The following is a 144,179-nucleotide window of genomic DNA, read 5'->3' as shown; positions in this document are numbered from 1 at the left end:
TCTTTTAGGAAGCTTCCATTAAGGCTTCCATAAGCCTTTGTTTATACATGCCTTCCCCAGTTTTTAAAACTGTGTCCAGCAAGGCTAGTGTCTTGCGCGGAGGAGGAGATATCAGACAGAAGTGGCTTCGTAGCACGTAAGAGAGCCAAGACGAAGATTTGTTGAGTCGTGATCTACATCATCGATGGCTCCAAAGCAAAAGTCGCGAGGCACACACGTGGGAGCTTCCACCCCAAATACTCGAGTGGACAACACCCCAGATCCTAATGCCCAAGTTCCGTTAGATAGTCCCGCATGAAAAGAATGCATTAAGCATGTTTAAATCTCGTACTCAAGTTTAAACACATTGGAAAATTTATTTGCTCGTCGCCGATCTACAAGATTTAGTTGCATGTCATGCATTTGAAATTGCTTGCACTTCCATGGTCAAGTTGCAATCCTGAATGCATGATGCATAAGTAAAAAGATGGAATTGTGAAAGGCATCTTGCTACACCTCACAAAGGATAGGACATATAACTCATAACACATTTATGTAATTAACTCTTGGTTGTGTCTTGCGATTAAGATAATCATAGACGAACATTAAATGATGTCTGAGTAGTCGCAATGCATGGAAAGGATTTATGTACCTTGCAAATTGCATGCCAAGATGGTTACATTTTAGGTCGGGTTAAGTGATAAAAGGAGGGATTAAATCAATGATGGACTCATGATAATCGGTCGTGCATGGAGTTCTTTATCAAAGTTTGAATGCATCTTCATTAAAAATATTAAATCTTTGATTTCCTTGCATCTTTTATGGAAAAGTACTTGCTAATTTAGAAGGAAGTATTTTTATCTTTAAAAGGGATGATCATCTCTGATCGTGCGTTAGTTAATCAACTAAGTAGTTTGCATATAGTTAAGTAGCTCACATGAAAATCATAAAGGTACGATTAGATTGTATATGACGATCACCTCAAAGTGCTAGGTAGGGTTAAGTTACGTTAAAATTCTGCCTAGTATGGCACTTGGGATACTGATTTAAGACTTTTGATCCCAAAGATCCTACCCACATTCATGGAATGTTAGGGTTATCTAAATTCCCATGCAAGAATGATCTAGGGTTCTCACCCTAGTGATTGGATGACCAATTACTAGACCTCCGTATGAATTTAGGAACCCTACGGCCAAAGCATTATCGGCCTAGTAGGATCAAGGGTTTGATTGGGTCAAGAGGACTCCCAAACCCTACATCTTGACCAAAGCTATTCTTAGTCAAGGGATACCGTGTGATGGGAGAAATAATCCCACAAGTTAGGTGTGACACTTATCTAGTGCAACAAGTTGCAACGTCGCACGGTTTTGTGTCTAAATCACAAAAATAGTATTGCCACTCCATAGAACAAGTTTGGAAAGTTCTAAATACAAGTTTAATTTTCTAGAGGATGAGTAGTCATCCTACTACATCACCCTTTGTAAAATATTACACGGCGCAGCGAACACAATCTGAGAAAGAGATAGAGAGTACACAACAGATAAGAGGAGAATCAATAAATTCTTTAACTCCAAACAACTAATACAAAGATGGCTCTGTCCACCCGTGCGCTTCCACTGTGTGAAGCTTAGATGGTGATCTAGATAGAAGATAGGTGAAGAGCTTAAGGCTAGCTGGAACAACTCTAACTGGGTGAAAGATGAGTGAGAGATGGCTGTGAAGGGGTTTATCTTTTATAGCCCACGAAGTTCGTGAGGTTGGCCTGACCGACCTACCATATAAGCCTCCACTAGTCGGCCAAGGAATATTCCCTTTACCATCAGTTAAAAGGGACCCCCGGACCCCACCATAGGGGCCCCTTTTAACTCCCTTACTCTGCAACTCGATGCAATGCACCTCGAGTTGCTACCAGCTTAACCACTGCGTCTAACCCAAAGATTAGACCCACAATGGTCACCTTTTTACCATCTGGTCACATAGACCTTATCTGATATACAAGTCATGACTCAACCAATGTCTGGGCTCACATTTGGCTTCTCCTCTTAATGGGGCCTTACAACTTTGAGCACCATGTATCATTGGTAGCACCTAATGAGAGTGGGGCATTGATCATATCTAACACCCCCCCTCAATGTCCACCCATAGGTGAACTATCTCCTCGGCCCAATGCCGAGTCTCTGAAGATGAACTTGAAGCAGAACCTTTGTAAGTGCTTTGGTGAAGATATCTACTCCATTCTCCGCTGTTGGACAGTAGACCAGTTCCACTATCCCATCCTCCATCAAATCACACACATAGTGATACTGGATCTCTATGTGTTTGGTACGTGCATGAAACATTGGATTTTTGGCAATGGCGATGCAACTCTGATTGTCACATCTTAGCACTCATCCTGCACTCCCATATGCCATAGAATCCTTCTCAAGCATACGGCTTCACATGCAGCAAAACAAGTTGCCTTGTACTCTGCTTCGATAGAAGACAATGCCACTGTTGGTTGCTTCTTACTAATCCAAGAGAAAATTCCTAAACCCAAAGAGAAACAATAACCAAAAACTAACTTCCTAGAATCAATGTCTCCTGCCCAATCTGAGTCACAGTTCCCCACAAGAGAAGTTCTGAAACTGTATGTGATACCATAGTCAAGAGTTTTCTTCAAGTATCTGAGCGCCCGCATCCCAGCCTTCCAATGACTCTCATGAGGTTTGTTTGAGAACCTGCTCAAAACACCAATAGCAAAATTGATATCTGGTCTGGTGTTACACAAGTAGATCAGACTGCCGACCAACCTCCTATACCTCCCAATGTCTGATAGTGCTAATGTATCCTCAATGGATAACTTTGCATTCACCTCCATAGGTGTAGCTATCTCCTTGCACTCGGTCATGCCAAATGCCTTCAAGATCTCCCATGTATACTTCTTCTGAGAGATGAAGATCTTTCCTGGCTCTTGCCAGACTTCAATCCCCAAACAATAGTGCAGCAAGCCCAAGTCGACATTTCAAACTCAGAACTCAAAGCCTTTTGAGTTTGGTTGATCATATATTCATAGTCACCTATAATAAGAAGGTCGTCCACATATAGGACAATCACTACAGACTTTTTACCATCCCTGTAAACATACAAGTTAGCATCTGAGGCACATCTTTTGAAGTTTAGGTTTAAAAAGAACTTATCTATCCGCTGGTACCATGCTCTGGGGGCTTGTTTCAGCCTATATAATGCCTTCTTCAGCTTACACACTTTGTTCTCAGAATGGGGGGCCTCAAACCCTGGTGGCTGAGCCACGTACACCTCCTCCTTGACGTCACCATTTAAGAACATTGACTTAACATCCATTTGGTACACTGGCCACTTCTTGTGGGCAGCCACTGCAAGTACCGTGCGAATAGTGGTCATTTTGGCAGTTGGGGCAAATGACTCTTGAAAATCAAACCCTTCAACTTGTGAAAATCCTTGGGCAACCATTCTAGCTTTGTACTTTTCTAAGGTACCATCAGCCTTGTACTTTACCTTCCAGATCCACTTGGTGCCAATAAACTTCCGCTTTGCTGGTCGATCCACTAGCTCCCAAGTGTCATTCTTCATTATGCTATCATACTCCGCCTGCATAGCAGCCTTCCATGATGGATCTGCAAGTGCTTCTTCTAAGTCAGTTGGCTCCTTTACTTCTCTCATAATCTCAACCATCAAGGCCATATTGACTATGTGAGCAGAAGCCCTCCTTTGCTCCTCTATTCTCTGAGACCTCCTTGGTCCGTCTGCCTTCTCCTCAACAGATGCAAGCATAGGATTATTGTGGTCATAGATCTGCTTCACCCAGCGCGGCAATGGCTTTTCCGCTGGGGTGATGTCAGGTTGGTGAACTTTTTCCTCATCATCTGAAGATGATGCTTCCTCCTCCTTAAGGATAGGGATAGCTCTCGGGACAGGTTCATAGTGGACTACTTCTTCGCTTGATGATAAAGTGGAAGAACTTGCCTTCTCCTCCTCCACTGTATGTGGCTCCTCCTTGAAAACCACATCACAGCTCGCAATGATCTTCTTTGCCTCTTGCTCATATAATTTGTAAGCCTTCTGCTCATCACTATAACCCAAGAAGATACATTTTCTGCTTTTTGGTTGTAACTTGTTTCTCTTCTCATTTGGAACATATGCATAACATTCACATCCAAAAATTCTGAAATGTGAGACAGATGGTTTCTTACTAGTGTAAGCCTCATGGGGTGTTTTTCCCTTGAGAGCCTTTGTGTAGCTCTGATTTAGAATGTAGACTGCAGTATTAACAGCTTCAGCCCAAAAATGGTTAGGCAATCCCTTGCCCTTTAGCATGCATCTTGCCATCTCCACAATGGTGCGATTCCTGCGTTCCACAACACTGTTCTGCTGAGGTGTGTGAGGCATCGTCAATTGATGTTTGATCCCTTTGCTCTTGCAAAAGCCTTCAAACTCCTTTGAGTTGAACTCACCACCACCATCTGTTCTAAATCTCTTCACACTTTTCCCTGTTTCATTCTCAACAAGTTTTAGCCATTATTTGAACTTACCAAAATTTTGAGCCTTATCACGAAGGAAGTACACCCACATCTTCCTACTGTAGTCGTCGACAATCAACATAAAATAAGAAGATGCGGCCCCCAAGGCCTGTGTAGGCATCTTACCACACAAGACAGCATGCACCAACTCTAGAGGAGCCTGTGCTCTATTCTTGCTTTCTTGTGGAAATGCCTTTCTCTGTTGCTTGTCCATTATACAAGCTTCACATGGTTCCTTCAATTTAGTTATTGTAGGTAGGTGAGCAACCATACCTTGCTTTTGCATGTCCTTCAACACTGCAAATCCGATGTGTCCAAACCTTTCATGCCAAAGCTTACTTGTGCCCACTCCAGCGGTGGCTGTAAGAGCACTTAGCTCATACAGGTTGTTCCTTCTTTCTCCTTTGCCAACAATTGTGCCAGCACTATCAAGAATTTTTGCACTTGTCTTCTTGAACCTCACTTCATGACCAATATCAGTTATGGCAGCAACTGATAAGAGATTTCTCCTGATTTCGGGAACATACAACACATTTGAAAGCTTTTTGACTTCACCATTTGCAGCAACAAAAGAAATAGTACCTGTGCCCGTAGCAGGGCATTTAGCATCATTTCCAACAGTCACAATGATGGATTCTTGTAGAGGCTGCATAGAACTGTATAGACATTTCTTGTTGGTCATGTGACGGGAGGCCCCACTATCCAACACCCATGAGTTAGTGGTAGATTCTTCTTGCACCGAGGAGCACACTTCCTCAATGGTCGCCATGAATAATTCCAACTTTGCTTCAGTCGTATTGGCTGTCTCTTTCCCTTTACTTTTAAGGGTACCATTCTTTTCATCTGCCTTCTTGACACGACAATCTGCAATTGTATGTCCTTTCTTCTTGCAGTAGAAGCACTCTACTTGAAACTTCTTCTTGCTGCCCTTCTTCTTTTTGTCACCATCATTTTTGGTGGAGGAAACACCTTTGCCTTTTGCATTGGCAGAGAATGCAGCATCTCCATTGTTGCTTCCTTCTCAGGCTTTCAGCCTCAACTCCTCCTCCATTAATAATGCACAAAACCCCTCAAAAGTCAAAGCTTGAGGTCTCACCTGAGTATTAAGGGCAGTTACTAGTCCATCAAACTTTTGTGGAAAAATCCGAAGACACCTCCGAGCTAGCTCTTCGCTAGTCTTTTGTATCCCACCTCCAGCCATCTGGTCGCGCAGATTCTTAATCCGAGTGATGAATGCTTCAACCGTCTCTACTTCAACAAACTTCTCCACTGCTAGTTGATTCTCTAAGTTTTGAATCCTTGTTTGGTTTCGTGTTTCATACTAACTCCTTAGTACATTCCAAGCCTCTGATGCTTTGGTTGTATGTTGAATCAATGTCAAAACACTGTCAGAACAGCTTGTAACTAAGGCACACAATGCATCTGCATTCCTTTGTTTCCAAGCTCATAGAAGATCTGCATTTAAAGGAATCATCACACTAGGCTTTGATGGGTCGAGGGTAGGTTGTGGTTCTGTGTCAGTCCCCAGCACAGTCTCCAGAAGCTCATAAGAATCAAGGATAGTTGTAATTTTGAACTTCCACAAGGTGTAGTTTGTACCATCTAACTTGCCTTCACTGAAGGTTGGTGGACAAATCCTCAGTGTTTGAATAGCCGGTACAATAACACCACCTCCTGCACTGCTTCCTGATGCGCCAGAACCGCTTCCGGAAGTCGACATAGTTTCTCTTTGCTGTTGAAGCCTTTACCTCTTCCACACTCTCCGATCTCTAGAGCCCCCTGGGCTTTGATACCATGTAAAATATTATATGGCGCAGCGAACAGAATCTGAGAAAGAGATAGAGAGTACACAACATATAAGATTAGAATCAATAAATTCTTTAACTCCAAACAATTGATACAAAGATGGCTCTGTCCACCCGTGCGCTTCCACTGTGTGAAGCTTAGATGGCGATCTAGACAGAAGATAGGTGAAGAGCTTAAGCCTAGCTGGAACAACAACTCTAACTGGGTGAAAGATGAGTGAGAGATGGCTGCGAAGGGCTTTAACTTTATAGCCCACGAAGGTCGTGAGGTTGGCCCCTTTTAACTCCCTTACTCCACAACTCGATGAAATGCACCTCGAGTTGTTACGAGCTTAACCACTCCGTCTAACCCAAATATTAGACCCACAATGATCACCTTTTTTCCATTCAGCCACATAGACCTCATCTGATATACAAGTCAAGACTCAACCAATGTCCGGGCTCACATTTGGCTTCTCCTCATAATGGGGGCCTTACAACTTTGAGCACCATGTATCATTGGTAGCACCTAATGAGAGTGGGACATTGATCATATCTAACACCCTTCCTTAGGACTGATTTGCCAAGTTAGGGTATTTATAAATTGCCTAGCAAGCAATTAACCAATCAAGTGGGGACAACAGGGTTGCCCAGGATTTATTGTCTATAACTTATGGAAATCTAAGGTGGAAACAATTTGGGTCAAAAGGGTATAAACCCTAACTCAAGGATAAAGGGTAAACAAGAAACTTAGTTTATGAAACCCTTGGGATCCTGTCAAGTCGCGATTAATCCCGAATCAAATGCTGGATGTATTCGGAGAAAAGGATTCACACCTTAGCAGTTGGCCGTATAAAGGACCACTAGAGTGCTTGTGTTCGTACACTTAGGAGCACTATTTGTTCTTCTTTGCTCAAGGAACTAATACTGGAAAATAACTTTTGCTTCAGGTTGAAAGCCTGGAGGGAGTGGCAGCATCAGTTGCCCCTGACTGTTTGCCTGACCCTATCCAAGGGGGTTGTTAGTCACGCTGGGTATGTGGACTGAACCTGCCGCTCGCGAGAGGTCTCTCCGTGGGTGCTAGGGGGGCTTTGGCCGTAAATCCCTTGTCTCTAGGTCCTACACAAGAGGCCGACATGACTCGAGATTGGATCTCAAGGCCCGCATACTAGTCAACAGGCGCAAACTTGGAATAGCGATCCCTGAGGATTGCTGGAATAGCCTTCGGGCGGATTATGGAATTGCCTTTGGGTGGATTATGGAATAACCTTCATGCGGATTATATGGTGTATTCCAAAGACTGATAAATAAAGATCAAATGTTGAAAAGAAACTTGTTTGATACTGTTTTTCTATGTCAATGCTGCCTAAGTTACATGAAGAAACCAATGATTAATTGGTTAATTAAAGAAGCTGTTTTTTCTTGTCAAACTAAATGTGGTAGGTAATTAGATAACTAAAGCAACTTGAGGAAAGTGTGGTGGATGTGACCATGGGGCCATCCTACGGAAGGGTGGTCCCGGTTAGCTGAGAACTTTTCTCAAAGAAATTGACAGCAAGGTAAATGATGACCTAGAATCTAGAGAGCTAGAGTTCCGATTTATACTATTTTAGGGGAACAGAATGGGACTATGCCTTATAGGCAAAGAGGTCGAGCTTCGCATCCCTCTCGTTTCCCATTCTCCTTGAACCAATTGTAGTATAAATCCGCTTCCACCCTGACATTTTTGCGTAAAGTAGTTCGCCAGGGGGCTCCACGCTAGCTACCATTCTAGGAATTTGACCACTAGGAAAACCCTGATTCAGGTCGATCCTAAGTGGGAACGGTTGGAATGCTTCCGCTTTGTGGCAGACTCAGGAAGACGTAGATCGCAACCCCCTTGACATTCCTTGGGAGTGATGGGCAGCACTTTCTAGACTCTCTTCCCAATGGGCTGCTAAGACGTGTCCTGCAAAGTGGATAGGGGGACACGTTACAAGAAACCACAAACTTCTCATGCAAAGATACAACTAAATAGTCCTTGCTTCCCTCTGGTATATTTTTTCAATGGTCCATAAGGTTGTGCCTAAATACTCATTGGCACAAATCTCTCTAGGAAGACATCACCCTCCTCTCCTCATGGTTCATTATTATAGTATATATCTTGTCATCTACAATGTATCCATACCCTAGTGTTGGGGTATGTCTAAGTTGTGTCCTCTCCCATCGATGACCATGCTCCTGGGCATAACCAAGAGACCTCTGTATATCTGGTGTATCTACAGTTCACAACACAAGTAGACCGATTTGGCTAGATCACTTGTAAGCGTATAACCCTCAAGGGATTCATATAAGCATAGCTAGTTGGTACAACGAACACCTCAAAGTGCTAGCTAGGGTTTAGCACATTAGAAATTATGCCTAGTGTCGCATTTGGACACTAAGTCGAGACCCTCAAACCCGAAGGTCCTACCCACATTCACAGAATGTTTGGGTTAATTGGACGCCCATGCAAACAACAATCTAGGGTTTCTACCCTAAGGATCGATCGGCCTAATGCTAAAACTCACATTGAGTTTGGAAACCCTAGGACTGAACATTGTCAGCCTAGTACAATTAGGGTTGGGTTGGGTAAGAAGACACCCCAAACCCTACATCTTGACCAAACATAATTCCTTGACTAGGAAACACCTTTCAATGGGTGAAATGATCCCATGAGTTTAGGTGCGACACTTGTGCAACAAGTATATGGAATGTGTTGATGGTGTGTACTGCATCGAAATTTGGATCACCTTTCTTCTTGATCTTTTCTTGCCTCCTCGTACCTAGGGAGCCACTGCTCCCTCGATGTATGATGCAACATACAAAAACAATTCACTTTCTCCTCCATGGCAACATCCATCCTTTTTTCTACTCCATTTCTAATAACCACATCTATGGTTAGTCTATCATCATCCTTTAGAGAGAAAATATCATACTCTTGTTTGAATCCACCATTGGTAGCCACTCTAGAATATGCAATAATGCCTACAATACAAGCCAATTTTTAGCCATGCTACCTTCTCACTAAGCTCGTTGCTCGCACAAAGCCCTTTAGGGTTTTCATGAAGCACTCCAAGAAGAACACCCATCTCTTATGGATGGGTCCACAATCTTCCCTTCATCTACGAGTGCACCAGGAGGTGAGTTTGTATCATGAGCATGCTTGTGGGTATGTACTTCTCAAAGAGACACACCATCTCCACCTCTCCTTGCCTTGTAGATTCAATATAGGATTTCTTGATCTCCTTTTGTGATATTCATTGCACTAAATTTGAAAACCTATAAATTGCCTCATGTATTTTTAGTGTGAGGCATCCCATGATTACAATTGGTAGTACAAACTATCACAAATGAAGAAGCATTATGAACATTGAGTAGACACTAATAGCAAAATATTGAGGCTACTTGCAACCAAGGTCAAGAAAAACCTGACATATCCTATGCCAATCATAGGATTTCAACCCTGATAGAGTTGGTTGTCTTTAGAGAAAGCCGATCTAAGGGGATGCATCATACCCACCGACGTGTAGATAGACCTAATGATTATCTTCACAATAATGTACTCTTCTTTAGTGGACATGACCCGAGGAGCACAAGGAAGTTGAGAGCGGAGTTTAGGTGCTAGAAAGTGCTTAAAAATAGCTAAAAATTATGAATATCAAGGGAAGAATATTCAATGTCAAAGGCGGCGGCTCGATCTAGGACGATTTTAAGCGCCAAAGTGCTTTAAAGGCGTCCGAGCGACACTTGTTGATTTTTCATAATTTTTCAGACAGTCGTGCGGGTTGACACGAGCTACTGGCCAACGCATGATGCCAAGCCAGACACCTAGGATTTTTCGGATGTCAATTCCGAGTCCGGACGAGGAAACGACCAAGAATTGGTCAAGATTTGAAAGGGGGCCACAACATGGACCAAAGGGGGGGTGCCCTTTGGGGGAATTTTAACCCCCCAACCAAAAGGCATGCATTTTAGAGGGAGAGAAATCGTGGGAAGAAGAAGAAGCGTGATGAACAGGAGGCGCCGTTTTTTTCGCCATGGGATGGAGAGGAGCAACTTGCAGCCTGCAAACAACCCACTCAACAGTCATTGGCCCCTCATTCGCCTCTGTATGCCGATCTTATCACCGCTCTCCGCTCCTCAATTGATGGCCTGAATGCTGAGATAGAAAATCAGTCTTTCTCTCTCCTCCCTCTCTCTCTTCTAAAGGCAAGTTCATGTGGGAAGAAGAAGGAAGAAGAAAGAATGGTGGAGGCTTGTCCGGCATGGACCGGATTGCTCCACAGGCTGGAAATGGTGATTTGTGATCGTGCTGAGCATGAAGTGCTGCTGATTTTCAGATTTGCAGCCATGGACATGAAACCCGAAACACGCAAATAAGCGGTAATTCAAATTTTTCAAAGGAAATTTGAGATTTCATGGCTTTTGATTGATAAAATGTTGTTCATGTGGGCTAAAAATTGTTTATGTTGCTGTTTTCCATGAGTACTTGTTGATCATAATCAGAAATTCAGAAAAATATGCATCTCGTGGTTCAAAATAATATACTAAAACACGTAAAATATGGAAAATCAAGGGAAAATGATGTTTTTGGGCATAAAAATGGGAAAATGAATAGGAACACTAACTAAATTTTCAATTTTCCTGCAAGAAGGAACTAAGGGCCACAGCCCATAACCTATTTTGAATTTTCAATAATTAAATAATGCAAAAAATAAGGGAAAATACAAGGAAAATAGACAAAAATCACTAAAAATAGGGGGAAAATGCATTTTGGGTGCGGAAAATTAATGAAAATTAAGAACAATGTTTGTGAATGTTTGTGGGGACTGAAGCATGAGGATTTGCCTCAGTTCAACCCCACCTTCTTGTTCTAGTGCGTCTTTTTCCGTTTTTTACACATAAAATGATGGCAAAATGCCTTATAAATCTATGCAACAAGGCAATATTTAAACGGGGAAGGGTAGGGTAGTTGAAATATGTCTAAATGCCGTGTGAGATGATGGAAAAGTTGATGATTTCTATGCATAGCATTTAGGACGGAAAATAATTAAAAATAAGAGCCTAGTAGCACGAGGGTTTCCTTGGTGCTAGGTTCGTGCAACGCCGCATAAGAACGGTAGTTGAAAATCATTGAAAGGATGTTTTTCACATGTGCACAATATTGATTTCATAATTGTTTGAGCACTTAGCATCCACAATATGCATAAATCATGGAAATATTTAAAGGTATCAGAAATTCTGGATGCACAGCAATTGTCTTCATTAGGACCTTGACCCACGTTGAGTGAGAGATAGGACACCCTAAGCCATAGGCTAGTCGTGGGGTCTAGGGGAAAGAGAAGTAAGGACAATGGTACATTCCTGTATGCAATTAAATGGTACCTTGAGTGGATTTTGTGCGAAATGTCTATATGTTGAGCGACGCATCGAGGGGCCAATCCCCAAGGTGTAGGAGAGTCGCAGAGGGTCGACGTCATTTAGCCATAGGAGGAACCCCATGTGTATGTGATTCGAGCCTTTTTGCTATGTGAAAGGGACTCCCTCTGAGGAGTAATATTGGGTTAGGATCAGTTGGACTACAACGTATTACAAACGCAATGTTTAGGAAGGCAGAGATTTTGATAGACGCTCCTAGCCGCGAGGCCGAGGGGTTGTCTTGTGCGTAGTGGCGAGGCCCGGCTAGTGCATGAGCCAGTGCCGACCCGTTTTTAGGTCCATCAATGGTGCGTCTGCCGGGAGCCGCTTAAAAGTGGCGGTCCTCGAATCCTGGTTGTCTAGGGACCAACTAGCAGTTTATGCCAAAGGATACTGTGATTGATCCGTTATTTATCGATAAGCATCGTCTAGCAGAAATCCAAAAGCAAGAGAGAGACGAAAGAGCTAGGCGACGTGATGAAATTTTTAGGAGATATTCCCCTAAGCGTAGCGGTGCTGAACCCTTACAAGGGAGTGGATCTAGTGGTCTTAGTACCACAAGCAGTAAGTTAGGAGAAGGTGGAAGCTCTAGTGCTCCCCTTCCTTCCATAATCCAGTCTATATCCAGTGCGGGAGGCGTAACCCCACCATCCCCTATTCCTAGTGCAAATCCAATCCTCGTCATGGTGCAGCCTATTACAATTCCAACAGGAACGACGAATTTGCCGGCTCTAGGTTACCCGCTAACCATTTTTAATGGGCTAGTTGAGGAAGATGCGAAACTCCACATTAGGGAGTTTCAAAAGCTGATGTTTAACTGTCGCATCCAAGAAGAAGGACATTTAATGATGTTCTTCAACATGACTCTCAAAGGAAGAGCTGCTATATGGTATCATGGTTTAGAAGCCGGAACCATATTGAATATTGATTCATTTTATGGAGCTTTTCGAAGGGAGTTTGCCCCTGAAAGGAGTGGGCAATATTCGTTGTGTGTACTCAACATGACCCGCCAAGAACCACACGAGGATATTCGTGCTTATGCGAAGAAAATAAAAGAGGTTTTTCGTAAGTTGGACACCTCTATTCCCATCCCCGCAGCTGCCCAATTGCAATATTTCCTACATGGTTTGGACTTTAACATTCAATTGCAGTTGAGTAGTGTCCCCTTGGGGGATATAGATACTGCCATTACACGAGCACAAGAGGTGGAATCCCGACTACAAGCAGACTATGCTTCTCGAGGCAATTCGAATATGGGTTTAGTGTTGGGAAACAATGTGGCGATGGCCAATGGCAGTAGTGGCCAAGGGATATCGATGGCTAACCCTAATGGGAGAGGGAACATGATGCAGAATGTGCCTTTATTACCAGCTCCCCCTAGCATATCGATGCCTACGGGCAGTCAAATGGCTCCAAATGGTGGAGGCTAGGCGGTGAATTCTAATGCCATGCCTGTGGCTCAACAACCAGTGCCTAATCGAATTGTTAGGCCGATGGAACGACATGGTAATGACCAAGGCTATGAGTCGAGCGCTTCCAATGTTCTTGGCCAGGTTAAGGACATGATGAAGCATTATACTGACATGATTACGGAGCAGTATCGACAAATAGCCGTTGATGTCAACTTCCTTAAAAAACAACAAAATTTGATAGGAAGTAGATATCCAGATAAGGGTGCACCTTTGAGGTTTAGTTGAAAATGGTGTGGTGGGCAACACTATCCAAGAAATTGCCCAAATGTTAAGTGCGACATCTGTGGAAAATCTGGCCATTTAGCAGCTACTTGCTGGAGTAAGATCAGTTCCCTCCAGCGAGGTAGTCGGCAACCAAGGCCTGTTAATCATCGTGCCCAAGGAAGTGATTCCCAGCGAGAAGATGGGCCTAAACAAATACTTCAACGACCAAAGACTATAGTGGAGGAGCTACCAAGTGGTAGTGGGGTTAGTTTGATTGAGGCTGTACGCGTTAATGATGCTGAAACCTCTAATCTGCGAGCTGTCCTTACAATAGGTCAAAAGGGTAGAGAAGCCGACAAGGATAAGCCTGTCGACGGAAACCCTAAACAAGGCGACAAAGGAACGCAAGTTTTAGATCCTGCCATGGAAGGGGGACCTTTGAAGCCCGTAGAGAGTAAAGCCAATAAGGAACCATCAAAGAAGAAGGTGAAAGTTAAGAAAGAGGCAATAAAGCCAGTTCAGCGACCTAAAGAGCGGATGGTTTGGTGTGAAAAGTGAGCTCTATCGAACTATCATGAATTCGATTTGGCGAGCTCTCTTTGCGAAGTCAAGCCGGATGTGAATCTCTTACAGCTTATTAAGCTTTCCCCAGGAGTACGCAAGGAATTTAGAAAGATCCTACGTACCGGGCATATCGTAGAACCTTTGGGTATTGCGCGAGTTGGTGATGACTGGTTCGAGCATGCTGAGAAGCATTGCCCAAGGGTTGCAGCCTATGTCGATGGGATATTAGTAGATTATGCCATTGTCGACACGGGATCATCTGTTAACATTATGAATTCTGAACTGATGGAAAGGTTGGGTCTTGCGATCCAAAAAGATACCTCCACAATTCTAAGAATGGCAGATGATAGTTTGAGACAGCCGGAAGGCTGCATTACTAAGGTCCATGTTACTGTTGCAAATGTAGAATGCATGTTGGACTTTAGGGTGATTCGTTTTGCAGGCCGTCCAAGTTACCAAGTATTACTCGGACAACCTTGGATCTTCCAAGCAGACTGCCAAGTAGATATACCCGCCAGTCGACTGATATTCGGCAGAGGTGCCCAGTGTGTGGTGGTTGATGCTTATCCTGAGTCCCCGCAGAGTGAGAGAGCTCCTCTATCTTCTACAGAATTGGAGACACTAGAAGATTTATCTGCCAGTGAGACATCATCGAGTGATGAGTCCAAAGAGGGATCCACCATAGAGGACATCTATCAGATCACTTTGAATGAGCCGATAGAGGGCCAAGATCGTATAAGAGATGCAGATGTTATCAAGCTAGACCTTGGTACGCCTGATGATTCACGACCAATCAAATTAGGTTCTATGCTCAGCACAGCAGAAAGGGAGGACTATGTGGCCTTGATTCAGGAATTCCGTGATATCTTTGCCTGGAGTTATGACGAGCTGAGAGGCATTCCTCCTAGTCTTGCTGTTCATACAATTCCGTTGAAAGAGGGCAGTCATCCTGTACGACAGAAAGTAAGGCGTATGCCTTTCGAACTGAGGAACGGGTTGTTTGAAGAGTTACAGAAGCTTCGAAAAGCAGGTTTGATTTTTCCTGTGCAACACACGGAATGGTGTTCGCCAGTTGTGATTAGAAAGAAGAATAATAATCAAATCCGATTATGTGTAGACTTTAGGGAGCTGAATAAGCAAACAATTAAGGACTACTACCCATTGCTATTTATTGACCAGATTTTGGATCAATTAGTGGGTAGGGAGATATATTCGTTTATGGATTGCTATGCAGGATACAACCAAATGGCAATTGCAGAAGAGGACAAGTTGAAAACAACTTTTATCACTGTATTTGGTACTTTTGCATACCATGTGATGGCCTTTGGTTTATGCAATGCGCCTGGTTCGTGGCAACGAACAGCAGATAAGACATTCGGTGACATATCCCTTGAAGAGTTGAAGGTGTTTATTGATGACTTAGGGGCCGCCACTGTGAGAGAAAGGCAATTGATCGTTTTGAGAAAATGCTTTGAGCGCTGTAGACAATTTTGCATCGCTCTAAACCCACGGAAGTGTGTTTTTGGAGTACCTTATGGGCTATTGTTGGGTCATGTGGTCAGTTCGGTAGGAATTGCGACAGACCCCGAGAAGGTCAAAGTTATAGTTGCCATGGGTCCACCATGCACTCCGAAAGAAGTTCATAGCTTTCTGTCTTCGGTTGGTTATTACCGTAGATTCATAAACGCCTTGGCAGAAAGAACATTGCCGCTTACAAATTTATTGTCCTTTAGCTGTTCGTTTGTATGGGGTGACCCTTGTAAGGTAGCATTCGAGGATGTGAAACAAGAGCTAGCAAGAGCGCCCATTTTAAAAGCACCTAAAAGAGGTGAGGTGTTCTATATATTTTTGGCAGCCACCATGTATAGTATCAGCTGCTGTTTAGCCCAAATTTGGGAAGAGAAGTGGTACCACCCGATTACTTTTGCTACCCGGAAGCTGGGGGTATCCGAAATCAACTATACTTACATGAAGAAATTGTGTCTAGCGATGGTCTTTGGGACCAAGAAATTCAGGCATTATATTCTCTATGAGAAAGTCGTGCTTTATACGAAGGCGGAGGGACTTCGATTATTGATGAATAAGCTACAGCCGCCTGATCGTCTAGCAAAGTGGTTGATCACTTTGCAGGAATTTGATTATGAAATCAGGAATAAGCCACCAAGGTTGCAAGGCATCGTGGAATGTCTTGTGGACTTTGGGGAGCCAAAAGAATCTGTGGCTGAAGGTAGTGACATGGAGTTGTTATTTAAAATAAATACGGTATCTATTCCCTCCTGGTACGCTTCAATAACGCATTATTTATCGACGGGAGAGGCGGGATCCGAATTATCTAAAGCTGAGAGAAGGAAAATTAAGCAGCAAGCGTTAAAGTTTGCCTTGATCGCAGGTACATTATATCAGCAAGGGGTTGATGACATCTATTGCCGATGTGTGATGCCTGACGAGGTGCCATTCATTTTGGAAGAGTGCCATGATTCTGCTTGCGGTGGCCATTTTGCTGGATGGCTTACAGCACAAAAGGCTTTAAGAGCAGGTTATTGGTGGCCTGCCATCTTCCAGCATGCGTTTGCGTATGTTAAGAGATGCGATATTTGCCAACGACATGATAGTCGAGAGAATAGGAAACGACCACTCAACCCTATTATGGCGATACTTCCATTTGAGAAGTGGGGAATAGACTTTGTGGGTCCTATTACTCCGTCGTCGACTACACAAAAGAGGTACATCATTGTAGCAACTGACTACTTCACAAAGTGGTCAGAAGCACGTGCAACAAGGAAAGATGATGCTAAAGAAACTGCTAGTTTCCTTTTAGAGCAGATAATATGCCAGTTTGGTCCGCCGAAAGAATTAGTGTCGGACCACGGAACCCATTTCCTGAATAAGGTGATTAAAGGTTTGACAGAGATGTGGCAAATCAAGCATAACAAGACAACCCCATATAATCTGCAAGCCAATGGGCAAGTTGAAAGCACCAACAAGCAGCTGGTGGGCATCCTGTCCAAAATTATGTCAGAAAAGAAACGGGATTGGGATAAAAAGTTATACGTGGCAGTGTGGGCTTATAATACGACCTTCAAACGAGCCACTGGCCATACCCCGTCCAAGTTAGTATATGGGGAGGAGTGTGTCTTGCCTTTAGAGATTGAGCTGCCGACTATTCGGTTTGCCATCAATCATTCTTTGAGCGATGAAGATGCACTTTTTGAGCGCTTGACGACACTGGCACATTTAGATGAGCTTAAACTACAAAGCTTATTGCACCAAGAAGTGGCGAAGCACCGAATGAAGCAGTTACACGACATCAAAGCCAAGAAATACACCTTCAAGAAAGAACAGCTTGTTCTGTATTATGACGCACGTTGTGAATTATTTCCAGGCAAGCTAGAGCCCAAATGGGATGGGCCCTATAGGATCGTTAGAATAGGAAAGAATAAATCCACAGTTTTGTTAGCTGACCTTGAGGGGATAGAATTTAAAAATAAGGTTAATCTTAATAAGATTAAACCTTATTATTTCTGATTGCACTAATGCTATGACTGCCTTGCAGGTCTAGGAGAGATCGATCAAACATCTGCAAGGAAATCGTGATAAAGGTTGATGGGTCGTCTGATCCCTTATTTAGAACACCCATATTTAGAACAGAGGTATCATCAGGGAAAGCTCATTTGGTGGAGCAAAGGATATAAGGTGACTGAGCAAGAAGGCGGGAGATTTATTTGGGAGATCAAGGTCTTCTGCCATCACTGCCTACAAATTTTGACGAGCATCCCTGTTGAATTCAATGATGATGGAGGGATGGAGCCTACAGTCCACCCGTTGAATATGCTAAATTTCGATTACCATAATTATGAGTAGAGTTCAGGATGGCGGGATATGTAAACCCTTTATGGACGTACACATTGTACTTTGATGGGGCGTCCAGGGGTGCATGAAAAAAAGGAAGTGTAGGGGTTGTCATCCGAGATCCCCGACGACACATTGTCATGAAGTTAGCTACTTATCTCGGGGTGAATTTTACCAATAATATGGCAGAATACAAAGCCCTGATTATGGGTTTGAATATTGCAAAGAAGGGTGGTATCCGCCAGTTATTGGTGAAAGGGGACTCTCAGTTGGTTTTAAATCAACTCAATGGGACGTACATGGTACGAAACCCCATCCTTTGCATGTACCATCATACTGCCATAGCCCTGCTAGACGAATTTGATAGAGTGTCTTTTCAGCTGATTCCACGAAATTGGAATCAGTTTGCCGATTCACTGGCTAATTTTGCGTATGAAGAAGACCTCTTCTTTAATTGTGGCCCTTGTCCCGATATATCTATTGATGGTGAGACAGGACCTGGCCGTTTGTGGGGTATGCTTTCTGAACATGCCCTCTTTGGCAGACGATGGTTGATCTGGGTGATGCAGAGGGTAGGTGAGACTCATCTGCCTTTATTATCTTGGACCCACAGACTGATTAGACGACATGTGATGCGAACACCTCTTGCGATATACGCAGGAGGGATGGGTCATAATTTAATGCACCTAGTTTAGGGCTACGAGCCTCTGTTCCCCTGGGAATAGTATGCTTTGCTGTCTATCATAGTTGTTTCCAGGAGGATGTTATGCATAGTCATGTTTTGTTTCATTAGGCCAAGAGGGCCATTTCCCCGTCTAGTGCGGGTGTGTTTAATCGGGTTTTTGTTTTAAGTGTTGTGCTGGACAGATTTCGTGGTTCGTGGAATTTGGTGGAGCCTAGAGGAGCTTTTTGCTGCGATGGAAGCTTCTTGTAGCCAATCCAGGTGATATCTCTCCTTTACGGGTACCTTTCTTTCCTGTTATATGTGTCTTTGTACTTGTCGAGGGGATATATTTTTGTTGGGGACCGGCAACCAAGGCATGAAGTCCCAGGTTTAGGCTATGTATGTTTAAGGGAGGTTGGAGTAGTCATTGCCTCCTGTAAAGACATTGTCAGGCATCGAAATACCTGTTTTAGAAGGAAGTCCTAGTGGCCCTGTTCTGCTAGCCTGCTAGGCAGCCGTTCTAGGAGTTCTTGTTAGTAGTGAGGCAGTTAGAGAAGCCTGCCAGCAGATAATCATAACGATGCCAAGAAATCCTGAATATCCTACAAGATGACTATAAGTACGAAGGTGTGTAAAAAGGGGTTCTAAACCCTATCCCAGGAAAAGCAAAGGGATGAAAATGTGTAAGCAGTTGATCATTGCCTTGCGAAGGCCTGGTAGGTTCCTGGGGACGAATCAGACCCGGGGCTGATACCTTGTCTTCCTAGGGGTGGCTTCTTGTTGGGAAAAAAAAAATGATGACAAAACAAGGAAGGTTGGAGCGAAAATAAAAGTGAGCGTTAGAAAAGGATTAAGTGTCGCCTCGCGAGGGCTTGGTAGGTTCTTGGGTGCCAAGACAGGTCCTGAGACCGATGCCCTGTTCTCCTTGGGTCACTAAGCTCAGCTCCCTCCTTTTTACATGCCCAAGTATGTTCATAAAATAAAAACCCTAAAAGAAGAAATGTACTGAACAAAAATACTTCTTGATCAGGATATAGGAGTCCTCGCCTTGTAGGAGCTCCTAGTTGTGTTGTCTTTAGTTGGTAAGTCGTTCAGACTACCACTCAAGGCAACCTCTTTGGTAGGTTTTTCAGTTTGGCTGTGTTGGAGCAGTGGGTTAGTGACTCACTTCGGATCTTCTATTAGATGATGCTAGGCCTACTCCTTGAGGATGTTATGCCTTGGTTCTGTCAAGGGGTAGGGTGAGCATTGTGCTGAATTTTAATAAATGTTTGTTTTGTATCAGTTTGATGCTTCTTTGGTTGTTTATGTGCAGATATGTTCGTGGATTCGACGGGCTGAGTCGCCCTATCCCGTGGTCGCCAATGAGAGCGGAGTTTAGGTGCCGGGAAGTGCTTAAAAATAGCTAAAAATTATGAATATCAAGGGAAAAATATTCAATGTCAAAGGCGGCGGCTCGATCTAGGACGATTTTAAGCGCCAAAGTGCTTTAAAGGCACCTGAGCGACACTTGTTGATTTTTCATAATTTTTCAGACAGTCATGAAGGTTGACACGAGCTACTGGCCAATGCGTGATGCCAAGCCGGACGCCTAGGATTTTTCAGAGGTCAATTCCGAGTCCGGACGGGGAAACGGCCAAGAATTGGTCAAGATTTGAAAGGGTGGCCACAACATGGACCAAAGGGGGGGTGCCCTTCGGGGGAATTTTAACCCCCCAACCAAAAGGCATGCATTTTAGAGGGAGAGAAATCGTGGGAAAAAGAAGAAGCGTGATGAACAGGAGGCGCCGTTTTTTTCGCCATGGGATGGAGAGGAGCAACTTGCAGCCTGCAAACAACCCACTCAACAGTCATTGGCCCCTCATTCCCCTCTGTATGCCGATCTTATCGCCGCTCTCCGCTCCTCAATTGATGGCCTGAATGCTGAGATAGAAAATCAGTCTTTCTCTCTCCTCCCTCTCTCTCTTCTAAAGGCAAGTTCATGTGGGAAGAAGAAGGAAGAAGAAAGAATGGTGGAGGCTTGTCCGGCATGGACCGGATTGCTCCACGGGCTGGAAATGGTGATTTGTGATCGTGCTGAGCATGAAGTGCTGCTGATTTTCAGATTTGCAGCCATGGACATGAAACCCGAAACACGCAAATAAGCGGTAATTCAAATTTTTCAAAGGAAATTTGAGATTTCATGGCTTTTGATTGATAAAATGTTGTTCATGTGGGCTAAAAATTGTTTATGTTGCTGTTTTCCATGAGTACTTGTTGATCATAATCAGAAAATCAGAAAAATATGCATCTCATGGTTCAAAATAATATACTAAAACACGTAAAATAAGGAAAATCAAGGGAAAATGATGTTTTTGGGCATAAAAATGGGAAAATAAATAAGAACACTAACTAAATTTTCAATTTTGCTGCAAGAAGGAACTAAGGGCCACAGCCCATAACCTATTTTGAATTTTTAGTAATTAAATAATGCAAAAAATAAGGAAAAATACAAGGAAAATAGACAAAAATCACTAAAAATAGGGGAAAAATGTATTTTGGGTGCGGAAAATTAATGAAAATTAAGAACAATGTTTGTGAATGTTTGTGGGGACTGAAGCATGAGGATTTGCCTCAGTTCAACCCCACCTTCTTATTTTAGTGCGTCTTTTTCCGTTTTTTACACATAAAATGATGGCAAAATGCCTTATAAATCTATGCAACGAGGCAATATTTAAAAGGGGAAGGGTAGGGTAGTTGAAATATGTCTAAATGCCATGTGAGATGATGGAAAATTTACTAATTTCTATGCATAGCATTTAGGACGAAAATAATTAAAAATAAGAGCCTAGTAGCACGAGGGTTTTCTTGGTGCTAGGTTCATGCAACGCCGCATAAGAACGGTAGTTGAAAATCATTGAAAGGATATTTTCCACATGTGCACAATATTGATTTCATAATTGTTTGAGCACTTAGCATCCATAATATGCATAAATCATGGAAATATTTAAAGGTATCCGAAATTCTGGATGCACAGCAATTGTCTTCAGTAGGACCTTGACCCACGTTGAGTGAGAGACAGGACACCCTAAGCCATAGGCTAGTCGTGGGGTCTAGGGGAAAGAGAAGTAAGAACAATGGTACATTCCTGTATGCGATTAAATGGTACCTTGAGTGGATTTTGTGCGAAATGTCTATATGTTGAGCGATGCATCGAGGGGCCAATCCCCAAGGTGTAGGAGAGTCGCAGAGGGTCGACAGCATTCAGCCGTAGGAGGAACCCCATGTATATGTGATTCGAGCCTTTTGGCTATGTGAAAGGGACTCCCTCTGAGGAGTAATATTGGGTTAGGATCAGTTGGACTACAATGTATTACAAACGCAATGTTTAGGAAGGCAGAGATTTTGATAGACGCTTCTGGCCACGAGGTCGAGGGGTTGCCTTGTGCGTAGTGATGAGGCCCGGCTAGTGCATGAGCCAGTGCCGACCCGTTTTTAGGTCCATCAAAAGTTCCAAGTGATGATCAGTGCTTGGCTCTGGCCAAAGTGCCTTCATCTTGCCAACCTCTTTCAAATCCATTCTCCTATCCCTGTAATGTCTCTCTTTCCTATGATTTTGTCCTATAATAAGTTGCACACATTCTTTAAAATATATATGGGATCCAAAAAATAGTTGATCTGTAACTGAGTCCAATATGGCAACTTGTAGCTCGTAGAAAATTGAGAACCGTTGCATTTCTTCTTTTGGATATGACTCATTGTGGACCATTTTCAGCTCATACCAGCTTTTGGCATTTAGTTAAGCTAGAGGTCATCCAAGAAAACCTTCCCTCAGTTAATGACCCTCTAACAAGAAAGCTATGTGTCCTTGATATACCATCTTCTTCATGGTTTATGACCTTTGTGAGTCTTAATTGCGGCCCTCACAATGATCTCCCTCTTCTTTGTGTACGACACTAGTGACAAAGCAGTGAGAATCTCTCGTTCTCTCTCTTTCCCTCTTCCTTTCACTCTCCCGCACAAGGTGATGATCCCTCTTACTCTCTCTTTCACTCTCTCTCAAAAATGTTTGTGGCAAATGCCACACTCGGCTTTACAACCCTTTTTTCTTCTTAGACAGGTGTGCCTACTAGCCTCATTGATTAGTGTCATTATTCAAGTCAGTAAATCAAATTTAGTGGCACTCTTTGTGATGCAAAAATAGCGATGCAACTATTTTGCATTGCAAACCGCAAATAGCATTGCTAAATTGACTTAGAGATGCAAATAGTGATGCAAAAAGTGACACAAAAATAACAACGTTGCTATTTTGCATCGCAAACTGTCGTTGCTATTTCCACATTCCCTTGTCGTGACCCCCACCATAGTTTAATTATACACATCAATAGCTAGAAGATAGAAACTAGGTTGGTCATGGAAAAATGTGAAACCTCCCCCTCCCTCCAATTTATTGGTGATGAAGATTTTCTACCTACTGTTTATAACTGGAGGCTTGAGCATAGTTTTCATTTAGGTAACAGATAGTTATCCCTTGGTTAATATAGTAAATATGTTATAATTAATGGAGAATGTTCTTCAATACCACTATTAGAGGTGATACCTAGTTCGTGTGGTCTATCACATAGATGAACCTTGCTTTCAAAGTTTTACATGTTCCATCACATCTTGCATATAACTTGGATTTCATGGAGTACATCCTTTGTTTGACACATTTTGATGGGGATTGTGTTAGTGATCATGCTCAAGGGTATCCCTTTGAAGCCAAATGTTATTGGTATTTTTGTGTAAATGCCTTGTTGGATTGAAGTGCATAAGTGGAGAAGTCCTTAAGAGAAGAGCTAATAGATGTGCCTCTCATAAACTTACTGGTTATTGATTCACACTTCACCCTCATCATGACAATAACTCAAGATTATTTTACGAGCTTTGTGAATCATTTCAAGATATCAAGTCTTAGCTTGTTCCTTCACATCAAGAAGTTCTTAACTTCTCACTACTGTACACTTTGACCTTCACAAGTCAACAAGCAATCCTTTGTTTCTTCTTCTTTTTTTGCCTTCAATAACAGCATCTAAATATTAATTTTTCTACTAATTTTAAGATGTATTGAGATAGTGAGTGAGTCTTTGTCTAAAGATTTTTCACTTACTCCTACTTCCACATCTAACCCACAACTTTTACTTGTTGATGGTCTAAGGTTTCGTATAGCTCCAACCAAATAAGATCCAAATTCACCTCAATGACTCCTTGGATAGGTATGTGGGTGCATTTTCCTTATGTAAAATAAAAAATATTCATACACGATTTACAGATGAGTTTCACAAGAGCAATGATGACTCTAGTGTCCTACTTAGTACTTAGTGATCACCAATATCTCAACACCCCTCCTCAAGCGCAACTAGAGAAGTACAAAGTGTGTAGAGGCTTTAGTGAGGAACCACTTGCAAAGTGTGGGCACACCACAAACATGGTAAACACTAGAGGCGGTCGCAAAAAGGACTAAGTGTGGGTACCAAAGACATGGTGGACATCGAGAGGCTGTAAGAGGAGCCTCACAAAGTGTACAAAGGTTGTAGTACAAGGTTACAAGAGGAGTTTACAAGATTATGTCAGAAGCATTAGGGCTAGGCAATAAAAGGCTAAAAAAGTCTATTAGAATAGAAGGATTGATGAGATTCTTGGTGGTCTTCTTCTTCTTTTACTCCATGTCTTCTTCTTCTTTAATAGCAACTAGAGAGGCCTTTTGGGACCTCTTCCTAGCATGACATAATTTCTCTGTGTGCCCAATCCTTTTGCAGAAGTCACATACTAGTTCTTTTTGGCCCTTGTACATAACATTTGTTCATCTTTAGAGGTGCTTGGTTATTCTTAGATTTTACCTTCCTTTCTTCTTCCAGCAAGGAGGCCTTAATGTCAACCAGCTTAGGACTAGGCATATTGATCAATGTAGTTGACACATTATTATAGTCAAGAGGCAATCTTTTTCACTACACAGCAATACAAATTTCTTCATTCATCTTGAGATCAATTCATGTAAGCTGAGTTAAGAGACTTTCAATGTATTTTAAGTGAGTTGCAAGAGATGTGTTTGATTTCATATCTAGCTTGAAAAATTCAATCAGTAATCCAAGCTTAGACGACTTTGATTGTGCACCAAACAAAGTATCTAACCTCTTCCATGTATCATTAGAGGTTTCACAAGTATCCACATGGTGGATGCAGCTGTCATCCAATTCGAGCTTAATGATGGCATGTGCTTTGTCATCATTCTTTTGCCAAGTAATTACAAGGTTCACATCCTGAGGCTTCTTCTCCTTGCCATTGGTAATGGCCCAAAGGCCCTTCTTCATCATGATGAGCTTAATGGAGGTTTGCCATGTGTGGAACTTGACCCCTTTGAACCGAACAATTGGAGAGTCTTTGCCCATGGAGCAGCAAATCAGTACCAAAACTCTTAGATTTGAGTAGTAGAAGATTTAATTGTGTCACGAGACACAAGGAATGTAGTGTCAAATAACACTTGATAAGTATCAATAGATACTATGCTTTCATGCACTTGAGTTTGATGCTTTGATACTTGGATTTATCCCCTCCTTGCTGATTTGATGGAAAATGCTTGTTGGAAACTTCAATTTTTAGTGGATCAAAGTGGTAGAGATTTTGTTTGAGTGCCAAGAGAGAGGAAATGAAGGAAAGATGAAGTTTCAAGTAAGTTGGCTATGGAGTTTTAGGGTTTGTAGGATAGAGACTTGGTTTTTCTCTCTATGTGACTCACACATAGTGAACCATTTTGGACAAGATTTAAGTTGAGGGTGCCTTAGATGATAGGCATACATTGCCCTATGATCCTGGACAACATCATAGCTCATAGGAGAGGAATAGTTAGTACAACCAAGCGTAGGTGCAAATATGCAGCGATCTGTTGCAGACAAAATGCTGAAGCATTAAGTACACAATGCCATGCTCTGATCTGATAGGAAGGATTTCCTCGAGTAGAGAAAAAACTCATTGTTGTGCCGCTACGTGCACACCGTGTAAAAAAATCTAGAGTGTGGCTTCCTTTTATATTTAGAGAGCCAATGCCATTTTGGACATTCGTGTTAGTGTCCATGGTTCAAAAATATTAGATTTTAGTCAATTTTTAATATTCTAGATATTGTCTCTTGTAAAAAAATTCTACAAAACTATAGACAACTTCTAGATTAGGACGACATGAAAAGAAAGCATGTATCTTTTAGCTAATTTGAGAGGATTTTATGTAAAAAGAGAGATTACAAAATTGCGCGACGCGCGATCACTGTTTTCAGACAATGAACATCACTCCGAAAGTGGGAGATGAAGGAGTGATTTGGCAAGAATCTGGCCAGGTGTCCTGGTATTTAACCCCTCTTTCGGAGCATTGGAAGGATCAGATTGGCGATCTGAGTAGCATAGAGGAAGATATTATTTTGTACACATTATTGTCTATTAGAGTTATATTTTCTCATAATGCTGAAAGAAACTGACAGGCTTCATCTCTGTTAGTATTCTTCTATATTTTCTAATTCTTTTTTTGAAGTATTCTTCTACATCTTCAATCTCTTCGAATCCCTTCTCTTTCGTCTAATCCTATCCTTGAATCTACCTTCACCCTGCTATCACTTATCTTCAAAAACTTGGCTTGAAACCTTCAACCCTTCTCTTATCTCTACCATCTCTGGAGTCTAAGCTCTTGAACCCCCATACATTCTTCTCTTGTCAAACCCCTGTGGTGACCTTGAACCCTACACGTTGCGACATTGGTGAACCCGATGTGAAGGTCGGTGTAAGAGAACTCCAAGATGGGGGATTCTTCAGGAGATACTCTACAACAATTGGTGTGCATGCTGCAGCAGACTCAACAACAACAAATCCAAATGTTACAACAACAACAACAAAGGCAAGAAGAAGAGAAGATTGATTCCACAACTATCAAGCTTTGGGAAACTATATCTCCAATGGTAAGATAGACTCCTTTCCATATTCTAGCTTGAGCAGGGTGTGGCCTATAGCTCTCTTGAATGTCATATTAAGCCCAAACCATTACACACAATTTATTATCCCAATCTCACTTACTTTCAGAAACTATCTTGGATAAGATCCCTACAAGCTACTTATTCATACTTTCAACTTGACCATTTACTTGCAGATTATACGGGGTAGTTTTATTGTGTTTAATCTTCATAGATCCCATCAAGGCTACTATAATCTTATTCAAGAAGTGTGTCCCTTGATTAGGTACTGTCTCCTTAGGTGGACCAAAATGGAAAACAATATGCTTCATAATAAAACTAGTCATCTCCTTAGCATTATCCTTCATTGTTGCTGAGCTTCAGACCAATTTGTAAAGTGGTCTATTACTATAATGATATAACACTTCCATGTAGTCGATGAAGGGTGTATTGGTCCAACAAAATTGATACCCCATTTTTCAAAGGGTAACGTAACTAAAATAGGATTCAATGGTCGCTTGCCATTCTCCTTGACATTGTGTCTTTGAGAGACATCACAATGATTAACATAATTGAAATCATCCTTGAAAATCGATGGCCATCAATATCCAGCACACAGAGTTTTATGGGCAGTGAACCATCCAACAAAATGTCCCCCACATGTTGAGTCATTGCATTCCTCAAGGCTAAATGGTATCTCATTAGGTAATATGCATCGATGATAAATCTCATCCATACCCTTTCTATATAAGACACCTTTCATAATCAAAAAGTGTAATGCTTGGTGCTTAATCTTTTTCTTCTCAGACCTTGATAGAGCAGTCCCAAATCTCCCAATAGATAGGCAATGCGTTATAGCTGCATATTAAGAAGGGATGAAAGCTGTATCGATTGTGAATAAACTATCAATGTCACTTCCTTTAGCTAGAATTTCCTTTGGCTCCCTGAAATCCACAAGACATTCCACAATAGCATGCACCTTTGGTGGCTTACTCCTAATCTCATAATTGAACTCTTGCAAAGTGACTAACCACTTTGCTAAACAATCACGCAATTGAAACTTGTTCATTAACAATCTAAGCCCCTCTGGCTTCATAAACAATGCCACCTTCTCATAGAGAATATAGTGCCTAAATTTCTTTGTCGCAAAAACTATTCCAAGGCACAATTTCTCCATGTAAGTATAATTGACTTTAGATATCCCCAATTTATGACTAGCAAAGGCTATTGGATGATACCATTTCTCTTCCCAAATTTGTGCTAAAGAGTAGCTAATACTATGCATTATTTCTGTTGAAAATATATAAAGGACCTCACCTCTTTTGGGCACTTTTAGAATTGGCACTTTTGTTAGTTCATACTTCATATCCTCAAAGATACTTGACAAGCTTCGCTCCAATTAAATAGACAGTTAAAAGATAACAAGTTTGTCCATGGCAACATTCTTTTTGCTAGTGCATTGATAAATCTCTAATAATATTCCAATGATGACAGAAAGTTGTGTACCTCTTTTGGAGTGCGTGGCGAACTCATAGTGATTATAACCTTTATCTTTTCATTGTTAGTTGTGATACCAGCCGAGCTAACCACATGGCCTAGTAACAATCCATACAGCACCCCAACGACACACTTTTGTGGATTAAAAGTAATGCAAAACTGTCTGTAGCAACAGTCAAAACATTTCCTTTAAATAATCTATTATCTTTCCCTTGTGAAGGTTTCACCTAGATCATTGATGAAACTTTTAACTCCTTTGAGGAGATGTCACCAAAAGTCTTATCAACTGTACGTTGCTAAGACTCGGGTGCATTGCATAACCCAAAGGCCATCACATAATATGCAAAGGTATTGAAAATAGTGATAAATGTCATTTTCATCTTATCTTCTTTTGCAATAACCATTTGGTTGTATCCCGCAAAGGAATCTAGAAAAGAATAGCTTTTCCTACCTGCTAATTGATCTAAGATCTTATCAATAAATGGTAGCAGATAGTAATCCTTAATCGTATGCTTATTAAGCTCTCTGAAGTCTACGGAAAGTGGAATATGATTATCATTCTTCTTCTTGATAACAACTGGCAAATACCACTCCATGTGTTCTACACCAGAAATATCATGTCAGCTTTCCATAGTTTTTCAACTCCTCGAATAGCCCGTTCCTTAATTCGAAAGACATACACCTTACTTTTTGTCATAGAAGGCGACTACCTTCCTTTAGGGAAATGGTATAAACACCCAAGCTTGGAGGAATACCTCTCAGGTCATCATAACTCCAAGCAAAGATGTCACAGAATTCATGAGTTAAGGACACACTCGGGGGGTTCACTATATATATATTCTCTATATAACGTGCGTTCAGGGCCTATTTATAAATATCCTAATCTGTGAATTTTTCTTAAATAAAACATAATCCTTTTCTATTCAATTTGTAAGTAACCCCTTTATATGACACCCTTTTGTATGTAAAAAATGTAAAAAAATACTATTTTAAAAACCCATTATTTTGAACTCACGTTATATATACATATATTCATGAGTGACCCCCCCGAGAGGACACATAGTCCTTCCTTTCTTCCAAACTGATCATGGACCCTTATTTAATTGGCCACGAATCATTCATCGTACTAAGGTCTAACTCAGTTACGTCAGCATCTCTTATGACGCTTTCAACAAGAATCTCTTTTCTACAAAAGTTACTTGATAGATATCCTCCATAATGGACCCCTCTTGGATTTGTCACTTGATGACATTTCACTACTACATGTATCCTCTAAAGGAACCATCTCACTTTGTGGAGATTCAGGGTAGACATCTACTACTACATGTCTAGTACCTGTGCCAAAGATCAAGTGAACAATGGGTATATCAACTTAACAATCCACTTGTAAGAACCATGGCCTACCTAGCAATACTTGATAGCTAGGCTACTCCACGAACCTAATCATCATAAAGTCTAGAATGCATTCCATATTGGCAATGATCATGTAGACTTTAGTAATGCACTATTAACGTTGTCTTAAATTGTCATTAGCCATTCAAAGAGAATTGTGGAGGCATCTTTTTTTATTTCTAGACCTAGACTCTCCATCAATTCCAAACTCATAATGCTGATGGAGGATCCTGTATCTACAGTAGCATGTTCCACTAATATTCCATCAACATATGCTGCTACCCTTGGGCAATGCTTTTCAACATACTCAAACCAATCATCTCCCACACGAGCTATTCCCAAGGGCTGAATGATATACCCAGTATGAAGAATCTTCTTAAACTCTTTATGTACTCCGGGAGACAACTTGACCAACTATAGGAGATTTATATCTGGCCTAACCTCGCAAAGAGAACTCACTAAATCAAATTCATGATAATTAGCAAATACTCTCTTCTCCCACCAAACCGTTCTCTCATTTGGTCTTTGAATAGTCTTTCATGCCTCTTTCTTGGCTTTTGCCTTCTTTTTTGGCAATTTTTTTATCGTTCTCGGTGTGTCAGTTTTACCATCATAATGGCTTTTAGAGATCTTCCTTCCATATCGGGATTAAGTGTGACTTGTCCGATTGTCCACTTGTGGGACATGTCTTAGCAACCCATCGGGAGGGGAGTCTAGAAAGTGCCACCTGGCACTCGCAAGGAATGTCACAGGGTTTGCAATCTAGGTCTTCCCGAGTTTGCCCCGAAGTGGAAGTATCCAGCTGTTCCCACTTAGGACCGACCTGAAGTCAAGGTTTCTTTTCTATCAGCCAAGTCTCTAGGAAATAGCTAGCATCGAGCTCCAGATAAACCACTTTGCGTAGGAACAACTGAGTCAAAGTGGATTTATGCTGCACTTGGTTCATGGAGAATGGGAAACGAGAGGGATGCTAAGCTCAACCTTTCTGCCCATAAGGCATAGTCCTATCTGCTCCCCTAAAACAACATAAATTGGGATTCTAACTCTGCTGACTCTAGGTCTTCACAGTCTCGTTATCACGTCTTTTGAGAAAAGTTCCCAACTAACCGGGACCACCCTTTTGTAGGACGGAGTTCAGTGCACTTTCCTCGAGTTGCTTAGTTATCTAATTACCTACCACATTATGTTTGACATGCAAGGGCAGCTTCCTTAATTAATCAATTTAAACACAGGTTCCTTCACGTAACTTAGGCACTGACATAAAAAAACAATGTCAAGAAAGTTCCTTTTCCAAATATTTGACCTTTATTTATCATAGTATTGGAATACATCAAGTATCATGCCCGAAGGCTATCCCAGCAATCAACAAGATTGTTGTGATCAACAAGATTACTGCAATCAACAAGATTGCTGCTCCAAGTTTCGCCTGTAGACTAGTACATAGGCCTTGAGATCCCATCTCGAGTCACGTCGGCCTCTTGTGCAGGATTCGAAGGCAAGGAATTTAAAGTCAAAGCCTCCCCTGGCACCCAAGCGTCCTCCCGCTCCAAGTAGCACCCACGGAAAGACCTCTCGCGGCGGGTTCAGTCCATGTACCTGACGCGGCTAGATAACCCCCTTGGATAGGGCCAAGCAGACAGTCGGAGGTAACTGAACCTGCCTCTCCCTCCAGGCTATTAAATTGAAGCATTAAGTGTTTGTACTTGAATTAGTTCCTTTAGCAAAGAAGTTCAAACAATGTACCTAAGTACTGTACTTTCACGTTGATTTCTGTGGTCGTTCGTACGATCAACTGCTAAGGTGTGATTCCTTTTCCCCGAATACTCCTAGCACTCGATCCTGGATTTCTCGCGACTTGGCGAGATTCCAAGGGCTTGGCAAGCTAGGTTGCTTGTTTCCCCTTTTTCTTTGGGTTAGGGTTTGTACCCTACCCGCCCCAATTATCCTTACCTTAGGTCTCCTTGTAAAATAGATCATGGACAACCCCGTCGTCCTCGGTTGGTCAATTTGCTTCTTGGAAATTCACAATTTCCCTAAGTTTGATAAATCGGTCCCCAAGAGAGAGAGTTGTAGTAGGGTGACTACTCAACTTCTTAATGAATCTAGCTTGTAGTTAGATCTCGCCTCCCTTGGCCTAAGATGTAGTAGTAGCATTTTATGATTTAGTTTCAATAGCATCTGACCTTGCAGACTAGTTGCTCGAGATAGGTAGTAGTGCCTATCTTGAGGAATTACATCCCTTTGTCTATCGGTATTACTAGTATTCGTGTCCTAAGGCCTGGTACCCTCTATCACTCACAACATAGAATGATCTAAGTACGAGATCGTTGGATTAACTCTACAAGCGCATATCTTTTCATATTGAATGTAACTATCACTTCATACTTATTGCATCCTATATGCTTTTCACCTGAAATATAACCCTTTTTCCTTTCATATCTCTACTTATACATGCAAGTTGCTTATGCATGCAAGTTTGCTACGTAAACTTATAATGCTATAAAACATAATCTTTCCTCTTCCCATGCAAGTCACGTGAATAAGAATGCAGTTGCCTATGAGAATTCTAAATAAAATATAACTCTTTTACTCCTCTCCATAGCAACTATCTAACCTTTAATTAAACATCCCTCTATGAATTAACCTATTTACGGTTGTTACAAGGGGTTTTTATTGCACAAATGCATTATGTACACATAATTCATTATTTCCAATGTAAATTTCCCAATGCAAACCTTCCAACACACAAGAACATCGCAATTTATATTTAACCTATAAGTGAGATGCAACTAGGACATTATTGCATAAGTGCATCTTTTAACACCTGAATCATATACTCAAAAACACAACAGCCTTTCATCATGATGGTGCGAGAATTATAAGTACCTTGTCATTCAATTTAAGACTATTCCGAACATTCCTATGATCTTTTTAAAACAAAACATTCTAATAATGCAATTAACTTAATGCACCCATATCATGCGGAGATGAAAAGAGTGAATTTGATGGAACTTGAACATCTGTAGGAGGGGTATTATCGATTCTTAAACTTTGGGTGGGGACTCCTACATGCGTTCCTCTTACTCCCGCATGTGCTCCTCTTGTGTGGCACTTTGGGGCCATCACAATCAGGACTTGGGAATAAGTCGTGCAGGTGGAGGGTGTGCTGAAATTCTCTGCAAACTGGTAGTCCTTCCTTCTCGTGAGGGAACTCACTTCGCAAACGAGTTGTGTCCTTCGATGGTCTGCGGGTGAAACATCCCCTCAGAAGCTTTTTTGTGGAAGCTTCTTGGAAGCTTTTTTTTAGTTTCTTGGTTTTTTTTACAAGGGCCCTGACAATGTCGTGTTGAGATTGGGGAGGAAGACAAAAATGATGATGATGACGAGAGAGGCGGCGATCCTGGCAGCCTGGCGGCGTTGCTGTATGTCAAGAGGAGCAGGGGGCGGCATCACTGCTGAAGATCACTGGGGGGTGGGGCTCTCCCCTTAAATAGTGAGGAGGGGGGGTGGTTCATGGGGGGGGGGGGGAGGGGGGGAGACGGCTGTTTAACGGCTGCCACCCCACACCTGAGGGTGCATGCCCCCTCTCCCACTCTACTACTTCTCTCTCTCTCTCCCCCCGACATGATGTTGGCAGGGAGAGAGAGAGGTAAAAAAATTTAAAAAAATTTGAAAAAAAAGGGGGGGTTCTCATGGGGGAGGCATGGGAGAGATATTACATTAAGGACTTGCATCCCCTTATCATCTTGCTCGGGGTTTCCCTCGACAAGTTTTATCTCGTCTTTATCAGCTTCTTTACCCTTTAAACCTTTTTTAATAACTCATAAACTAGAAGCTTGAGTGCCATTGACATGTAAAACTTCAATAAGGCTGACTCCACTATCATTAGGCAGCTCCTCTACAATAGCTTTCCCTCTTTTCAGTATTTATTTTGGTCTCTCAGCTTGCAAGAGATTACTTCATTGTGCTCAATGGTTGACTGGACTTGGCTGTTTACTTCATTGTTGGAGAGAAATAATATTGCTCCAACAGGTACTAGCTAAGTGGCCAGACTTCCCGCATATATCACATTTAATTTTTGGACAATTCCTAGGGAAATATTGGCGGTCACATGACTTAGAACTAAATCTTGAGGGAGACATCCTCTTGAAGAGCAACCCTCTCAGAAATAGAAACAACCACAAAACCAGAGTAGAAGCATGTAAAATCTATGCACATGGTAGCTAAGCCATTAATCTCAAAACAAGAAAAAATCACAAATATCACACTTAATAACAAACAAAATTAGCATCTTCATCTTCATCCTCCATAACTTTAGTTCTACAAGAGAAAAGGGGAAAGGGAAAAGAGGAAAAATTTTGCAGAGAAGGGAGGGAGAGAGAAAGTTTGGCACCATCCAAAAGGGAATGTGTGTATCTTGGAAGAAAGGGAAGAGAGAGGCACATAATCAGTCGTGCACTCCACCCCACCTTTTCCCCAAAAGACACACAACCCTTTATATTATTATTATTTCTTTGATTTTTTTGATACATTTGTATTTGTAAAGCTTTAGCATCTATATTTCAATTCTTTCTAACTTTTTAGAAGTGCATGCACGTACACTTTTTTGTATACCATTTATTAATGATGGATGTGGATGTGGCCCCTCCTCCTCATGTGTAAGGGTGTATTTTAGTGAGTTTGGAACAATGTAAATGTTATCCCCTTTACAAAAGATGAAATTGTAATATGTGCATGGACATTTTTGTGCACTATTTTTGTGCTTCTTTTGGTGTCATCATCTTTTCAGGGCGTCGACTCCCTATCAAATTCTATTGCTTCTTAAGGAAATTGACATCAATAGCTATTTGCCTATATTGTTTGGTGATTATATTAGTATAGTGCTTCATCATATCCATAATTTTGCTAAGTACATTCCACACACTTGACTCATTGCCACAATCGTCTACCTGTCATTCCATTGGCCTAACCACTTCATTAGGAATTAGCTATTGATTTCCTAGAACAATATTAGGATTTATTGTTTGGCATCCAATACTTGGTGAAGCCATCTGACTAGCCATAGGTATGGTCACACTCGGAGGAGCTAGCAACATGGGCACATTTTGAATCATGCTTCCTCTCCCATTGCAAGTACTCTTGGGCATCCCTTGACCTCCATTCGTTAATGCCAAAGTATTCCCAACCCCTAGACTCGGATTTCAGTTTACGCTAGAGGTATAGGCCACTTGTAATAGCGACTCTACCTCCTCTACTCCTGTAATAGCTATATCAATTTCAACAAGAGCAACACTTGTCAATTGCACCTAAATATTAAAGTCTAGCCCATGCAAAAAGTGTTGTATATAATAGTAGTAAGAATGGGAATATAGATTTTCAACTTACGAAATACTTCCTTCAATTTCTTGGCATAGCCTCAAACATTCTCATCACGTTCTTGAGGTGTTATATTGAGAATACATACCCATTACTACTGACCTCCCTTTTTAGGGGGAATCTCTCTCCAAAACGTGGTGAAAAATATATCAATCATAGTTATTGTTCCAACCACTAAACAATGATACCATACTACAGCTTGTCCTTTTAGAGTCATATTAAAGAACATCATCAAGTGTCCTTCGTCTTGGATTTAACAGTTAAATATTAACATTTGGAATTCATTGATATGAAGTTCTACATCTTCTGCTGTTACTTCATTGAAAATGGATAGAGAAAATCTTAAGACTGGTAAGTCTAGCATTCTTGCTAGGATTGCAATGGGTTGCACCATGATAACAATTGGATTTGCCAAATTATTTTAAACAATGAAAACTATTACTCCACTCCAAGTGGACTGACTAATTGGAAGAGGGGAAGTACTAGAACATCCTCCTCCTCCTCCTAACAGACTATGCATGGGATAGGGTTGCTAAGACCCCTCCCTTGTAAGGATATCTAACCATTCCATAAGGAGAGTATCTGAAGTTTGGCTTGATGGTCTTTTGAATCTATTTCACTACCTTTTGGCATACACTAATAAACAAGTACCTATCGACTGAGATAAAAAACTTCAACTTATTAGCGGCTTCTGGAAAATGCACCACCTATTGGAATGTAAAATGGGCCTAACATTGGCTCTAAAAGACACTAGTCGAGACACCCAAACCACCCACATGGCCTCTTGGCCAAGAGTGTCTAAGGGGTATACTACCGTTACCTCCAATGTAGAACTTTCCATTTGTATGCCTTGTAGTCCAACAATGGATAACCCTTTCCAAAATCCTCACAAGGAGTCCTTGCACATATTGGTGTAATACACCATGTAAGTACAGACAAAGAGAGTACCTCTTGTCTGATTACATGTAGCCCTACTACTATGGATCTCTTACACCTTTGGGAATTGACCCCAAGATACGTTGTGAACATATAAAAAACATACAATGCATAATCATGTCTTTTAATTAGTCTTCCAGGAGATGTGATACATTCCTCAATGAATATTTGCCAACAAGATGAACCACTAACCCTACAGCTCAGGGTACCTCACCTCCTCAACGTAGGTCATTGTTCATGAAAACATTTGTTGTGAACCCAAGATGATACCATGTGATTTGAGCCATTAGTACTAGTGTGAGTTGCATGGATAATTCGAAAATACTAGATTTTTGGATAATTTTAGCATATTTTTTATATTATTTATTGTAAAAATCCGAAAAAGTTAAAAAAAGCTTCTAGATTAGGATGGCATGCAAAAAGCTAGTTGCTTTTTCAGCCAATTAGGGGATTTTCACAAGGACAGATTGACGAAATTGTAGGCGTCGTGATCGCAGTAAACAGGCTAAAAACTGTAGATTGAACTGAAAGAAGAAGGAGTGATCTGGGAGATTCATGAGCAATTGTCCTGCAGTTTTATCCCCCTTTCGGAGCCAATGGAGCCATCAGATTTGGGTTCCGGATAGCAGAGAAAGAGCTGATTTTTTTAATCCACGTTTATGGTCTACGAAGGAGCTCCACGAGAACTAATGCCTGGAGATTGCTTCTGAGTTGTGCAAAGATTCTAGGTTCTTTCAATACATATTGATTCAATTCATTGTGATTTGTTTTTGTCGTGTTTACCACTTGGGTATTCTCTATCTTCTCTTCCATCTCCTATCTCTACTTCCTTCTACTTCTAATCCCTGGTGGATTCGACCTTTCGACAAAAACCCCTCCGACAACATATAATGAAATTGTGTATGTTTCTTAGTGCTCAAATAAATTTCCTTATTGACAACAAGCATTGTGAGGTGCAAACATGTCTTTTCATGCCTTTACTCAAAATGAGATTGTTGCATTGCCCAAAGCCAGTATTAAGCATGCTCTTGCTACTACTAAACCCTCTTAATTTTAAACCTTATGTGTCCTATATGCCATTCATCACAAAAACATCAGAATTCAGCATAATTACAAGCACTTAACACCCCCCTTCTCCCTACCGCTGCATTCGTTGGTAGGTTTAGGGAGCATCTTTTAATGTAGTTTTCCTTCATAAAAGTAGTAAATACCTACTTTAATATAAAGATAAGGCTAAAATGACACTAAACCTCATGCCTTAGTCTTATCATACATTCACAAATATAAATATATTTTTTTCTATTTTCGAACATAAAAAATATTTGGTTATTATTGTTTACTATTATAAATATAAATATTTTATGGCTTACTAATTTGGATTGATTTATTTTATTGAAAATTATTTTCTATCACATTCCATCCCGTACGAACACAACACACATGCCAAAACCCCAAAATTGCATGATTTTTCTTAAAATCGAAATGTTACCGATTTTGCGTGTTTATAAAGAAATTATTAGATGATTAATTTTTCTTAATTTCTTTAACATTTTTTATCAATCATAGCATTGACAACCAAATACAACCATTTTCAACCAAAATTTATCATAAAACAATTATATTTACAACTTACTCATAAAATCGCACCTTATATCATATGTATCTTGTGATTGGGGCTAGTTGGCGCTTCCCAATAGCCATTTGGCGATCCTTCCAACCTTGATCTATGATTCTTCACTTTAGCATCATCCCACGATCAAAATCTTTCATCTCAACCCACCCCCTTCTCTCATAGAATCAACCATGGAAACACACACAACAAGAGGAGAAACGAGAGAGAAGAGAGAAAGTCTAAAAAGTAGCATTTTGATTCCTTGCATGATAATTTGCATATCCATAATCCAATTGAAGCCCTTGATGAGTAGATTATGTGCCATTATTCCTTGATGATCCCACTCCTTGAAGAGGCATGATGTCATGATTTTTTTTTGTGCAAAAAATTTTTGCGCCCGCTCCTTGCTTGTCAAGCATATTTTTCATGACTTTTTGAGTTTCATTTCATAAAATATCTAACTCATGATCCTCATGTTCACACTGCAAAGTGGATTTTTCCATTTTGGAGGGGCAAACGGACTCTGATTCGCGATCCGATGGACAAACGACTTCATGGCATCGAAATCTATCAAACATGCCTCTGTCTTTTTTGCTCTCAGATCACATAGCTGCTTTGTAATGTGAAACCTTGTGGGGATTAAATGGGGGGTCAAACGCACTTTGATAAAAAAACCAAGACTTGTGTTGCATTCTGGCATCCAACTCTATCTAAAAAAACTCCAGCTCATTGATCTACAATTCTTTCATTTTCCTTAAAAGATTGATCTTTTACTCGCCTTTCTGCTTCAAAAACAGATCCCAAAAATCCGCTCTCACAAAGAAACTAAAATCTCCTCCAAATATGCGGATACAATCATCCTTAGCAAATATCACAAGTGATACCATATGTCCCTATATGGGTGATGTAACATGGAGAATGAAGGAATCTAAATATATCATGAAATGTAAGAGAAATTTCCAAAACACATGCAGAAATACTATAAAATATGCTAACTAACCTACAAGAATACTTGGAATGGCAATGGCTCCTACTCTTAGGGTAGTCTAAAAGAAAAAGCTTACCTTATAGATGTGGGGGATCTCTCTAGGTGCTCTCTCTTGGATGAAGTGGTAGCATCAAGGTGAACAACCTCTCAATGGTAGACTTCAATGCATTTTCAAAGAGCATCATGTAGTTCTACATCTCCTCATTGATCTCTTGATGTTTCAATCCTTGCCTACACAACAATATTTATCACACTATCAACAACTTATCTCTCTCTATGGATGGTGTGCTTTGAGTCTATAAAATTCCCCATACATGAACTTTAGAAATTATAATTTGCATAAATATCCTCTTCACATTATTCTTTCCATACCACTACTCATTGAGCCAATACTAATTTGTAACTTTCGTTTTATGGTAAGTTTACATTATATCAAAATCTTCTATGATAGGATATGGACCTAAATATTATACACATATCTAATGCCAAAGATTTGATTTGATTTGGAAATGGATATTTCTTTTCTAGCTTGGTAAATTAAAGTGGAAATCCCTTTTGTTGGGTAAAATTTATGGTCTCTCTCCTTCCATATGTAACTGTTCATGAGCTTTGTGCTTATAGGATGTTGGTTAATGATAGGAATAACAAAGTTTTAAGTGATAACAACTTTCATCTACTATCTATATTGAAATTGGATAGATTTGTGAAAATTGAAATAGATATCCTTATGTCTATAAAGTTTGGTATACCCATAGTTAAGTTTAAGAAAGGGGAATGGATATGCCTCCTTACACCTTTCTAACAATATGGTGAGAGGAAGGAATTACATAATCATGATTTCCTTGAAGAAAGCTACAAGCAACTACGTCTATTGCAATTTTTTTATTTTTTGATGTTTTAAGCTATCAATCTATTTGTGTTGATCTCCATATTTATGTCTAATTTTTCATGCCTAAAAGACTTCTTGTAACAAGTTGAAACAAACAAGTAAATTGCAAAATAGGTGCTATGCATTTCATGATTAATTTGGTGATTATACCAACTTGAAAATCTACAACACGCTCATACACATTTGATAAACATGATTAGCTGCACCTATGCTAATACAATATCCAGTTCTATCGAATTTCTCTAAACATGAAATGGTTTGATTACCAGTGTGAAAAGTACATATTCTCTAAATATATTATGTACAAGTAACAACTTAATCAGTATCAAGGCCCTTTTGATGATCCTTGTGCATTGCTATGACAACGATCGATGGTTGCTCAAATTAGCCCCTCCTTCATTGTCCCTACTATGGCTTTTGCCTCCTACTTTGACAAAGTATACTAACCTCATACGAACATCGTGGAGACAAGTTCAAGGATAGTGATAATGAATTCATTGAGTTGGAAATAAGATCAATTCTAATTTGGAGCTTCAACATCAATATGTTAGTGTCAAGTTTATATGGAGATGCTCTAATTCATTAATAGCCCCATGATTAGGGATATTAAGAATCTTCACATATAAATTGCACTATAATGTTTCCATGTCAAGGGTCTAGAGTTCTCCCTCCTCTTCTTCATGTCTTTGTTGCTTCTTCATCAATATCCACTACCTTCGGTGCCTTTTGTCCTATTAGTTAGCATAATTTAATGATTATCATAAATCCTCCATCATCATTATATCTCCAAGTTAATTTTAAGATTTTAAATTAGGGTTAAGGTTTTAGCTACTAAACATATTCTCCTACCTTTTCTCAAAATGATAGGCCTTGTTTATTTATTCTCCAAAATGAGGGCACAATAGTGAGCATCAATTAAATAATACATTAGCTTCTATCTTTTATATGGGTAACAATCCTTGCTTGCTTCTTTGCCAACGAAAGGGGTCTTCAAGTGTATACCATATATGAAAAGCTAATATTGATATGTGAAAGCAAGGATTGAAAAAATCACAACAACAGATATATATTTGAAACTAGACTATCCATACCCCTATTGAATTGAGAACTTGCAAAATAATATTTCTATCAAATTTCTTAACTATTTATGATTCCAAATATGAGGGATATGATAGAGAGAAATACCTCTTATGACTACCAATTTCTTCACGATGGTGCCTATTGATGGATATGATAGAGAGAAATAACTATTGCTACTACCAAACTTTTCATGATGACGTCTACTGAAGGGGGAGAAATATTGCTCCTCATTATCTTTTTTATGTCTACTCTATGCTTTCTAGTAAGGAGAGAGACCCTATCAAGAATCCATAAAAAATAAATGGAAGAAAAAGCATTTTTTCAATACAAAATTTGTAACTAGAAGTATCACTCGTATGACACATTTTCAAGCATCTCCTCCTAAGCATCCATTTGTAGTTTTTGTATGTCTCACAAATTATGTCATATAATCACGATACATTTTTCATGGATCACATGAATTTGGTTTTTATTTGATGCCCATAATATCCATTGCATTTGTAATAGTTGCCAATTTTATGGTCCCTATTGCAAAAGCTACTCATTTCTAGTAGTGTTTGGGTATTTCTATCATCTGCATTTATTGTGCACAAATTCTTAAATATATTTATTTTATATATACTTCGTACTAAGGCCTAATGAAAAGACAAATGTTTTGCAAAGTTAGATTTAGTAAATGAGTGTTAGAAAATTATTATGCAAAAGCATACTATTGATGAAAACAAAGACCCCAAATGATGATTCTAATGATATTTTAGCACAAAAGTTAAGAAATATAAATACATAAATTCATACATAAGGGAGATATACACTTACACATGGGGATGATTATATCCATTCTCTTTTCATGCACTATTGTCTCTATTTTTTTCTCTTGTGCAACTTTTATTCTCATGGTTTTTAGTTAATGGTAAGCTATGGTATACTGAAGCCTATAATGAATTGTTTCATAGTGTACTTTTTGTCTCAATCTTGTACAAGTTAATTTCTCCTTTATATACTTTGTGTCTCAATCATGTACGAATTCACAATCATGTACTTTATATTGGGTGCAAGTTAATTGCTCTACTATGTACCTTGTGGCTCAATGGTGTATGTACTAATTCCAAGATGTTGTAACTTTCATCTCAACCATGTACACTCAATTACACAAATGGGACTCTTTGTCTCAATCATAAATAATCACTTATACAAATGTGAAAATGATGGCAATTATGTCTTTACAGAAGCATGAGCATAGCTACCATGTGAGTAGTTGACAAAGGCTCCCTTTCGGCTATACGATCACTAATAATGTATCTTCTATTGAAATATTTGTAGAGTTGGTACTTGTAAACACTTGTCTTGTCATAGATGTTGAATGGATGAATGAGAAAATGTGATGTGGAGAAGACACTCCTATACTTAACAGTTCAACTAATCATGCATTTTCTACAAACAATGAAAATATCTTTAGAAAATGCATCTATTATAAAAATATATACAATGTTCTTCAAAGTATCACTTTTCAAGCTTGAACACCAAGTCCTTTAGAAATAATCTAGACCTTAAGAGCCACTTAGTTGTATTTCTCTTTTTGGATGATTTTTTGCAAATTTGGCTATAAGGGATATTCAAAATGCAAAAAATTGTCTATATTTCATATAAAAAATCACCTCATATTGCCAAATATGGCTATAAGCTAAGTTTTTAAAGGTATTTTGTCGCTAACATTTGCCTATATGTTTATCTTACCAAAGATAACAATTTAGATGATCAACATGCTTCAATCATCAAATCTTTGAGCAAATTTTTAGTAAGGGCTCCAAAAAATAAACCCATTGGTGCTAGCCTACCTATCGAGATATAAATGTGATTGCCACTATTTTTTAAGGGACTATCACCCATTAGGTACTTCTCCAATATTATTGATGGGGTTGATGCATGTTTGGTGATAATGCATTTGGTGACTATATATATGTAATCCTCCCATTACACAATACATTATAATAAATAATGTACGTATAGATTTCAATTCACTAAGACAATGTACATTTCTCAAAACAAATTAATTTGTGTAAATTTTATGGAAAATGTATTTTCATTGATGGAATGTGAATACTTGCTATATTTGTATATTTGCACCTTATCAAATACATGTATATTTAGAAAGAGTAAACATGAAATGTTAAAATATAGAAAAAATCACTATTTTTGTAAGAGATTAATAATAATGTGGGAATATAGTCACTACACTAGCTAGTATAAAAGGTGTATGAGACTTTATTTTTTATACTTTAGTTATTAGAGAATTATTTTCATCTTATGTCTCCTTTCTCTCAACTTCCATGGCTTCCTTCTCTCTTTTCTTGTCTTTCTCTCTCCATTTATTGTCTTTCTCTCTCCTTTGCACTCATTTTCTCTCTTTTCTATAGTCATCTCTCTCCTCTTTCTCTCTCTTGGCTCACTTCTTTACAAGTGGTATCAGAGCATAGGCTCTTGGTCCATTTTATTTTCTTACTTTTTATACATATTTTACTTATTTTGCACCATTAAATCTAAAGTAGTAGGTACATGAGCCACATGGCATGTCCTTGCAACCTTTTCACATAAAGCAAAGGCTAACCATGGAGATTTGATAAGGATCTTGGGGAGATTTAGCCAAACTATGGCCAGAATAGCTCATTGTAGTTAAGTTTCATGCTATTTTGGAGATAACTTTATGAAAGAAGAGGTAAATGAAATTTAAGTAGACTAAAACCTTAGTTACTTTTGGAGAGAGAGTCTTGTTCTTCTTTCTACAAGCTTTCTTAAATTCCCAGGGTGGATTTCTACAAGGTCTTTCTCTCTATATGCATCAAGCGCATCAACCATTGGTCTATCTTGATTCTTCACACCTCACGGTGCCTTCTTATAACCATTGATCAACAAAAAAAGTGCCACTTGGACAATACTAATCTAGCACAATTTGTGCTAAATTTTTTTGTTTTATACATCATTTTCATTAGCCATTCTCATTTGAGCTTCATTCTAATCAGTCTCTACCATTTGATCCTTGACAAAGGAGGCTATATTGGTCTATATTGACATTTATTCTTCATCCTTTCACTCTCTTTGAAAACCCTAACTATCATAAATAGGGTGGCCATTGAAGCTTCACCCAAGCTCTCATCAATTTCAAGGGGCTTTTGACATTTTTCATTTGTAGAGGTTACTTACACCAAGGTTCAAAATCTCAGCAAGATTGGGAGTTTATTGGCATTATAGGAGTCTTTCAAGCTTTCATTGGAGAAGAGCTTCTTGATTTTCCATCAAGCATAGGAGTCCTTTGTTTCTAAAGCATATAGAGAGATGAAGAATCTTAATCCAAGGGATTCTAAATGGTTTTACTTCCTCATTATCAACATTGGAGCATTATGGTAACTAATGGAGCATTATTGAGCTATGGAGTCCAACCTTTGGTCAAGATTTGTGGTAAATGGGTTCAAGCTTCAATGTTAAGCCACTTATGCTTCAAGATTACTTCAAATAAATAAAGAAGTAAGGGTTGGAGATTACTTTAGCAACATTGATCAATTGGGAGCATATTCAAGCATTGGGAGCATTCAAGTCTTATTCAAGTAAATGCAAGAGGTATTTCCCATCCATTCTTGATCTTTCTCATTCATTCACTTGCTAACCTTAACCCATGTGATTTAAAGATTAAAGAATTCAAGACCTATTTTATTTCAGCCCATTCATTGATTGAATCACTCTTTTCATTAAATTGAACAATTAGAAGCTTGTACTTGGTCTCGGGGGGTTCACTATATATATATCCTCTATATAACGTGCGTTCATGGCCTATTTATAAATATCCTAATATGTGAATTTTTCTTGAATAAAACACAACCCTTTTCTATTCGATCTATAAATAACCCCTTTATATGACACCCTTTTGTATGTAAAAAAATGTATAAAAGTGATGTTTTAAAAACCCCTTATTTTGAACTCATGTTATATATACATATATTCATGTTGACCCCCCCCCCCCCCTCCCCCCACGAGTACTTGGTATTGTGGCATTGCATTAAATCCCTATTTTATAAGAGCGGCTTGCTTTTCCTTGCAACACTCCATCACAAACCACAATCACTACAAGATATAGGCAACATAATAATGATGTTCAAACTGATGCAAATGTTCTTAAAAAAACTTGTCCCCGTCGTTGCTAAAAGTATTGGTATAGACATCTCTACAAATTTGTTGAAGATAGTGTCGCTATATTGCATTGCTATTTGTATCACAAAAGCTTTGCAAATTGCGACACAAATAGTGACACTTTGCAACTCAAATAGCAATGTAGATAGCAACACATGAAGTAAATTGGTGATACAAATTGGGACTCTTATAGATAATTTTTTTAATAAATGTTGTATAATATTATGCAAAGTAATTATATATTGGATATACAATCGTCATCGAGAGGGCGCAAAAACTACTTAAAACCATAAGACTAATAACTCATAAAATAAGTACAAGACTGGTAATGACAACTCATGAAATTACATGGAACCATGGAGAGGACAGCCAAAACAAATAAGAAAATCTATCTGTAAGTATCACAAAGTGTGACTGTATACAAAGATAAGTATATCAAAGTAATGCTATATGGGAGAGACTTGCATAAATCACATGACTAAAAAAGAATATGATATGCACTCCATGAATCCGCGTGCTACAAATCCTCACCATTTGAAAGCTTGTCACAAGGCAAATGAGTGTCAAACGGAATTTGCAAAATAAATAATGAGCTATACATAATATATCATAAAAAACTAGTGACTATCGATAAGCAAGAGGATTGTCTTACTAGGCCCCGCATCGCATGTGCAATCTATTGATAAGTGTAGTGATTCAAGCTTCTTCTTTGACATTGATGCTTGCTACTTGAACATTGATAGATATACTATTCTCATCATCGAGATCTAGATTTGAGTCAAGTAGGTGCTTATAGATGCAGGTTCAATTTGGGACTACAATAGTCCACTTTGATAGTGATTTGGAAGCCATCTATGGTGGCTAGGTTTTAAACAAAATAGCTTGGATTTAGATTGTTGGAAAGAGTTCTTGGTACATGGTTATAATGCATGCAAGCATAAGGGTAGCTATTTTTTCAAATGCAAGGGTTTTAAGGAAGAGATTTTCTTGCATCTAATAGGGTAGTTGCTTAAGCTAAGGCTTTGCTTGTTTTCAAGAAAAGGGTATGATTGTGTGTAATAACAGAGAAATATAAAGATTTGCTGATCTGGATGCTCCAAGAGGTTGCTTATGATAAAATCAATTTGTGTTGATGCTCTTTGGTGGTTTGGATTTCTCACTACATTTTTTCTATATTTTTATGATCTAGAAGCAGCATGGAATCCATTTATCCAAAAACCTTTTTGTAAGGTTTAAATATTATTCGATGATGTAGTTCACACTAAGAAGCTCTCACATTACTCTCAACTTTGGATTGCACACATATTTTGATGAGATTTCTATAAGTTTTTCAAATTTAATGAATTTTCACACTATTTTATGCTTAGTTTCAAGCATATATGCAGTTTAAAATTATTTTGTGAAGATAATTTATATATATTTGACCTTGAATGTCTATTTTATGCTCAAAAGATAGCCAAAATACTTAGAAAAACTTGCAAATAATTCATATGCATTTGAAAATACTTAAATACCATTTTAAATTAGTTTTTTCTAGTTTGATATTTGGGTAGCAGTTACTTAGCTTGGTGGGATACTTTGTTTATAATCCATTGGTCTATTTTGAGCTTGTAGCTAGAGCACCATATTGGGGAAAATGGGAATTTCCTTTAAGTTTGGGACCCAATGGCATTAGTGTTAGTGTCCATGGTTCAAAATATTAGATTTTTTTGGACAAGTTTTTAGGCCAATTTTTACTATTCTAGATATTATCTCTTGTAAAAATCCATAAAACTATAGATAACTTCTAGATTAGGATGACATGTAAAAGAAAGCATGTAGCTTTTAGCCAATTTGAGAGGACTTTATGTAAAAATAAAGATTGACAAAATCGCGTGACACGCGATCACTATTTTCACGCAGTGAACATTACTCCGAAGTGGGAGATGAAGAAGGAGTGATCTGGCGAGATGAATTTTGGCGAGGTGTCTTGGTATTTAACCCCCCTTTCGGAGCCATGGAGGCATGGAATTGGCAATGTGAGCGGCATAGAGGAAGGTATTATTTTGTACACGTTTTTGTCTATTTGAGTTATATTTTCTCATAATGCTAAAAGAATTTTACAGGCTTCATCTCTATTAGTATTCTTCTATATTTTCTAATTCTTTTTGGGAGTATCATTCTATATCGTCAATCTCTTCAAACCCTTTCTCTTGCGTCTACTCCTCTCCCTAAATCTACATTTACCATGTTGTCTCTTATCTTCAAGAACTTGGCTTGAAACCTTCAACCCTTCTCTTATCTCTACCATCTCCGAAGTAAAAGCTCTTGAACTCATACATTCTTCTCTTGCCAAACCCCTATTGGTGACCTTCAACCCTACGTGCTGCGACAATGTGGTCAAATCTTTGGATTTATCATAACTTGAACACTATAACTCCAAATCAAGCGCTTTATAACTCAATAGATTCCATTTTTTAAGTGATTTCTAAGGATAGGTCACATCATATGGTTTTGAGAAACTTATGGGCATGTTATCCGGGTGGCATCTTTTTTGTATTCAAAAAATAGGAATTGGGAGATTCCCAAACTCACTAATATTGTGTTCTAGGTATACCTTACTGTTTTGGTGTACATGTACACTTATTATTATTATTGCTTATTCATCAAGTGTAAAGAATGCATTGCTTAGTATTGAAAAGCTTGATGGTACAATCTTTTCATATTTAAAATAGAAAATATACAATGTACTGGTCAAAAGGAAGTAGATAAATCCAATCAAATGTATTGAGATGAAGCCTAGGGATGTGAATGCATATGTATGGGAGAAATTGGATGATCTAGCATGCTTTACTATTATATTGACACTCTCAAATTCTGTGTATTTCAATGTGAAAGACATGCAATGTATATATAGTGCATGGAAAGAGCTTGGTGATCTAATATATGAAAAAGAAAGTGTAGCCTTGGAGGTTTATTGGCTAAGAAAACTCATTTATGGATGGAGGAGAGATCTTTGATATCTAATCACTTAAGTGATTTTAACACTACTTTTAGCCAACTCACATATGAAAAGACAATCTTTCACGATTGAATGAAGACCATTTTTTGCTAGTCACCTTCTCTCAGAGTTGGGGTACTTTTAGTATTACCATTACTAACTCCACATTTGCATGTGGTATTAGGAGTACTAATGTTGAGAGTAGTTTGCTCCCCAAGGAGGTAAATAGAAAGGAAAATGCAGGGTCAAAGAGGGCTAAAAGAGCTCTAGTGCACTTGTACTAAGAGAAAGGCCAAATGCTAGGGGGAACTCTTGATATGATAGAAGCAAGTCATGTAGCAAAAATGATGTAGAATGTTGCTTCTGTAACAAGAAAGGACACATAAAAATTTACCACTTCAAATGGAAGAATAAGAAAAAAGATAAGAATGAAAATAAGGATTATGCAAAGATAAGAGCAAAGCAAAGATTGAGGATATTGATGCATGTGGAAACAGTGATGGTGATATTTTATTTGCATCACATTTTTGTAATATATTATTGAATGTTGCCATAGATAATGGCATATTTGAAAACTAGCTTATGAACTCTAAAGCATTGTTTTATGTTGCTTCAAATAGGGAGTGGTTCTTAGCTTATGATACTAGAAAGAGAGGGTTCATTTGTCTTCGAAATAACTATACATCTAACTTTGTTTGCATTGGAGATATGCATTTGTTATTACCAAATGATCCTTTTTTATCTTATGAAATGTACAACATGTTCCAAACTCAAGAAAAATTCTGATAAGTACATATGCCGATATGTTGTTTGTGATTATAGAGTGATATTTGGTGATTATGTATGGTAGATTTGTAATGGATCTCTTGTCATGGCCAAAGAGCTAAAATCCCAAGGGTGCACCTTACAGAGCATGTAAGATACCACGTAAGGTCTGCGAGTCGTGGGTGAGATCAATGAGGCCATTGGTCTCACACACCTGCTTGAACTGCTCTACGAAGCTATAGGGGTTGTTGTTTGGCTGGTACTATCTAACCACCTAGTAACAACATGGATTTTTGATTGGCTCTTTGAGCCTTGGTTGACTCCTAGCCCTATGAGCAATGAGGTTGCAAGTGTTGATGTGCTCTGCTCTGTGGATGTGTTGTCTTATAGTCATTTCATATGAAGCACGCTCAGCAAAAGGTCTCCTTCTAGTGCTCTCTCTCTCTTAGCATCAGGTCTTGATCAATTTCTATTGGCTAAGGCTAATATTCATTAGATCACTCACATTTCTACATTTTATTGCAAGCTTTAAGTTTTTTGTTCCTGATCGTATACTACTATGCCTTGCAAAGCTTCTTGCGCTAGTCTCCTATCCTCTTCGAGGTCTACTATGATATCCTTGAATGGCCTACTATGGTGGTCCATCTAGGTTTGCAAGTTGTACTTGCTCACTATTTGTTGGATTTAATTTAGAAAATCCCCCAAATCAAGCTCTCTGTTGAGTCTGTGGTTCGTGCTTGTCTCTGCATTATTCGTAGTCTCTTGTTCCACCAAGGTGTCAAAGAGGTTGATTAAATCAAGTAGATTCACTCTGGTAATGATATCAGACCTTTGGTTCATCTAGCTCTTGCTTTGTATCTTCCTATTGGTCCTACCACTTAGGGTTCTTGGTCAGCGAACTAAGTTTCAGGTTTCTCTCCTACTAGTGGGTTCATTCCTTAAGTCTAAGTGATTTCCTTGTTATTTACAAACAGTCCACACTTTACTGTCACTCAATGTATATGTGTATGTGTGTGTCTGTGTGCTCTTTTCCATGCACTATATGAAATCAAGCTTTTAATTTTTCTTTTAGATGCACTTTGAGTGTCAAAAAACAATGTGGGGTGCAATGAAGAATTGTAAATGTAGCTTCAGCACTCTTGTTTGTGTTCTCAACCTAATAGGGATTTAAGTTCAGTTGCTAGACACTCTTGATGGTCTCTAGGGACTCTGATGTGTCCTTTCGCTCGTCAAGGTCCAGCTTAGGGTCTATGGTTCAATTTGGTGCTCTTATCAAGGTGGAAAGCTAGTAGGTCAACTGGCATTGCTTCTAGGTTTGCGACTCGGTGCTTCTCTTCTTTCTTGCTCTAGAAAATGTATTTTGTTTGTCTATATCATCTCGAGGGTTCGTAAGGCTATGGTCCGGTTAGTCAAGATCTATAGATGTCAAATCTGATAGATTCTAGACTCGGCCTAGCTAGTTCAAATTGCAAGGTCCAATTGTCACACTTGACTCGTTCGAGTTGCTTAGGGCCGAATGATATCAAGGTGGCTGAATGATATTAGGGCCCAATTTGAGGTTGAGTGTTTAAGGGCCGAACGTAGAGCCCTTTGAACGCCACATGGAAAGGTGGCTCGAATGGTCATTCATTCGATTCAGATGGGATGAATACTATGGTCCAAGTGGTCAGGGCCATGTGGTTAGGCCGAATGGTAGTTGAACCCAATCAAGCAGACTGAACGATTGAGCGAAGCATCTGAATGTGATTGGATCAAATGGTCGAGCGGGTAGTTTTGAGTTTAGTTGGGCTGAGTGGGCCGAATGTGAGTGGCCGAGGGCTGATTCTGGGGCTCAGCCCGAAGTGGCTGTCCGAATCTAGGAGTATCCGAACTCTAAGAATCGGAATCCACAGGACCGTGTCCAATTCCGCTAGCACACAAACAATGCCAAGAAATGTCAATTGGTGGCAACAATTTTGGCTAGGCCCACAAGAAACATTCTCCAAAGTCCAAGGGTAGATGCATAGGGAGGTTTATACGTTCCTGAACCAAGCAGAACACTCCTGGGAATGCCAATTGCTTCGATGTAAGCTCAAAGTCTCTCTCTGTTAAGCTCTCTCTCTCTCTCTCTCTCTCTCTCTCTCTCTCTCTCTCTCTCTCTCTCTCTCTCTCTCTCTCTCTCTAAATTGTTGAACTGAAAATAAGCCTTCAAACCCCTTCCTTGGGTCTTAAGCCCTGGTCCTAATGCCCAAGTGCTGCCCTATAAATGCTCATGCCTTGTCAATGGATTACAAGTCCATTTTTTCCCTAATTTTACTTTATTTTGGTCTATTTTAGAGCACAAACCTTGAAGCTTTTTCCTTGAATTTCTTAATCCTATCCTACTCTAAATGCAACAAAATTCAAAACACAAAGTATTGAAATGAACCCTCCTACTTATCTAATCATTAAAAATTGAAATCATTACTTGTTTTGAAGATTAAAAAGCCCAAACCTCTTATGTATCTCAAGCTCTGGTTCAGGGATAAAACCCTTACTTTGTCACTTGATTTGAGGCAAGCAAGCTCTCAAGCTTAAATCCGTGTGTCCCAGCAATGAAACTAAAATGTAATGGGAGCTCACGCTCAACGACCAAGTCCTATAGACCACATATTTTTTCAAACGTTTCAAGTGAGCACAAATGGCTATCTCTCACACTTAGCCTATACACCTTTGATTGTAGGGGGTGTAGTGAGCTTACCTTGAAGCCTGAACGAGTAGCCTCCTCCCTCAAGCAACTCGGTAGCTCCATGATTCTAGATGCAAGCTTAAGAAACCTCAAGCCTCCACCTTCAAGCTCCATTCTCTATAGCCGTACGTGAGACGAGAATAGAAAAAGAGGGGAGATGATGGAGAGCTTCTTCTCCTTGATCCCTCACCCTCACACACTCACTCCCTCACACTCTTACACACCCACAAGCAAGCAAGAAGGAGAGAAGACGATAAGAAGAGGATATCGTGTTTTCCACACACCAAAGAATAAGCTTTCCATTCACGTTATGAGTTTATATATAAAATCCTAATCCCTTCTGGGTGATAGTCCCCTTTTTTACATGGCAAGGCGGTTGTGGCGTAGGCCCTCTTTCCTATTGTCCACCTATCTTGTTAGCTTCCTTTCTACCACTAGTCTACCATTACAATTTGCACAGGAGAGAGCCTAACGCTCTTTTACAAAACCTTTAGGGGCGCCTTGCATTTTAAAAATGTGCTTTTGCCTTTGACTTAGCTTTTGAGGCTGCCCTTGCACTTTTTGTCGTTTCCCTTCCTGCTTTTTCTTTTGTGTCTGATTTCCTTCTGGGCTGCCTCTTTTAGCTCTCAACTTGAGCTTTTCCACTTTTTTTACTTTTTCTGTGTTGAGGTTAACAAGGAGGAGAGAAAAATAGAGAGAGGGGAAGAGAAGGAAGGGACGGAAAGGGAGAAGAGAGAAAATAAGGGCAAATAAAAGGAGAGGGAGGATAGTAAAAAGAAGAGAGAGAGAGGGAGATACTAATAAAGGCATTGAGGGAAATAGAAAAAAAAATAGAGAGTGAGGAAGAGATATATAGAGAGTTGGAAGGAGAGAAAAAAAGAGAGATTGAGGGAAATATAAAAATAGAGAGCGTGACATCACTTTCCATTTATTTGTTTTAAATTTTCTTATTTTCTATTTTTATCTTTTCTTATGGAGAGATGCATTGAGGGAGAGGGGGAAAGGGAGGGAGAGAGAGAAATAGAGAGAAGAAGAGAGGGAGAGAAAGAGAGAAAGAGGAAGATAAAGAAAAACTCGTAGAAAGGGGCTCCATGAAAATTAGTGAGATAGAGAGAGGAGGGGAAGAGAGAAATAAATAGATACAGGGAGGGAGGGAGGGAGAGGGAGAATCAAGGAGAGAAACTATGAGGAAGAGAGGGGGGGAGAAAATAGAGAGAGAGAAATAAAGCTTAATAGTATGGATTCCGGCTATCTTGCTTAAAGATGCTACTTACACTTCTAAGTGAATAGGCAAATTATGAATGGAGCAATATGAGTGTGACAAAGTTTTTTAAGTATATACTATGATTCTTTGTCTTTGACTTCATTATAAAAAGGATTTTTATGCTCTTCAAAGCAAGTTACTAAAATATTACATACTATCACTTCAAAACATGATGTCTAAGTCTCGTGATGATGCATAATGACTGGTCTTACAGAATCTTGGCATAGACTACAATATCATTAATGTATGTGTCAATGATTCTATTCTATCTCAGGAGACTACAAGACTATGGAGACATGCCCAAAGTGTGGTGCTCATAGGTATCGATAGGACTTACAAAGGAAAACCATCTCTCAAAAGGTTCTCAGACGCTTTTTACTTATACTCTGTATATATCACATGTTTCTTACATCAACCATAGTGACCTTGACAATGTGGCATCCACAAAATGGATCCACAAATGGAGTCCAAATAATACCAAGAGGTTCATGTATATGCAATCAAATTGACTCCACCTTTCCAAGCTTTGCATGAGAGCCAAGGAATCTTCGGTTCAATCTTGCTATGGATGGCATGAAGCCATTTGGTCTTTTCTCAACTTCTTACAGCGTGTTGCCTATAGTCCTTGTAAAGTATATCATTCCACCATGGGTTTCTACCAAGAAGGGACACATGATCCTTACCTTACTCATTCCTAGGTGCTCTAAAGTCAAGAACATGTATGTCTATCACCATCCATTAGTTGATAAAATCAAGATTTTGTGGGAGGAGGGGATTTCTATGGAAGACATTAGCAAGAATGTTGGTCCGTGGTCCACTTATATACGAGCCATTCTTATGTGAACCATGCATGACTTTTTGGGATTTTGGGAGTGCTCTAGTAAATGAGCTTCCATTCTCGTTGCCGATATCGAACATGGCTTGTCTATGTTTGTGTTGACTAGATAGGGATATTGTTATAGGTCTGGTTACCACAGGTTATTATGCATGTCCATTGTGTGATAGACTCTTGAAAGTCATGGAGCATGAAGAAGATGGTATATTAGGGGCACACTATTTTCTGGTTGGATGGCCATGAATTGAGGGTAGGTTTTCTTGGACAACCTCTAGCATGAAATAATGCTCAAAGCTGATATGAGTGGAAAATGGTCCACTAGGAGTCACTTCCAAAGCAAAATGTGACGATTCTCAATTTTCTATGAGTTGCCATATTGGATCCACATACAGATTAACATCCCATGCACATTTTCAAGAATTTGGGTAGCTTATTTTGGGACCATAACACAATAAAGAGACATTGTAGGGGCATGGATAGATTTGAAGGAGATAGCCATGATGGAGGCACTTTGGCCACAGTCCAAGTTCTAATAGTCCTATGCAACTACCTTGTGCTCCTTGGGTCTTTTCCACCAAAGAAACTTAACAAAAAGATAGACATCTCATCCAAGTTGTAGACTAATTGCATTCTTACAACCCTAGAACCATCACCAAACATCAAAGATATTGCTATGTCACTTGAAACAAATTGATATTTTCATCATTTTACGAGGTTTAGGTATTGAGTATGAGATTTCTTGATAAGAAGATTGGCATCCCATCCAAGCAAGTGCTATAAAAGTTCTATATTTCTCTAGGCTTGCTACCTTTCTCATATGAAAACCCTTAAACAATACAATGTTTATAAGAGCCTTTCTTCAAGCTAGCGAAAAAAGTGCAACACATGTACTGTTAAGCATAAAATCAAGCAATGCCATGCTAAAGGGCCACAATTATGAGGGACGTGATACATTAAAAACCTTGAAATTTTTTTAACTCCAAGATAATTTGTACATTGCCGTGTAATAATAAAAGAGTTTGAACCATTTATTGTTGTTGATAGGAAAGAGGCTCCATAAAGTCCCCATGGCACCCAAACATGTTTTTCTTTTTTAATATTGCTGATGATATCTTATATATTGATATCATGTTTGTTAGAACGCATGCAGACTCTACCCAAAATGATGTTTCAAAATCTTAAAGAACAACTCTTTACACCTTTTACTGGACTCATCTACAAATACTCTAACTCCATGCTATAATGTGATTCTACACATGAAGAGCTAGAAGATAGTAAATACATATGTCATGCAAAAAGGTGAATGGCCCCACCCCCACCCCCCTCCTCCTCTCCTCCACGGCCGCACCCCTTCGAATATAGTGGTGGCAGAAATTTTTGTGTGTTGTTTAAGTGAAGGCTTGAGCTATTTTTTAATTTCAATAAGGGATAGTCATCCCTTGGTTAATATATTGACTGTGTTATAGTTAGAGAGCACATTCTAAGCTTACTATTTTTCTTCAATACCACTATTGTGCTCTATCACATAGATAGACCCTACTTTCAAAGTTTTATCTTTTCTAGCATATCTTGCATGTAACTTAGGTTTCATGGAGTACATCCTTTGTTTGGCACATTTTGTTCCTTGTACCATGGGGATTGTGTTATCATGCTCGAGGGTATTCCTTTAAAGCCCATTGTAATTGATATTTTTTCATAAATGCCATGTTGGATTGGAGTGCATATTCAAAGAAGAGCTACTAGATCTGCCTCTCATAAACTCACTGGTTATTGATTCACACTTCACCCCTAACATGATAATCGCTCGAGCTTGTTTTAGAAGCTTTGTGAATCATTTGAAGATCTGAAGGCTTGGCTTGTTCCTTGGTATCAAGAAGCCCATTCTTGACTTCTCAATGTTGTAGACTTTGGCCTTCACAAGAAATCAAGCAAGTCTTTGTTTGGTTTTCTAATTGCGTTCAATTATGACATTTCAATATCACTTTCTGTACGCATTTTTAGATATAACGAGATAGTGATTGAGTCTTTGCCTAAACTTACTCCTACTTCCACATCTAGTACAACAATGGTATCCATTGCGCTACTTTATGCTTGCTCATGGTCCAAGGTTTTGGATAGTTCCAACCAATTAAGATCTAAATTTAGTTCCCCCACACCTTGAATAGGTAAGGCAATGCATTCACTTGCTGCAAAATCAAAACACTTCATACATGATTCAAAGGTGTGAAATTTCATAGAAGCAATGATGACTCTAGTATCCTGCTTAGTAGCGAAAGTGTTTATCGAGAAAGCTTAAGAAAGCATATCCATAGACCAACCACATGTCATGGAGCAAGAATGTCAAGGGTAAAATCTTTGATTTGATTTCATTATTCCAAAGTCATGTAGGTACAATAAAATAAGACCCACTTTGATTAAAGCTTCTTAACACACACCACTTTGTAGTGGAAACTCCACTTTGTTGCTTTTATGAATTGCTCCCTTTCATTTAGAGAGAGCTTTTTTTTTTGGAAATTGTCTCATAGAAAGGGGGACATTTTCAATTGCAAACCATCAACAAAGGGTTTCCCTTTGCTCTTTTGTATCAATATACCATACTCATGTATTTGCTTATAAACACCCAACCAAGTTTTAGTTCACCATGAAAGTTGGAACTCTAAAGTTTTTTTGAAATTGTGTAATACATCATGTCTTGACTTGAAGATCTAAATACCCGAACAATCTCTAGTTCACCATGCAACTTACAATTATCGGATGTGTATACCCGGGGCCCTCATTCCTATATGGGGGAACTCAAGAACGACTTTCATAACGGCATAAGGAAAGAGCTATGAAATAAAGTCACAATTATTAGTTCATGTTTCATAATGCGTATTTAGATTATTAGGAGAGAGATCCAGTTGACCATGCAAAAGCAAGGTCTCACACATTAGGTGAAGCCATTGCTTAAGAGACTTGAAGTGACATGGACTTCAAATGGAGTAGAGACTTAAAAGGGTTGAAGTAACCATACACTTGTAGAAGGAATGAAATAGAACACACGAACCCTACATGATGGAGTCTACAAAAAGAACATAGTACAAAAGAGTTGAAAATGGACATACAGCTCGGAAACAAAATACACAAGGGTGAACCATACATGGCATCTCACATGCAGGCAATGATCGAATGCTTCTTTCTGGTGCTAGATTGGCCATAGTCTCCTTCAGGTGTTCTCGAAGAAGGCAATCAATCAGTATATCCTTCGCACAAAGATGAGTCGACTTGTTTGTCGAGTGAATGTTTCGTGTGTTGCAGCAGCTACAGCAAAGCATGCATGGCTGTTGAGAGAACTCGAATCGCCCAGAGTACACAATCAATTCAATGATTACTGCTATTGCAACCTGCTCCAGTCAACATTGCGAGACAATAATATAATCAATTATTATTGCGATCAATAATACAATAGGAGGAATTACAGCAGTCAACATTGCGAGACAATGGTTCAGTTCTTCTTGCGGACGGAATCCGCTTCCATGAACAAGCAATTAGAGCTGGGAAGTCTGCTGCCTGCAAAATGCCTCTGCACGCCGCTTTAAAACGACAAAATTTTCCATCGCTGGATGAATTCGACAATATATTGATGAAGGCGTGACAATGGCTGCAGTGCTGGCGCCTTTTGAAGTCACTCGAATATTTGCCAAAAACTCACGATTTTGGGTGAGCGAGCACACACCATAAACGAGGAGCAATTATCAACCGATAAAACGAAGGGCGCCTTAAACATGGGGTGATTATCAACGATCATAAAAAAGCCGTAAACCTGGAACAATGAACAATAATCAGTAATCACATTAATGAAAGAGAAAGGTTTGTTGCCAGGAAGAAAATTATTCCTTGTTGACACGCTCTCTGAGGATTATGATGTAATCAGCTTGCTTCATTTCCTTTCTGCAATACGGTTATGGATCAAGAAGAACGTACCCATGAAAGACCTTTACATGCTTGAGTGAATGTAACACTCCAGCAAGCACATACTAGGCTTCCTGGCACAACTTTATTTCTGAACAATCGAACACAAAACCTCCCTCCCAAAGATAATTACACTAACAGTAACAAAAATAGTCTCTTGTAACTGATTAATGAGACGTACTTGTAAACCATGCAGAATTATGATGGAAAGCATGCAGCTCAAATTGAAAACCCAACGTCGAAAAATTGCATGAGAAAAACCGACAAGTTTTCTCACCAGTCCATGTGAGGATGCTGTTTTTAACTGGCTCCTGAATGTGCACAACCAATTAGCTTGTACATAAGCAACATCTTTCCACGAACCTGCGGTCACAACTCTGGCGCATCTGGTTTTGACGATCAATGCCTCAACGTTTGCCCAGGTTAGATCAAAACAATCGATCCAACTCATAGCCCTGAGCAACACGCACTAGCGATTGTTTCCTGTCCTCGATAGCCACAGGCTCCTCCCATTCATTGGGCAAGGGTTCTCCAATATCAACTCTCACATATCTCGAGGTACTCGCCGGCTCTCACCAGCACTATATGGTATCACCACCATTGGTCGGCAACATAATGATGCTATGCATTTTCACCATTGGTCGGCAATATAATGATGACTGTGCATTTGAAGCTTGTTATGATGGCGACAGAGGGAAGAGTGAGAGAGCAAGGAAGGACCAATATCAGGGTGCATGGGAATTAAATATTGGAGAATGCCCTACCAATGAATGGAAAGAGCTGGTGACTAACGGGGGACAAGAAATGATCGATGGCGCACATTGCTCATAGCCATGAGTTGAATGGATTGATCTCATCTAAGCTGAGCACCAATAAAGAGAAGTAATGATCGTCGAGGCCAGATACACCATAGTTGTGATGGGAGGATCGAAAGTAGCTTGGCTAGAGCGGCAGGTGTGGTCGTAGCTGGTAGCTTATAGCTGCCTGATAATTATACACCTTAGCTTCTGTGTGGCTTGTGTCTGTGTGGGGGGGAGGCGGGGTAGCTGATTATTATAGCTGGATGAGGAATACAGGCATTGACGTCGTTGAAAGGTTCTGCAAATTATAGAATTAAAGGCGAAGCAACCATTGGAAGTAAAGGCGTAAAAAGCTTGCAGCGCAGGGAGGGACAAAAGCGTGCAAAAAGCAAACAGTCCCTGTCGGATGGACTCCTTGTGATTCGTGAAGCGAAACTCTCTCTCTCTCTCTCTCTCACATCGTGGGCCGTGGCCAAATCTCCGACGACTGTTCTCGACTCTTGTTCTGGCGAACGACTTCTTAAGCTGGCGAAATTACTTGGTAGCTGGAGTCTTACAAAATATCCCCCTGATCTCCCTTAACTTTGATGTCCACGAATCACAAGAATCACCATCTAGAAATCAAAGGACCATCTAGACACCATCATACAATCGAATCCAACTCACCAATCATGTTGCGGCCTTGTTAGATAGGAGAAGTTTAATTTGTTATATTCTATCCCAACTATGTGAACACAAACGCCATATACTATGCCTTGTTGTGAGTGAGCAGCAAAACATCCATCCTTTGTAGTTTGAACTCATTTGTTGATGTTTTCTTTTATTGGAAGGGCATTGTTTGCATATGCCTGGCTCTTTTTGAGATCTAAGATACGTTCATAGATGTCCCAAGGTGCAACATTAACAACAAATTTCCCATTTTCATATGAATAAATGCACAACAATCTCTGTCTACAAACATGTGCATGAAAAAAGGGTACTACACAAAAGCATTGTTACCAATGGGTTCATTTCCATGCACAGACATTGTAATAGATTAAGTGTATTAGCCACACTTACAAGTGAGGTTATGTGCATTTTAATACCCATGTAGCACTATTATGCGTATAAAAGTATCCACCACCAATGAGAACCAACATGTTTAGGTACATCTCTAGACATATCCTTCTGTGAAATATTAATCTTTATACAATTTTACTCTCTAATATAAATTTGATTGGTTTTGATTTTAAAAAGCAAATACTACTCAAACAAGGTCAAGTTTCCCTCTTATCCATGTGTCACCCTAATCTCTATCTCCATGATTCTCTACTACTTAAATTGACACCTCACATATATTTATTAACAAAATATATGCTATGCCTATTTAAGTGAAAAATTTACAGTAAAGAATCAAATACACCAACTCAAAGTATTTGTGCTTGCATATTGAGGTGGAGTACTCTTATAAACCTCTTCTTAAAGAATCTAATTCCACCCAAAACTTAAACAAAAATAGGTAATATCTTTACTCTACGTGTGAGCAGAGTTGAGACTCGACTAGACCGTAATTTAAGCTTTGTTTTCACAAACTCAAGCATTACAAAGCTATTAGTTTGAGCTTCATTTTCATCAAGTCAAGCATTAAAAGGAAATAGGTGAGAGAGAAGCAATGGTGGAATGCAAGGCAGAAAGCTATGGAGTTCAAAAGGGTTGAAAGAAAGAAGAACACAAGAGAGTTATGCGGGTATAAAATGAATGATGCTCTTATTCTTTCTTATCTTCACTTATATATGGCTGTAGTACATGTATGTAGTACATATACAAGGGGTGCCTATATAGGCCATTGACTTTTACCCCAACAATCTCCCACTTAAATAACAATGTGCCTTTATGGGAGTCTTAGAAAGTAAAGATATTATCCAATGCCAATCAACACTCTGCAAGTTCAATGTGCTTCACCTCAAAAACCAACATAATGAAGTGATAGTTCACTTCAATGTGCTTTGTCTTTGCATGAAAGATAGAATTTTGTACCAAGTGAAAGGAGCTTTGACTATCACAATGCAACGTAGGCACATCTTTTGCAATACTCAAGTCTCATACTAGACAAGTAAGTGATATAGCTTCCTTGCAGGCCTCAGTGGGGTTGCAAAATACTATGCCTCAACTGTAGATAAAGCTATACAAACCTATAATCAAGAGATCCAAGAGAATACACTACCTATAAAAGTGAAGTCAAAACTTGTAGTAGATCTTTTAGAGTCTACAGTCCGTGCATAATCAAATATATAAAGACAAAACATGTAATAGACCTCTTAGAGTCTACAATCCCTACAAAACTAACATCTACATGTCCAAGAGTAGATGCATCCTTTCTTTAAAGCATATGCACATAGATCTATTTCCATTCAAGTATCTCATGATACTCTTCATTTCTCCCAATGCTTCTTGCCAAGGATTTTCATACACCTACTAATAACCACTTCCACCACATAGTTAATGTCTTGACATGTAGTAACGAGGCATACATCAAGCTATATAAACTCTATATGCATACAAAACCTTGCCATTTCAGTCCACTACTCATGCGCCTATAATACCTTCCCAACGTATTCTTTTAAGTCAAATATAGTATCCTTTTGTCTTGATCTTACATAATACGCACACCAAGAATGTGATAAGCATTCTCTAAGTCCTTCACATCTGATGTCTCAAGTAACCTTTTCTATAAAGCATCCACATTCATAATGGACATCCCAGCCATTAACATGTCATCCACATATAGAATCAATATTATAAGGCTCTTATTCCTAGCCTTTCTAGTAAATAGACAGTATGTGGTCTCACTCCTAGTATGCTTGTGAGATCACATAAAATATCGAACTTATGATACCATTTCCTAGGAACCATATAAACTCTTATACATCTTACACACCAACTGCCCCTTGCCCTTCCACAACAAATCATGTAGATTTCTTTATGTAAATATCCTCATGCCAGTCCCTATGTAAGAAAGTGGTATTTACATTCGTCTGAGCCTACTCTATCTCCTCTCTCGCAACCAAAGCAAGAACCATATGAAGGGTCTTGCCTGCTATTGAGAAGATCTCATTAAAATCAATCCTCTTATCTTGGTCAAATCTTTTGGCTACCAATCTTACCTTGTACTTAGGAAATGCATCAAATGGAGGTACCTTCAGCTTGTAAATCCACATACATGGGAGTGCATGCTTCTCCTTAAACAAAGAAACTAACTCTCATGTAGCATTCTTTTCCAAAGAATCCATCCCTCTTCCACTTATGACTATCATCCCTAATCATAACATCATTATAACAAGAAGGCTCATGATAATCTATGACCATGATATAGTCTAGAGATAGAGTATATCTTATTGGTAGTCTAAAAACCATCATAGACCTACATAAAACTAACTCAATGAGAGCCTCAACCTCTCCCACCTATCTATTGTATAAGAAATGTGGTTATCTACTATATTATGGTACTCCTACCTCAATAGTAGCAAGTTGTCCAAGTCTTATATTATGTGGAATAAATCATACAATATGCTCATGTACTAGCTTTCCATCCTCTTAAAATAGCACTTTCTGGATCTCAACCATTTTGATAGTTTTCTTATGGATCTTATCCTGTTTAAAGATGGCATCATGGATGCATACTATGTTCTTTGATTCAAGATCCCTCAAGCGATAGTCCATTTCACCAAACTCTCCATAGATAAGAAAAATACATTTCTTGGACTTAGGATTAAGCTTACTTTGATTATCCTTTGGTATATAGATATGTCTCATTTCCAAAAATACGCAAGTGATGATGCCTATATTTTTTTCCCAAGCCAAAAACCCTCTTGTATCTTTCCAAGGCTTGATAGGAGACCTATTGATTAATACACTACTATCTTTACAACTTTAATGCAGAATGCATTAGTGAGACTAGCTCTATAGAGCATACCACAAACCCTTTCATGAATGGTCATGTTCATATTCTCAACCACATAAATTTAAAGAGGATTATCAAGAGTTACCAACTCTCTCTTGATACCATACTTTGCATAAAAATTCATAAAGGCATGTGAAGTGTACTCTCCACCATTATCAGTCCTCAAGCACTTAAGCTTCTTGCATGAGTGATTCTCTCCAAATGCCAATAACATTTGAAATGCATTCAACATTTCACTCTTCTTGTGAAGAGGATTATCCCAAACCTACCTTGTGGCATCATCTACAAAAGTGACAAACTATAATACTTAACCTAATGAAGCCATATGCATTGGTCCACATAAATCAATATGAACCAAATCAAGATATTATGACCTTCTACTCACATTATATGTTTTATATGACATCTTAGTTTTCTTTCCAAAGAGACAAATGCTCAAAAACTCCAATTTAAAGAATGTTTGGAGATAGAAGATAATGTAAACAATAGAAAGTTTTCATTCCAATGATTAACTATGCCCTGAATGGCGATGCCATAAAAAAAATAGGTGATTTTTTAGTGAATGACTACAACATGATCTTTAATACCAAAGAAATGAAAAAGATACAAAGCATCTTATTTCAGCGTCAAGGGATGTACCTATAAGAAATCATCCCCATAATGTACATTTAAAGGGTATTAAGAAACATCTTTCTTTACATGCTATATGGCCTTAAAATGATCCCTTAAAACTTATAGATTTTTTTGAATTGTAATTGAAAAATCAATTTTATAAATATAATTCTATAGATTTTACTAAATAAAATACACTTTCTTTTAAATTCACATGGTATCTTATATGCTCTATAAGGTGCACCCTTGGGATTTTAGCCCTTTGACCATGACAAGAGATCCATTACAAATATACCACACATAATTACCAAATATCACTCTATAATCACAAAGAGCATATTGGCATGTACCGATCTGACTTTTTCTTGAGTTTGGAACATGTTGTACGTTTCATAAGATAAAAAATGATCATTTTGTAATAACAAATGCATATCTCCAATGCTAACAAAGTTAGATGTATAGTTATTTCCAAGACAATGAACCCTCTCTTTCTAGTATCATAAGCGAAGAACCACTCCCTATTTGAAGCAACATAAAACAATGCTTTAGAGTTGATAAGCTAGTTTTCGGATATGCCATTATCTAAGGCAACATTCAAGAATATATTACGAAAAGGTGATGCAAATAAAATATCACCATCAGTGTTTCCACATGAATCAATATCCTCAATCTTTGCTTTGCTCTTATCTTTGCATAATCGTTATTTTCATTCTTAACTTTTTCCTTATTCTTCCATTTGAAGTAGTCATTTTTTATGTGTCCTTTCTTGTTACAGAAGCAACATTCTACATCATTTTTGCTACATGACTTGCTTCTATCATATCAAGAGTTCCTCCTAGCATTTGGCCTTTCTCTTATTATAAGTGCACTAGAGCTCTTTTAGCCCTCTCTGACCCTGCATTGTCCTTTCTATTTACCTCCTTGGTGAGCAAACTACTCTCAACATTAATACTCATAATACCACATGCAAGTGTGGAGTTAGTAATGGTAATACTAAAAGTATCCCAACTCTAAGAGAAGCTGACTATCAAAAAATGGTCTTCATTCAATCGTGAAAGATGATCTTTTCATATGTGAGTTGGCTAAACGTAGTGTAAAAAACACTTAAGTGATTAGATATCAAAGATATCTCCTCCATGTGGAGATAAATGAGTTTTCTTAGCCAATAAACCTCCAAGGCTACACTTTCTTTTTCATATATTAGATCACCAAGCTCTTTCCATGAACTATATATACATTGCATGTCTTTCACATTGAAATACACAGAATTTGAGAGTGTCAATATAATAGTAAAGCATACTAGATCATCCAATTTCTCCCGTACATAAGCATTCACATCCCAGGGCTTCATCTCATTACATTTGATTGGCTTTATCTACTTCCTTTCGACCAATACATTGCATATTTTCTATTTTAAATATGAAAAGATTATACCATCAAGCTTTTCAATACTAAGCAATGCATTCTTTACACATGATGAAGAAGCCATAATAACAATAAGTGTACAAATACACCAAAACAGTAAGGTATACCTAGAACACAATATTAGTGAGTTTGGGAATCTCCCAATTCCTATTTTCTGAATATAAAAAAGATGACATCCCGATAACATGCCCATAAGTTTTGTCAAAACCATATGAGGTGACATATCCTTAGAAAGTGCTTGAAAAATGGAATCTATTGAGCTATAGAGAGCTTGATTTGGAGTTATAGTGTTCAACTTATGACAAATCCAAATATTTGACCTCGTTGTCGCATCACGTAGGGTTGAAGGTCATCACAGGGGTTTGGCAAGAGAAGAATGTATGGGGGTTCAAGAGCTTTTACTCCGGAGATGGTAGAGATAAGAGAAGGGTTGAAGGTTTCAAGAGCTTTTACTCTAGAGATGGTAGAGATAAGAGAAGGGTTGAAGATTTCAAGAGTTTTTACTCCAGAGATGGTAGAGATAAGAGAAGGGTTGAAGGTTTGAATCCAAGTTCTTGAAGATAAGAGACAGCAGGGTGAAGGTAGATTTAGGGAGAGGAGTAGATGGAAGAGAAGAGGTTCGAAGAGATTGACGATGTAGAAGGATACTCCCAAAAAGAATTAGAGAATAAAGAATAATACTAACAGAGATGAAGCCTCTCAAATTCTTTTAGCATTATAAGAAAATATAACTCTAATAGACAAAAACATGTACAAAATAATACATTCCTCTATGTTGCTCAGATCGCCAATTCCATGCCTCCATTGGCTCCGAAAGGGGGGTTAAATAACCAGGACACCTCACAAAAAATCAACTAGATCACTCCTTCTTCATCTCCCACTTCGGAGTGATGTTCACTGCCTAAAAACAACGATCGCGCGTCAAGGATTTCGTCAATCTCTATTTTTACATAAAATCCTCTCAAATTGGCTAAAAGCTACATGCTTTCTTTTACATGTCATCCTAATCTAGAAGTTGTCTGTAGTTTTATGGATTTTTACAAGAGAAAATATCTAGAATAGCAAAAATTGGCCTAAAAACTTGTCTAAAAACATCTAATATTTTGAACCATGGACACTAACACTAGTGCTTAAAGTGGCATTGGCTCTCTAAATCTAAAAGGAAGCCACACTCTAGATTTTATTACACGGTATGCGTGTAGCGGTACGACAATGCGTGCCAAACTTAAAGGAAATTCCCATTTTCCCCAGTATGGTATTCTAGCTACAAGCTCAAAATAGACCAATGGATTATAAACAAAGTATCCCACCAAGCTAAGTAACTGCTACCCAAATATCAAACTAGAAAAAACTTATTTGAAATGATACTTTAGTATTTTCAAATGCATATGAATTATTTGCAAGTTTTCCTAAGTATTTTGGCTATCTTTTGAGCATAAAATAAACATTCAAGGTCAAATATATATAAATTATCTTCACAAAATAATTTTAAACTGCATATATGCTTCAAGCTGAGCATAAAATAGTGTGAAAATTCATTAAATTTGAAAAACTTACAGAAATATCATCAAAATATGTGTGCAATCCAAAGTTGAGAGTAATGTGAGAGCTTCTTAGTGTAAACTACATCATCGAATAATATTTAAACCTTACAAAAAGGTTTTTGGATAAATGGATTCCATGTTGCTTCTAGATCATAAAAAATAAACAAAAAATGTAGTGAGAAATCCAAACCACCAAAAAGCATCAACACAAGTTGATTTTATCATAAGCAACCTCTTGGAGCATCTAGATCAGCAAATCTTTATATTTCTCTATTATTAGATACAATCATACCCTTTGCTTGAAAACAAGCAAAGCCTTAGCTTAAGCAACTACCCTATTAGATGCAAGAAAATCTCTCCTTTTAATCCCTTGCATTTGAAAAAATAGCTACCCTTATGCTTGCATGCATTAAAACCATGTACCATGAACTCTTTCAAACAATCTAAATCCAAGCTATTTTGTTTAAAACCTAGCCACCATAGATGACTTCCAAATCACTATCAAAGTGGACTATTGTAGTCCCAAATTGAACTCAAAACTCTAAGCACTTACTTGACTCAAATCTAGATCTCGATAATGAGAATAGTATATCTATCAATGTTCAAGGAGCAAGCATCAATGTCAAAGAAGAAGCTTGAACCCTCTATGATTAAATTTCATTTGAAGCTGGATGGTCTTATGGATATTGGGTCCTCAACAGTTTTCTCTCTGTAGAATGAGGTGGAGATCTCCAATGGTTAATTGATAATGACGTCTAAGGGCTTCTTGATATTTCCAAGAACCAATATTGAAGTCTCGTATGTTATACCTTTTTTTCTAGCTTTGTAGGCCAAGGGAACCTGATCATTGCTCAGAGTACCATGAGAAATACTGAACTGGATAGAATCAGAAGCACTCTAGGGTAATGTGAAATTTTTATTAGGGAAATCGCTACATATTCCTTGTATGGTAGCCATGCACTCCAAAGATTCTTGAGAAGGACTAAGCAACCTCTCACAAAGAATTGTGCATGACTAAGGCCACAATGAGTGTTGGATGGCCTTTCCATCTTGCATGTCCCTTTAGAGGGAATGTTTCACAACTCCCAACAGGCCTGAACGTTGTGCCTTCTTTAATTTCTTGAAAACCTTCGTCTATTAATCACTCAAGGTAGGCTTTAATCCCTCTTTTAGCAAGGTTAGCCATAGATCTCGAAGCAAGGAAAAATGTTTTTACGTAGCTCCAAAAGGCTTTGGTGGAGAAGGGGTCATTATCAACACTTTGATTCATGTCATCTACAAATAGATTCAGAACTATATTCTTATTGTTTTGAAGCATGATGCCTCTTACTCCTCTTATTTCTTCCTCAACTAACTAGTCCAAGGCATGAGAGGAAATAGCAAAGAGCAAAGGGGCTAAAGGGCACCCCTGTCTAATCAATTTATACAAGGAAAAATATGCCAAGTCTTTCCCATTAATTACAACTTCTGTGATTTCATTCCCAAGTAAGATACTAACAAATATTATGAATCTTTTCCCTAGCCCCATATCTAAAGAGATTACAAGATCAAACACCAATTGAGGCTATCTTAGGCCTTATCAAAGTGAATCTTAAAGAAGAGGAAATCTATCTTTGTTTGTACCAAACTCAAAACCCACCCAGAGACTAATGATAGAATCAAGAATAAACCTCTCTTTTACAAATCCTTTTTGTTCCTTCCTCAACTAGCCATCCAAGTGTGGTTTGAGTCTCCAAGCAAGGGTTTTTCCAACTACTTTGTAAGCTAAGGATAAGCAAGTGATAGGTCTCCAATTGAAAATGTTGGTTTTGTCCCTTTTTTTGTGTATCAATTTGATGAAACCCTAGTTTAGGTCAATTGGTAGAGCTCCAAACCTTTCTGATTGTTTCCACACTTTAAGAAGTGGAACAATGAGAAACTCCTTGAATTCCTTATAGAATTCACTAGGAAAACCATCAAGTCCAAGGCTTTTCCCATTTACTAAGCTATCTATCATATTGCATATCTCTATCTCTCAAAAATCTGAGTCAAGTATTCTAGCTAATGATTGAGGGACTACATTGGGCCTAAGTCTTGCTATCTTAGGTGTAGCTTGCATGACCTCTTGAGGCTAATTTTTAGGAGCCAATGTCTAGGTTTCCTTGTTTGGAGGACACTAGACTGCTGTCCTTTTTTGTAAGCATTGGGACTAGCTCTATTTTTAAAAAAAATATTAACTTATGTTGATAGTTTCCTTAGTGGGCTTATCTATTTTCACAACCCACCAAATTCTAAGATGTATTTGAAATAACATGTGCATATGATGCAAAAATTGGATGGGACTTTCCTAACATTGTAAGATAGAAGAGTAAGATATTTGGAACAAGTTTCAAATGAAATTTCATTTTTTACAAAAAGTAAGTTCTCAAAAGTGCATGAAAATTAATTAAAACAGCCTTCAAAATTTGGAGCTCATTAAAAAGTTGACACTTTTTATCTAATTACAAATCTCTTAATGGGACTACTATATGAAAGTATTTTTTATGAAATTTTTAGATTAATAAAAAAATTTCTAAGATGGATTTTATTAAAAACACAAAGCTTTTTATCTTCTGCAAAAATGGTCTTTTAAGATGACTATAAAAATATAAATTTTCTAGCCTGTTTTGATTCTTTTTAAAACAATTCAACTACTATCTCATGTTGATCACATTTCCCTAAAAGTATTTCTTCTTAATCTCTCTCATTGATGAGAAATTGAGTTTTTTGTAAAGGGTTTGAATTGCGAAAAAAATGGCTTTTTTGCTACAAGACTACTGTTAACCTCTATAAGCAGCTCTTGCAACTCTATTCTCCACTTACTAATTTCAATTTCTAACTCCATCAATTTGGTACATCTTAGTCCTCTCTCATATATTCTTTTCTTTAGTTTATTCTTTTTTGCATATTATAATACTCCCTAAATGTTTTTCACTAGAGCTATCCAAGCTTGGGCAAGATATTGACAATCATTGAATGTTGTAGTCTATATCCTTTATTTCTCCCCTATTACCTCTAGGGATTCAAAGAGAGAATGAACGGTGTAAAAACATCCTACTATAGTTATTGTTGTGTTTCTTGTGAGTATGGCAATAACAAGATAGTGATTAGAAAAAACAATATCCTTAGAGACTCTACATGTAAAGCTAAAACAGGTTAAGAGAAAACCTGAAGATACATACATTTTAGCACATTTTTCTTACCTTGTTGCTGATCCTTTTTTATTTTTAGCCAATGTGTAACCAATCCTAGCACTAATGTCAATGGGACAATGATATGTTACACAATTCAACCATACAGTTTTCTCACGTCCTACAATCACTTATCCTTTCATTTGAAGCCTGCCACTTTTATATCTCACCATATTGAAGTCTCCTACAATAATTATCAAACATTATGTTATTAAGAGAGAGTTCCATAATGAAATTATTTCATGAGCTAAGCATGGGGCATATAAATAAACCATGGATTTTTTTTTTTGCCTTAGAGGTGGGTAGAAAACAACCTATTGCATAGGTCTATGATGGTTTTGACCATGAACCCTTTAGGATTGTTTCTCAAATCCAATAATGCACCACCACTTCCTTTTAGTGTGACCAGTAAAAGACCAAGAGTGTTCATATAAGAGTAGCTCAATATTTCCTTCGAATTGTCATTTGAAGCTTTAACTTCCTGTAAACAGTATTATATCATGACCTAGATTTATGTCCTTCATTGAGTTTCTTATTGTTCTTGCCTTTGAAGTGTCAAATAGTCCCTTGCATTTAAAATGCATAAATTTAAAGAACTAACCATTAATTATCATATTTATACTTAGAAAAGGGGTAACTTTCACTTTTTCAACCTTAGAAAACCTTCTTTTCGAATTTTTGTTAACCTTAAATATGTTTTTGTGAGGAATAATAGAAAACTATGGTTCTAAAGTTGATGACAATCGTCGTCATTTTTTCAATTATTATATCATCAAATTTTACATTAAGATTAACTTTATTCCCTCTTTTTGGTGTGTTGTCCACAAGAACTTCATCATTGTCAAAATTTAATATTGCAATCCCCTCTTTTGGACTCCCTTTAGCAAGCTTACATCCTAAAGAGTCATCACAAACCTCCATAAGAAGAGATGTATACCTATTACTTTTTTTTTTTTTTCCTTGGTTAGCATTCTAATATTGGGTCTAGGGTTTGTTACCCTCTTTAGGAGCAGTTTGAAAATCCATCATCGGATTGCTTCTTGTCTTCTTTGTTATTAGTTGGATCCTTGGGTTTTAGGTCTAGGAAATCTCTAATAAAGTAGCATACCTTAAGGCATTTGAAGCAAGCCTTCGGTAATTCATGTATGTTAGGGGTTTCTTGATCAACACATTACCCTCTGTGCTTGTTTTTTGTAAAAGAAATTTGGTAGTCTATTGTTGAGTTCCATTTCTATCAATATTAATGGACATCAACAAAGATTGATAATGTTGGTAAGTCGTCGTTCTAATAAATTTCCCTATAGCGGTAGTAATAGTTTTCACAAATGGCAATAGATTTCTTGGAAGGTTGGTTAAATATCCCTAGATGAGGACTTTCACTAGTTTTTTTAAAAACCTTGGATTAAAGTTTGGAGTCCATTTAAACAATATTAGAGGAGAGTTTTTAAGCATCCACGACTCTATTCGTAAGATATTTGGAGCGAAATCTTCATCTTCACACAAGAAAAAAAAGAAATTGTTGGAAAAATAGTTCATTTCTACAATACAACAATTCAAAGATTCCCTCTTTTTGTTTTTCATAACCTCATATATTCAATCAAAGGCATGTGGCAATGATGCCATCATATCAAAGCTTTTTTTCCAAAGACATTACTCCACAACTTGGGACTAGGTAATGGAACAAGCACAAGAATAATCACTTCACCTTTCCCCACTTACCTCACAAATGCTACTCTCCCTGACTTGCAATTGGCACGTTTCAACCTGGAGACATACTACAAGATACAGGCCTTACACCGACGTTTAAAGCAACGAAAATGTTCATAAAGAAATTTGCCCCCATCATCGTAAAAAATATCATTATTGGCAACGCCATAGAACAGTCCGTATTAGCATCGTTATCAGCGTTGCTATTTGTGTCAGTAATAACGATGCGTGCAGTAAATTTGTGACGCTAATAGCGACGGTAACATGGAAAAAAATTTGTGGTAGAGCACTATGTGCTTTATTTGGCCATATAAAATAGTTTCAGTAATGTGTACAATGCTCGTGTAAATAAAGGCAAAGTGTACTTGAATCATAATACTGATACATGAAATAAATACCTTATCGCATAATGAAAGTGACCGGTACAATCATAGCAAGATACTACTACTGCATAGAAAATGTCTACACATATCACGTGACCAAAAAAGAAGAGTATGTGAGCTCCAGGGATCCAAGGATGAGCTATAGATCCTCGCCATCTGACCATCTTCTTCATGGTTCATGACCTTCGGGAGTCTAACTGTGGCCCACACAATGGACATGCATGATAACCTGAGGTAACCAGACTTGTCCCCACATCTCTATCCAATGAATACAAACTTAAACGAGCTATGATAGATATTACCAACGAGAATGAAAGCCTACTTACTTGAGCACTCTCCAAATCCCAGAAAGTCATGCATGGTCCACATGAGAATGCCTCGAATATTGGCGGACCGTCGACCATAGTGCTTGCTCATGTCTTGCACGGTGACCCCCTCCTTCCATAAAATCTTAAGCTCATCGACTAATGGACGAAGATACACGTCCATATTTTTGACTTTGTAGTGACTGGGAACGAGCAAGCTAATGATGAGATGTCCTTTCTTCGTAGAAAGCAATGGAGGGATATTGTAGTTGACAAGGACTACAGGCCACACACTGTAAGAAGTTGAGCACAGACCAAATGGGTTCACGCCATCCATAGCAAGACCGAGCCGAAGATTCCTTGGCTATTGAGCAAAGCCTGGGAAGGTAGAGTCAATAAGACTCCATGCGCGTGAATCTGTTGATATTCATTAAACTCCATCTGTGGATCTATTCCGCACATGCCACGTTGTCAAGCTCACTATGTCGGATGTATGAAACATGTGGTTTATGCAGGGGATAAGCGAAAAATGTCTAAGAGCTTTTTGAGGAATGGTTTGTCCTTGCAAGTCCTGTCGATACCTGTGAGAACCACACTTTTGACATGTCTCCATAGTCTCCTATTCTCCTCAAAACAGTATGCAATCGTTGATATATGCATGGATACTGTTGTAGTCCATGCTAAGCTTTTGTAACATGGCATGCATCATCACGAGGCTCAAGCATGGTATTTGCAAGTGGTAATATATGATACTTCAGTAACCTGAAAAAAATCATAAAATACCTTGAAAAAACACAAATGTTTTTTATGATAGTGCAGAAAAAGAAATCAACGAAGTGTATGTATAAGGTACCTGAATAACTCGGCACATTCACATCGCTTCACCCATACTTTGCTTACACGCTTAGAGTGCAAGCAGTGTCTTCAGGTGAGATACTCGACACCCATTAGATAATGATATGGATGCTTCCTCTCTAAGTGGATCAAAGGTCTCTACATCCATGGGCATCAATGCATCGATCATTGTCTCCATCTCAAGCTCCAAGATTGTAGGTAAGTCTAGAAGGTTGCATGTCTCCTCTGGTATTGATGGTATAGATTGAGTAGTACCTTTCAAGTGGTGGATTGGCTCAGGCAGTCCATCCATCGCACACCATGAACTCTTCTTACTATCCACAAAGGGTGCACTCCTCCTTAGGACGAGACATCACCTCCCTGGATAGAAAATTTGTCAACCACACCCAATGTTTTTCTATATGGTATTCAATTAGCTTGCGAATGCAATGCATGATTAATATACACTTTTCTTACTGTTTGCTCAAAATCTGAGATCGCCTAATCAATTATCTCATATTGAAACTCACCGAAGCGACGTACGTGTTCTATAGACAATCGACATTTTCATCTAATTACCAGCTTACATTGAGAGCAAGGATATGAGACACGCTGATTAAGATACGCCTCGTGATCTTGAACATCATGGCATTCATCATTTTCCATTTGGTCTACGTTACGATAAACAATTTTTTTTAATCATTCTTTTTTCTTTCTTAAATTGTTTGAGAAGGGATTTCTTCTCTTGTAACTCAAAAAAATTTACGTATGTAAAGTGTCCACCCACCCACAAATTAACGTATGTCGGAGTGTTTCCTGTCTCGTGGTATTACACCAGACCTCGCCACCACTCTCTTTGTTTTTTATCCATTCATTCTCTTGTCTCCTTCCATCTCTCTCTCTTTTTCTCTTTCTTTATTATGTTGTATGTTTATTCCCTCTCTCTCGTTCCTTCTTTCTTTTTCTCTTACTCTCCCTCTCTCATTTCCTTTAACAAAACATCTCTCTCTCTACTACCAATTTCCTTTAACAAAGCATCTCTCTCTCTCTACCACTACCACTATCACTACAATAAACAAAAAAAGAAGAAAAAACAACAACAACTACTACTACTTCTACAACATCAAACAAGAAAAGAAGAAACTACTACTACTACTACAATAATAACAAAAAATAAAACTAAACAACAATAAACAAGAAAATAAAAAAAACTACAACAAATAAGAAAACTACTACTACTGCTGCTAGTACTACTACTACAACCACGACTATGACGACTATGACCACGAGTAAAACTACCACAACAACAACAAACAAGAAAAGAAGAAACTAAACTACTACTACTATCACTACCACTACCACTACCACTAGTACTACTACTACTACGGCCACCACAACAACAATAAATAATAAAATAAGAAATTAAACAACAATAACTACCACTACTACTACCGCTACTGCTACTGCTACTACTACGACTACCACAACAACAACAAACAAGAAAAAAAGAAAAAAGAATAAATAAATCAACAACAATAATAATAACAACCTCCCTCCCTCTCTCTCTTCCTCCCTTCCTCCCTCTCTCTCTCTTTCTCTCTTTTCCTATTATGTTTAATGTTCTCTCTCTCTCTCTCTCTCTCTCTCTCTCTCTCTCTCTCTCTCTCTCTCTCTCTCTCTCTCTCTCTCTCTCTCTCTCGTTCCTTCTTTCCTTTTCTCTCTTCCTCTCCCTCTCTCATTTCCTCTCTTTCTCTCTCAATACATATGATTTTTAACAAAAAAGTAAAAGAAAATGAGAAAAAACAAAAAAAAAGTACAAAGGAACAATGCACTCACCGCAAAGGCTCGAGAATGGATTCGGCGGATCCTCTTTGCAACGACGGCTTCTCTTCACCCTCCATACACTTTCTCCTCTTCTTTGCAAACGGAGACGGCCGCGGTGAGAAGCTTTCCTTCTCCCTCTTTCTCTCTCTCTCCCTCTCCCTCTCCCTCTCAAATGCAAGATGGAGTTCACTCTCTCTTTCATTCGCTCGCACAAAATGATGCGCTCGAGTTTCGGCCCATGTTTTTCGCCTAAGTATCGTTGCTAGCGACGCTGCTAATTTGCGTTGGAAAGTGCCATCGCTATGCCTCTGCATCTTTGTAGTGACATCTAATAGCCTCCTTTCCCATTATTTGGCTTAACTATACTGGTGTTTATCAATTTTAGCATGCTAATGGTATTTACTTATTTCTTAATGTCAGCGTTCGTCTTCACCTTATTTCCAGTTTGGTTGAATTGCATGTTGGATATTGTGATACTACCAAATATTATTTTAGAGCATATATACACTATTATAGAGGCTCATGCTAAAAAGTGGGGTGATGAATCTTTTAGAGAGCCACCAATGCCTTGCCTTTCTTGGTGGAAAACAATGCCAAAGGAAGACATTTATACCCTATGGGAAGCAAGCTAAACTAATGAGATCGGACATAAATCAAAATGCATCATGGTGATGTAGAGTGTATTGTTATTTTCTCTCCTCAAAGGTGGAGATATTGGTATTGTTGGTCCATCCTTTGATGACTCATAATTTCTAACAAAGATGGGAGGGAGGGAGAAAGTTTCCATCATATAGAGGGGGCAATTTGTAGTAGAAAACTCTCCATTAGATCCTAGTTCCCTCCTAGTTCACTCCCTCTATAAGTTCAAATTGATTATATTCATCATGGGAGGGTTCACTACAAGGATATTCACAAATAGCAACGGGCAGTTTCGATGCAAATTAGTGGCAATGCTATTTACATCGTAAATAGCGATGGTACTTAGACAAAAAAAAGGACAAAATCCTAAGCACGACATTTTACCATCAAGATCGAAAGAGAGTGATATATATTGTGTGTTTGGGAGGGAGAGGGAGAGAAAGGGAGAAAGAGAGAGATAACGAGAGCTTCTCACCACCACTGCCGCCGTTCGCGAAGAAGAGGAAGTGCACGAAGGGCGAAGAGGAGTCACCGTCGTGAAGAAGTGATGAAGAATCCATCCTCAGACCTTTGCGGTGAGTGCATTGCTCCCTCTTGATTTGTTCTTGTTCTTTCTCATTTTCTTTTGTTTGAGAGGAAATGAGAGAGGGAGAGAGGGAGAAAAATGAATGAGACAACACAAGGAGGTAGAGAAAAACGATGAGAGGGTTTGTTCTTGCTCTTTAATTTCTTCTTTTTATATTTGTTTTTTTTACAATGATGTGCATTGAGGGAGAAAGAGAGGAATGAGAGAGGGAGAAAAAGAAAGAAAAAGGAAGAAAGAACGAGAGTGAGAGGAAATAAGCATGAAACATAATAAAGAAAGAAAAAAATAGAGAAAGAGAGAGATAGGGAGGGATAAAAAACAACAAAGAGAGGGTTTGTTCTTGTTCCTTCTTTTCTTATTTTTTTTAAAAATAATGATGTGCAATGAGGGAGAAAGAGAGGAAATGAGATAAAAAATGAGAGAGGGTGGAGAATGTGGTGCATTGAGGGAGAAAGGTAGGAAAGGAGAGAGGGAGAAGAAGAAAGGAAAAGGAAGAGAGAACGAGAGAGAGAGAGAGAGAGAGAGAGAATAAACATGAAAGATAACAAGGAAATGGGGAAATAGAGAGAGGGAGGGAGGGAGAGAGGAAAATGAGAGAAAACATAAAGCGGTGGAGAGAAACAAAGAGAGGGGCAACAAAAAGAGAGATAGAGAGAGAAAGAAAGATAAAAAATAAGAGAGGGAGAAGAAGAAAGAAAGAGGAAGAGAGAAATGGCGGTCGCATCTGTTGTACTCGTGTTCTTAAATTATTGTGCAATATATGAGAGGTGGGACGGTGGCTATAGTAGTAGTAGTAGTAGTAGTGGTAGTGGTAGTGGTAGTGGTAGTGGTAGTGGTAGTGGTAGTGGTAGTGGTAGTGGTAGTGGTAGTGGTAGTGGTAGTAGTAGAGTAAGAGAGAAAGAGAGGTTTTGTTAAAGCCGCATATTGGGTGTGTTCAACGCTTTGGAAAGACGCGGAGGGCACGTGTCTCTAGGTTCGGTAAAGTGACAGAGAGATTGGACTTGGAGATAAATTAATGGTTTTCTTGACATGATTTGCGCTACCTTCTCCTACGCTCTACATATCGAGTTTCTCGACGTAGGGTAGCTAGTCTCTCACCCTCATGCATAGCATATTAGACTTTACATATTGTAGGCCTGCCCGTAAGGAGGTGGAGAAAATGAAAGGTAGAAAATAAGAGAGGGAGAAGAAAAAAGGAAGAGGAAGAGAGAACAAGAAAGAGAGAAGAAGCATGAAAGGAAAAGAAAACGAAAGAGAAAGAAGAGAGAACATAAAAACGAAGAGTGCAAAGAAAGGTGCAAAGAAAGGGGGAGAAACAAAGAAATGAGGAGAAAACCAAGATTTTAGTTGATGTTAATTTTGCTGAGTTACAAGAGAAGAAATCCCTTCTCAAACAATTTAAGAAAGAAAAAGAGAATGAGAATAAAAATAATTGTTTGTCATAACGTAAACCAAATGGAAAATGATGAAGGTCGTGATGTTCAAGATCAAGAGGTGTATCTTAATTAGCGTATCCGGTCGTCCTTGCTCTCAATGCAAGCTGACAATTAGACAAAAATATCGATTGTCTATAGAACACGTACGACACTTCGATGAGTTTCAATCAGAGATCATTAATCAGGCAATTTCAAACTTTGAGCAAACGGAAAGAAAAGTATATGTCAATCATGCATTGTATTGACAAATTAATTGAATATAATATATGAAAACATTGGATGTGACTATAAAATTTATTACAAGGAGGTGATGTCCCATCCCAAGGAGGAGTGCACCTATTGTGGCCAATTAGAAGAGTTCATGGGTGTCCGATGGATGAAGTGCCTGAGCCAAGGAAGGCACTACCCAGTCTATACCGCCAATACCAGAGGAGACAAGCAACCTTCTAGACTTTCCTACAATCTTGAAGCCTGAGATGGAGGTAATATTTGATGCACTAATGCCCATGGATATTGAGACATATGATCTGCTTAGAGAGGAAGCATCCATACCATTATATGATGGGTGCCAAGTATCTTGCCTGAAGACACTGCTTGCACTGCTAAGTGTGGAAGAAAAATACGGATGGAGCGATTCGAGTAGGACGGAGTTGTTCAGGTACCTTCTATGTATGCTTCATTGATTTCTTTTCAGCACCATTATTAAAAACAATGGTAATTTTTCAAGGTGTTTTATGATTTCTTTTCAGGTTACTAAAGTATAATATATTACCACTTGCAAATACCATGCCTGAGTCTCATGATGATGCGTGACATGTTTTACGAAAGCTTGGCATGGACTACAACGCCATCCATGCATGTGCCAACAATTGTGTACTGTTTCAAGGAGAGTATGAGACATTGGAGACATATCCAAAGTTTGGTGCTCACAGTTATCTATAGAACTTGCAAGGGAAAACCATCCCTCAGAAAGTTTTTAGACACTTTCCACATATCCCTTGTATACATCACATGTTTCATACATCAGGTTTGGCGATCTTGATAACATGACATGCACAGAATAGATCAACAGATGGAGTCCAATGAATATCGAGGGATTCGCGCGTATGGAACCACATTGACTCTACCTTTCCAAGCTTTGAAAAAGAGCTAAGAAATCTTCGGCTTGGTCTAGCTATGGATAGCTGGAACCCATTCAGTTTCCGCTCAAGTTCTTATAGTGTGTGGCGTATAGTCCTTGTTAACTACAACAACTTGCCGTGGATTTCTACAAAGAAAGAACACTTCATCCTTTGCTTGCTCGTTCTTGGCCGCTATAAAGTCAATAATATGACACGTTTGTATTGCTAGCCCATTGTGAATAGATGCATAAACTCATGTTTTTTAAAATTTTATCACGACACGGTATATATAACAAATGTTAAATCTCTTGTATGATATTTTAAATAGATAATTTTCTATCCAAACCCCTGACAATGTCGATGGTGGTATGTTGTACCTTTAGCTCCCTGAAGTGCGAGAATATATGATGAAAGCAATGTTCCTAGCATAGATGAGAATAGTATACAGATAGAGAAGTGGATATTGCAAGGGGTGGAGGCAAAAAATTCTTTGAGGCACGAGGTGGACTCATCCTTTTGTGGTAACCTTTCTATCGACCTTCTAGTGTATGCGAAGTTGTGTTAGGAGATTAACATGAAACCATAGGCTACGTCATACTTTGAGCATCCACCTACTCAACTCATTAATGAATCACTTATAATGATAATCTAGAATATAGATTTTAAGTAATATCATTTTTTAAATAATTATATTACCGTGCTTTGCTTGAATCTTTATATATATTATGCTAATATCAATTTTTATATGTGCATATAACCTTTATGGATATTTGGACAACACAGTTAGTCTAGGGATGAGTGACAAGAAGCTACAGGAGATCTTCACTCGTATGTCTCCAGATCAGATGGCTCGATTTAGAGATATGGTGGACCTGAAGTTGTCTGGGACACCAATAGGCGGTTTCGTTAGATTTACTTTTGCACACTTTGATACTTCAGTTTCCACTAGATGAGGTCGATGCTCTAGACGGAGGGAGTAGTTCTAGGGGGTGTTGCGGAGACGTGGATGCGATGAGCCCATGGTAAGCTCAAGATACATGTTCTACTCCTTGCTCTCATAAATGTTCGAGAGAGAGTGGCTCAGGTGGTTGTTGTGGAGGTACCAATGCATTGTTTCCGTCTCGTTGCTCTGTTGGATTTGCGTCACTTGTGGGATTTGCCACACTTGTGGGGACGTCTACTTTAGTCACTCCAGCTTTTACTCAACCATCCGCAAGTGGCATCCCTATGGGTGGTACTCCGAGAGACACCACCCCCATCGATACACCAAATGTACAAGGGTCTCTTTAATATTTCCACAAGAACAATTGCAGATGGGAGATGACACATCTTAGACATATCCTAAAGGGGTATCAATACCTTGTAGATGATAGAACATGAGCCATTATCATGAATGATGGGGGGAGGAGGGTGATGGATCGTATGAGAGAGTTGTGCAAACAAGTTTTTTAACATGTCTTGGATCATTGGAAGAACATATCAAAGGGGAGCAAAGACTACATAGTAGCATCCATACATAAGGAGTTTCTAATATCCACCGCAGTAGATAGGTTCTCCACAGACTAGACGATAGAGTGCATGCGTGCGTACATGTCACATAGACGATCAAACACACGAAAGACACTTAAGAGTGGGGCCTCAAAGCCCAAGTGGCTAGACATAGATGACTGGCGTCAACTTAAGGAGGAGGCTATAAATTCTCCAAGACATTGGAGACAACAGTGGAAGGGAGTGAGGGCACATCTGGAGACAGAAGTGGTCTATCATCTTGGGAGCGGCGACCACAAAACTTATATGGAGGACTTTGTAAGTTTTTCTTTTGCTTTCGCACTTATTTTTTTACAATATCACTTGTACTGACAATCGTGAATAAAACAATTATATTTTGTTTTCTTTGCACCACTCCATTATAAACCGCGATCCCACTGGTCTAAAGTCTCGATATACAGAGAGACATAGTCTCATTGCATTGATCGATAGATTGTATACATGTGGCAATCTAGTAATGATGCCAGGAGATATATTCAACGGTGGATTCCGTGAGGTTTTGCAGTAGATTCCGTAAAATTTTACTACCAGGGCTCATACAGAAGGTAGATTCTTTGTGCGAAAAGTCGATGGGGATGCCTATCCTTTTTAGACGTTTTGTTAATTTATTGTGTAAGTGGGTGATTCCATAGCGGGTGATTCCACAAAATACATATTTAAATTAATAAATGTTTATGAGTTTAGAGTGGGCACTCGTAATAAATTAAGATTAGGATTGAGTTCTAATCAATTTATTTATTTTGTAGCTGAAGACTGCTAGGTATTCACTTTTATCGATTTAATTGTATTATTTTTCTAACAATTGTGAATGCTTCAGTTGATGTGTAGAGCAAGCAGCAGTGGCAGTGGGAAGCATTGGAGGATAGCGAGTATTCAAATTATTATCAATTTTTTATGGGCGCACATCTTAGGTATGGTGCCAATATTTTGACGCACTTATTTATTAAAGTACTTGATATTTATTTATTACTTTTATATGCGCATGGACACACGATTTAAATACTTGTATTGGACATTGTATTTGGGTAACCCCTGATTCCTTGGGCACCCAATAGCTTTAATTCTTTAAGTGGCATAAAAGCAAACACAAAAGATAAAGCGTGCTAATTGTAAATTGGGCTATTTTTTGAGCTTGAAGATCAATAATATATAAAATACATGCTTTGTGGAGCGCTCACACAAGGCATGGGGAGAGATTGCATCCAATTGGTCTCTTCCTTTATGTCGTGCAAGCTTTTTTCCTTGTTTTTTATGAAAAAATAGAGTTTTTTTGTTCTTGGGGACCTTCCGACGCTCACTACGCGTGCATACGGTGTCCGATCCATGCACCAGAATATCATCAACCTGAACATCTAGTAGCCAATTATCAATATAAAAAACCATCTGTTCATATCAATTATCTGGGAGCAATAGAAGAAGAAAAACGTGAAGAGATACCAGATTTTACGGAAGATGATGACGACATTGGTACTACTTCTGATACTTTGCCAGGTATGCTAACTCTCCATTTCTTATTAACAATGAAATGTTTTGTGCATAGTAAAGAAAAGACTATTTTATATAATGATGGGAACACACACAACTTTATTTCTGCAAATTTGAACAAAGAATTGAATTTACATACTGTTTCTACATGTTATCGTATCAAGGCTGCATTCCTAGGTACGAGATATAATGGAACACAAAAGGTGCACAATTTAGAAATTAAAACTGGTGATTATACTAAACGAAAAAATTTCTTAGTTGTACCTTTGCAGTCTAGTAACATTATCTTAGGAATGCCTTGGCGACATCAATACAATCCTAATATAGATTATTCTATGCATTTAATAAAAATTTATTTTCAAGGAAAACAAATCACACTGCATGATATGCACACTTTCAATAATTTTCCATTACTTACTCATATCAAGCTAAATGTGCATTACGTAAAAGTAGCAAATCTTATTTAATATGAGTGAATGAAATTAAAGCTAAAGAAAACTATATGCATCCTAGGCATGCACAATTTCTTTTCCAATTCCAAGATTGTTTTGTTGTTGATTTACCACCTGGATTACTACATGTACGTCCTCAAGATCATAAGATAGATTTAATTCCTGGATCACATCCACCATGTAAAGCACCATATAGACATAACCAAATTGAACATAAAGAAATTCAAGACCAAATAGACGAATTGCTTAACAAAGGATTAGTTAGATCTAGTAGTTCTCCATTTGGTGCACCTGTCTTATTAGTAAAGAAGCAAAATAATACCTATCGCATGTGCATTGTTTATCGTACCCTAAATAAATTTACTGTTAAGAATAGATACCTGATTCCTAGGGTGGATGATCTTATGGACAAGCTACAAGGATCTGCCGTATTCAGCAAGATAGATCTTAAATCTAGATATCATCAAATAAGATTGGACAAATTTAATATATTTAAAACTGCATTTAGAATACAATTTGGACACTATGAATTCCTGGTTATGCCTTTCAATTTAACTAATGCACTAGCCACATTCAGACGTATGATGAATCGCATATTTTTAAAACATCAGCATTGTGTCATTGTTTTCTTTGATGACATATTAGTTTTCAGTAAAAATGAAAATGAGCATTATGAAATTTTATCTTTAGTTTTTAAATTATTAAAAGATAATCAATTATATGCTAATCCAAAAAAGAGTGCTTTTTTCCAAACAGAAATTGAATATGTAGGATATATCATTTTATCACAAGGTATTAAAGTCGACCCTAAAAAAATCGAAGCCATTTTAAATTGACCGATACCCAAAAATGTGCATGAATTACGTTCTTTCCTAGGTCTTGCTAGCTTTTACAGAAAATTTATGAGAAATTTATCATTACTTATATTACCTTTGATAAAACTCTTAAAGAATGGTATCGTGTATAATTGGTCTGACAATTAACAAAAGTCCTTTGATTTGCTAAAACATACTTTAACTCATGCTCTTGTATTACAATTACCTGACTTCAATAGACCATTTTTCTTAGTAGTTATTAATGCTAGTGGATCTGGAATAGAAGCAGTCCTTATGCAAGATTCTCATCCCATAGCCTACTCTAGCTGCAAACTTAAATCAACTGAACTTAATTATTCTACCTATGACAAGGAATCACTAGCCGTAGTACAAGCCTTACGTCAATGGAAACATTATTTAATGGGATCTGAATTCATGATCAAAACTAACCAATAAAGCATTAGATATCTCCTTAGTCAACCACAAATATCTGACCGACACATTAAATGGGCTGCTTTTATTCAAAGTTTTCATCCCCTTATACAATATCAACTTTGAAAAAAGAATGTTGGTGCTGATGCTTTGAGTAGAAGACCGACAATTCACAATATTTCTGTGATATCATTTGATTCCCTTATCCCTATGAAAGATACTTATCACCAAGATCGTATTTTTCAAGCTGATTGGAATAACTAGTTGCAAATAACTGGATTCCTATTGATTCATTGTCTTACAACACCATATTTGGGAATATGGAAATTTCCTATAAGTTTGGGACATGTGGTCAAATCTTTGGATTTGTCATAACTTGAACACCATAACTCCAAATCGAGTGCTCTATAGCTCAATAGATTCCATTTTTCAAGTGCTTTCCAATGATAGGTCACATCGTATGATATTGAGAAACTTATGGGCATGTTATCTGGGTGCCACCTTTTTAATATTCAAAAAATAAAAACTGAGAGATTCCCAAACTCACTAATATTGTGTTTTACACTAATGGATTTATATTTTATGAAAAAAGGTTGTGTGATGGACCTAAAAACGGGCCGGCACTGGCTCATGCACTAGCCGGGCCTCGTCACTACGCACAAGACAACCCCTCGGCCTCGCGGCCAAGAGCGTCTATCAAAATCTCTGCCTTCCTAAACATTGCGTTTGTAATACGTTATAGTCCAACTAATCCTAACCCAATATTACTCATCAGAGGGAGTCCCTTTCACATAGCCAAAAGACTCGAATCACATACACATGGGGTTCTTCCTACGGCTGAATGCCGTCAACCCTCTGCGACTCTCCTACACCTTGGGGATTGGCCCCTCGGTGCGTCGCTCAACAAATAGACACATCGCACAAAAGTCGCTCAAGGTACCAAATAAGCGTGTCCAGGAATGTACCATTGTTCTTACTTCTCTTTCCCCTTTGGGACCCGCGTCTATCTACAGCATGGGTACCTCACTGCCTCTCATCGTAGGTCATGCTCTAATAAACCAATTGCAATGCATGTCCAGGAGCTGATCACTGATACTTTTTAAAATTCTTTTCATGCTCTATGCATTTGGTGGATGCCTAGTGCTCAAACATTTAGCAAAACAGTATCGTGCACAAGTGCAAAACATTCTTTTAATGGTTTCCAACTACCGTTCGTGCTTCGTTGCATGGGCCTAGCATCGAGGTGATCCTCGTGCTACTAAGCTCTTAATTTTAATTATCATCCGTCCTAAAATACTATGCATAGAAATCAACAACTTTTCTATCACTTCACACAGCATTTAGACATATTTCAACTCCTCTACCCTTCCCCGTTTAAGTATTGCATTGTTGGGTAGGTTTATAAGGTATTTTGACATCATTTTATGTATAAAAAATCGAAAAAAGACACACTAGAACAAGAAGGTGGGGTTGAACTGAGGCAAATCCTCATGCTTCAGTCCGCACAAACATTCACAAACTTTGCTCTTATTTATCATTATTTTTCGAAACCCAAAATGCATTTTTTCCCTATTTTTTAGGATTTTTTCACAATTTTCTTGTATTTTTCCTGATTTTCTTTCATTATTTAATTAATGAAAATTCAAAACAGGTTATGGACTGTGGCCCTTAGTTCCTTCTTGCAGAAAAATGAAAGTTTAGTTGATGTTCCTATTTACTTTCCCATTTTTATGCAAAAAAACCACCATTTTCCCTTGATTTTTCATGTTTTCCGTGTTTTAATGTATTATTTTGAACCACAAGATGCATAATTTTCTGATTTTTTAATTAGGACCAGCAAGAACTCATAGAAAACAGCAATATGAACAATTTTTATCCCACATGAACAACATTTCATCAATTAAAAGCTATAGAATCTCAAATTTCCTTTGAAATTTTTAAATTACCGCTTATTTGCATGTTTCGGGTTTCATGTCCATGGCTGTAAATTTGGAAATCAGCAGCACTTCATGTCCAGCACAATCACCAATCACCATTTCCAGCCCGTGGAGCAATCCGATCCATGCCGGATAAGCCTCCATCATTCTTTCTTCTTCCTTCTTCTTCCCACATGAACTTGCCTTTAGAAGAGAGAGAGGGAGGAGAGAGAAAGACTGAAATCAGAGATCTTCAAAGAAGGCATCATTGCGCGAGCGAAGGGCGGCGATAGAGTCAGCATACAGAGGGGAATCAATGCCCATGATCATTGGGGGGGTTTGTTTGCAGGCTGAGGATTGAGGCATCAACATGTGGGCACAAAAATCGGCGTGATGAAGGCGCCATCTTCCTCCACGATTTGCATCTTCTCTCTCCTCCAAAGTTTCATGCTACATTTTAAATTTGGGCTCCCAAGGGTCACTTGCCCATTTTGGCCAAATTTTGTCCACCCCTTAGTATCTTGACCGGTTTCTTGGCCATTCCCCCGTCCGAACTCCGAATTGAGCTCTGAAAAATCCTGGGCATCCGGCTTAGCATCCCACATTGGCCAATAGCTCGTGTCAACCCGCACGACTGTCTGAAAAATTATGAAAAATCAACAAGTGTCGCTCACGCGCCTTTAAAGCACTTTGGCGCTTAAAATCGTCCTAGATCGAGCCGCCGCCTTTGACGGTGAATATTTTTCCCTTGATATTCATAATTTTTAGCTATTTTCAAGCACTTCTCATCACCTAAATTCCGCTCTCATTGTGTGACTGTTCCATTTCGATCATTTGTTTTGCATAAAATTCATTGTTCCCCATATCAAGGTCATAGAGGAATTATATCTACTTTGCGTACATTGATTGAAGATTTTTATTGGCCACATATGGACACTGATGTATCTGATTTTGTATCTGAATGCCTAATTTATCAACAAGTTAAAAGACACCATGGTAAATAATATGGTTTATTAATGTCATTATCCATTCCATCACGACCATGGGAACAGATTTGAGTGGATTTTATCATTGGTTTACCTAACACTAAAGCTAATCATGTTAGAAGGAAGGCATAGGAACCCACTATAAGCAAAGGAGTATAAGAACATACGAGTGTGAATAGCCCTAGGGACAGGGAAAACCCTAACCCTAGCTTGGCAAAGGCTATATAAATAGCCTATGGGTCACTATCAAGTGTGGGATAGTGTACCCAAGTTGTACTCTAAGCAACTTAGTAAGCAAGATTTCATTCTTGTATTTTGAGCTCTCTTCTCCATTTTGTGCACATATTTCAATGTTGCAACTCTGGTTTTCAACATGGTATTAGAGCCATCTCTGATCTCCTCAGCTTCCCTCAGCCTCAACTATCACTAAGTGCACATGAGCCTTTACCTCCTTCACCTTATCCTTCTTTCCTCCATAGCTGCCTGCAACCTACCTCCATTGAAGGACTTCGGGAGGACAAAGGAGGTCATATCTCCCTCTGATTTCTTCTAGGGACTTCTTGCCTATCCCAGGGCGAATCAGCCTGGCACGATAAACCTTGAGATTAGTCGACGGCACGGCCAGCATTGCGTGATTCCCAAAAGCAGGCGCAGTTTCTGACAGCGCAGAATTCAAGCTGCTATACACGCAGTAGGCAACACGATCCCTGCAACTATCTTGTGGCTTTGATAGCCCCCCTAGTGGGCTATCCTCAGCTAAAAGGGTTCCTGGAAATTCCTCACAAAGAGAGATCTCTGTCAAACCCTAACTGTGTTTTTTGAGGCACCCATAGCCAACAAGCTCCAAGCTTGACATTTTGTCATTTTTTCACTCTGAGCATCATTAACAGTGATTCTAATCACTGAAGCAGAGTCTCTAAAGCCTATTCCAGATTCTAAAGCTCTTGGGCATGCTCAATGGACATCACTAAGCATTGGGAAGCCGACTTCCAACCGGGTTCCATTCAAGCACTTCACTAAGCTTGACAATAGTGTTTTCTAAATGCTAATCATGAATCATCTAATCATTTGCTTGTTGGGAATTCACTAAAATCCAGTGAGCTTTTTATTCCTCTTCCTATATTGTTGTAAGATTATGTATACAATTAACACATAGACCATCATACACTAGAAGTGTACTGCATACCGTGAGTGACTTTGTCTTAAGTACACTAGTGAATGAAATCAAAAGCATGAGTGTCATTGTCCTCTCCTCAGAATCATTAGCAACAAGCATTGAGATCATAGACCAACCTTGTCCAACACAAGCTTCATCCACTAAGCCATACCACAAGGAGGAGCCTGAAGTCCATTCTAGATTTACTTCATTAGAACCTAAAAAGACTATTAAACGTCGGAAGAAGTTTGCACATAAGAAAAGACCACCACAGTCATACTTTGAAATATTATATTTATATGATTTTCAACCTTTCTCTTCATTGCAACTTTAATTTCAAATTGTCTGATTTGCTTCCGCATTCAGTGGAAAATTTGTAAGGGACTAGACACTACCCTTGTCCTAACAAGTGGTAAGACCTTCCCAATGACCACAACATATGCTGATATCCGTCCTCAAATTTGAAAGTTTGATGGCAAAGATTTACACCCATGGTAGTTACTTATAAAATACAAAATGATGGAGGGTATTGGCCTCTCATTCAAGGTAGTAGAGCCGTAAACTCTGCAAATCTAGTTGATATAGAGGATGGCCAACGTGTTCAAGCAATCATAATGCTACACTTAGATGAATCCCTAATTCATCATGTTAATCAACTAAATACTACTAAAGAAAAATGGGATGAGCTTGAAAAGCTCAATGGAGCCACTGGCAAAAATACTAAAATCTTCCTTACAATTGAATTCTTTAGCTTGGAATATTGTTCAGGAGAAGATTTGGGAAAATTCATCTCATATGAAGGGACTTGTGATACAACTTGCCTCTGTACAAGCTCCAATACATGAAAAAGATGCTATTGCTATTCTCCTAAAAGCTGTAAAACAGGTGTTTCCTACTCTTGTAACCACTCTACCCAATATTCTAGATCCTACTTTGGCAAGTACCATTCAATCATGTTTAGATGAAGAAAAGAGAAACCACAAAGAAGGTAGCAACAGTCAGGCAACTTCAAATTCCCGTGATTGAGTATTGGTTCATACAGTTCTTACTAGATGTTCTTTCTGTAAGAAAAAAGGACATCTTGTAAACAACTGCTGGAAGAAGTATCCCCAGAAGATGAAATGTAACAAGTGCAAGAAGACAGGCCATATCACTAGTAAATGCCCCAACGCTCCTGATATACCCAAAGAATTGGTGGCCAACTATTCCTCCAATTTATCTAAAGATTGACTATTTTGACTATTTAAACCATCTACCTAAAACAACCTTGTAAGGTTGATTTATAAAGGTAACCCAACAAGGGGGAGAATCTCTTACATGCTTTGTAATCCAATGCCACCCTGGCATTGAGGGGGAGTGTTAGAAGGAAGGCATAAGAACCCACTATAAGCAAGGGAGTATAAGGGCAGATGTGTGTGAATAGCCCTAGGGACACGGAAAACCCTAACCCTAGCTTAGCAAAGGCTATATAAACAGCCTATGGGTCACTATCGAGTGTGAGAAAGTGTACCCAAGTTGTACTCTAAGCAACTTAGTAAGCAAGATTTCATTCTTATACTTTGAGCTCTCTTCTCCATCTTGTGCACACATTCCAATGCTACAACTCTCGTTTTCAACAAATCATGATATGATTTTGACCATTGTAGATAGGTTTAACAAACAAGCATATTTTATTCCATGCAAGAAAACCTTAATTGCATCTCAAGCTGCTCAATTATTTTTTAAAACTATTTTCACTAACCATGGTTTACCAAAAGTCATTATTTTTTATCGTGATTCTAGATTCTGTAATAATTTTTGGATTACTTTGTTTGCTAACTTAAGAACAAAGATTGATTTTTCATCTACATTTCATCCTGAAACAAATGGTCAAAGAGAAGCTACTAACAGTACTATTTTAGATCTCTTGCGTGCCTACACAATTTCAAAACCACACACATGGGATACATATCTACATTTACTTCAGTTTGCATATAATAACACATCACATACAGCTACACAGAAAGCACCATTTGAAATTATTTATGGATATCGATTGCCTACACCTGTTGCATCATTGTTAAACAAAATTCAAACTGCTGATGATATTGCTAAAATGTATGCTACTATTTTAGATGAAGTTAAAAATATTATTGCCAAAGCCCAACAATCATACACAAAACAAGAAAACAAGAAAATAAAAGCTATGAGTTTTAAAGTTGATGATTATGTTTGGTTAGGAATTAAAATTTGAAGATTACAAAGTGTCGATAAACACCCTATGGTAAAATTAGCACCTAGATTTTATGAACCATTCAAGATTATACACAAAATCAATGACAATGCATTTAAACTAGAACTACCACAACATTGGAAAATCCACAACACCTTCCATATCAGTTTATTACGACCTTTTAGAGGACAACTACCTCTATACCCCATCTATGAAAACCCTTCTTTGCTAGACGAAGAAACTGAAATTCTTGAGCCTGAAACTATTATAGATACTAACTTTATGACCACTAGAACTAACCGTAGATATTCTAAATGTTTGGTTAATTTTAAAAATCATCGTGTTGAATAGACCTAATGGATGCACGCTAGAGATCTAAGTGTTTTTCCCATACTGTTAGCTCCAGATTGAGCTAATAACAATTGAGGACAATTGCTATCCCACCTCGGGGGTATGATGTCAGGAGGCATATTCCACGGTGGATTCTGTAAAATTTTATTACCGGGGCTCATACACAAGGTAGATTCTTTGTGCGAAAAGTCGATGGGGACGCCTATCCTTTTCGGACATTTTGTTAATTTATTGTGTAAGTGGGTGATTCCATAGCGGGTGATTTCGCAAAATACATATTAAAATTAATAAATATTTTTTAGTTTAGAGTGCGCACTTCTAATAAATTAAGGTTAGGATTGACTTCTAACTAATTTATTTATTTTGTAGCTGAAGACTGCTAGGTATTCACTTTTGTCGGTTTAATTGTTTTATTTTTTTAACAATTGTGAATGCTTCAGTTGATGTGTAAAGCAAGCAACGGTGGTAATGGGAAGCATTGAAGGATAGCGTGTATTCAAATTATTATTAATTTTTTATGGGTACGCATCTTAGGAATGGCGCCAATATTTTGACATGCTTATTTATTAAAGCGCTTGATATTTATTTATTACTTTTGTATGCACATGAACGCACAATTTAAATATTTGTATTGGTCATTGTATTTGGGTACCGCCTGACTCCTTGGGTGCCCAATAGTTTTAATTCTTTAAGTGGCACAAAGGCAAACACAAAAGCTAAAGCGTACTAATTGTAAATTGTGCTATTTTTTTTAGCTTGAAGATCAATAATATATAAAATACATGTTTTGTAGAGTACTCACACAAGGCATGGGGAGAGATTGTACCCAATTAGTCTCTTGCTTCATGTCGTGCAAGCTTTCTTCCTTGTTTTTTGTGCAAAACTAGAGTTCTTTTGTTCTTGGGGACCTTCCGACGCTCACTACGCGTGCATACGACGTCCGATCTGTGCACCAAGTAAGTCACTCATCTTTCTTGTCCATAGTTGCTAATTTCAATTAAAATGCATTATTGTATGGTGGACTAATATGTAGTTATTTATTTTTTATAGAGTCTGTTCGATGCTTCTTTTTGCGATGGGACAAGCTTTTAGATAGTGAGGATCTATAGTTCACGCTTGGATCCATGGAGCACACATCGTCTTCTTTTTTGGTCTTGTGATTTATATAGGCATTTTCTATGCACTATGTTAGTATCATACTTACATCTTACCATGATTCCATGAGCGCTTTTATTAAGCAATCTTGTATTTATTTTATGTATCAGTCTTGTGGATTCAAGTACACTTTACCTTTATTTTGACGACCATTATACACATTACTATAACCCTTTTGCATGGCCCAAATATAGCACATAGTGCTATAAGCTATCCTTCCACAATTTTTTTTTCTCTGTAACCGTCACTAATAGCGTCACAAATTTATTGCACATATCTCTATTAGCATCGCAATTTGCATTGCAAAATGTCTCTATTTGCGTCGCTAGAGACGGCAATAGCAATGGTTCCATGGCATCGCTAACACCAACGTGTTTAGCGATGATAGGAATATTTTTTTTTGTGAACATTTTTGTCGCTTTGAACGTCAATATGAGACCTATATCTTGTAGTGGTTGCCTCCTTATTTTCCTCACCACACTCTTCCTTCATGGAAGTGTCTATTACTTGGTATATAGCCATCAAACAAAAACAACCAACTATAGCCACTACCTACCATGCCCTGCATTTGGCATATAAAAAGGTGCTTCATAAAAAGAGCCCCCTTTTGAAGTTTTTTCTAATCAAAGAACAATAAGGTATTGAATTAAATACATATCCTCAGATGAATGAATCAGGAGAAAATGAAAGGAAACTAAGTTCATAACAACAAGAAAGTTTTCCATTTGATTTGGAAGTTTGCATGTCTCAAACTCCCTTCATTTTCCCCTATCATTTTCAATCCTTACACAAGGCTATTAGTGAAAAGAAACCTACTTTTGGAGTCTCCCATGTTGTTTGGGGGGAAGGGAGCATTGTCTTTCACCCAAAAGCCCAAAGGCATTGCTGAGTTGCTAAAGTCTCTCTAGAACACTCTTTTTAACACTAGGCATAGGGTAGTAGGCAAATATTAAAATATTTACCTTTAACACTTTAAATGGACATTTGAGTTCAATTCCCACACAAACCATATAAAGTTTCTATTTGGGTGGATCTAACAAATCTCCCAAGGAACCTATGACCTAATGTTAAAAACTATTATTACCCCTCTAGGGAGGATGCTAGGGTAAAGATCAACAATGTCATCAACCCTCACTAGTGTCCCCACAAGTACTAATAGAAATGAGTTTTACCAAAGGCTCCCAAACTTTTTGTTGATCTTTGATACAAATAAAAATGTGCTTACTAAGAAACCCCTAACTTACAAAAATTACCAAAGATATACTTTAAATGTTTAAAGGTAGGACATTTTTAAAGTGATTTCCCGTAACTCAAGCCCAAATAGACGACAAGAAATAAATAAGATAAAGAAACCTATAATGAAGGATTTCAAATATTCAATAAAAAAGGAAAACATATCGTACCCCAAAATCACAATTCTAATCAAGTGAGCAATGAAAATCAACAAATTATAACACATATACCCCTCTCTAATGGATTTTTTCAATAAATCGATAGAACCTGAGCCAATTCTTGTTCTTTAATTTCTTCTGTTCTTATTTTTTTTTTATAATGATGTACATTGAGGGAGAAAGAGAGGAAATGAAATAAAAAAAGAGAGAGGATGGAGAATGTGGTGCATTGAGAGAGAAAGATAGAAAAGGAGAGAGGGAGAAGAAGAAAGGAAAAGAAAGAGAGAATGAGAGAGAAAAAAAAAATAAGCATGAAAGATAACAAAGAAATGAGGAAACAAAAAGAGGGGGGAAGAGAGAGAGGAGAATGAGTGAGAAAACATAAAGGGATGGAGAGAAACAAAGGGAGGGGCAACAAAAAGAGAGAGAGAGAGAGAGAGAGAAATAAAGATAGGAAATAAGAAAGGGAGAAGATGAAAGAAAGAGCAAGAGAGAAATGGCGGTCGCATCTATTGTACTCATGTTCTAAAACTATTAAGCAATATATGAAAGGTGGGATGGTGGCTGTAGTAGTAGTAGTAGTAGTAGTAGTAGAGAGAGAAAGAGAGGTTTTGTTAAAGGTGCATATTGGGTGTGTTCTACGCTTTGGGAAGATGTGGAGAGCATGTGTCTCTAGGCCCGGTAAAGTGAAAGAGAGATTGGACTTGGAGGTGAATGGATGGTTTTCTTGAAATGATTTGCAGTACCTCATCCTACGCTCTACACATCTAGTCACACACAAAGGCAAAAGGTGGTGAGGTCTAGTGCAATACCACGGGACACGGAACACTCTACCGATGTAGGGTACCTAGTCCCTCGCCCCCATGCATAGCATATTAGACTTTACATATTGTAGGCCCACCCATAAGGGGGTGGAGAGAAAGAAAGATAGAAAATAAGAGAGGAAGAAGAAAAAATGAAGAGAAAGAGAGAACAAGAAAGAGAGAATAAGCATGAAAGACAAAGAAAACATGAAAGAGAAAGGGAAGAGAACATAAAATGAAGAGTGCAAAGAAAGGGAGAGAAAACCAAGACTTTGTTTGACGTTAATTTTGTTGAGTTATAACAAGAGAAGAAATATCTTCTCAAACAATTTAAGAAAGAAAAAGAGAATGAGAACAAAAATAAATTGTTTGTCATAACGTAGACCAAATGGAAAATGATAAAGGTCATGATGTTCAAGATCACGAGATGTATCTTAATGAGCATGTCCCGTGTCCTTGCTCTCAATGCAAGCCCGTAATTAGACGAAAAGATCGATTATCTATAGAACACGTATGACACTTCGGTGAGTTTCAATCGGAGATCATTGATCAAGCAATCTCAAACTTTGAGCAAATGGTAAGAAAAGTATATATCAATCATGCATTGTATTCTCAAACTAATTGAATATCATATACAAAAATATTGAATGTGACCGTAAAATTTATTACAAGGAGGTGACGTCTCATCCCAAGGAGGAGTGCACCTATTGTGGCCAATTAGAAGAGTTCATGGGCATCCGATGGATGAAGTGCTTAAGCCAAGGAAGGCACTACCTAGTCGATACCATCAATACCAGAGGAGACAAGCAACCTTTCAGACTTTCCTACAATCTTGAAGCCTGAGATGGAGGTAATGATCGATGCATTGATGCCCATGGATATCGAGACATGTGATCCGCTTAGAGAGAAAGCATCCATACCACTATATGATGGCTGCCAAGTATCTCACTTGAAGACGCTGCTTGCACTCTTAAGTATGCAAGAAAAATACGGATGGAGCAATGCGAGTATGACAGAGTTGTTCAGGTACCTTCTACGTACGCTTCATTGATTTATTTTTGGCACCATTATTAAAAATAATTGTGCTTTTTCAAGGTGTTTTATGATTTCTTTTGAGGTTTCTAAAGTATCATATATTACCACTTGCAAATACCATGCGTGAGTCTCGTGATGATGCGTGACATTTTTTACGAAAGCTTGGCATGGACTACAATACCATCCATGCATGTGTCAACAATTGTGTGTTGTTTTGAGGAGAGTATGAAACAATGGAGACATATCCTAAGTTTGGTGCTCACAGGTATTGATAAGACTTGCAAGGGAAAACCATTCCTCGAAAAGTTCTTAGACACTTTTCACTTATCCCCCCGTATACATCACATGTTTCGTATATCGGGCTTGGCAAGCTTGACAACGTGATATGCACAGAATAGATCCACAGATGGAGTCCAATGAATATGAACGAATTCACACGCATGGAGCCACATTGACTCTAAATTTCCAAGCTTTGCACAAGAACCAAGGAATCTTCGACTTGGTCTAGCTATGGATAGGATGAACCCATTCGGTCTCCGCTCAACTTCGTACAGTGTGTGGCCTATAGCCCTTGTTAACTACAAAATCCCATTATGGCTTTCTATGAAGAAAAAACACCTGATCCTTAGCTTGCTCATTCTTGGTCGCTATAAAGTCAATAATATGAACATCTATCTCCATCCCTTAGTCTATGAGCTTGAGATCTTGTGGGAGAAGGGGGTTGCTATGGAAGATATGAGGAAGCACGATGGTCGATGGTCTGCGCCAATATACGAGTCATTCTCATGTGGACCATGCATGACTTTTTAGGATTTGAGGAGTGCTCAAGTAAGTAGGCTTCCATTCTCATTGGTAATGCCTATCATAACTCGTTCAAGTTTGTATTCATAGGATAGAGGTATTAGAACAGGTCTGGTTATCTCAAGTTATCATGCATGTCCATTGTGTCAGCTATAATTGACTCTCGAAGGTCACAAACCACGAAGAAGATGGTATATCAAGGCCACGTCGCTTTCTTGTCAAAGGGCCATGAATTGAGGGAAGGTTTTCTTGGACAACCTCTAGCACAAATGAACACACAAAGCTTTTACGAGCTGAAAATGGTCCACACGAAGTTGCATCCAAACAGAATGCAACGGTTCTCAATTTTCTACGAGTTACCGTATTGGAACCACTTACATATCAACCAATTGTTGAATCCTATGCATATTTTTAAGAATGTGGAGAGCTTACTATGGGACCACATCACAGGAAAGAGAGACATTGTAGGGGCACGAATAGATTTGAAGGAGGTAGACAAGATGAAGGCGCTTTGGCTGTAGTCAAGTGCTCATGGTCCCTTGCAACTACCTTGCACTCCGTGGATTTTGTCCAATAAAGAAGACTGCTTTGTGAAGAAAATTATCAAGTCTGTCCGCACTTTGAGGGGTATAATGCATTCTCTTAGATCCCCGTTTTCTAAAGATGACCAATTATCATAGCTGAAATCCCATGATTGACATAAGATATGTCAAGTTTGTACTACAAATGGATTATAAGTGACTTGCATATTTTGCTATTTAGAGTGTAGTTGTTCGTAATACTTCTTCATTTTTGGTAGTTTATACTACCGATCGCGATGACAGGATATCTCTTTGAAAAGTATCTGCCCACGAGCATGCTCATGATACAAACCCACCTCTTGGTGCATCTTGTAGATGAAGTGGAGATTACAAGACCTGTCCATACGCAATGAATATTCTTCTTAGAGCACTTCATGAAAACCTTGAAAGACTTTGTGCGACAACAAGCATGACAGAAGGTAGCATAGCTGAATGTTGGTTGGTATTCGAGGCGTTAGTGCATATCTCACAATGGCTACCAATGGTGGATTCAGAAAACAGTATGTAATGGTCGTTAAAGGATAATGATAGACTGACCGAAGATGTGGTGGTTGAAAATGGGATAGAAAAAAGGATGGATGCTACAATGGATAAGAAAGTGAATCATTTTTGTATGTTGCACCACGCCTTCATGGAGATGTGACTCACTAGGTATGAGCAAGCCTGGAAAAATCAGAAAGAAGAGCAATCCGAATCTTGACATAGTATGCACCATCGACCAATTCGATATCCCGAGGGCATGGAGGAGATGCCATGGTTTATGTCTATGCGATGGTTGCATGGAGATTTGATCACAACCTCTCACGAAGTGGTGAAGGTCTCTACTGAGGAGTTGAAATTCTCGAGGAGATGTAATCCAAAGGTGACCACTTGTTTTATAAGCTATCGTATCTAGATTTTATATGTGACAACTTATTAGTCGTTTCAACGTATAATACAAAATATACAATATGACCTAGTCGCACAGATGATATTTTAGTGTAAAGTGTATCAACAAAATGCACTCCACAACGGATTGTGGTGTCATGGCAAAGTTCAAGCAAGAGAGCCGACGGCGAGCCACGGATCCAAATATTGTTATAGAATAGATAGGATACTTTGGAAACTTGCAAAGTATTATCACATTGGTTTACCGTAACTTCTCCATGATCCTGTTCGATGTGCAGTGGTTCAAAGTGGTACTGGAAAGAGCCAAGGCAATTGTTTGACAAGATCTATCTAGATTTTTCAAAATAGATTCCGAAAAAAGATGTACGAATTTGCATGACACATTTGTATTACTGGCCCATTGTGAACAGGTGCATAAACTCATATTTTTTAAAATTTTGTCACGACATGATATATGTCACAAATTTGAAATATCTCTTATATGATATTTTAAATAGGTAATTTTTTATCCAAACCCCGGACAACCTCGATGGACGTGGTATGTTGTATCCTTAGCTCCCCGAAGTGCAAGAGTATATGATGAAAGCAATGTTCCTAGCGTAAATGAGAATAGTATACAAATAGAAGGGTTGATATTGCAAGGGATGGAGGCCAAGAATTCTTTGAGGAACGAGGTGGACTTATCCTTTTGTGGTGACCTTTCTATCGACCTTCTAGTGTATGCGAAGTTGTGTCAGGAGATTGACATTGAAACATAGGCTACATCATACTTTAAGCATCCACCTACTCAACTCGTTGATGAATCACTTATAATGATACTCTAAAATATATATTTTAAGTAAGATCATTTTTTAAAGATTTATATTATCGTGCTTTGCTTGAATCTTTATATTGATTATGCTAACATCAATTTTTATCTATGCACGTGACCTTAGTAAAATTTGAACAATACGATTAGTTTAGGGTGAGTGACGAAAAGCTATAGAAGATCTTCACACGTATGTCTCCAAATTAAATGGCTCAATTCAGAGATATGACAGACTTGAAGCTGCCTGGGACACCATCAAGCCGTTCCGTTAGATCTACTTTGGCATACTTTGATGCTTTGATTTCCAGTAGATGAGATCGACGCTCCATACGCAGGGAGTGGTACTAGGGGATACTGTGGAGATGTGGATGTGATGAGCCCACACCTGACTCAAGATACATGTGCTAATCCTTGCTCTCATACAGGTTCGAGAGAGAGAGTGGCTCAAGTTATTGTTGCGAAGGTACAAACACAGTGTCTCCGTCTCGTTGCTCTATTGGATTTGTGTCACTTGTGAAATTTTTCACACCTATAGGGATGTCTACTTCAGTCACTCCAGCTTTTACTCAACCATCCACAGGTGGCCATCTGCAAGGTGCTACTCTAAGAGATACCACCCCCATCAATACACCAGTTGTACAAGGGTCTCCTGAATATTCCCAGGAGCATGATCGCAAGTGGGAGAGGACACATCTTAAACGTATCCCAAAGGGGTATGAATACCTTGTAGATGATAGAACAAGAGCCTTCATCATGAATGATGAGGAGAGGGTGATGGCTTGTATGAGAGAGTTGTGCCAACAAGTTTTTTGACATATCTTGGATGATTGGAAGAACGTACCAAAGGGGAGCAAGGACCACATAGTACCATTCGTACATGAGGAGTTTCTAGTATCCACCGCAGCAAATAAGTTCTCCACAAGCTAAATGATGGAGTGCATGCGTGGGTATATGTCACATAGACGATCGAATACACACAAGGTACTTAACAATGGGGTCTCAAAGCCCGAGTGGCTAGATGCAGATGATTGGCATCGAATCAAGGAGGCTATAGATTCACCAAGATATTGGAGACAACAACGGGAGGGAGCGAGAGTACATCTGGATACAGGAGTGGTCTATCATCTTGGGAGCGACGGCCACAAAACTTATTTGGAGGACTTTGTAAGTTTTTCTTTTGTTCTTCTCACTTATTTTTTTACAATATAGCTTGTACTAACAATCGTGTTTCTAATAATTGTATTTTATTTTCTTTGCAGTAATCCAATACAAACCGTGATCCCATCGATCTAAAGACTTGATATGGAGAGAAACATGGTCTCATTGCATTGATCGATAGATTGTATGCACGTGACAGTCCAGTAAGTTACTCATCTTTTTTATCCGTAGTTGCTATTTTTAATTAAAATGCATTATTGTATGGTGAACTAATGTGTAGTTTCTTATTTTACAGAGTCCGTTCAATGCTCCTTTTTGCGACAGGACAAGCTTTTAGATAGTGAGGATCTATGGCTCGCGCTAGGATTTGTGGAGCACACATCCTCTTCTTTTTTTATCATGTTATTTATGTAGTGCATAGAAAGTGAGGATCTATGGCTCGCGCTAGGATTTGTGGAGCACACATCCTCTTCTTTTTTTATCATGTTATTTATGTAGTGCATAGAAAGTGAGGATCTATGGCTCGCGCTAGGATTTGTGGAGCACACATCCTCTTCTTTTTTTATCATGTTATTTATGTAGGCATCTTCTATGCACTATGTTATTATCATACTTTGTATCTTGCCATGATTCTATGAGCGCTTTCATTAAGTGATCTTGTATTTATTTTATGTACCAATCTTGTGGATTAAAGTACACTTTATCTTTATTTTGACAACCATTGTACACCTTACTGTAACCCTTTTGTATGGCCTAAATACAGTGCATAGTGCTACAAGTTGTCCTCCCACAAAATAATTTTTTTCTATGATCGCTATTAGCGTCGAAAATTTACTGCACACATCGCAATTTGTATTGCAAAACGTCATTATTTGCGTCGCTAGAGACACTGATAGCGATGTTTCTATGGCATTGCTAACACCAACATGTTTAGCGATGACGGGGAAAATTTATTTTGTAAACATTTTCCTCACTTTGAACGTCAGTATGAGGCCTATATCTTATAGTGGTTATCTCCTTATTTCTCTCACCACACTCTTCCTTCATGGAAGTGTCTCTTACTTGGTATATAGCCATCAAACAAAAATGGCCAACTATGGCCACTACCTAACATGCCCTGCATTTGGCATATAGAAATGTGCTTCATAAAAAGAGCCCCCTCTTAGAGTTTTCCCAATTAAAGAACAATAAGGCATGGAATTAAATACATATCCTCAAAGGAACGAATCGGAAAAGAATGAAAGGAAACTAAGTGCGTAATAACAAGAAAGTTTCCCATTTGATTTAGGAGTCTACATGTCTCAAACTCCCTTCATTTTCCCCTTTCATTTTCAATCCTTACACAAGGCTATTAGGGAAAACAAACCTACTTCTAGAGTCTTTCACTTTGTTTGGGGGGGTAGGAGCATTGTCTTTCACCCAAAAGCCCAAGGCATTGCTGACTCACTAAAGTCTCTCTAGAACACTCTTTTAACACTAGGCGTAGAGTAGTAAGCAAATATTAAAATATTTGCCTTTAACACTGTTCAAATGGACATTTGAGTTCAATTCCCACACAAACCATATAAAGTTTCTATTTGGGTGGACCTAACAAACCTCCCAAGGAACCTATGACCTAATGTTGAAAACTATTATCACCCCTCTCGGAGCGTGCTAGGGTAAAGATCAACCAATGTTATCAACCCTCATTGGTGTCCCCACAAGTACTAATAGAAATGAGTTTTACCAAAGGCTCCCAAACTTTTTGTTGATCTTTGATACAAATAAAAATGTGCTTACTAAGAAACCCCTAACTTACAAAAATTACCAAAGATATACTTTAAATGTTTAAAGATAAGACATTTTTAAAGTGATTTTCCATAACTCAAGCCCAAATAGACAACAAGAAATAAAAAAGATAAAGAAACCTATAATGAAGGATTTTAAATATTCAATAAAAAATGAAAAAAGTTCGTATCCCAAAATCACAATTCTAATCAAGTGAACAATGAAAAGCAACCAAGTATAACACATATACCCCTCTCTAATGGATTTTTTCAATAAATTAGTAGAACCCAAGCCAATATGAAAGAAAAACAAAAGAAAAGGAATGTGAATTTGATTCGAATGATAAAGTCGCTTAGAACATCAGTATGAGGCTTATATATGTAATGGTTGCCTCCTTATTTCCCTTACCACACACTTTCTTCATGGAAGTGTCTCTTACTTGGTATGTAGCCATTAAACAAAAACGGCCAACTATGGCTACTACCTACCATGCCCTGCATTCGCCATATAAAAAGGTGCTTCACAAAAAGGCCCCCCTCTTGGAGTTTCCCCAATCAAAGAACAATAAGTTATGGATTTAAATACTTATCCTTAGAGGAAAGAATCGGGAGAGAACAAAAGGAAACTAAGTCTATAATAACGAGAAACTTTCCCATTTGATTTGGGAGTCTATATGTTTCAAACTCCCTTCATTTTCCCCTATCATTTTCAATCCTTACACAAGGCTATTAGGAAAAAGAAACGTAATTCTTGAGTCTCCCACTTTGTTTGGGGGAGGGGGCATTGTCTTTCACCCAAAAGCCCAAGGCATTGCTGACTTGCTAGAGTCTCTCTAGAACACTCTTTTTAACACTAGCTTATACAATAACTCACATTCTTTTAGAAATAATCTGTGGCTAAATCAAGGTCAAAATGGAGAAAGGCAACACTGAGGCCCAAGCATCGAAGGATGCCGATTACAAGTTCTACAAGCAAAAACTGAACCTATTAAATAGAATCATCTAGCCTCGATTGAGATGATGCAAAATGAAACAACCTAAAGCCAATCAAAACATTGAGGCTTCCACAAATAATTCAAATAATGAGCAAAGATGCCAATTACTACTTGCGAGCAAAAGCACAACAATTGGATGCTAATGAAGCACAACTATAAAACAAAAAGGTAAGTGATGATGAAGTAATTCCCCCTCTCATTGTACACACTCCTAATCTTAAACTTTAGAATTTGGAATATGAAAAAAAAAAACCATGGTAGACTAGTGCCATTGTAGCTAGCCTACAATGGAATATATGAAAACTTGGATTAAAAAGAGTTGAAAATACCAAAACTATCATGTTGTTAAAATGATTTACCTTTCCAATAACTTATTTTTCTTATTTTAATATAATGAGATGGCCTTGAATGTACTAGGTGTAGGGTAGTAGGCAAATATTAAAATATTTCCATTTAACAATGTTGAAATGGACATTTGAGTTCAATTCCCACACAAACCATATAAAGTATTTATTTGGGTTGACCTAACAAACCTCCCAAGGAATGTATGACCTAATGTTTAAAACTATTATTACCCCTTTAAGGAGCATGCTAAAATAAAGATCAACCAATGCCATTAACCCTCACTAGTGTCCCCACAAGTACTAATAGAAATGAGTTTTACCAAAGGTGCCCAAACTTTTTGGTCATCTTTGATACAAATAAAAATGTGCTTACTAAGAAACCCCTAACTTACAAAAACTACCAAATATATACTTTAAATGTTTAAAGATAGAACATTTTTAAAGTGACTTCCCATAACTTAAGCCCAAATAGACGACAAGAAAAAATAAAGATAAAGAAACCTACAATGAAGGATTTCAAATGTTCAATAAAAAAGGGAAAAAGTTTGTACCCCTCACAATTCTAATCAAGTGAGGAATGAAAAGCAATTTAACTATGACACATATACCCCTCTCTAATGGATTTTTTCAATAAATCAATAGAACCTGAGCCAATGAAAGAAAACCAAAAGAAAGGGAATGTGAATTTGATTCGAATGATGAAGTTTTAAAAGAGAATACCTAGAAGAAAGAAATGGAAATAAGCCTCAATGAAAAGAGTGATAATGTTATAATAGAGAACTTAGACAAGAAAGAGGATGATTCTAAAATTTCAAGATCCAAAGTTTACCATGAATCCTCAAAAAAACTCAGTAGAGACTAACCAAACTATGAAAAGAAAATATTCTAAAGGAGGAGATAGCAATAGCAATCCCTTCAACAAGAATAAGTATGGTGCTAACAAGGTGAAAATGAACAATTAAATATTATTAATTATAAACTTCATTAAAATAGTGTCTTATAACTGCAAAGGGTTGTCTCATCCTTCTAGAGCAAGAACTATTAAAATTTGGCTAAAGGATGTAAATCCTACTCCAAACATTAGACGCCTTTAAAGTCAAAACTTCTAAGGATTATCTTCTTGAAAAACCTAAATTTGCTCCCCCCCAGAATACTCATAGACCTTATTAGCCATTCCCAAAGAAGCGGAGGGGGGTTAGGATACAAAAATAATCTAAAGGGGTTGGTGGGTACAACCACAAGTGACCTAAGAAATAGATGGGTCGGCATTCACCTCAAAGGTTAAGAAGAAATAGCTATAATCTCTCTTTATGTTCCATGCTCAACAAATGAAAGAATTAATCTTTGAAATTTATTAATGACAATACAATGCCATGTAATTGTTGCTGAGGATTTTCATAGGGTGAAAGATAAAGCCTCAAAGGCATTTCATTAAGGGTCAAGCAATTGCAAAAAGTGAGAAAATGGCTTGGGAAAATTGTATCTTGCCATCGACTTGTAGATGTATATGCATGGATTGGATGCACATGGTCCAACAATTAGAAAGGGGCGAAAATAAGAGAAACAAGGCTTGATAGATTGTACAGGTTTGCTCTCCAATTTCAATTATAAGATAAATAAAGAAATTATACTCTCTAATCACTATCCGATGATGTCCACACTCTCAAGTCAAAAGAGATAAGAGAGAATACTCAGAAGATTTATAATAATAACTTCACCCATACACACCACTTGGACTAAGCCATGATTAAAATAAATAGGAAGTATTGAAACAAGCCATGATGCAGGAAGAGCAACCTACCAACAACACAGTGGAAAAAGTAATACATATTACAAGGACAGGCGGAGCCTTTACATGAAAATCCTAACCATCATTATACGTACCGACAGTGGCAAGGCACTAACCATCTGCACTGGCTTGCTTGAATATCGCCCTTCGATTGTCCATTCACGGTCTCCTCTATCAATTTGATGCGTCGCCTTCTCCTTCCAAAGGAAGGCCAAAATTAGCCAACGTAGACACTAATTCTTTCAAAAACCCTGCTTGCTAATTTGCTTGCAAGCCATGCAGCAACTAACTATTCCTCAAAGCATTTACATGCCTCGGTAAGGTCAATTGCCAGAACATCCAAACCGACAACTGTCATCTCAATGACAGCCGAGGCTGATGAGCAAATTTCTATTATTTGCATTTCACAACCAGAGGCATGCTCGTTGCTCCGGCCAGGAAACATGGATGTGCATAGCACAACTGTGCCTTTTCCATTTCCGTTGCATTCACTGATCACTTCAAACTATGGCTCGAGTCCTCGAGAGTAGAGCTTTTGAATATTAATTACAGTGCGTGGAGAGAGATAGATGCAAAAACTCTTCTGATTCTGTGCTACACATTAATTCAAAAAGAGACATTGACTCTACCTTTCCAAGCTTTGCACACAAGCCAAAGAATCTTTGGCTTGGTCTAGCTATGGATGGCTTGAACCCATTCGGTCTCCGCTCAAGTTCTTATAGTGTGTGGCCTATAGTCCTTGTTAACTACAACATCTCGCCATGTATTTCTACGAAGAAAGAACACTTGATTCTTAGCTTGCTCATTCCTCGCCTCTATAAAGTCAATAATATAAACGTCTATCTTCGTCCATAAGTCTACGAGCTTGAGATCTTGTGGGAGGAGAGGGTTGATGTGGAAGATATGAGAAAGTACAATGGTCAACGATCTGCGCCAGTATATGAGTCATTCTCATGTGGACCATGCATGACTTTTCGGGATTGGAGGAGTGCTGAGGTAAGTAGGCTTCTGTTCTCATTGATAATGCTTATCATAGTATGTTCAAGTTTGTATTCATAGGATAGAGGTATTAGGACAGGTCTAGTTACCTCAAGTTATCATGCATGTCCATTGTGTGGGCCACAGTTGACTCCCAAAGGTCACGAACCACGAAGAAGATGGTATATCAAGAATGCGCCGCTTTCTTTTCAAAGGGTCATGAATTGAGGGAAGGTTTTCTTGGACGACCTTCAGCACGAATGAACGCACAAAGCTAGTACGAGCTGAAAATTATCCACATGGAGTCGCATCCAAACGGAATGCGACGATTCTCAATTTTCTACGAGTTGCCGTATCAGAATCACTTATAGATCAACCACTTCTTAAATCCCATACATATTTTCATGAATGTGGAGAGCTTACTATGGGATCACGTCACAAGAAAGAGAGACATTGTAGGGGCACGAATGGATTTGAAGAAGGTAGGTAAGATGAAGGTGCATTGGCTGCAATCGATGGTCCCTTGCAACTACCTCACGCTCCTTGGGTTTTGTCCAATAAAGAAGATCGCTTTGTGAAAAAAATTATCATGTCTATTTGTACTTCGATAGGTATGATATGTTCTCTCAGATCCACGTTTTCTAGAGATGACCAATTATCAGGGCTAAAATCCCATGATTGGCATAAGATATGTCAAGTTTGTACTATGAATGGATTGTAAGTGACTTGCGTATTTTGCTATTTAGAGTGTAGTTTTTTGTAACACTTATTCATTTGTGGTATTTTGTACTACTGATCGCAATCACAGGATGTCTCACTCTAAAAATATACGAAAAAATTTACACGTCGTCAAATTTAGTGCAATGGATCTCACAAAAGAAAATCAAGACATCGTCTATTGAATCCACAAGGCAAAGAGTAGTGGAGATAGTCTGTCTCTTTGAAAAGTATCTGTCTACGAGCATGCTTACGATCCAAACCCACCTCCTGGTGCATCTTGTAGATGAAGTGAAGATTACAGGACCTGTCCATATGCGATGGATATTCTTCTTAGAGCACTTCATGAAAACCTTGAAAGGCTTTGTGCGACAACAAGCTCGGGCAGAAGGTAGCATGGCTAAATGTTGGTTGGTGTCTGAGGCATTAGTGCATATCTCACAGTGGCTACCAATGGTGGATTCAGACAACAGTATGCTATGGTCGCTGAAGTATGATGATAGACTGATCGAAGATCTGGTGGTTGAAAATGGGATAGAAAAAATGATGGATTCTACAATGGAGAAGAAAGTGAATCATTTTTTAATGTTGCACCATATCTCCACAAAGATGTAGCTCACTAGGTATGAGCAAGCCTAGAAAAATGAAGCGCGATCCAAATTTTGACGTAGTATGCACCATCGACAAATTCGATATCCCGAGAGCATGGAGGAGATGCCGTGGTTTATGTCTATGCGATGGTTGCATGGAGCTTTGATCGCAGCTTCTCGCGAAGGGGTGGAGGTCTCTTTTGAGAAGTGAAAATTCTCGAGGAGATGTAGTCCAAAGGAGACCATATATTTTATAAGCTGTCATATCTATATTTTATATGTGACAACTAAGTAGTCGTTTCAATGTGCAGTACAAAATATACAATGCGACCGAGTTGCGGAGATGACATTTCAGTATGGAGCGTATCAACAAAATGCACTCCACAAAGGATTATGGTGTCATGGCAAAGTTCAAGAAAGAGAGTCAACGGCGAGCCACAGATCCAAACATTATTATAAAAGAGACGGAGTATTTTGAAAATATGCAAAGAATTATCACATTGGATTATCTTAGCTTCTCCATGATTCTATTCAATGTGTTATGGTTCAAAGTGGTACTGGAAAGAGCCAGGGAAATTTTTTTTACGAGATCTATCTAGATTTCTTAAAATAGATTTCTCAAAATAGATTCTAAAAAAAGATGGATGAATTTGCACAACACGTTTGTATTGTTGGCCCATTGTGAACAGATGCATAAACTCATGTTTTTTAAAATTTTATCACGACATGGTATATGTCACAAATGTTAAATCTCTTTTATGATATTTTATTGTACCTTAGCTCCCCGAAGTGCAAGAGTATATGATGAAAGCAATGTTCCTAGCATAGCTGAGAACATTATACAGATAGAGGGGTCGATATTGCAAGGGGTGGAGGCCAAGAATTCTTTGAGGAACGAGGTGGACTCATCCTTTTGTGGTGACCTTTCTATCGACCTTCTAGTGTATGCGAAGTTGTGTGAGGAGATTAACATCGAACCATAAGCTACGTCATACTTTGAGCATCCACCTACTCAACTCATTAATGAATCACTTATAATGATACTCTAGAATATACATTTTCAGTAATATCATTTTCTTAAGAGTTATATTACCGTGCTTTGCTTGAATCTTTATATGGATTATGCTAATATCAATTTTTATATGTGCACATAACCTTTGTGGATATTTGGACAACACGATTAGTCTAGGAATGAGTGACAAAAAGCTACAGGAGATCTTCACACATATGTCTCCAGATCAAATGGCTCGATTTAGAGATATGGCAAACCTGAAGCTGTCTGGGACACCATTAGGCGGTTCCGTTAGATTTACTTTGGCACACTTTGATGCTTCGGTTTCCCCTAGATGAGGTCCATGCTCCAGATGGAGGGATCTAGGGGATGTTGCGAAGACGTGAATGCGATGAGCCCATGGTCAGCTCAAGATACAGGTTCTACTTCTTGCTCTCATAAAGGTTCAAGAGAGAGTGGCTCAGGTGGTTGTTGTGGAGGTATCAGCATAGTGTCTGTCTCGTCGCTCTGTTGGATTTGTGTCACTTGTGGGATTTGTCACACATGTGGAGATGTCTACTTTAGTCACTCCAGCTTTTACTCAAACGTCCGCACGTGGCCATCCACAAGTGACACCCCTATGGGTGGTACTCCGAGAGACACCACCCCCATCAATACACCAAATGTACAAGGGTCTCCTAAATATTCCCACGAGAACAATCGCAGGTGGGAGATGACACATCTTAGACATACCCCAAAGGAATATCAATACCTTGTAGAGTATAGGACATGAGCCATTATCATGAATGATGAGGGGAGGAGGGTGATGGATCGTATGAGAGTATTGTGCAAACAAGTTTTTTGGCATGTCTTGGATCATTGGAAGAACATACCAAAGAGGAGCAAAGACTACATAATAGCATCCATACATAAGGAGTTTCCAATATCCACCACAACAGATAAGTTCTCCATAAACTAGATGATGGAGTGCATACGTGTGTACATATTACATAGAGGATCGGACGCAAGCAATGCACTTAAGAGTGGGGCCTCAAAGCCCGAGTGGCTAGACGTAGATGACTGGCGCCAACTCAAGAAGGAGGCTATAAATTCTCCAAGACGTTGGAGACAACAATGGGAGGGAGCGAGGGCACATCTGGAGAGAGGAGTGGTCTATCGTCTTAGGAGCGACGACCACAGAACTTATATGGAGGACTTTGTAAGTTTTTCTTTTGCTCTTTGCACTTATTTTTTTGCAATATTGCTTGTACTAACAATCGTGAATAAAACAATTGTATTTTGTTTTCTTTGCACCACTCCACTATAAACTGCAATCCCACATGTCTAAAGACTCGATATGCAAAGAGACATGGTCTAATTGCATTAATCGATAGATTGTATACACATGGCAACCCAGTAAGTCACTCATCTTTCTTATCCGTAGTTGCTAATTTTAATTAAAATGTATTATTGTATGGTGGACTGATGTGTAGTTATTTATTTTTTTACAGAGTTCGTTCGATGCTCCTTTCTACGACGGGACAAGCTTTTAGATGGCGAGGATCTATAGCTCACGCTAGGATCCGTGGAGCACACGTCCTCTTCTTTTTTGGTCCTGTGATTTATGTATGCATTTTCTATGCACTATATTAGTATTATACTTTATATCTTGCCATGATTCCATAAGCGCTTTTATTAAGCAATCTTGTATTTATTTTATGTATCAATCTTGTGGATTCAAGTACACTTTATCTTTATTTTCACGACCATTGTACACCTTACTATAACCCTTTTGTATAGCCCAAATACAGCGCATAGTGCTACAAGCTATCCTCCCACAATTTTTTTTTCTCTATAACCATCACTAATAGCGTCACAAATTTATTGCATACATCTCTATTAGCATCGCAATTCGCATTGCAAAATGTCGCTATTTGTGTCGCTAGAGACGTCGATAGCAATGGTTCTATGTCGTCGCTAACACCAACGTGTTTAGCGATGATGGGGATAATTTTTTTTGTAAACATTTTCGTCGCTTTGAACGTCAATATGATGCCTATATCTTGTAGTGGTTTCCTCCTTATTTTCCTTACCACACTCTTCCTTCATGGAAGTGTCTCTTACTTGGTATATAGCCATCAAACAAAAACGGCCAACTATAGCTACTACCTACCATGCCCTGCATTTGGCATATAAAAAGGTGCTTCCTAAAAAGAGCCCCCTCTTGGAGTTCCCCTAATCAAAGAACAATAAGGTATGGAATTAAAGACATATCCTCAGATGAACGAATCGGGAGAGAATGAAAGGAAACTAAGTTCGTAACAACGAGAAAGTTTCCCATTTGATTTGGGAGTCTGCATGCCTCAAACTCCCTTCATTTTCCCCTATCATTTTCAATCCTTACACGAGGCTATTAGTGAAAAGAAACCTACTTCTGAAGTCCCCCATGTTGTGGGGGGAAGGGAGCATTGTCTTTCACCCAAAAGCCCAAGTTGAATTTGATTCGAATGATAAAGTCGCTTTGAACGGCGGTATGAGACCTGTATCTTGTAATGGTTGCCTCCTTATTTTCCTCACCATACTCTCCCTTCATGAAAGTCTCTTACTTGGTATGCAGCCATAAAACAAAAACGGCCAACTATGGCCACTACCTACCATGCCCTGCATTCGACATATAAAAAGGTGCTTCACAAAAAGAGCCCCCTCTTGGAGTTTCCCCAATCAAAGAACAATAAGGTATGGAGTTAAAGAGGTATCCTCAGAGGAAAGAATCGGGAGAGAACAAAAGGAAACCAAGTCTGTAATAACGAGAAACTTTCCCATTTGATTTGAGTATGCATGTCTCAAACTCCCTTCATTTTCTCTTATCATTTTCAATCCTTACACAAGGCTATTAGGAAAAATAAACCTACTTTTAGAGTCTCCCTCTTTGTTTGGGGGGGGGGGGGGGGGGGAGCATTGTCTTTCACGCAAAAGCATAAGCCATTGCTGGCTCGCTAGAGTCTCTCTACAACACTCTTTTTAACACTGGCTTATACAATAACTCACATTCTTTTAGAAATAATCTCTGGCAAAATCAAGGTCAAAATGGAGAAAGCCAACATTGAGGCTGAAGCATCCAAGGATGCAGATTACAAGTTCTACAAGCAAAGCTCAACCTATTAGATAGAATCATCCATCCTCGATTGAGACGATGCAAAATGAAAAAGCCTAAAGTCAATCAACACATTCACGCTTCCACAAATAAGTCAAATAATGAGCAAAGAGGCCAATTGCTACTTGCAAGCAAAAGCATATCAATTGGATGCTAGTGAAGCACAGCTATAGAACAAAAAGGTAAGTGACAGTGAAGTAATTCCCTCTCTAATTGTATACACTTCCAATCTTAAACTTTGGAATTTGGAATATGAAAAAAAAGAGCCATGGTAGACTAGTGCCACTATAGCCAGCCTATAATGGAATATATGAAAACTTGGATTAAAAAGAGTTGAAAATATCAAAACTTATTTTTCCAATAACTTATTTTTCTTATTCAAAAACAATGAGACGGCCTTAAAGGTACTAGGCGTAGGGTAGTAGGCAAATATTAAAATATTTCCCTTTAACACTGTTCAAATGGACATTTGAGTTCAATTCCCACACAAACCATATAAAGTTTTTATTTGGGTCGACCTAACAAACCTCCCAAGGAACCTATGACCTAATGTCGAAAACTATTATTACCCTCACCCCTTTAGGGAGCATACTAGAATAAAGATCAACCAATGTCATCAACCCTCACTAGTGTCCCCACAAGTACTAATAGAAGTGAGTTTTACCAAAGGTGCCTAAACTTTTTGTTCATCTTTGATACAAATAAAAATGTGCTTACTAAGAAACCCCTAACTTACAAAAACTACCAAAGATATACTTTGTTGCTGAGGATTTTCATAGGGTGAAAGATAAAGCCTCAAAGGTATTTCATTAAGGGTCAAGCAATTGCAAAAAGTGAGAAAATGGCTTGGGAAAATTGTATCTTGCCATCGACTTGTCTATGTATATGCATGGATTTGATACACATGGTCCAACAATTAGAAAGGGGCGACAATAAGAGAGACAAGGCTTGATAGATTGTACATATCTTCAGGTTTGCTCTTGCTCTCCCATTTCAATTATAAGATAAATAAAGAAATTATACTCTCTAATCTCTATCCAATGATGTCCGCACTCTCAAGTAATAGTGTTGTAATTAAAGCATGGTGGTTTCATACGGATCCTTCTCTCTTCATATCAAGAGAGATAAGAGATAAAATTCAAGCGATTTAGAACAATAACTTCACCCATACACACCACTTGGACTAAGCCATGATTAAAATAAATAGTAAGTATTGAAACAAGCCATGATGCAGGAAGAGCAACCTACCAACAACACACTGGAAAAAGTAATACATATTACAGGGACAGGCGGAGCCTTTACATGCAAATCCTAACCATCATTATACGTACCGACAATGGCAAGGCACTAACCATCTGCACTGGCTTGCTTGCATATCGCCCTTCCTCTGTCGATTCATGAGTCGCCTTCTCCTTCCAAAGGAAGGCCAAAATTAGCGAACGTAGACACTAATCCAAAAACCCTGCTTGCTAATTTACTGTACCTCAAAGCTGTAAGCTGTCGGCGATTGTAGACACGCCTCGGTAAGGTCGATCGCCAGAACATCTAAACCGACAACTGTCATCTCGGCGACAGGAATATCTGTCTCTGCAAATTTCAGTGACAGAGTAGCTGTGCTCGGTAAGGTCGATCGCCAGAACATCTAAACCGAAAACTCTGCTCGTTGCTCCGGCCAGGAAACATCGATGTGCAAAAACTCTTCTGATTCCGTGCTGCACGTTTCGAAAAGAGACATGCATCGTACGAGTCGACACGTTTTCAAAACGCATGCATGGTAAACTGAATAACAGTCCCTCGGGCTTTTATTAGACTAATGAATCATACGTGTAAATTAAATGTAATCTCAAACGATAAACCACAATATCGAGAATGTGTGTGTGTGTGTGTGTGTGTGTACTGTTTTCTTTTGAGATCCATGCAAGGTTTACAAGGTATTGTAAACCTGCAATATCGAGCTCGAAAGGCGGTAACTTAACATGGAAAAGCTACATAGACAGCCCTAATCGATGTTTAAAAATCTCATACATGAAATGGACGAACCTAAGTCAATGATGTTCTTCTAGTACCTCAACGTATATGGACTTTGCAACTACAAGTCAATACGTTCTCATTTCTCATGATGTCATGTATGAAATAGTAAGTGATCTCTATCTTTTTCATAAGTTTAACATGTAGTCTCAAATGATAACCATTGGAAGTTGTGGCAGATGTCATTTTGCAGTATCAAACATATGTCATTTTGCACTATCGCGTTACAAACCATCCAATTAGGAGATCTCCAGCTCTTTCATAAGCTAAACATATAATATCACAAAAGTGGACAAAGTGGCACACATTATTTTTAAGGTATCATTGCAAAGCCTATAAGGCTATGCCTTGCTCACTTCACATTTTTGGGAGAAAAAGGAAGCAACAGCATAACACAGTTATATCCCTATGGTTGCAAAATATATAATAAATAACACACTTCATGTCCAACAAATGGCACACTTCATGCATAATAATGCACATTTTAAAGCTATTGAATATATGTCACAAATTTTCAAACTAATTTAAATATAAGTTTTGTGTTAGACGTCGAACAATCCCTATTTTCTGTATCTACACTTTTGTAAAAATCTTAAAACAATGCATCCTTTAGTGTCACTCTATTCACCCCTCATTATCAATTGAGCTTTGGGCAAAAATGGATCACTGTGATGCTAGTCATGCCTTCACTATGAATTTTTGGGTAGTGCAAAATCTTTGCTTTGCTCAAAAAACATGTAAATAGCTCTGCATCACATTGCACTAGTATACATCTTGCCACATTTGAGTAAAGCACAAGCACTCTCGATTTTGGAAACTATCTAAGGAGGTGTTTAGAACAATAAGCACAATCACACTCAAATTCTCCAAATGTGATTGCTTTTGCACTCCATTGCCCTATTTTCTATTGTAGTAAGCTCAATAGAATAATGTAAATCCATTATGCGCATGCTTAAGGACAAAAAATGTTCTAAGAGAGTATATACCGGTAACTCAATAAATAAATATTTGACGAACGAAGAAAGGAGAATAATTCTCCAAATATCCACCCAATATTTATGAAAATTTGGAGATCAAGTATGGATTCTCCTTGCATAAGAGCATCATCACTAAATATACAACAAATGAAGCGAATATTGTACAGGTAAAGCCACCATATCTTTAGATTTACATTCTGGCAGGTTCAACCTTACCATTCCCAATTGGCGCGCTTTTCCATCTATATGTTGATCACATCACTAGCTTCATTTTAACCACAATGTTACTGTGAAATGATCCATCATGATTAGATTGTAAGAATTACATCGCACAACAAACAAAATCTAACTAAGGATTAGAGAATACAAAGTAAATATGAGAAGAACAAAAACTTCTTTAATTCCAAATAAACTGATACAAAGATGACTCTCCCCACTAGTGTGCTTCCATTGTGAAGCTTAGGCTAGTTCTAAGATCATTTGGATAGAAGGAAGTCTCTAAAGAGTAATTCTTTTATTTCCCTCTAAAGAATATTGGGAGACTCTTATTGTATCTAGGGTACAATGGTTGTAAGGGGTCTTTCTCGTAGCATACTCCTCATCCACATGAATATGAAAATCCACTTTTCCCTTGCACTGGCTTATATCCCTATGGAGTTCCGTTAGAAAATGTAAGATAGAAAAGAAACTTGTATAGATTGATTTTCTTCGCATAATATTTGTTTTGAAGGATTGGAGGCCAAAATACAATATAAAACACACTTGGATAAACATACAATGTAGTCAGACACATTTAGAGTTGAATATATAATATGGTTAGGTACCTTTAGAGTTGAATATATAATGTGGTTAGGTACCTTTAGAGATGGAAAAGACTACTTTGGGGACAAAGGGTCCAACTTTGGGGCCAAAATTAGAGCACACTACTAACGTGGCACTTGGGAGAAGTAGTGGAAATAAAGTGGTTATATAAATACCTCTATAGGATCTAAGGCACTACATTATGGGGTTCTACAAAGCTAGATTAATTTGAAGGCATTTTAATACAAAATAGAGTATAAAAAATGGGTATTTGAACTTACAATGTGATTGGCTACCTTTTGAGATAAATCAATTTTATTGTACAATATTAAAGAAATCATTTTGGGCCAAAATAAAATGCAACTTGTTGATATTACACTTTTTGAGGAGTGGTGGACCCCATCTTGGAGGATAAAAAGAGTTGTTACCAAGGTGAAAAGAAAGGGGGATCTCTTTCATTTAGGGTGGTCTCCACCACAAAAAGTAGGGTGGAACCTTGGAATGTAAGGGATCCAAGGAACAAAAAGGAACTCCATGATGACTATATTCAATGGACTAATCCAAGTCTTAGGTTTCCTAGTCAATTCCTTATGAGGCCCTTCCCGAGTCCATATGTAACCCTACTGAGCTAGACTAGGTAAGTAGCACCAAGGATATAGATGGATTTTTTAGGTTAAATGGTAAAGGAAAGCCAAAATTAGCCCACGGAAATAGTAATTCCAAAAACCATACTTGCTAACTTACTTTCAAGCCATGCATAATCTAATTTACTTTCCCACAAGGCAAACCTGCAATATTGAGCTCCTCTTCTATCACACTTGAAAGGTGTTATCTTAACATGGAAAAGCTACATAGACAACCCTAATTGATGTTTAAAAATCTCATACATGAAATGGACGAACTAAGTTAATGCTATTCTTCTAATACCTCAACGTATATGGACTTTGTAGCTACAAGTCAATACATTCTCATTTCTCATGATGTCATGTATGAAATAGTAATTGATATGTATCTTTTTTATAAGTTTAACATGTAATCTCAAATGATAACCATTCAAACTTGTGGTAGATGTCATTTTGCAGTGTCAAAGATATGTCATTTTGCACTATCATATTATAAACCATCCAATTAGAAGATCTCTAGATCTTTCATAAGCTAAACATATATTATCACAAAAGTAGACAAAGTGGTCCACGTTAATTTGAGGTATCATTGCAAAGCTTGTAAGGCTATGCCTTCCTCACTCCACATTTTTGTGAGAAAAAGGAAGCAGTACCATAACATAGTTATATCCCTATTCTTGCAAAATAAATAATAAATAACACACTTCATGCGTAGCAAATGGCACACTTCATGCATAATAATGCACATATTAAAATTAGTTGAATATATATCACAAATGTTTGAATATTAAATTTAAGTTTTATGTGAGTGAAACAATTCCTATTTTCTATATCTTCACTTTTCTAAAATCTTCAAAGAATGCATCCTTTACACTCTATTGACCCCTCATCGTCAATTGAGCTTTGTGTAAAAATGTATCATTGTGATGCTAGTCATGCCTTCATTATGAAATTTTGGGTAGTGCAAAATATTTACTTTGCTAAAAAAACATGTACATAGTTCTCCATCACATTGCATTTTTGAATGCTGAAATAACTTGGTTTTTTTGTTGATTTTTGTTATTTTTGTAGGCTGAATGGATTTTGAGTAATGATTAGTTTTTTCCAAAGTGGTTTGAGAATATTTTGGATGAGATTGATTATTTTTTTGAAGCTCATTAAGATTTTTAGTAGAGATATGAGGCTCTGTGATGTTCTGATAGGTTTTGTTGAGGTTCTGATAGCTTCTGTTTAGCTTCTATTTTGTTGTATTTTTCTTCTATATGAAGCATGGATTAATGATTGATGGAAGTTGAGAAAGTTTGAAAGCTCATTCAATGGTTTTTGATAGTTTGGAGTTGTTTTAGTATGAGTGATGTGGTTCTGATGCTTCTTGTTGACCTTCTATAACCCTCTGTTGAGCTTCTGTACAACTTCTGCTTCTGTTCTATTTTGTTATGTATGCTTATGTAAGTGTTCTGTGGAATGTATGTGTGACTTTGGGAAAGTTTTCTAGCCTTGGAAAGAGGTGAATGTAAGTTCAAGAAAAGAGCTCAAGGAAGTGGAAGAAGTAGCTATTGAAGGCTCAAAGAGAAGACTGGAGTGAAGTGGCAATAATGAGCTGTGAGGAGTCACTATAGTGACTCCGATGACCTTTCATATCAGACATATCTTTTGGAAGGGGCATCCATGACAAAAGAAGGATTATTATGAGTGATTATTGAGTATTGTAGTGAGGAGATTATGTACTATTGATTGAGAGAGAAAGAGAGAGTTAGAGATAGCCAAGACATTGTATCTTTTTATGGGAGATTGAGAGAGAAAAATATGAAGAAAATGAAGATGAATACTATGTGATATTTTTCCAATAAAGTGGTGTTTTTTTGTGTTCTCTTTGTTGATTGATGAATTCTATGAAGAATATGAAGAGAAGGATGAATTTTATTGAAGTTAAAGCCGTGGGAGAATTGTTTCTATGAAGCTGCATGTAGATTTCTTGCTCGTGGTGTTCTTTTCCTTGTTGTTATTTTCTAAAGAATGAAACAAAAGCTTGTTGATGTTACAAGATAGATTTTCTTGCAGATGAAACCCATTTCCCTTAGTGTCTCTATTGGGGCTCCACGCTAATATACATCTCGCTACATTTGAGTAAAGCACAAGCACTCTAGATTTTGGAAAGATCTAAGGAGGTGTTTAGAACAATAAGCATAATCACACTTAAATTCTCTAAATGTGTATATTGGTTTTGTACTCCATTGCCTCACATAATCTTATTTTCTATTGCAATAAGCTCAATAGGATAATATAAATCCATTTTGGACATACTTGAGGACAAAAAATGTTCACAAGAGTGTTTGACTGTAACTCAAAAAATAAATATTTGAATTTGAAGGAAGAAAGGAGAAAAATTCTCCAAATATCCAGCTAATATTTATGAAAATTTGGAGATCAAGTATCAATTCTCCTTGCATAAGATCATCATCTCTAATTATACAACAAATAAAGAGAATATTGTATAGCTAAAGCCACCATATCTTTAGATTTACATTCTAGCACGTTCGCGACCTTACCATTCCCGATTGGCGCACTTGCCCATCTATATGTTGAACACATCACTACCTTCATTTTAACCACAATGTTATTGTGTAATGATCCATGGTTAGATTGTGAGAATTACATTGCACAACAAACATAATCTGACCAAGTATTAGAGAATACATAGTAAATATGAGAGGAACAAAAACTTATTTAATTCCAAATAAACTAATACAAAGATGACTCTTACCACTAGTGTGCTTCCATTGTGAAGCTTAGGCTAGTTCTAAGATCGTTTGGATAGAAGGAACTCTCTAAAGAGTAATTCTTTTCTTTCCCTCTAAAGAATATTGGGAGGCTCTTATTGTATCTAGGGTACAATGGTTGTAAGGGGTCTTTGTCGTAGCATACTCCTCATCCACACGAATATGAAAATCCACTTTTCCCTTACACTGGCTTATATCCCTATAGAGTTTTGTTAGGAAATGTAAGATAGAAAAGAAACTTGTATAGATTGATTTTCTTAGCATAATATTTGTTTTGAAGGATTGGAGACCAAAATACAATATAAAACACACTTGGATAAACATACAATGTAGTCAGACACATTTAGAGTTGAATATATAATGTGGTTAGGTACCTTTAGAGATGGAAAAGACTAATTTGGGGCAAGAGGGTCCAACTTTGGGGCCAAAATCAGATCACTCTACTAATGTGGCACTTGGGAGAAGTAGTGGAAATAAAGTGGTTATGTAGCTACCTCTATAGGATCTGAGGCACCACATTATGGGGTTCTACAAAGCTAGATTAATTTGAAGGCATTTTAGTACAAAATAGAGTATAAAAAATGGGTATTTGAACTTACAATGTGATTGGCTACCTTTTGAGATAAATAAAATGTTTTGTACAAAATAAAGAAATCATTTTTTGCCAAAATAAAATGCAACTTGTTGATATCACACTTTTTGAGGAGTGGTGGATCCCACCTTGGAGGATAAAAGGACTTGTTACCAAGGTGAAAACAAAGGGGGATCTCTTTCTTTTGGGGTGGGTTCAACCACAAAAAGTAGGGTGGAGCCTTGGGATGTAAGGGATCCAAGGAACAAAAAGGAACTCAATGATGACTATACTCAATGGACTAGTCCAGGTCTAAGGTTTCCTAATCAATTCCTTATGAGACCCTTTGGGAGTCCATCTTAACCCTTCTAAGCTAGACTAGGTAGCACCAAGGATATAGTTGGATTTTTGAGGTTACATGGTAAATTTTTGGTTAATGTTGGAAACAAGGATTACTATGATTCCCACCTAGAAGTACCATTGAGAACTTTCTTTTGATATCTCTATGTTAGTGTCTGCATGGATCTTGGTATGCAATCATCATTGAAGGGTTTGAGGAGAAAATGTTTAGGTAATGTCTAATATGGGAGATCTTAGAATGGTTGTGTGTGTGCTTAAGGAGAAGTGGGAGTGGATATGTTGTGCCTATGTGGGATTCTAAAAATAGGTTTGAAGAGAGCATGTAAAAAGGCCACATGTATATGGAAGACACCACCTTATAGTTAAGTAGGCGGCTGCAATTTTTTTAGTGAGGAGGGGTAATCCATTTGTTGACATTAAGTAGTGGCCAAGGGGGTGGCCTATGGGAAGCTACCACTACAGCTACATCCCACTACCAACAACACCCTCCTATTGCAGTCCACAACCCATGTGTAGGCAAGATTTGACAAGGATGCATTGCATTTGCTAGTTGAAGATGTCCCATGGGACTAGAAAATAAATATATCAATTTGAGTATGCTTGTGGCTAAATATTGCAAATACAAATCCCTTGCCAAAGCAATCTTGGTGTTAGAAGGGATGCTCTAGTGAATAATAATGAAGGGAAGATATGTAGTTTTTTTGTAGGACTAGCTAAATGCCACCTACCTATATTTCTCTTAGCACACTTGGTAGCTCTATTGTAGTGTCATGTCCTTCCACTCAAAAACTTTCCTATATTTCCTATTTGTACCATATTTACAATCACAAAGGTTTGATTAAATTGCAACCTTTTCGAACTCCATGCCTACCTTAAGAGGAGATATATAAAGACTTTATGTGATCGCTACTATAATTCAAAACTAGCATGCATGAGTCTAAAAATGGTAATACATCTATGAAAAATATTGTAAACTAATTAAAATCACTATTTATTTGCAATTTTGATTTACTATGTTTATTATATGTCAGAATACATTTATACTAAGAATGGAGATCTTAATTAATATATTTTAATGGATCATGGATAGAAAATGATTGTGGTGATATAATGAGTAGTTATGGAGGTTTTAGGAACGCATATGTTAAATGGTCAACAAAAATGGGCACATATGTACATGCCATGGATTAGATGCTAGCAAGTAGATACTATATATCCCGCTATAAGACAACAATATGCTTGAGATCCATATCTATAATAATTCAGAATATGCTTTTGTGGATGTAAGACTTCTTTATTGGGTTTGGCTTTATCTTCCTCTTGATTTAGTGGAGCTAGTGGTGGCTAGTATTTATTCTTATACTAGCTAGAGAAGAACAATTTTTGTGCAACAAATGCTACATGAGGTTTTGATATCGTGGTGAGGCAATGACACACAAACCTGGCATTAGATCCTCATTATAGATGCCTTGAGGCAGGATGCACAAATTGCACATCAATGCCAAGTTATCCAATAGAACAAGAGATTAGGAGAGCTAGATGTATTCCTTTTTCTAATCAACATACATGAAGTGATATTTGTACATATGGATCATTGCTTTTTTATTCACATTGGTGGCTGCAACAATAGAGGCAACCAACAAAAAGGTTAGAGATATAGAGGTAGTTATTGTCATTGTCACAACTATTGACAACATGGCATACTAGGCCCACAAACTACTAAGATGGCAAGTGAGTAGTGGTTGACTTGGTGGAATCAAATACTGATGGGGCATGCCGATGTAGGCACAATTAAAGTGGGAAAAGAGGAAACCATGTGAGTAGATGATGTGGCACAGGGATCACTTGAGTTGATAGCTATAACCAACACATCTTGTTGAAGATTTTTCAATTGTTTTGGATAGAGATATCACATAAGAACTTGAATGTTGATATGGATCTTGCAAATCTTGGTATTGACATGAACATATATAGAAATAGACTAGAATCTCCTATGACTTTGAGAAGAAGACAACAATCGCTAACATGTCGAGGATATACTCTATTACAAAAGTAACGTGCTAGAGGAATTTCATACTAGACGGATGGAATTTTCTAGGTATCACGTAGATTCTTGATTTCTTAATGTCTAGTTGTCTTTGTTATGATATTGCTTCTCAATACATTGGAAAATATGAGTATATGCACAACTTAAGGAAAACATAGAGGCTACATGACATTTCTTAGTCATCATAGGTTTAGAAAATAGCAAAAATAGTTCATTCTCTTACCAAAGGGAGAGACCTATACAAACTGCAACACATATTTCATGTCTATGATCTTCCTCCCGAATAGAATAGGAAAATGCCCTTAGAATCTAGTCAAGGTTTTCTAAAGTAATTTTACCATTATGCCATATAAGAAGGATCTATTACAATCTATGAAATGTGGAAATTCACTAGTCAGGTACTCTCTATGTTCAAGTCTTTCATACCTTCCCAAGATGTAGAGAAGAAAGGAAGTTCTTATTGGGTCCAAGACATTTACTCTTCTCTTAGAGAGTAAATCCTTAGAATGACTTAAGCTAAACACTAAGTATTATGGCATCCCTCTGATCATGGTAAGTTTAGCTAGCCCTTCCATGTTCTTAGCTCCTAAGCCTATGAGACAACCACTGTAGCCAACATGACTCCTCAACTTCCAAGTTTAGAACAATTGAATCTTTCATACACAAAAAATTGCAATTAGATACTTTAACATAGAGATAATGAGACTAATTTAATGTGCTCTTCAAAGAAAGCATTTATTAGGTGTTTCACTGAGCCTCTATTATTCCTAGTGTATCACTTATATTCATTAACACTAGAGCATTATGATGACCATCTAATCTATATGCTTAACAATGGTTATTATGATGACCAACTATTTTCGTATAAATACTAATATGATTATTATGATGAATGTTTGATGTGCATGCTCAACAACTATATCAAAGCATCAATAAATGGCACCAAATCAAAGCTCTAAAAACCATCCATAACTGAGGAGAAGGTGGACATGTATTCATATTTTATAATATTGACTTGAAATGGATTATATGGAAAAGATTTGTAAAGAATAGGATTAGAGGGTCTTACACAGGGTTAGCACATGCGAATACCCGGTTACATTGATGGGGTATTTAAGGTGTACAAGGACCCGATTAGGGTACCATTTGTTATACAAATCTATCTCCTCACATTCACCTTCAGCTCCCATGGCTTCCCCTCTCTCTCTGTCTTTCTCTCTCTCTTCAGGCCTTTCTCTCTCTTCCCCTAGTCTTTCTCTCTCCTCTACTCTCTTGTTCCCTCTTCTTTTACAGTCTTCCTCTCTCTTCTCTCTCTTAGTTAGATTAGTTAGGTCTCCTTCATTACAGCTGGTATCAGAGCTTAGTTCTTGATCCTTCCTTTCTCTCTCCTTTCTCCCAAATCTAGTCTCATTTTCCAACAATAAACCCTACTTTTTAGGTACACAGGCAGAGATGGCAGCTTTCTTGGAAGACACACAAGAGCTACGGTAGGAGGCTTGGCCAAATATGGAGGCAAGGAGACAAAAATGGCAGCTAATGGTAGCTCATTTTCAACTTTGAGACTTGTAGGGTGATGAAGAAGGATGCTGTGAAGTGGACATGCAGGGAGATGAGCTTTCATCATGGTGTATTAACTTTAGATATCATAGGCATAGAACTTCCTCTAGAGTCACAAACAGAACTACCGTGTATGGGCCCTGCCTCATTACCGTCAGTACAAAGCCCTTGTACATTGCCATGGAACCCTCTGCCTTCTTTGTTTTGATGGCACAATCCAATGCACCAAAGTATGTATAGATCTAGTGAGGCTCCATTTTCATCTGACGATAGAAAGGATTTGATGATTTCAACGTACAATTTAATTCCTTTCAGATACTCTTTTTTTGTTTAGAAACTCATTGTGGTCATGCAATACAATAGGTGTATTAGCCATGGGAGAGAACCCGAAACATGGAATTCCTTTCTCCCTCACAAAGCGGCTATTAGTGGTAGTAGGAAAAATCTCGGGCTCCCTCAGTTCACCTCCAGCCATCAAAACAACCTCTTTCAATAGGTGCCACCATGGATTTTACTCATTTGTAGCAGTGATGAGAGGGATACCCTGACTAGATAGTAACAACTCCTTCTGAGTGAACCTGTAAGACAAGTTCCTCTAGGCAGGTTCCCATTCATTCTCCATCCTCGCATGCAAGGCTGCTAGATCAGAAAAGGAGAGACTCGCATATCAAATCCTGCCTCTGCTTTATATGGTTGCATGTTCATGACAAATCCAGTGGGAGAAGGTGTGCCGTCCTTCACGTACACATGATTGATGGATGTAACCTCTCCTTCTACAACATGGCCAGCCTTTACAATGTCAAATTGCGCGTGCCTGAAGCGGGTGATGTATTCGAAACTCTTCATCGGGTTTTCAAGGGCACTGCTATCATAGAGCTTGGATCTCCTATTTCTTTGATGACGAACCACCAGGGCATACGCTCACTATTGAAGATGTGGTAATGCGATCTAGGAGATGCTAAGCCTTCATCAAGCATGACATCAACATTGTGATCAGAGAAAACCGATGACTGAATGAAACTACCCTTGCCAGCTTTGTCAAGACGGTGTAATCTTCTGGGATGTTGAGGAGGGATCTAAGGGCGGATTTAGCATTCTAAATTTCATGCTCTCTTATCTCGAGAGAGTCATCTAGGTTTGCCACATGCCGTGCATCATCGAAAGTGTGAATTTCACAACTAGGTAACTCATGGGATGCATCCATGACTTTGAACTCAGATTCAATCTGACTCAGCAGTATTTTCTAATAAGCTTTCATATGATTCTATTTTCACCATTCCCCCAGGTCTATCACTTTGATACAGGATCTCTGCACCTCTATGGATTGATGTAAGAAACCATCTAGATGCTCACTGCCTGTTTTGAATGATCTCACTACACCTACTATCTTTTTTTCCAGACTTTTCCTCCAAAGACCTCCCAAATCTTTTCTAGCGACAATATCGTCATCTAGCAAGACAACCTTTTCAAGATTGGGAAATAAAGAGGCTAGGACATTGAGAAGAGTCTCATTTTTCATATTGACTAAACCCGAAGCAGGTAGGCTTGATTGTAGATCCTTTGTCTACTTCTTTATATTCAAATAAGAGACATGTCCAAAACCCATGGCATAAATGTTATTCAGTTCAACAACCACATTAGTAGGTGTATTCTTCCTAAACCACATCTTCATTTGCTGGATAGTTCAGGGTATTTGTTAATATATGAAAAACATGCTTATGAGGTTCCTTAGCATAGAACACATTAGAGTTTACAACAACAAAGGCTGCGAGCACATTTTCTGAGTAGACCACATAGTGAGAAAGTTCTCGATCCTCAAGCTTCCATTCATCACCATTGACTTGGTCAATCAACTAGTTAAAATGCCGAATAGTCAGCTGCTGTGAAAGACATGGAGACCCCTTGGCATGGTTCTTGCTGCAAGTCTATTAAGGGAGGCACCCTCCTCTTTCAGTGCTATGACCTCCTCTTCACTAGCTAATAGCAAAGCTTTCAACCTCTTCATTAAAGCCTCACATCTACTTTGTTGGCCCTTAGCTTTGGACAGAAGTCATCGAGAAACTTTGCTCTTCTCTATCACCCTGTTTGGCCAATCATCATCTGTCCTAGATTTAAGAAGCACTTGTTCAACTTTTCTGCGTGACTACAAATTCATTGGGCTAGACTAGTCTTGCATAGTTTGAACAAGAGAGCTGAATTTTTCAAGCTCATTCTGCAATTTAACAGTGGAAGACTTGCCTATAAGCAATGTTCCTGCAAATACTCCATCATCTTTGACAAAGACTGGGCTGCAAGAAGAAGGGCAACCACAAATTTCTTGGAGAGGGTAGCCATTAACTCTTCCCCGAGCTTGAATAAGGTATGTCAATCCATTCTTGGTCTCTCTTTTACATCCAATTGTTGAGCTCATCCACTTGATGAGAGAGATGGAAAAATTGTATCCCTTCTTGAAGCTTGAGAGTGCCAATTGATTTCCCATCCCCATCCCACACTCTTGAAATGCATGCATGGCTGAATGCTCTTTAAATTTCTTTCCCCATTGATCAAGATTTTACTCTAATCCTTAACCATAATCTTGTCTTCATTCTTGATCGATAAGAGAGAAATTTTTAAGAAGGGTAAGTCATGCAATCAGTGAGTCACTGATTGCAGAGGTAACCCTTCCCCTATCCCATTTCCTTATTGGTCATGCATCTCATGAAAAGCCCAACTCTTCAATTGAAATTGCATAGCATGCTATTATCCCAATTCTGAGGTGCTTATTCCAAGACATCCTAGGTCTCAATGGTGGTTCTCAATGCCACATAGAGCCATACATCATTTGCATCAATAGTTCTCTTGCTGAGACCGTTTCTTGATTGCATGCCCCATCACTGCATACATCCACCATACATTCCCAAGTGATACATCTCATTACCAATACATCTACAAGGTTGTGAAATGTAAATGATCGAGCTCGGGCTATTCATTCAAGTGTATCTGCACCTACAAGAAATTTTGGGCTCCGGATCACCGGGAGGTGGGCAAAGTTCCCCTCGGGCCGAGTTGTGCACCCTTTCAGGGTCTTAATCGGGAGGGGGCTTTAGGGTTCCCTCTTTTGGTCCCGACTCGCCTAGTCTATGTATACATGGTAGGGATTTTTAATTCAAAAAGCCTTCTTGTGTGACTAAGCCCGGACCCCATAGCTTGATTTGAAGAGGAAAATGTTTCCTTTGGTTTGAGACAAAAATTCTCCCCATTCTGCCCTATGATTTGGGAGATACGCCCAATTTTGTGCTTAGAGGTATTGTGGGATAGACATCAGTTCTATAGAGTCAGCCCACAAAAGTCAATTACAGAAAACCATTGATCATTTAATATCAAATATATTTTTACATAGCCTTGTAGAGGGGATTGAGAGCTTTAATTTGAGTCAGAAAGTTTGGGGATCGGAGCTTCCTAGCTCAAGATATTGCCATTTCTGTAACAGGGGGTCTAGTGGACTGCACTTAGGATGGCAGGCCACAAGGGAAAAGCAAAGTCCCAAGAGGACTTCCAGCGTGAAATAAGGGAATTCCATGCCTCAATTAATGATCCTAGCTTAGCCCAGGAGGATTGTGAAGACAGGTTTGAAGATGGTGCCTCCGACATGGATCGCTTGGCTATGCTTAACCATACTCTATGCCAACATGAGACCTGTCATGCCGACTGGCATCGAGAGTTGGAACAACACCATAGGGAGATGGAAACCCACCAGGATCAGCGTCATTACGAGATGACAGCCAAGATGGACTTACTCATCAAGCACATGGGAGCCCTCATCCCCGCCATCGCACCCTCCTCAGCTCAGCCCAAGGAGCATGTTCCTCCACGTGAGGCCAACTGCCCTCCTCCCTTGGAGATCGGGCGTAGCCCACAAGGTTTTGGTGGCACCCATGGATTTCCCTATAGAAATTATGAGACAGGCAAGCCCTCCACTTGACATGATAAACCCATCCTTCCCTCCCCCATTACGAACCCTTCAAGCCCATCCTTGGGGCATCAGCTCCCCAGTAATGAAAGCTATATGCATACTCATGGGAATGGCCAGCAAGGGCCTAATGCAAATTTTGGGCAGCATGGAATGCAAGGTGTACATGGGCAGCATGCACATGGCAATGGGTAGCATACACATGGTAGTTTTGGGCAGCAAGGCCCCAATGTTCAGTTTGGTTTGCATATATTGCATGGGCAACATGGAAATTTTGGGCAGCAAGGCCCTAATGCAGGTGCACATGGGTAGCATGCACATGGCAGTTTTGGGTAGCAAGGCCCCAATGTTTAGTTTTGTTCACATGTACTATATGGGCAGCATGTTTATGGGCAACAATATGACCAAAGTTTTGGTAATAATCAGCAGCATGCATATGGAGATTCTTATGCAATGGAAGAGCAGCAAGCTCGTGTGATTATGACTAGCATCATGCCAATACCCATGCTCATGGACTCGCCACTCTTCATATTTATGGTCAGCCTAGGATGCAAGGACACCATTGTAGTCATATTGGACAATCATCATGCAATCTTGGGTAGCATGTCTATGGGCAACAATTTGACCAAAGTTTTGGTAATAGTCAGTAGCAAATAGATGTACATGAGAAGTAGGGCTTTTATCACCATATGCAGTATGGACAGCATGAGTATCATTATGAGTAGCAGCCGCATTAGCATGACCCTCCATGGATAGCATGAGCATTATGGTCATGGGCAATCATCTGTTATACATGAGCAGCAAGATGGCTATGAGCAGCATGTTAGAACTACTACTGAGCTAACCAATGGTGATGAGCATGTGTGTAGATTGCTATCTAAGGCTAAACTCATTAGACACCTTACTAGTGATACGATATGGGAACTACATGCTATGGGCATATGCTATCGATGTTCTAAGCCAATATCTTGTGATCATCAAGACAAATGTAGAGCACAGAATGCAAAACTCCTATTTGTATTTGAATATCATTATGCCAAGGATAGGACAGATCTTGCTGAAGACCATTTTGATGTGGGTCCAAAGCAAGACGAAGTTTTATTCAAGAAAGAAGATCATGTAGATCTTAAATATCATGCTCATATTACAGATCAAGAAAACATGTCCTTCCAGGAGACCCTTCAGTCTATACACATGTCACATATAAGGGTTGATGCAGTACACTTTTTAGCTTATGCAACCCCAAGTGTTATTGACAACATCCAAGCGTAGACTGAGCTTAATCACATGATGCTTATGGCAGGCTCGATGCAACAGCTAGTGGCACTGACCATTCTAGCTTTACTTGTGGATGGTAACCCAATGCATGAAAATGATAACCACTTTCCATTTGACCCCAGTGGTAGTGCAGAGACCTACACTTGCATGGATGACCTGTATGCTAGTGATGCTTACCATGGAGGTTATCCATTTGATCCCAAGGGGGGTTGAAAAAAATCTCTATCTACATCAGCACTCCCCCAGTGCAGTCCCCTCACCTTGAGGCGGAAACCTTGGTTGAATGACAGCTCGATTTGGGCCTGTTTTGCAGTAGACAGCCATCTGTTTTTTAATAGTTTTGGGGCTACATTAATTGCACCCATGCATGACCTACCCAGGTTGAAAGTACGCTCAAAGATCTCTGTTTTGACATGCGGAACATCTCATTTGGAGTTGCCCATGGCAAGTTATGATAAGTTTTCCACTGCATGCCTGTTTAGGACAACATGCTGCCCAATGTTGTCTAGCCCTTATTGTTTGGAATTGCTGCCTATCCTTGTACTAAGTTACCTTCTTCCCTCATGCTCACACTACATACATGCTCATAGGCCACTGTTTCACAAGATTTCACCCCCCCCTCCCCCCACCTAGTTATACCAATACATCCACTTTTTTTTTGTGAGGGCAAAAACCTTCCGAGTCGGGATGGAATGTAAAGAATGGGATTAGAGGGTCTTACATGGGGTTAACATGGGGCTAGCACATGCGAATACTCAGTTACACTGATGGGGTATTTAAGGTGTACAAGGACCTGATTAGGGTACCATTTGATATCCAAATCTGTCTCCTCACCTTCATCTTCATCTCCCATGGCTTCCCCTCTCTCTCTCTCCCCTCTTTCTATCTCTTTCTCTCTCTTCTTGTCTTTCTCTCTCTTCCCCTAGTATTTCTCTCTCCTCTACTCTCTTCTTCCCTCTTCTTCTGCAGTCTTTCACTTCTTCTCTCTCTTATTTAGATTAGTTAGGTCTCCTTCATTACAAGATTATGGTCATGTCCATATATGAGGTTTTGCTTGGCATGCCATTAAAATTGTAGTTCATGGTGGTGTTCTTCTTTGTTTTATTCTAAATGAGCATAAAGCAATTCTAGCTTGCATGAAGAGTCTTAAAAGGAGATGTGGATGTTGCTAGCCTTCATCATGCAATAGACAAATATTGAAAAAATATAAGAAGAGAACAAGTTGTAAGAAGAGAAGAGAAATAGACGAAGCTTGCATGACACAAGAGCATTGGGTACAATCTCCCACATACATAGGTGAGAAACTTCTCCATATAGGTATTTATAAAATTGTATAAAGATTTTTTGTTTAAAATAAATTTATGAAGCAAGGAAAAGAGGGTAAAAAATATCGGAAAAGGAAAAGGTCTAAGGACGAGTTATTTTTCACCATTTACAAGTAACTTTCTTACTTCATCTCTCTCCTCCAGCTTTCATTACCTGACTTCTCTTTCCTATTCTTGTGTCTCTCCCTATTTTTCTAGTATTTCTCTCACCTCTTCCCTATTTCTCTCTCTTTATACCATCTTTCTCTCTCCTTCTATAGTATTCTCTCTCCTATCTTTCTTTCTCTTAGTTCACTTCGTGACTAGTGGCATCAGAGCATTAGTCTTTTGTTCTCTTAGTTCACTTCATGACTAGTGGTATTAGAGCATTGGTCTTTGATCCATTCTCCTCCTCCCTTTTCCTTCATATCTAGGTTCAATTTTCAAAATAAAATCCTCTCTCAAACAAGTACTTTAGGTATAGGATGTGGATTTTGACTAGCCGTGACTTGCACATCTGCTACAACTAGAAGATCTCATAACTAGAGGCATTTATAGAAGCTTTGGCAAAAGTGGTGGCATCCATGCTTTTTTAGTGAGTCATGGATAAACTTTGAGTTACTTTGATAGGGAATTTGTAAAAATAGCCTTCAATGGACCTCGATGACACTAAAAGTCTTGCTACTTTTCAAAGGAGGATTTCCCCTTTGCTCTCAAACCTTCTTTCTAAAGATTCCATGGAAGTTCTACCCTCAAATCCTCCCATTAGTCTCTTGCCTGGATGAATCTTGTACATAAAACCCAACCATGAGCTTAGTTGCTTCATAAGCTTTCCAAAGAGCACCTAATAGGGAGGGAAATGGCCACTTGTGTTGATCTAGTTGTGAAAACAATCCAGATTGTCCAACCATATCTCTTGATAATTTCTAATACATATAGCCAAAAAAAAACACTTTTTCCACATTGAGGTCAAAATGGCATATGGTGTTTCATGTCTTATTAGAGTATTGGAGATTTCTTAACTTACTTAAAAAGTTAAAAAAATCAACTATACTAAAGCAAAGATGTACTATGGCCATGATGAATTCAATTGACAATTGATGGGTTTGGAGTAATTTTTTATTTACATCAAAGATTGCTATGGTGTCATTTGTATTAGCTAAAAGAATAGGTTCTTGTTAATTGCAAGCATCCAAAGATTTTTATTATACAATAATCTTAGTATTGTTCATGGAGATCTTCCATCTAATTGTGTGTGTTGATTCTTAACTGCATAGATAGTAGCATGGCATGGGTTGAACTATTTGAAATGCACTGATGACTGTGTAGACACTAGCATGGCATGCTCTAAACTACATGGATAGCAATATCGCATGTTGTAAATTTCATGGGAAAGAGGGTGGACTAAACTATATGTATAGTAAGTAGCTTCTTCTCAAGCTTATGGACATCACGTAGTTTCCTCAAGCTTTGATGTGAAGGTATTGGATAGCAAGTAGCTTCAACTCATGATTCAAGCTTATGGTGTGGATAGAAATTAGCTTTCTCAAGCTTATGATTCAAGTTTGTGGTGTGGATAGCAAGTAACCTCTTCAAGCTCATGATTCAAGCTTATGATAATTCTAATGCCTTTCTTAACCATGGCCATTGATGGCTTATATGCTGAAGATTGAAGGCTATTCATCAACATTAAAGCAATATACCTTTCCATTACTACTGTGATACATAGGGCATGCATAAATATTTTCATTCATTCCAAGATTTGGAGCAAATAGGAGAGCCATTATTCTTCTCAATGGTAAGTATTTCTCTTATTTTGAAGCTTTGGAAAACCTAGATATGGTGAATTTTAGACAATATGGATATTTGACTTAAATTTCATTGATTAGAAGCTTTTAATCAAATCAAAACACTTATGGGATCTACTACAACCTTCATCCTACCATCCAAGTGAGGGTATGTCTCATTTCACCCCTCATTAAGCCTTAATCTCCAATGGATAAGAATGGGTAGTAGGGGCCTCTAATTTCTCATCAAGAGTGCATCAAGATAGAGGGAATCTTCTTTTTGGAGGCCAAGAAGCTTGTTTACAACATGGACATATAAAGATCCTGCAAGCATGGTTTCATTAGAGGTTTCTTGAGCATTATTAGGTTGGATTTGGGGAATCCATCAACAACCTTACAATTTCCCATTTTTGAAGGCTAAAGGTAGCTGAATGCATTCTTACTTCAAGGATTATTCATCAATAAGTCAATCTTTGGAGTCATGGATTTCATGGGGATCTATGTGAGTATGGGAGCTAATACAAGCCAAAATTGGATCCTCCAACCTACATAAAAAAGAAACAAGGTATTTCCAAGACTAAAGGTGGGTGATACAGGTCTTTAATTGTTTTTCACATATCATATATAGGTTTCTTAGTATCCTACAGAGTCCCTTAGCTCAGTATACAAGGATAAATAGGGTGAAAGTTGGATTTATAGGTCTCTCGCATAATTATTTGGACAAAAATTTATGACTAATTTAATGACAATAGGTACAATAGGACTACGCTCTAAAATGGCAAGGAACCCAAGTATTATGACCATTATTAAAGAGATTGATTCCAGCAAGTTAGATGTTCATATGACTGACATGATGGATACTTTAGCACATGCATCTATAACTTTTGATGACTCCAAGATGGCATGAGAGGTGATAGATGTGCGTATGATAGAGCAATTACTTGTTCATCAACTAAACCCTCATGTTTCTCAGTTGATACATCAAAGTATTATGTAGGCCCTCATCAATCTTTATGACAACATTGTTTTCCAAGGATATATAGGTATTGTGAAAGCCAAAAAAATGTTGGTTGCATTGAGATGGCAAGCTCATTTGTGCCGACATTGATGATGAACCCCCTAGTTAACCTTTGTACTTAGCATGTGCGTGGTCATTATGATCCTCACATGGGTATTAACGTATCAGTTATTATATTTGATATACTACACCTACCTACAACTGGCATAGCTAAAGCACTAGTTGATTAGTATAGTTAGTTATGCACTGCCTGACTTAGTAGGTCACTTTCCTTTATATTGTATCTTATCTATACTTTATGTACATTGTATTGTGTGAAAAAGAAAAAGAAAAAACCAAAAAGAAAATGTATTGGTCTCCATCTCTCTTCTTGTGTTCTCGTGTGAACTATTTCTTGTGTATATTATGTGTCTTTGATGCAGTAGCTCAAGCAAGTGTCCCCACCATGCAATTCCTAACCTATGATCAAAGTGAAACCATTGATGAAAGCTAGGTTTAGAGGTTGAAGTAAATGAGAAGGAGCAAGGATTCAAATAATCAAGTAATTAGTAAGAAGCTCTCCCATTCTCTCTCTTTTTCCCAGGAGAGCATTTGATATTGGAAGATCGGAGCGAGAGCATAAAGCTACGTGCACAAGAGGGAGAGAAAGCTTAAATAAAAAAAGGAAATCTTGCTTAATAAGTCGTTCAAGTACAACTAGGTACACTCTCTCTACACTTGTGAGTGACCTCAAGGCTGTTTATATAGCCTCAATGTGGGATATGGTTAGGGTTTCCCTTCCTCTGTAGCTCAGTCACACCTCATCTTCCCTCATGCACCCTTGCTTACTCAGGCTTCACATGTTAGAATTAATAACCCCTCTAAATTCTAAGGTGGCATTAGATTACATAGCATGTAAATGGTTTTCCCTCGATGAATGAATATAATGGTTTTATAAAATAGGCTACAAGGATGTGTATGGACAAATGATACAATAGATATTAGAAAACTTGTTGGTCATCAAGAGCTTTGGAGATATAGTTGGCCTCCAATTCTTTGGGTACTTCAAGAGAGTGTGGACATTTACTAGTGATATGCCTTGTTTGTTTACATTTTTTGCACTTCATCTCGCTGGGATATTTTTTCCACCAATCGCCCAAAATATGTCATTTTTTATTGCAAAAGGAACATTTACTAATCAGAGTAAGGACTAAGAGTTGGTTTGTTGAAGTAGATGTTGAGCCCGTGTTGCCTTTCTTTTGGTTTCTTTTCTCCTTATTCAAACAAGACTGAATGACACCTTCAAGTGTAGGATTTGGTTTCTTTTCTCCTTATTCAAACAAGATTGAATGGCACCTTCAAGTGTAGGATTTGGTACATTTATTAGGGTAGTAAAACAAGGATTGAAAAGACTTTCCTTATAGCTTTCAAAAGTATTGAAATGACATCTTGTTCAGCAAGAATCAAAGCTTGGACTAATGTTGATTAAGCCAGCAGATCCTTCATGTGGAAACTAAGCTTTCCTAGGTCTTCTCCTTGCTTGTATTCCAAGCTGAAGAACTCTATTTTTGAGGAAGATTGTGGAATTCTTTCCTCTTCACCATAAAATTTCTTGAGCTTATTCCACTTCTCATTTGTAGTTGCAAGTTGGTCAATATGGTGAATTACGGATTCATCTGGGTGCTTTATTATTATGGCTTGGACTCTTGCATCAACTTCTACATCCATAGGGTTGGATGGATCAATGGGTTTGGGTTAGGATCTCACTATTTGTGGCCAATAAAGAGGGAGTTTTTCAAAACATTTTGAGGTGGAGATAGCTCATTTAGGGGGTTATAAATGCCCAAAAAAATCCCCTTCAGTGGGGTTCATCAAAGAGAGCATTTGCAAGTCCCTCTCTAGGTGTGAAAACTACCCTAGATTTGGGTTTTTCTTCAATGCTGGGATCTTGTGTGCCGAATGTGGGCATTGTTGTGCCACGTTGCTATAGCCTAAGGTGGGGAGAAGGTTCCTAGAAGGAAACTTCTTGAGATATTTATTCATTTCTTTTCCCTAGGCCCTCCATTGGGCTAGTGGTCAGAATTGGCTATGGTGGAAAAGAAGATAAAAATGAGTCGAATGAGATCTTTGGATGTCCTTGAGAGTGATCTCCTACCTATTTATATAGCCTCACTGTGGGCTAGGGCTAGCCCTTCAATTCATTCACATTCACCTTTCCTCATGCACCATTGTGGTTCACATACTATACTTCTAACATTTGAGGCCATTTCAATGTTAACTTTCATGGATGCAGATAGAGAGAAACACATAGAGTGAAGCAACATGCTTCCTCTCTCATTCAACTCATTTACTGAAAAGACATAGGTCAAGTATTTACAAGTCCAGAAGGACCATTCACACCAACCATAAAGACTAGAGTACTGACTTATTTAATATACCTCACTAATATAGCTAGAATAGCTGTGTCGGTCAAACACATATGAAAGAGCTTGATATTCTAACACTCCCCCTCAAGCTCAAGACATCATATGTACTCCAAGCATCTGCCTAAAACCATAGAATTTATCTTTACCCAAGGACTTGGCAAAGATATCCGCAACCTGTTCATCTGTCTTTACATGCATAAGATCAACTCGTCTTGCAAGAACCATCTCTCTAATAAAATGGTAGTGTACCTCTAAGTGTTTCGTTATGGCATGATAGACTGGATTCATAGCCAGGAGTACACTACTCAGATTATCACATAGTAACTTCACTGGAGCATCTACCTGTATGTCTAAATCAGCCATAAGCTTGAGCAGCCATGAAATCTCGCATGCTGCCAATGCAGCACCCCTGTACTCTGTCTCAAAACTCGACAAAGCAACCATAGGCTGTTTCTTGTTGCTCTAGCTAATCATGCCGCTGCCAAATCCAAATGCATATCCACTCGTAGATCTACAGTCATATGAGAAACCTGCCCAATCTGCATCCGTATATCCAGTCAATATCAAGGGCTTATCTCTGACATAGAACAGCCCATACTCTATGGTGGACTTAACATATCTCATAATGCATCTATCCGCATCCAAGTGCAGCTTTCTAGGCTTCTACATAAACTGGCTTATGAGCCCTACAGCATAGCTCAAGTCAGGCCTAGTGATGGTCAAGTAAATCAAGCTGCCAACCATCTGCTTGTACATAGTCACATCCTCTACTTCAGCCCCAGTGTTCATGTCTAGCTTGACATTCTGATCAAGAGGTGTATCCAACGGTTTGCATTCAGCCATGCCATACTTCTTCAACATCTCCATGGCATAGTGCTTCTGCATCATCCATAACCCATTGTCAGCTAGAACTACCTCAATGCCCAAGAAATACTTCAGTTCTCCTAGGCCTTTCATGTCAAATTCAGATTTCAGCATCTTCATTACATGCTGTATGCCCAAGTCATCATCACCAGTGATTATCAGATCATCAACGTATATGAGGAGCACTACCAAGCCACTGTCAGTCTTCTTTGTAAATAGGCTGTGATCAGCCCTGCCAACAGCAAAACCCAATCTCTGCAAGTAGTTACTGATCCTAGCATGCTAAGCTCTCGGAGCCTGCTTCAGCCCGTACAATGCCTTTTTTAGCCTGCATACATAATGCTGAAAATCAGGGTGAACATACCCTTCCGGTTGAACCATATAAACATCCTCTGCTAGGTCACCGTTAAGAAATGCATTCTTAATGTCCATCTGCTGCAATTTCCAGCCTTTAGCAGCAGCCAAGGCAATCACAGTGCGAATGGTTGCCATCTTGGCAACAAAGCTAAATGTTTCCTCATAATCAAGTCCATACTGTTGGGCATACCCCTTTGCGACCAGCCTGGCTTTGTATCTCTCCACACTACCATCTGACTTGCATTTGATTTTGTAGACCCATTTGTAGCCAATGGTCTTTTTCCCTTCAGGCACTGGCACTAAGTCCCGCGTTCTTTGACCTCCATCACTTTTGTCATGTAAGCATAATGCTTTGCGAAGTAGCCACTGTATGTCAACCTGTCAACAGGGTATCTAACCCTCTGCGACGAGCATCTAAGCTGTGGTGCACTACTCGATTCCCCTCTCTCATGAGGTGGAATATACCTGCTTTGCCTCGTGCCAGGCGTATAGACAGTCGGAATACCAAGTTCGTTGTCTAAAGTATCAGCAAACTCATAGCCAGAAGTCATTCTGCCAGGTGTCATCATACCAGATGCATCCTCAATAACTTTCTCTTTTACTTTGTTGTCCAAGACATCATGTCTCCCCCTCACTGACATACTGGTGTCAGTGGACGATGAGCTCCTCAATCTCCCTTTCCATGGGGATATTGTCTGACTACTAGGTCCAGTCATAGCAGTGCTCTGCTGTAAATCAACTGTAGAGACATGAGTGGAAGGCATATGTGATGGCACTGCAACTGGTGATATATACCAAGAGCCCATCTCATCAAAGATAACATCCCTACTCACCAAAGTCTCCCTGGTAGAGGGATCATAGCATTTGTATGCCTTCTTCTCCTACGAATATCCAATGAAAACACACTTATGCGCTTTGGGATCCAGCTTCTTCCTTTTCTCATCTAGAATATGCACATAAGCAAGACAGCCAAAGACTTTCATGTGACTTACATCCGGCTTATAGCCATATAGCTTCTCAAATGGTGTCATGTCATGAATACCTATAGTGGGAGTCCTGTTAAGAATGTATACGGCTGTCATAACAGCCTCTGTCCAATAGTAAAGCGGCATATGCTTTTCATTCATCATGGCCCTAGCAGCTTCCATCAGAACCCTGTTCTTTCTTTCAGTTACTCTGTTTTGCTGTGGAGTGTAGCTGCAGGTTAGCTGCCTATGAATGCCATTTTCAGCCAAGAAATCATCAAATTCATTTGATACATACTCCCCACCACTGTCAGATCTCAAGAAAGAGATGTAGCATTGAAACTCCTTCTCAACTTGTGCTTTAAATTGCTGAAAAACAGCAAAGACCTCATCTTTTGTTTTCAATATGTAAAGCCAGGTATAGCGATTGTAGTCGTCAATGAAAGATACATAATATCTAGAACCTCCCATAGATGCATTATGAGCTGGCCCCCAAACATCAGAGTGCACTAACTGTAATAGTCGTGTACTCTGCCTTACATGCTTGACAAACGACAGTCTAGACTGCTAACCGAACTAGCAAGCATTGTATACATGACCAATACTTAATGGGCTTAAAAACCCCATAGGGAGCTGGATAGGACTTGTGGGCAACCTATATTAGTATGTGCACCTATATTCCAATGAGGAAAATGCTACCTATAGTGACTTATTCATACCCTATAGTGTCTTGTAAAAGCCTTGTTTCACCCTCTTTTGATATTCAAGATACTAAATCTTTGAGACTACATGAATCTTTCATGCTCCACTCGTGGTACCTATGTGAGGGATAAAATAGAATGATAGGATCCCTGTAGGTGCTCAAAATCATTGGGAGGTGGGCAAAGTTTCCCTCGGTTCGTCTCATTGCACCCCTTTAGGATCTTTAATAGTGGGAGAGGGTCACCTCTCTATTGTCCCACTATCTCCCTTGGCATCTGCCTTTTTCCTTAGTGGGGATCTCAACATGGTAGTGATATTATACTCTAATCAATCAACATGATATGCATTACTAAACTTTTCATTCAGCTCACTCCATGAGATGCAATAGGATTGAAATTGGAAAAATGAATAGGATGAGGGTCTTACGATATAGTGACTCATTTTGACTTATCCTTTACAATGGATTATGATATATTTTTCAATGAATCAAATAATTTTTAACACGTCATTATACTAGAGTGACAAAGTTAACCAATCAATTGGACTCTAACAAATAGGATTGAATGTAATGTTAAAAACTCAAGCAAGGGCTTCTAATTCAATGTTTGAATCAAGTAAGCAAGGCACTCCATGAATGGGCTGATTTAACCAATGATGGGTTGAAATTTGATGGAGAAATTTTCAATTCTTTAATCTCTCAATAAAATGGATGAAGCTTAGCAATTGGATAGATGACAGAGATTGTGAATTGAAGAGAAATACCTCTTACATAGCTTGATGAAGGTTTGAATGATCCCCAAATGCTTGATGAAGCCTTTGATTGCTCAATGTTACTAAAATAACCTTCAATCCTTATTCCGTAGACACATATAAAGCAATCTTGAAACCTCAAAAATCTGAGATTGAAGAATTGAACCCATTTTTCCCAAAACTTGACTCCATGAAAGCTCTTAAGGTTGAGGCTAATCTTGCTCAAATCCTTAAAATTTCTTCAAGAAATATTTAGTAGAATGAATCCCAGGGCTGAAATGATGAAGAATCTTCAAGAAATGTAAGAGAAGTTGAAGCTTGGACTAAAGCTTTCATGGTTGCCCATGGACTGCAATGTTAGGATTCATAAAATTAAGTAATATGCCAAAAGGTTTGGAAAGGATGCTCTTAGTAAAGGAGGTGTTTTATGCTTAATGAAGCCTTGATGTGCAAGATTGATCCAGAAGAAGATGAACATCAGCAAATGTTTAGCCAAGCTTCCTAAAATTTTGCATTTTTTCTGAGTTGTTCTTGAAGCAGCATAGATAGCTAAAACTCCTCTGATAGGTTATGTCCCAACTTAGAATGAAGAAAGAAAGCTTATGCAAGTATTGAATAGCCTCTAGAGATGAAGGTCTAAGAGGTAGAGTGAATTATCTATTGAAAACTTCATGGAACTTGTAGGGAAGTTTCAAGAAATGAGAAAGAGAATCCTCTCTTTGAAAAGTAACCATAGTTTATTCTTCTCCTAAGTTTGATTAACCTCTGTTTGACTAAGTTACCTTCAACATAGCCTGTAGTGGATGCACAACCTGCCATTTTAGCCACAATTTGGCCAAATCTATCCAAGATCTTAGTCAAAGCTCCAAGATTGGTCTTTTCTCCAAGTAGAACATTTGCAAGTACCTACCATGTGGCTCCTGTACCTGCTATCCAAGATTCAAAGGTGGAAAATTGGAGAAAATATATCTAAAAATGAGAAAATCAAATGGGTCAAAATCCTAAGCTTTGATACCACTTGGCAAGGAGAGAACTAAGAGGTGAGAGAAAGAAGATCTAAGGAGAGAGAAAAGAGTGACGGGGAGAGGGAATACTATAAAGCTAGGAATGAAGAGATAGAAGCCATATAGGAAGCTATGAGCAAGGAGGTCAGGTAAGAGACATTAAATGTATTAATGTCCAAAGATGTGAAAATTTACATGCCTCACCCCTTTTATACCTATGTTTGGGTGACAAGGTATTATTAATAACCCCACACTAAAATATATCTTCTTCGAAGCTTCTTAGATGATATTCTTAATCTTCTATATAACAACATGGGTAACACAATATTTGAAAGTACTAGAGGAAGTGTTGAGCACATTATACAAATACAACTTGAACTTCCAACATTAATAATTTCATTCATGAGCCAAAAAAATAAAGTTATTAGTGTACATAATTTAGTAGAATGAATTCAAGTTGATCCACCCAAGATACTTTCCATAAAATACTATGGTGCATCTATAATAGTTAAGCTATTTTAATGGTTTTTGGGCATGATTGCTAGTGCTTTAAATTTCATTCCAAAAGCACATTAGACCATGGACTAGGGGTAGTTTTGTTACAAGAAAAGGAAGGACAAGAGTGGTATTCAGTATTATGTATAGATGGGGGGTTAACAAAGGTTGAATCCAATTTCATAGCAACAAAGAAGGAATTGCCATCTATTGTTTGGGCATTTGCCAACCACACCCATATTTGCATGGTCTAAAAATAATTTAAAAATTCGACAGTGAAAGGGGAGCACAAATAAAATAGTGGATGCATTGAGTAGAAGCTTACTAAAGATCCAAAATAATCAACTAACTCTCCATATTGAACTTCCATGCACACCGCAAGTAGTGATGGCACAAATTATTGATCCATCAAACATTAAAATCCTTGAAAATTGGAAAAATAGGACACACATTTCAAATCAAAAGCAATTCATGGTTCAAAGAAAGATTCTTCATTATGTGCAATGAGAACAATAGGAGTAGATTTGATATTGGGAAGAGTGTCTTGAAAGAAATAAATTTAGCATATCTTTGAGAGTGATCACTAGGAGCCTTGCAAGGAACATTGTGCATATAAGGTGACACTTCAAAACATTCTTATCATGCTGCGCAGATCGGATGCTGTACGCTCGCGTAGTGAATGCCGGAAGGTCCCCAAGAACAATAGAACTCTACTTTTTGCACAAATTACAAGGTAAAAAGCATGAACAACAAGAGCAAGAGACCAATTGGGTGCAATCTCCCCCCATGCCTTGTGTGAGCGTACCACAAAGCATGTATTTTATGTATTAATCATCTTCAAGCTCAAATAATAGCCCAAATTACAAAATAGCAACCTTTTAGCTTTTGAGTTTGCTTTAACACAAAATAGGAATAAAGCTAATGGACGGTGCCCAAAGAGTCTGACACACCCAATACAATGTCCAAGTAGAAATAACATAATTGTGCGCCCATGCACATACAAAATAATAATAAATATCCGACGCCTTAATAAATAGGCATGACAAAATATAGGCGCCATGTCTAAGGTATGCGCCCATCAAAATATAATCCATAAATCAAATACTCGCTATCCTTCAATGCTTTCCTCCGCCACTGCTGCTATCTCTACACATCAATTGAAGCATTCATAATCGTTAGTAAAATAATACAATTAAACCGACAAAAGTGAATACCTAGTAGTCTTCAGCTACATAAATAAATCAACTGGTTAGAAATAAATCCTAACCTTAATTTATTACGAGTGCGCACTCTAAACTCATAAATATTTATTAATTTAATATGCATTTTGCGGAATCACCTGCTATGGAATCACCCATGTACACACTAAATTAATGAAACGCCCGAAAAGGACAGGCGTCCCCATCAACTTCTCGCACAAAGAATCCACTTTGTGTATGAGCCCCGGTCATCAAAGTTTACGGAATCCACCGTAAAACCTCACGGAATCCACCATGGCACGGAATCCACTGTGAAATATGCCTCCTGGCATCATACCCCTGGGGTGGGATAGCAATTGACCTCAATTGCTATTAGCTCAATGTGGAGTTAACAGAGTGGGGAAAGCATTTAAGTCTCTAGCGTGCATCCATTGTGCTTCCTCTACAGGATGGTTCTTAAATTTAACTAGATATCTAGAATATCTTCGACCAGTTCTAGTGGTCATAAAATCAGTATCTATGATAGCTTCAGGTTCAAGTATTTCAGTCTCTTCCTCTAATAAAGGTGGGTTTTCATAAACAGGATGTACAAGTAATTGGCCTCTAAATGGTCTTAGTAAACTAATGTGAAATGTGTTGTGAATTTTCCAATGAGGTGATAATTCTAACTTGAATGCATTATCATTTATTTTATGAATGATCCTAAATGGTCCATAAAATCTAGGGGCTAATTTCACAACTGGGTGTCTATCTACACTTTGTAGTCTACGTTTTTCTATTCTCAACCAAACATAGTCATCAACTTTGAAATTCATTGCTTGTCTTTTCTTATTCGCTTGTTTGGTATATGATTGCTGGGCTTTGGCAATCATGTCTTTAACCTCATCAAAAATAGTATTATGCATACTAGCAGTATCATCAGCACTCTGAATTCTATTTGACAAAGATGGAATAGGTGTAGATAATCTATATCCATAAATCACTTCAAACAGTGCTTTCTTTGTAGATGTGTGTGGTGTATTGTTATATGCAAACTGTAATAAAAGCAAATGTGTGTCCCATGTCTATGGTTTAGAAATAGTATATGCACGTAAAAGATCTAGAATAGTGCTATTAATGGCTTCTGTTTGTCCATTAGTTTCAGGATGAAATGCAGATGAGAAATCAATCTTTGTGCCTAGGTTAGCAAACAGAGTAATCCAAAAGTTGTTACAAAATCTAGAATCACGGTCTGAAATAATAACTTTTGGCAATCCATGGTTAGTGAAAACAATTTTCAAAAACAATTGTGCTGCTTGTGATGCTGTTAAAGTTTTCTTACATGGAATGAAATATGCTTGTTTACTAAATCTATCTACTACTGTCCAAATCATATCATGGTTAGATTTAGTATTAGGTAAACCAGTAATAAAATCCATAGAAATTTGTTCCCAGGGTTTAGATGGAATAGACAAAGGTATAAGTAATCCATACTGTTTACCATGATGTCTCTTAACTCTTTGACAAATCAAACATTCAGAAACAAAGTTAGATACATCAGTGTCCATATGCGGCCAATAAAAATCTTCAGTTAATGTACGTAAAGTAGATATGATACCTCTATGACCTTGATATGGGGGACAATGAATCTCATTCAAAACAAAAGATCGGAATGGAATTGTAACACACAATCTCTTTTCATAAAACATAAATCCATCATTATATGACAATGAATCAATAGGAATCAAGTTATTTTGAACTAATTTATTCCAATTAGCATGAAAAGTAATATCTTAATGATAATTATCTTTCATAGCAATCAAGAATCAAAAGATATAACATAAATATTATGAATGGAAGGTCTTCTACTTAATGCATCAGCCACTACATTTTCTTTTCCGGGTTGGTATTGAATGATAGGATGAAAACTTTGAATAAAAGATGCCCATTTGATATGTCGGTTAGATATTTGGGGTTGACTAAGTAAATGTCTAATACTTTGCTGATCGATCTTTATCATAAATTCTGAACCCATTAAGTAGTGTTTCCACTGTCTTAATGCTTGTACAACTACTAATAGTTCTTTGTCATATGTGGAATATTTCAGTTCAGAGGGTTTCAGCTTACAACTAGAATAGGCTATAGGATGATTGTCTTGCATAAGTACAGCTCCTATTCCTGATCCACTAGCATCGATCATCACTACTAGAAAGAATGGTCTATTAAAATCAGGCAACTGTAGGACAGGGGCATGGGTTAATGCATGTTTCAATAAGTCAAAGGATTTCTGTTGATTTTCGGACCAATGATAGACAATACCTTTCTTCAGAAGTTTGGTTAATGGTAAAGCAAGTAATGAAAAATTACGTACAAACTTCCTATAGAAACTAGCAAGACCAAGGAATAAGCGTAACTCATGTACGTTTTTAGGTACAGGCCAATTCAATATTGAATCTATTTTCTTAGGGTCAACTTTAATTCCATCATATGATACAATATGACCTAAATACTCAATTTTTGTTTTAAAGAATTCACTCTTTTTAGGATTTGCATATAGTTGATTATCTTTTAGTGACTGAAAACCCAATGACAAATGCTCATAATGTTCTTTCTCATTTTGACTAAACACCAAAATATCATCAAAGAAGACAATTACACAATACTGATATTTCAAAAATATACGGTTCATCATTCTACTAAACGTAGCAGGTGCATTAGTCAATCCAAATGGCATCACTAAAAATTCGTAATAACCGAACTGTGTTCAAAATGCAGTCTTGAATATGTCTGATGTATCTAGTCTCACCTGATGATAACCAGACTTAAGGTCTATTTTACTAAATATAGCAGATCCTTGCAGTTTGTCCATAAGGTCATCAACTCTAGGAATGGGATACCTATTCTTTATAGTGATCTTATTTAAAGCTCGATAGTCAATGCACATACGATATGTATTATTCTTTTTCTTGACTAACAGAACAAGTGCACCAAATGGAGAACTACTAGGTCTAATCAATCCTCTATTTAGTAATTCCTCAACTTGACTCTGAATTTCTTTTTGCTCTATCTGGTTATGCCTATATGGTGCTTTGCAAGGTGGTTGTGTGCCAGGAATCAAATCTATCTTATGGTCTTCTGGACGTGAAGGAGGTAAACCAGGTGGTAGGTCTTCGGCAAAACAGTCCTTAAAATGTGCAAGAAATTCTTTATGCCTAGGATGCATATGATTTTCTTTAACTTGTAGTTCATTCACCCAAATGAGATAAGATTTACTACTCTTGCGTAATGCACGTTTAGCTTGAGTATGCGAAAGCAGTGAAAAAACATTAGATGCATGCATACCATATAATGTAATAGGTACAGTCTGTAACTTCAATTCTTTTACTAGCTTTGCTGAAATAAAATCATGAGTGCTACCGTCATCATGCAAAATAATCTTTTCCTTTCCATGCACCAAAGATTTCATAGTCAATAAAGAATGTGGAGTTGGCATACCTGGTAAAGTATCCAAAGGAGTAGTAGTTTCGTCCTCATCTTCTGTAAAATCAGGCATATCTTCATGTTCCTCATCGTCCATTGCTCCAAGGTAGTTGATATGGGCATATGGCTTCTTTGAATGGCAATTTGCTGCTAGATGTCTAGGCTGGTGGCATTTATAACATACTATAGGTTTGGCTTTGGTTACATTGTTTGCAATGGCGGAAAGTCTAGGTACATTAGGATTTGGTTGTGGAATAGGCTTAGAATTTTGATTGACATTGGATGGTAAAGCAGGTGGTTTTGCCCAATTTTTACGGAAAGATGATGAAGAGAAACGACCTGGATTAAATCTTCTAAAATTGGAATTGAATTGCTTAGATCCATAGTTACCATTGGCTTGGAATTGTTGTGGACGTCTGTCTCTACCTCGCAACTTGTCTTCAGTGTCGTGAGCTAGTGAAATGGCGTCTTCAAGAGTAGTAGGCTTGAACATGTTAACTTCAGCGTAGTAATGCCCAAGGAGTCCAGACATATACTTGCGCTTGTGTGTCGCTTTAGGTACATCTTCAAGCATGCGTAGCTGGAGTAGTGCATTCCAAAAACGCTCTGTGTACTGAGGAATAGGCTCACGATCCCGTTGCTGAAGAAGATCCCATTGCTTTATGGCTTTCTCATGAAATTGTGGAGGAAGGAAATTCTGCATAAACTTCTTCTTAAAATTCTCCCAGGTAGCGGGACAATCTATACTCTTGCGTACTACAGTCCACCAAAGAGATGCTCTGTCCACTAAATGATTAGTGACACACTTGATTTATCTTTTTCTGCATAGGTTTTCTCATGAAAGTAGTCGTCAAATTGACTAATGAATGCAAGAATAGTTTTTCCCTCTCGAGTGCCATTGAAAGTACGGAATTTGAAATTTCTTTTACTTATCTTTGATTCCTTGCGGATGGTTTGAGCTTCGAGAGTCGTGTCGATGGTACGTCGAATAAGATCTTCAGATTGAGGTTCTTCTTTGTCGGTAGACGATCTTTGTAAATTTGCCAATTGAACTTGCAATGCTTGCGTAGCTCGTCGTTCTTCATCCAATTGCATCATAATTAAGTCCAGCTTTTGCTCCATCGTAGGTTCAGGTAGGTCGCCTTCAGCCATTAAATCGTCCATATGTGGTTCCGACATCCTACAAAACTCAAAAGACCTTTCTCACTCAAAATCAAGTTAGCGGGATGAGCGTAGCTCAAGTTCGAGAATACAAGGCTTATGTGTTTTTGGGTGTAGCTTTCACAATCTTCAAATAATCTGTGTTTTATCCTTCTTCGTATGCTGAAAATGCTTCAGCAAATCTGCGTATGGGTAGAGTACCTTCCAATGAACAACTTTGCAGTTCGGAGTTTCTGTGCAGGAACAACCCTTCTATGAGTTTTAGACAGAAGTTAGTTTTGATTCCAGTTGACTTGTCTGACTTGCAGAGTACCAGACTAATGTGACTTGCAGAGTTTGTTGACTTGCAGTACTTGCTTGCTCTGTCGGACTTGCAGAACTTTGACTTGTTAAAACTTGCTGAACTTGACTGGTTGGGTGTGACCTGAAGTTGGTTATGACTTGCAAGATTGAAGAGCTTGTGTGACTATTGCTTAAATGATCAAGCTTGGAGCTTAATGGGCAGCAAACGACAAAATTCAAGGGGGGGGCGTTTTTTGTCGCCGTGATTTTCGGGATGCTACTGCCGTTTTGTTAACGATTTGATGCTTGAAGCTTTTTAAAGCTTCTAACTAAGCTTAATAACTTGTAAACTTAAGCTTTGAAGCTTAATGAGAGATATGGAAGTTACTCTTTTCTCTGTACCAAATGACTTGAAGAGAGGGATGTAGAAGTGGTCCTCCGCCTCTGCAAACCGGTCCTTCGTGATCCGATGATGGAAACATGGGTTCTTGATCGCCAGAAATCTATCTGTATTGACGGTTCGCGACGAGATTGATTGTAGAGCCCGATCGTTCCATGAGCTTCACCTTCGCACGAGATGGGTAGCGATTGGAAGCTCTTGATCTCAGCTTCGCTCTGATACCATTGGTGCGCAGATCGGATGCTGTACGCTCGCGTCGTGAATGCCGAAAGGTCCCCAAGAACAATAGAACTCTACTTTTTGCACAAATTACAAGGTAAAAAGCATGAACGACAAGAGCAAGAGACCAATTGGGTGCAATCTCCCCCCATGCCTTGTGTGAGCGCCCCACAAAGCATATATTTTATGTATTAATCATCTTCAAGCTCAAATAATAGCCCAAGTTACAAAATAGCAACCTTTTAGCTTTTGAGTTTGCTTTAACACAAAATAGGAATAAAGCTA

General features: G+C 38.4%; 1 pseudogene; it reads right to left on the bottom strand.

Annotated features, from left to right (window-relative positions):
- Positions 1-56,356: 56,356 nt before the first annotated feature.
- On the bottom strand, positions 56,357-123,926 carry LOC148012650 (uncharacterized; annotated as a pseudogene).
- Between the last annotated feature and the right edge of the window lie 20,253 nt (positions 123,927-144,179).

The sequence above is a fragment of the Lygodium microphyllum genome, chromosome 27 (assembly GCF_053477565.2).
Source record: "Lygodium microphyllum isolate KBCC chromosome 27, Lygodium_microphyllum_v1.1.10, whole genome shotgun sequence".
In the NCBI taxonomy this organism is placed as follows: Eukaryota; Viridiplantae; Streptophyta; class Polypodiopsida; order Schizaeales; family Lygodiaceae; genus Lygodium; species Lygodium microphyllum.
The sequence above is the reverse complement of the archived record's forward strand: the minus strand, read 5'-3'. Positions and strand labels throughout refer to the sequence as shown.